A 144,179-nucleotide genomic window follows, 5' to 3' on the forward strand; every position below is an offset into this window, starting at 1 on the left:
CCAAAAATAGAAAGTGACATATAATTTGAATTTGTCAAAAATGGAAAGGTTTTCAACTCAAGATTACATCTTCAATAAAGCTTCAAATGAAATTTTGTTGAACATGAAAGTTGTAGATATTTCTCTCCCATTTCCAAAAAGTCCAAGATCATCAATTTCTCATGTGTGGTTAAGGAGATATGATCAAAACATGGCAAAGTATACTTGAAGCTTCAAATGGCCATAACTTCTCAACCAAAGCTCCAATTCAAGTGGTTCTTTTTGCTAAATTCTCCTTTTAACCTCTAGTTTCCAAAACATACATTGCATTACACCAATTGTCATCACATAATCATTTTCATTTCACTTGATTTTTGGAAGGAAAAATTAAAGTTTAAATTTGGTGCAGTATTTGAATATTCTATCATTGCCAATAGCTCCAAAATAGATTTTTGAGTGAAATTAAGTGGAAATTCGTGCACTATTCACATGCATTTTTCATGCATAAGGTGAAAATCACATTTTGGTACATACACCTCTTTTTGCTAATTCCAATTACCATTTGGCTAAACATGATTAGAAGGGTGATTAGCACAGCATATATAACAGAAACCCTAACTGTTTTTCACTAACAACAATCACAATTTTCAGATCTAGAAATTTTCTCAAACTTTTTTCTCTCAATTTTTCTGGAAATTTCTTCAAACACAAACCATTTCCATTGCTTGATCCTGGTTCCTGAAGTGTCATTGAGTGGATTTGCACGTGGAATCAAGAGATTTGGTGCAGTTTTGAAGCAGGCTCGAAGCTTGGAAGCATTAATGGCAATGTCAAATTCTGTTGGATTCAAGAGCAATTAAGCTTCGATCTATCTTCCAATCACTCATACAAGCATACTGGAGGAACATTGAAGCATCACAAGGCCTTGGATCCATCGAATTCTAGTTCTGCACTTCAAAGAGGTTCCAAATCGATTTCTTTAATTCTTAAAATGCTTATGCTATTGTTGTTGATCTTTTGATGCTGAGTAATCTGAGCTTTGAATCACAATTTTTCATGCAAAATTGAGTTAGATATGCTAGATTAAAGTTTCATGGTTGATTATTCATTTGCTCGATTCTATGAATATGTGATGATCCATGCCATTTCCATGCTTGATTCATGATCCTTGATGAAAGATCTACATGATGATATGTTTAATTGTGATTTCTGAGAAAATTGTTCTTGATGCCTTGCACTGTTCATGATGAACACGTTGAAGATCATGAAGTTCATCTCCAGGCCATGTTTTTGATCTTGCGAAATACTTTTCCTGCGTTTTGCATGTGTTTGTCTCGTTCTCAACATGTACTGGTCCACGTATCTGCTTGCATGGCGTTTTGATTCGTTCACATTCATTTGACCTTCCACCATCAGCCTTGACTTGCCATGTAGATTAATGAAACACTGAGTTTCATTTAGTTGAGCGCGCCACTATTTGAAATGTTACTTGGTTCGATCCTCAGCCGTGCCAAAATTCAAATGCTTCATGATTTTTGTTATTTCCCTCCTATTTTCATACATGCTTCACATTACATTTTTTTTATTTTTTCTCCATCTTTAAAAATTCATATATAATTGAAAATTGCTCCAAAAAATATGTGGTTTTTTGCATTGTGTTGCATTTTCTGTCTAGTTTTTTTGAACATTTTTCCATAAATTGTGCTTGGCTGGATATTTTTTGCCCTAGGGTTTGTAAACATGTATGCATTTTGTACCTTGCCTTCCCATATCATTTGTGAAATGCTGAGCTTTTATCTAATGAATCTGAAAATTTGCATGATGAAACTAGACTCATTGCTTGAAATATTGGTGTTGATTTGGTATTTTTATCATTTATCATTTCTGTTTTATGATCATGTGAAGTTGGTGTGACAATTTGTGTCACACCTTTTGATGTTCAACTTATGTGATGAATTTGCCATGCCTAATGATCTCCAATTGTCTTGATTTTTTGTGTGATGCTTGATATGGATGTTGTGATTGTACATGAGTTTTCTTGGAATTTTTTGAATCATTTCTGATTTAAGTGAGATTTTTCATTCTGGTTGGTCACATTTGAGCTTTAAAATTGCCTTGAACTTCAATTGATCATGAAATGCTTTTGGTTAATGATATTGATGTGAGACCTTTTGGATTGTTTCAAGATGTGTTTTAAGTTGATTCATGTTAATTTTCAGCTCCTGTTTCAAATTTTTTCTCCATCTTTGACCCTAGGCTTTGACCTAGTGGTTTGGACTCACTGTTTGGATTGTGGATTTCAGGTTAAGAAGCACATTACCATGATGGAGTTGTTCACTCATTTGGATTGATTAGTTGATGGATATTGGCTAACTTTATGTTGTTTTGTAGGTTGATGCCAAGTTATTTGTGTTGTGCCTATTGGCTTATGGCTTGCACATTGTTGCCTCATGCCTTATCTGTCTGATTGTGTGATTGACTGTTGTTTGGTTGTCTGAACTTTGAACTGATTTATTTGATGTTTCCACAGGTACATTAGTTGCTTTAAGTTCATTTGAACTTTGCTTTTGCTTGGTTGCTTAACCACTTAGGTATAACCTCTCTTCTTCATGTAGTCTGGAAGACCTGTCCTGTTATGTGGGCAGGCACCTGTCTGAAGCCCTCCTTAAGAGGCAATGCTTGTGTTTGTTTATTTTTGTGCCAAGCAGGAAAAGTCCTCTTATGAGGCAATTGGCAGATAAAAGAGATGTGTAATCCATCTCCTGCTATTCAGTGTGTCATCCACTTTGCTCACACCTTGTGTTGATGCATTGTGGATATTAACCCAAGATCTTTGTTGTGTCAGTCATATGTGGAGAAGAGTTCCAACTTTCTGAACTCCCACACTTTTATTGTCTGAAGCTCTCCCAGGCCAGGGATAAGAGCTGTGAGGTCTTACCCTCACTTCCTGTTTCATCTGCTTCACCCTAACTCTCAATGTTAGGGTTAAGAGCTAACTACACCCGATTCTAGTTGGCTTGCGTTTCACAGCCTAACCTTGTATGAGCCCAATTGTGTGCATATAGTGTGTGTGCTTGCTTTGTGTGCTTGTATGTGTTTGCTGGTGCTGTTTAGGACAGCTTGCTGCCTGTGCAAGTTAGATAGAAACATCAACCTAGGACCATTGTGGATTGCATGATAACTATTAGGCTCGAGTCAGTCTCCCTTTTAGTTTGTCATTTCCCAGTCTCTGGTTAGGGGAAAGTTTCTCCCCTGTTAAGGGGAACTATGTTGCCCTGATCCTCATACCAGATGAGGTACGTAGGCAGGAGATCGTGCGAGATCTCTCCGGGCACCCTTTTTCTTTTTGTGTGTGTTTGCTTGACAGCTAGCAGGCTCGAGTACCAGACTCCCTGTTAGCTTGTATGTTCAACCTTTGTGTTTCTTTTGACGATTCAGCGTCTAGTTAACCTCTTGTTTGTTGTTTGTGTGGAGTCTGACGTAAGTCCAGCGATTGGCAGTCGGTTTCCTGTTTGCGTTTGTGTGCTTGGAGTCTGACGTAAGTCCAGCGATTGGCATTCGGTTTCCTTGTTTGTGTTTGTTGTTTGGAGTCGGACATAAGACCAGCCATTGGCAGTCTGTTTCCATTTGCGTGTTTGCTTTGACGTCTCAGCGTCTGTGCGTGTGTTTTGTTTCGGCGTGCGTTAGCCGAACTACGGTAGCTCTGATTCTCATTCTAGATGAGATACGTAGGCATAGGATGCGATATCTTATCGAGCCCGTTCCCATTCCCCCGAACTACGTTGACTCTGATGTTTGTTTCTGACAGACTACGTAGGACCAGGATGCGACATCCTGCCGAGTCCACTTCCGTCTCCTTCCACCTGTGTGCTTATTTCAGTGTGTGTGCATTCTTTGAGCAGTTTTAGCAACCTTATTCTATTCTTTTGAGCGTGGATCCCGTCGAGTACGACAGACGTGAGGGGTGCTAATACCTTCCCCTTGCGTAACCGACTCCCGTACCTTGTAATCTCCGGTCGTAAGACCATTTCCTTTCCAGGTTTACTTCGAGCGTTTCCTTTCCCTCTTTTGGGATAAATAACGCACGGTGGCGGCTCTGTCTATTTGCTTTTTTTCCCGCCGGTTGTTTTTCGCGGATGCGACACTCCATTGAAGGTATTTTTCAGAAATTTTAAACTCTTCGATTCTCTCAAATTCTTGCTCAATTCTATTGATTCTTTGGTAGTCCTACCAATGTAGGCAAGAAGATTGAGTTGCTTTGAGGTCAAATCGAAGCAACTCAGTTCATGTACCTCAAATTTCAATTTCATATATCTCTCAATATATTTGGAATTGGAGTGAATGGATGTCAGATTCAAGCTCAATGCCATTTTTTCTTCAAGATCATGCCCTTGTTTTTCTTTATGGTGATGGTTCATGGTGGACCAGTCCGGTGAGGTCCACCAGAGAAGATGACCGGAGCTCTGGCTCCGGCGATGACTTGGCTAGCATCTGAACCACATGATCCATCCCTCACGTTTTAATCTTGAGCGTTGGTGTTGATTACCACATTTGCCACGCGCTGACTAAGGTCCATGGTGGAATGCGCGCTTTGGACCGTCTGATCTGCCACCTCAATTAATGAGGGAGATCTGATGGTCCAAGTAATTTACATTTTTTGAATTTTTGTTTTAATTGCATTTTCTTCAATAATTTATATTAAATTCAATATTGATCCAAAAAATATGGGACTTTCACAAAAAAAATCAAATATTTTTCTATTTCATATTCTGAATTAAAATTATTTTTTGGATCATTATTAATATTTTTCATGAATTAATTGATTTTGCATTTGTTTTTAATTGTTTAAAAATATTTTTTAATGTCCAAAAATTATGAAAAAATTTCTCCAAGGTCCTTTGACCTTGCTTGACATATGATAAATCTCATGGCCATTTCTTTGATGTTTTGATGAGATTTTAGGAATTAGACAAAACATATTTGATTTAAATGCACTATTTTATTATTTTTAATTGAATAAATACAAATTAAATTTTGTTGACCATTTGTATTGACTTGTTTGAGTTTGCTTATTGTTGTTAGGCCTTAGTCAAGGTTGATTTGACTTTGTCAAATTAATATCATTGGATTTAGGGGATTGATGGAATATACATTCCATCTCCCAAAATGAATGAATGATATTAATTTGGTAAATGTCCTCCTTTGACCAATTTGTGATCTCATTCATCCCATTCCCACTTCATCTGATTCCTCTTCTTAATCCATTCATTTCATTTGGCCTATGACATCTCAAAATCCTAATGCTAGTTGATTTAAAGATTGACATGAGTATGGATGAGATTAGGCCACACCTTTTTGTATTTTTTTTTTGTGCGTGGTATGTTTCATGAGCATAGTCCATTATACTATGTCTCTAACATGCATTAACACCAAAATTCTATTGCCTGACCTCAAATAGTTGTGACTTCTACATAAGTCCAATTACGATTGCTTAACATAGCGCTAAATTTGTGACATAAAAGACATAAGAATTCTAGTTAGTGAGATTGTAAGTCTCCCCTCTTTCATGGTATTGTGTGGAAACTTGGTCTTCTTTCCTTCCTTTGGAAGATGTTTTGGCTCAAGGATCCATGCTTGTGATAAGTGGGTTGAGTGTTCTCCAAAGAATGTCTTGAAAAGCAAAAGCAAAGCAAAACTAACCTCTAACCTACTAACTATTAACTTTTAATTTCAAGTTTTTACTTTAATGCAATTTACTTTTAGCACTTTACTTCATTTTGCCATTGTTCATATCATTCTAATTGTTTATGTTAATGTAATTTTCACTTTGTCCATTTGGACCTTATTATGTGATATATTTTGTTTGTGTATACTTTGCTTGTTTGTGTGGTCTTTGACCATTAATGTACATAATAATAACAAAAACCCTAAAAAACTTTTTGTGTAGACTGTTGGCTTGATCTTAGACAAATAGACTTAGAATCTAGGCAACCTTCCTATGCTAATGGACTTGGCCAATGCCAACTTGTTGAAGAACCAAGTATTTGCAATTTGAACCTCATCTGATACATCTTTCAAGATCTCTCTGAGTTCATCTGCAACATGATCATTGTGAAGTTGTTATTTTGAACCTGTGACTTGTGAAATTCATCTGTTACATGGGCTATTTTGAAGAAGATCATGGAAGGGATAAGCTTGGATGAGGCCATCTTTATTTGATGCCTTGCTCTTCAAGATAATATAATTGTGCATTGTGTGTTGCTTGATTCAAAAAGTCCAAGGGAATTCTGGGTTTCTATTGACATTTTTGTCTGTTGGATTGCTACCCATTTTGTCAGATCTTTTCAACTTTAAACTTTTAAATTTTGCACATAGGGTAGTCTCTTCATCTTCTCCCCATTTATTTAATTTCAAAATCTCTCCCTCCATTTTCAAAAATCTTCTTTGTGTGAACTGTTTTTGTTCTAAACTTTGACCACATTTGCAAAAAAGGTAGAAATTTTGGCCTTATGCCATTGCATTTTCAAACTTATTTTCTTAAATCAAATTTGTAAGTAAACTTAACAATACTTGACTTAAACTTTCAAAAAGCCAAAAAAGAACTAACTCATTCAAATCATTTTAGGCCTTTATGCCTTTCAAACTTAAATTTTGTTAAAATCAATGCATCCATTTTGAAATTTGTAGCACAAACTACGAGGTTTTTATCCCTCATTTTCATGTTAGTATGTAGGCACAAGACCGAAGGTCTTGTCAAACACAAAAATATAATTAATGAATTCTTTTCTCATCCCCTCATTCTATTTGTTTGTAAACATCACTTTGTACAAAATACATATCTGCATAAAAATGGCTCCTTAGGAGTACCTAGGACACTTTGGGTGCTAACACATTCCCTCTGTGTAACCAACCCCCTTACCTGTGATCTCTGACTTTTATTAGTTTTTATTTGAAAACTTCTTACTTATTGGGTTTTGTTCGTACTTTTCCCTTTTCCCGGAAATAATAAAAGCGCGGTGGCGACTCTTGTTAATTGATCTCTAGCTTGTCAATAGCTTGATGATCATGAATTTCCCGCTACAGGTATTTTATGAGGTAACTTTCCTCATATGTCTAAGATTTAAATGACCAAGTTTCCTATGTAATAATTTAGTTTCATCAACCTTTTAAATCATGCAAGATTGATGTTGATTCTTTTCTTATGAACACCACATGTAAATGTTGTCAGATGATCTAAAACCCTTCATTAGTTGTTCCTAATGTTTGTTAAAGTCTATCATTAAGAACGATTGAAATTGACACACAAATATTAATCACGCAATTGACTAATGCTAATGAGATTAGCAATGATACCTTTAACAAGGAGTATATCGTGTATACTTGGGAGGCTAGGGTAGTCAAACTCTTATTTTCCAATTATTTTACTTTTATCTCCATCACCAAAAGTAGCATAATTGTTGGAGTAACACTTGAAATCCTTCAAGTAGTTATTTTCTCCTGTCATGTGTTTGGAGCAGCCACTATAAAATTTACTAGTCTTTCCATGAGGAAGCTTTTTAGTAAGTTTAGGCTATATAACTTATAGTTTCCTCCTTAGCTTTCCACAATTGTTGAGGGCACACTTATTTTGTAGTATTCCAAGTAGGGAAAGACTGATAGTGGTAGTACAATGTACCATACAATTTGTAGCAGAAAGGTCTTATATGACCTTGTCGACCATAATAGTGCCATACCCATAAAGCTCTTGCCTTGACATTTGAGTATTGGTTATAATGTAGAATATGATTTTAAGACTTATAGTTTGACATTATGAACTCAATCTTTTTTATAGGAGAAACAAACTTAGTTTTAGTGTTCAGTCAATCATAGTTGAATCCAACTCCTTTCATATCTCTTTCCATCTTGTCTACTCTTAAAATTTCATCAAGGGTTTCAGAGCCAGAGATTAACATGTAAAAATTTTGGTCATACCTTTAAGTTTAGAGTTAAATGATCGAATTCTTCCTTTAAGTAAGAAATTATAGTTACAAGATGCGCTTTGTCTTGAATCAGAACATCAATCTTCTCTCTCTTTTTTCCCACTGGCTTTGCATTCTTCATTCACTTGAAATACAACATCTTATAGGCTTTAGCAAGTGCATCACCATATATTCATCACTAGAGTCACCATCATTAGGCACATTAGATTTGGATCTTATGGGTGTTATGAAGGCAACCACGTTGTTCGCTTGTTCACTTTCACTTTATTCATCTGAAAAGTAATAGTGTATCCCTTGTTTTGTTTCTTAAGTAAATTGGTGCATTTGGCCTGAGTGTGCCCAAGCCTTCACATTCATGACATTGGATTCCATTGCCTTTGTTTTGTTTATCTATGTATTTTCCTTTGCACTGAGGAGTGAACCCCTTGGAATTCTGAGGAAGATTGTCTTTCACATTATTTATGAATTTATTCCTTGGTCTTCTGTCAAGTCTCCTCATGACCTTGCCAAATAATTTTGCTAGAAGGGCGGTAAATTCAATTATGTTATCATCAGTTTCACCTTCTACCTAATCCTCATCTTCTTCGACATTAGCTTTGAACGCCACACTCTTGTTCTTTTTCTCAGACTTGTCATTAAATTCCATTTCAAATGTGAAGAGATTCGATCATCTCATCAACTTTTATAGTACTCACATTTTGTGTTTCTTCAATGGCTGTGACTTTCATATCAAACCTCTTAGGAAGAGATTTTTAGAATTTTACTGGCCACCTTTTATTTTGATATTTTTTCGCCAAGGGAAAAATAGTTGTTCGCAATCTCATAAAGATGGACTTTAAATTCATCAATGGTTTCATCCTCCTTTATCTTTAGATTTTCATTTTTTTGTGAGGAGTTAAAGTATTGACATACGGTCATTAAATGTGCCTTCATGAGCAATTTGAGATACTCATAAGCTTCTTTTGGATTGGTACAAGTATTGATGATTCTAAAAATATTCTTGTCAATTGCATTGAGGGAACAAGAGTTACCAAGTGCTTCTTCATCTTTATGTTTTGACTAGTCCTTCTAAGGATTTAAGGTTTCAATGTTGACTTTAGCTATAACCTTTGGAAAAGTCCAGCCATTTATGATTTCTTTCGAAGTCTCACTATTCACAAACTTGAGAAAGGAAACCATGTGAGCTTTCCAATAATCATATTTCGTGCCATTAAGAATAGGTGGTCGATTAACATATCCTTATTATTTAGCCTTTTCCGATTTGAACAGAATGTAGAGAAACCATTGAGCTCACCCAACCAAAACAGGGTGAATGCTCTGATGCCAGTTGAAACTCAATTCTGCTGATGATAATATGTCAGACACAATGGTGGAATAATGTGTATGATAATTAGTATCTGTAACAAAAAGAATAAAAACATAATTTAAATAACACATGAATTGTTAACTCAAACTGGTGTAAAGTCACCTACGCTTGGAGGGCATTAGTCCAATGAAATGAAATTCACCCTTAATAGTCAGAAGTACAAATTAGTCTTATTTGAATTCTTCCAATTCAATGCCTCTTTTATAATATCACTCGTGAACTTCAATCCAGGTTCCCCTGAATCTAAGATACCTCCTACTTTCAGTCAAACATTGTCCCAAGTGTTTGGACAATTACAAAAGTATATGAATAATGATACAATAATATAACTCAAATACTCTATTCTCCTAAATTAGAAATATGACCTAGGATTAGAGTATTACATAACAAACTAAAACTCAATAACAATAGAACATGCCAACCTTAGTAATGCAAGGTCCGAGTCTTCACAAAGGATAACGACTTTTTAAACTGCAACAATAGTTCAACTAGGGTATTTGGTTTGAAATCAGACGAAACTCCAAAAGCACATAAAATCAATCTATATAATGTTAATTGCAAATATTGATTGAAACAAATCTTGCTAAAAAATATTCATATTAAATATTTCTTAAACCAAAATGTGCATAAACAATCAAATCTCTGATTGGACATAAAGGAAATAGATATTCAAAAGCACAATAAGTATTTCGATAATCCGTGTGCACCAAGAAAACATAGCGAGACATGATGACTCAAATAATTCAGGACATTTTGATTAACATGTTGCTTTCCACTAAAGTGTCTTAAGCACTTTGAGACATGATGTTCACAACTTGACAAAATATCTTGTTGCACATGTTGCCTTTAAAATATTGCCAATCACATGTAATAACTATCTGATTTTACTTTGGGGACTCTCCTTGGCAATTTACCTCCAAGTTAGTGTCTTCCTTCACCTTGTCACCCTCCCTCTCAGCTTGGACGTCCTTAATAGGAGAGGCAATAGATTCAACATAAAAGGATCATTCGTATTATCCACTGGCTCATTGCCATATAAAAATTTAAACATGTACATGAGACTCATGTTCAACTAATGATACAAGAAGATCATCTGCTCCTTTTCCCGCTCAAAGTAGACGTCATATGCCTTTACTAGATCCTCTTTTAGTAAGACACTTCCTCTTCAAGCTTTCTCAGAGAGCTAAGGGCTTGATCCATATACAATTATTGTCTTTATTTCGTGGCAACAAACTCCATGGCCTTGATCTCTGCCTCCTAGAGTTTCTTATTCAACGTCTTTTTATCCTTTTGCAAATCCTATATTATCTCTATTTCTTTGGCCATATCACCTTGATAACTTGCAACCTTCGTTCTCAATTTGTTTTCAGTATGTGCATGTTTTCCCATATCAACATGCTCCATCAAAAGAATCCTTAGCGAATGGTTCTACTTGATATTAGATAGCTAGAGGGATAACTTATTATAGATAACCTTATAATCGGCGAGGAGGTACTCAAGAAATGGAAGGTGAGTGCCATTGAAATTGATGCCTTCGAATTTGAGTTTGTTCCACATAGAAGACTCAGTTGGCGAGTCTCTCCTCGAGGATGATGTATGAGCGCCCGCCCCCTTTGCAACACTTGTTTGAACTACTTCAACCTTGGGGCCACAGGAGGAGTCAACCCTCAGTCTACAGGATTTATGGCTTGAGACTCAGAAGGCACCTCACCCTCAATTTTTTGCTTGACCCCCTTGATTTGTAAGCATTCGATACTACTTCGGGGATGTCTAAGCCGGAGCATTCGACTTTCCTCTTGGTCGAGCACTCCTTCATTTTGTCTAGGTCGATTTTTGAATCTTTTCTATAAAATAAAAATGGTAAAAATGAGTACATAACCACTTAGCAAAACCCAAGCAGGGAATGTTATCAATAAAGCTTACTTAGGTATTTGTCCATAGTCAGGTCATACCCCGATCCAAGATGATCATCTTACGGGAGTTCAGGACCTCAAATCAGTCCAAGAGTTGGAGCACCACAATCTCTTCGGTTGTAAGATGGTCAAAGTTGTACCACTTATTTGCCACAAAATTGGACGTACATGCCAAAGGGAAACGTGGGGCGCCACCCCCCTAATAGTGACTATGGATGAGCCATCTCGTCCCCTCACTCTTACAAACTTGTCTTTCCAACATTTGAAATGGTTGGAATGAGGTTCAAATAAATCTCTCCTAGGCAAAAGGGACAGGGTGACCCAACCTCAAGAACCTCAAGTTTGGTGCCAAAAAAGGAAAAGAACATCCATACGATAGTATGAAATCCTTGTCACCGATATATAATCTCAAACGACCTGATCAAACTCTAACGATTAGGTGTGATTTGAGAGGGGTCAACGTTGAGCACCTTTAGAACACCCGCCTCGAAAGAGGAGAAAGGGGAGGTGAACCCCAATTTCGCGAATGATGGAGAGATAGAAGTAGAAAGAATGAGTGAAAGAGTCTTTCGAAGCAACCATATTGGCCTTCTCTGCCGAGGAAGACACCTACAAGATGACTTCTTCTTCATCACCTGAGGAGGTGAAGTTAAGTTGCTGCCGAATGGAAGCTATTTGGTCCGAAGTGGTGTAGTAAGGTCCAATTTCCCTAACATCCTTGGGATTAGTGTCAGAGGTAAACATTATCTTCTTGTTTATTGAGAAAACATAAGGCAAAGGGAATCACTATCACTACCACTGCTTTGAAGAAGTCTATGTCAAACAACCCCCAGGCTTTGAAGACTTCAAGAATCCTTCACATGTCTTCAAGTTGAAGAAATCTCTTTATGGCTTAAAACAAGCACCAAGGGTGTGGTATGATCGACTTAACAACTTTCTTTGTGAAAGAGGATTTGAAAAAGGTAAAATTGACAAGACCTTGTTTATTAAGAAAATAAAAGGTAACACTTTATTGGTTCAAGTCTATGTTGACGATATCATATTCGGCTCAACAAACAAAGAAATGTATGAAGATTTTTCATTGATGATGCAAGGGGAATTCGAGATGTCCATGATGGGTAAGATGAACTATTTTCTTGGACTCCAAATTAAGCAACTAAAATATGACATCTTCATAAACCAATCAAAGTACTGCAAAAAGTTGTTGAAAAGATTCGACATGGATAGTTGCAAGGCAATGTCTACTCCAATGGGATTCGAAACTTATGTTGATCAAGATGAATCAGGTGTTTTGATTGATATCACAAAGTATCGACGTATGATTGGTTCCTTACTATATTTGACGGCAAGCCGTCCTGATATAATGTTTAATGTATGTCTTTGTGCACGGTTTCAAGCCAATCCAAAGGAATCGCATCTCACTGCTGTTAAAAGGATCATGAAGTATCTCAAAGGAACAACGAATGTCAACCTATGGTATCGAAAAGGTAGTATATGTGATTTAGTTGGATATTCTGACTCGGACTATGCAGGTTGCAAAACTGATAGAAAAAGTACAAGTGGAACATGTCACATTCTAGGAAATGCATTAGTTTCTTGGGCTGCAAGAAATAAGCTTACGTTACTCTTAGTACGGCCGAAGCGGAATACATAGCAACAGGTAGTTGTTGTGCACAAAAACTTTGGCTTAAACAACAACTTCGATCTTGGATGCATCCCTGTACGTTGTGACAACACAAGTGCGATTAACATTACTAAAAATCTGGTCACGCACTCAAGAACCAAACACATTGATATTAAGCATCATTTTCTACGTGATCATGTGCTTAAAGGTGATGTCGAAGTTTCTTTCGTTGATACTCATAACAAATTAGCGGACATCTTTACCAAACCTCTCGCAAAGGAACCTTTTTACAAAATTCGGCGGGAGCTTGACATTTTAGATGAAGGTGACATTTAATTCTTCAATATTTATTCATTATAGTCTATAACGAATCAAATGTACTCTCTAAAATTTATTTTCAAAACATTATTAAATTTCTAAGTATATGAGTTTTTCATGTTTTTCTAACCTTTTTCATATTACATGTTGCTCAATGTATTTTTATTACATGTTTTGTACATACAAAGTTGCATTATGGTATATTATAACATGTCAAAGTGACCCTTTTAAAAATTTCATTGTATGTTGGAAAATGCAAAGCTATTATTTTTTGGTATGTGTTAATCGGTTGACACATACAGGTTAATCGATTAACCTATTTTTGTGTGTGAGTATTTTCAGCTTTTTCAAACGCGTTAATCGATTAACACATTGGTGTTAATCGATTAACCCTGTAACGTTCATCCACTTTATTTTTCTTTTGTTTTGTTAGAATACTTTGGTTGTTGTATTGCTATATTTATATGTGTTTGCGTTTTATGTAACTTGTTTGTGCACTATATGTTTTTTGTGCATACTATTTATGTTGTATGGATATAATTTTTACTTTATCATCTTTTCCCATCCTTTTTTGTTAATGACAAAGGGGAGAAGAATTATTTGTGTATTATATGTATGCTTTTCTCTAACACAAAAATCCAGCTGGCAAAAAGTACTTTAAAAACTCTGAATTATGGATCAAGGGGGAGATTTGATCAAGGGGGGAGTCTATGTGTTAAAGAAAACAAGATTGGAGCTAATTTTCAAGAAAAGTTTGTCATCATCAAAAATGGGAAGAATGTGAAGGCATGCTTCTCAATATGTTTTGATGAAGACATTCTACAAGCAAGTCAAGACTAGCAAAAAGGAATGGATAAAGACTCTTTGCAAAAAGACAATATTTTCAAGTTTTATCAAAGTCTTGAAGAATTGGTTATGAAATGATCTTCAAATTTTAAGGTATATAACACTCAATCTCTCCTTGTGTATACAAGTGTTTAAAATATTATTCATTCATGCCATGATACATTAAAATGATTTGATGCATTAAAACATAGTTTTTCATTTCATTACAAATCAATTTTTGCATTCTTGGTTGATGTTAATCGGTTAACACTAGGATGTTAATCAATTAACACTTGTTAAAATTAAATATTTTTGGAATGTTGCAAGGTGTTAATCGGTTAACACCAGGATGTTAATCGATTAACATATGGATATTTTGAATTTTGGAATTGGATATTTTGGAATGTTGTAAAGTGTGCTAACCCATTAACCTATATGTGTTAATCCATTAACACTGTACTAGTGCCAACAAAATTTGCATTTTTTCATTCAAATGTTTTCCAAAAAGAGTTCTTGAACCATGACATCCTTTCATGAATTACACTATTTTGTATAGGTGTTTAGAGACTATATAAACATCATTTCTTCAGATTTCAATCTCACTTCCTTTTGCAAAATTTTCAAACATTCAAATATTCTCTTCATCTTTCAAAATATTTTCTAAGTGTTCAAAACCAGAATTTTTTAGAGTGAAACTTTCTGCACTTAACCTTCATAGAAAATAATCATAAGTTTCATTCCATTCATAGTGAACACTTGTGTAACATTGTGAGATTTGTTTGTTATAAGGAGAAGATCAATCCATAGATTGATACATATACAGTTCCATTTTACATACTTATCAAAAAATCAGATTACTTTGTGTATCCTTGTTGTCCAAGATTGTTGGAAACAAGAGGTTCATTAAAAAGGAGGATTGTTCTCTTTTTGAACTTACTGAAAATCCAAGAAGATTATTCTTGGTGTGATTGTTAGTGTTTATATAGAAAAGCTAGGAAGAGTCTTGTAAAATTCCTAACAATAGTAAAATCTCTTTCATGTTGAAAGGGGACCGGAGTACTCTCGATCTGTTAGGGGAACCAGAATATCTCTCAGTGTTTTTTATCTTTCAGCATTTACCGTATTCATCACATAGTAATCTCTAAGGAAAGATTCTTAAAACAAGTCAAAACCGAAAAAAGTTTTATAGTACTTAATTCACCCCCTCTTAGGCGCACACTCAACTTACAATTTCAACCTTTACAAGTCCTCGTACTTGAAGGTATATGTATTAGTATATATGAAAATGGGCCACTAGGGATAATGTTGAGGCAAGTGATGTAGAATAACGCTACGGTGTCTTATGGGTCTCCTTTTTTCTAATTCGAGCGCCCATTGACTAGATATGCCACCCCTTTACTGAATTCATTATCTTCCTTTGGGAGGAGCCGTATGAGATGGGAAAACAAGGAAATGTCGCATCCCTTATTTGTAATAGTACAAAAGTAGTAATTTGACCATTTTTCCCGATATAACAATGGATTAACTGTCCACTCCTACATTCTCTCAGTGATGGTTGTTATTTACAAGTGCCTAAGGTCCATAGCAAACACCACTAGAAATACCTCAACATTAAAGTTGAAAAGGACACTTTGATTCTCACAGACAAAACCACACACACACATATATATATATATATATATATATATATATATATATATATATAGCTTCATGCCTCTTACGTCAGCTAACTCTCAACCCTACAACAAACCTTAAAGCCTTTATCAACCTTTAATCCTTAGGGGTTACCACATATTGTACTTTTAGCAAATACAACATTTTATATTAATTTAAAGCATATCTAAATTAATACAAAATATTCTAACGTTAATGAATAGATCCACAAACCGAATCGACCAAACTTGATACCCAAGAACCGTTCGGACCAGACCTGCCGCCGCCCGCTAGAGCTTCCTCTATGGCTCTCTTATTTTCGGCAATCTTGAAACATGTCTTCTTTCTCTTCGTCACTTAAAGGTTTTAAGACACACTTCTACAATCTTCACCTTGACTTGAAACCGTAGCGATTTCAATTTATCCATCAATTACCTTGCTGCTCTACCATGTTGAATCACTATTTATCAACCTTTATCAAGTTCAAGTCATACTCTAACCTTGACCGTGCAATTTGCATCCACTCGCTTACAATCACCTTTTTCTAATTAGGTAATCTAATAAGCCAACAGGCATGGTTCTTCGACCATCTTTGACTCTTCTTGATTTTGAATGCCTTCTTGAAGGTTTTTTTTTTAATTTTGCAACCCTTCAACTACTTCAAAGCTAACACTAACATAACCATCCCTTTGAGATGATACAATCTCTCTTTTTAATTTATCATGAATCAAATGATAATCAGAGGCCTTTATAATTGTTCCATCACTATACCTAATATCCAAAGAAACTGCTTTGACACCAGCCTTATTCCAAAAAACTTAATGATAACTCAGAATTTGAAAAGTCAATAATGTATAGTTGCTAATATCTTGTTGATATAGATAATAAGATTGAACATGTGTATTCTAATAGTTCTAAAGAATTTTTCATATTGTTGCTTTAAAATAAACAAAACAAAAAAGAAACGAATTTATTAAAAGAATCACAAAGTCCTACCAACGAATACCGGTTAAATTTTATTTTTAAATAATTTCTTTTTATTTTCTTTTCTTTTTTCACTTGTACCAAAAATTAAAAAAACTAATAATGTTATCCAAAATGAAGTAGAAGGTCATCGGTTTGTTTGTGAGTTTGAAGCTTAAGGCGAAGGATTCTAGAAACCAAAAATGTAATAAGAAACTCGTGAGGTACGACACATTTGGGGGTTCAAAAAGAAATTCACGAGTTTAATTGGATGTTAAAGTGGGCCTTGTTGGCCTTCATCATGCCGAAGGTGGGTTAAACAAAACGGGTCGGGTCACAAACCGTTTCTCATTTATGATCGATCTAAATCCCCATTTCATCTAAAACCCTACTTCTCTTCGAGACTCAACAGAGTCTTCATCTCTTCAACTTACAACTAGGGTTTTCAGAAAACCCAAATCACGTTAACAATGTCGATGTCAAAGAGTTCCAAGATGCTTCAATACATCAACTACCGAATGAGGGTAACAATTCAAGACGGTCGTCAACTCGTCGGAAAGTTCATGGCCTTCGATCGACACATGAATCTCGTTCTCGGTGACTGTGAAGAGTTTCGCAAACTTCCGCCGGTGAAGGGGAAGAAAACGGCAGATGGAGACCGTGAAGACCGCCGTACACTTGGTCTTGTTCTACTTCGTGGTGAAGAGGTTGTGTCGATGACGGTTGAAGGTCCTCCTCCTCCTGAAGAGTCTAGGTCGAAGGGTGTTAATGCTGCGGCAATGGCTGGTCCTGGGATTGGTAGGGCTGCTGGGAGAGGTGTCCCTCCTGCTCCTGTTATTCAAGCTCAGCCTGGTTTGTCTGGTCCTGTTCGTGGTGTTGGTGGACCTGCTCCCGGAATGATGCAGCCGCAGATCTCGCGGCCTCCTCAGATGTCGGCGCCTCCTGTTTCGTATCCCGGTGGTGCTCCGGTTATGCGTCCTCCTGGTCAGATGCCTTATCCTGGACAAGGTCCACCTCCGATGGGGAGGGGTCCTCCTCCACCTATGCCGCCTGGACAATTTCCTCAGAGACCAGGTGGTCCTCCACCACAATTTTCCATGCCGCCTCCTCAGTATGGGCAGAGACCTATGGGCCCACCTCCTCCTGGACAGATGGTTAGAGGACCTCCTCCTCCACCTCGTCCTGGAATGCAAGCACCACCACGTCCTGGCATGCCTCCTCCTCCTGGAAGCGGTGTTCCGGTGTATGGTCCACCTCGGCCTGGCATGCCCCCTCCACCTAATGCTCCAAACCAACAACAGCAAAATTGATAGGTATGTTTGCCAGTTATTTTGCTCTTACTTTTGTTGATGATGATAATTTCTGTTTTTCATTTGGGTATCTGAATATCGCTGTCTTCTTAAAGGTCAACAAAGTTTTTGATAATCATAGATAAATATTTTAGGGATTATATCAATCAATGCTCCAAATCCTTGGGATAATATCAACCTGGTGATTTGATTTTTGGGATACTATAGTTCTAGTTTTCGTAGGATAAAGTATTCAAGCCGTTTTATGAAATTAGAATAAATTGGGAACTTCCTAAAGACATAAGTTAAGTTATTTTTCTTAATTATTTCTGATCATGTTTGGTCACATGCTAGTAAGGATCTATTTAAGTAAATGTGCTATGCTGTGGTTTGCTATGCGGTGTGGTGAAATTATGTGGGATTATGGATGTACCTTGGCATGTCTTGGTGTATACTTGTGAGTGTGATTAAATCTGCTTGTATTTAGAGTCCTTCATGTCTTACAAGTGCCGCTATATTCTCCCATTTCAAGCCTTTATCGACACACATACCTTGTCTACCAATATGCCTGAATTAGTTTCGTATTTATATTGGCTTTGTTCTTAATCCATTGTCAAGTTACTTTGGTTTTCAGACTCCTTTTCTCTAGAAAACCTGTTTTAATGTTTATCTTCAATTTTATGTTAATAGCCTATTACATTCTGTTTGCATTTCTAACTGGGTATGCTATAACTGCATCTAAAGGGGGTTCTCTAGGTTCGTAGGAGTCCTTCAAATTTTGGTATATATTTGGATGTTCTGTTTTGGTGATAGAGAGTCATTGACGTGTTATGCAAGCTGGTGTTCTATTATAGGTTGATATTAAATGGTTGTGTTTGGGGGTGTGATCTTTGAGTAGGTCCTACAATTTTGATTGTAGTCTAATTTAAAATTGGATTTGCTTGTACATGCTTAGTTTACTTATAAACATTTTGGTTAATTAGCACATTGTATTTTTCCATACCAAAGCAGTTTCCAACTAATAACAATCACTAATCAGGGATTGATAAGACCAGTTCAAACAATTTCTTAGAACATTAACAACAGAAGGTAAATAGCCCTTGAATTGGATGATATATGACGAGGCTGAGGTAGAAGCATTACTTAGCCTTTTATACCATTAAAACCGAGGAAGCAAGGTACCCCTCAAAGCCATGCCTTGTCAAATTTGTGAATTACAAAGATTACTGATTAATGTGGAACTTCAGGGACTTTTGAGTACTTCCCAGTTGTATTTCTTACCTTTTCATTTTCATATCAACATACAGATAGGAATTCCACAATTATTAGGAGAATTTTAACATTTTACTACTTGGGGATTGCAATTTCCGCCACTTTTCATGAATATGACTTTCTACTGAAGTCATTATTCACAGCATGAAACAACTTACATATCCTCTTCCAATTTTCCTTCCCAATTATACATGAGAATCCTAGTATGAGTCATGACAAAGCCAGCTGTAACGAGGCTAAAATGTGAGAAAACAGCCAGATGATTTCAGATGACAAAAAAGGAGTAATTTAATCAACAAAACATGCCAGCTTGTCATAGAGAGTCTCGACTGATATTTATGCCGGGTAGAAGCCCAGTAATAAGCTTGCATACACAGTTGGATCACTATATGTCATGCTGTCAAGTGTACTCAGTCTGTTTTCTTGAAGTTCTTACATTTCTTTTAGTCACCTGACGCATGCATAAATAAGGCTATTTGAATCTCAATGTATATAATAGGCTCTTCTATGTACTGCTCTCCAGGGTTGCAGTTACTCTAAGACCCCTTCAATATAGCTAATGGCTGCCTCTTTCTCAGGATTCAGTTGAGAAACCATCATAGCAAAATTTGCTAGCTTGAGATGTCTGATGAAATTGTTATGAAATTCTATAAACCATGATAAAATGAACAAATGATCACATGATTGGTTACTAGTAAAAACCTTCATGGCTGTAGTATAGCTGTATCTAAGTTGAATGTGTAGTTTACATCCTACATCTTGAATTTGTTTGTTTTCCTTCATGTTGTAGCATGTTTTATTTTACTTGTGTGACCCGTGTGTAACTGACATCTCTCATATGCTAAATACAAAACGTCATACCATTGCAGGATTCTGCTTGCTGGAGCTCTTAAGTTATGGACATTGGACTTCTTATTACAGATCAATATCCAACTCCGTGAGAGTAATTGTGACCTGTACAACCTTGAATCAGTCTCTTATTAGGGTTTTTATTGATGTTGTGATGAGAACGTTTATATTAGAACATTTATGTTTTGGAGGAAGATATTGTACCGAAACTCGAGCATTAAACATCCAAAACTGGCTGTGTAGATTGTTGGGTAATTTTGCTAAATCAGTGTGCTAATTTCTAAATTGTAGGGGATGGTTTGTCTCATTTATAAGTGTTTTATGCTATATAACATAATTACCATTTTCCAAATGTTTCTTCAGTAGTCTTTCTCTATAACTTGCTTGCTCTTGGTTATTCAATTGATTGAAAATGATTAACTGAAAATTTGGTAATTTAAAAAATTTGTTTGTCTACTGTGTGTTAAGTATGACTGCATCACTGGTGGGATGAATATTGTCAAGACAATTTATATTTAGATGAAGGGCTATGTCAAGACAATTTTATGTTTAGGTGAAGGGAAAGTTCAGATTTGTTGGGAACCAATTATAGAACAAATGCTCGAATTTGTAATTTTGTTTTTGTATGTTTTATCAGATTCCATACTCGGCAAATGGCTTATTATATAACATTAACCAATTCTGGAACAATTGCTCGAATTTGTAATCTTTTTGTGTGTGTATGTTTTATCATATATTTTAATATTTATTTATTTTGAGATGTATCTTGAACATTTTCAGGCGGAGTTTCTAGACATGTATTTCAGGTGTTTTGAAGTGGGAAATTGAAAACTTGTCACCTTTGCATGTTAGTCATTTCTAGAAATGCATTTTCGGAAATGTCAAATGTGATTTTAATAAAAGTCAAAGCCCTTACCCATTTCTTTTTCTAAAGACCCTTTTCCAAAACCCTTTCATTTTCAATAAAAATTTTCTCTCAAAAACTTCATTCTTGTGTTTCATCATATAAAACGAAGTAAAAAGAAGATAAAATTTAAGGTAAAAATCATTTATTTCAAGTCTTTTTGTTCACATTAATCTTGATTAGAAGCAAAGGTCCCGATCGATGTGGATGTGACGATTTTTTTCTTCAAATTTTACAAAATTCAATTGAATAGTGAGGATTACATCAATGTTATTGCAAATAGTTGGAATCTACAAGATATGCGTAAACCAATGCCGCGTGTTCAGATTAAATTATAATGGTCGGAAGTGATCCTTGAAACTTGGAGTAAGAACACAGTTAACAATATAGATAATCAGATGGCAATAGCCACTGAGCAAACCCATCCTATTCAACATATTTTAGGTAACTTAGAGATCATTGAGGACCTACACAATCAACATTTACAAGCCCAACTTAAGCTTAATATTTTCCTTAACATTCATAATCAATTTTAATCAAAGAAGGCTAGATTAAAGAATTTTGAAGAGGAGGATAAGAATGCAACATGCTTTCATAAGGTGGCTGTAGTGGTAAATACATGACCATCAAGCTATGGATAAACTTAATGTCAATAAAACTAGAGTTGCCACCGCGTTTTTATTGTTTCCAAAGGAAAAGGAAAAAGTACGAACAAAACCCAAAGATAAGAAGTTTTCAAATCAAAACTAATAAAATGCCAGAGACTACATGTAAGGGGGTTGGTTACATAGAGGGAAGGTGTTAGCACCCAAAGTGTCCTAGGTACTCATAGGGACCCCTTTTTTATGTGTGTATGTGTTTTTGGTATAAATGATGTTTGAGAAAAATAGAGTATGGGGATGAGAAAAGAATTCATTGATTATATTTTAGTGTTTGATAAGACCTTCGAACTTGTGCCTACATACCAATATAAAAATGAGGGATCACAACCTCGTAGTTCGTGGCAAAAATTTCAAAGTTGGTGAATTGCTTTTAACAAAAGTTTAAATAAAAAGGGCACAAAGGGCCAAAAAATTGAATGTGGTTGTTAGTTCTTTTTGTCTTTTGAAATTTTAAGTCAATACGATTAAGTTTATTTACAAATTTGATTTAAGAAAGAGGTTTAAAAATTCATTGGCATAAGGCGAAAGTTTCTAATCATTTAAACAAAGTCTAAGTTTGAAATCACAAGCAAAAGAAGTTTTTGAAAAGAGAGAGAGAGAGAGAGATTTTAAAATTTAAGAAGTAGGAGGAGATGAAGAGGCTATCCTAAGCATTAAAATTAAAAGTTGAGAGTTGAAAAGATCTGACCAATGGGATGCAATCCAACAGACAAGAATGTTATATAGAAAATCCACTTTCCCATTGGACTTTGAATCAAGCAATAAACCATAAGCAATTAGCAATATCCAAACATCATGAAGATCAAGGCATCAAATAAAGATAGTCACATCCAAAAAAGCAATCCCCATAGCTATCAGTCTTCTTTGTCTTCTCATGTATCAGATGAAATATGCCTTGATCAACTCAAAGCAAAGCATCAGACACAAGGTCAAAATAACAATTAGCACAAAGACAGGGTAGCAGATGAATTGAAACAAGATCCAAGGCTTGCATCAGATGAATTCTTAGTTCACAATAGCTTGGTCTCAAAATGTTGGTATTGACCAAGTCCTTTTTGCACATGGAATGTTGCCTAGTTCTAAGTCCAAGAGTTCAAATCAAGATCCACAGTCCACCAGATGTTTTTTAGGGTTTTTGTTGTTATTAAGTATTTTGAGGTCCTAAGACCACAAAAAAAACCAAAATGCACAAACAATATATACAATCACAAGAGATGACTCAAATGAGCAAAGTGAAAATGACATAAACATAAGCAAGTTAAATGGGATGTAAATGACAATGAATGATAAATGACTGAAATTTAAATTGCATAAAGTAAATGACTTAAAAGTAAAGCAATATTAACAAGAATTAGTCAAATGTTAGTCAAGTGTTAGTGGTGTTTTTTAATTGATTAAGTCATTCTTTGGAGAACGCTCAACCATTCTTTCACAAGTATGAATTCTTAAACCAATACAGCTTCCATGAGAAAGGCTCCAACTTGGATAATTAACAAGTATGCCACTAGTTATCATGAAAGGAAAAAAGGTCAAGTTTCCACACAATACCATGAAGAATGGGAGACTTACAATCTCACTTACTAGAATGCTATGCCTCTAGGGTCAAATTTAGCTCTATGTTAAGCAATCGTAATTTGACTTATATAGAAGTCACAACTATCTGAGGCCGGGCAATATAAATTTAGGTGTTAATGCATGTTAGAGATTTGGTATGAAGAATCAAACTCCCAAAACATACCACACACTAAAATAAAAGATCAAGAGGGAGGGACCTATCTCAGTCATACTTGTATTGGTTCATCTGACATAAGGTCATTGATGAACCAATTAGCCTTAAGACATTAGAGATTTCATTGGTCAAATGAGGGAATGGGAAAGAATCGGGATGGAGATGAAGAGGGAGGGGAAGATAGAAACACAAATTGGTCATGTGAGGAGTTTCATCAAATCAAAACCATCCATTCATTTTGGGAGATGAAATGTACATTTCATCAATCCCCTAAATCCAATGGTTTTGATCCAACAAAAGTCAAATCAACCTTGACCAAGGCCCGAACAAAAAGTCAAACATCACAAGATCATACAAATGACTCAACATAATTTTTACACATTTAATCAATTAAAAATCCAATTAAAAATGAATTAAAATACATTTTAATTTGGTCAAAACCTAAAATCTCTTCAAAACACCAATTAAATGGCTAAGAGATTTATCCTAGGTCAAAAAGGGTCAAAGGACCTTAGATAAAAAATTTCATGGTTTTTGAAAAGTCAGAAGTATTTTTTAACAATTAAAAATATGCACAAAAACATTTAATTCATAAAAAATATCAAAATTAATCCAAAAAATATTTTTAATTCACAATATGAAAGAGAAAAATATTTAAAGATTTTTTTTGGTGAAAGTCTCATATTTTTTAAATTAAAAATGAAATTAATATGAATTAAACAAAATAAAAGGATTAAACATAAAATCAGAAATTAAAGTAAAATAAGAAAAAACAAGGGCCATTAGATCTCCCTCATTAATTGAGGTGGCAGATCTGATAGCCACACACGCGGGTTCCATGGTAGTCATCAGTCAACGTGCTGTACGCGTGGTAATTCAAACCAAAGGTCCAAATTAGAACATTAAAACATGATCAGATGGCCAGGAAGTGTGACAACACACCACCAGAGCTAGGGCTCCAGTCATCTTCTCCAGTCATCTTCTCCGGTGACCTTCACCAGGCTGGTCCAACTTTATCTCAATGGAAAATGAAAAACAAGGACACTATTTCAAAGAGAAAATGCTCAGGATCACGAATCTGGCCTCAATTTTCTCTAATTCCAAGTATATAAAAAGATACAGGGATTTTAATTTTGAGGATCATGAACTAAGTTGCTTCTATTTGACCTTAAAGCAACTCAATCTTGTTGTTTACATTGGTAGGACTTCCGCCAACCGAAAATCACAAAGAATGGTGAAGAATTGAGAGAGAATCGAAGAGATGAAAATTCTGGAAAATCACCTTCTAGGGAGCTTGAAACTTGCTTGATCTTGCTTCCAATTGGCCTTGGCTTGACTTCAGAAGCTTGCAGAAGTTGAATTGGATCAAGGAAAGGCGTGGATTCTTGGAGTTTCAATCTTAAAATAGAAGGAGATTTAAAACTCGATTTTCAAATGAAAACCTTCAAGATTGTCCTATAATGGTGAGGGTTTGGATTGCAGGTTCAAAGCTTGGGTAAGGTGTCCTTAATTATGAGCATGAAGGGTCCTATTTATAGGCAAGGCAATTGCTTTCTAGACATTTCAAAAATTGGCCAAAAATAACAATCTCTCTTGCATGGATGCATGGGCGTGTCATAGGCCCATGAAATGATGTGATTAGGTCCAAAGTTCCTCATGTGAAATGCTGAAAGTGTGTCATGTGATCATGCAATGGTAATTGGAATGTGATCACGGAATTCATCCAAATGAAGCCTTGTGAAGAACCCATGCGCAAGTCCTCAAATTATTGGCCAAATGAGATGATCTTGAAATTTTTGGAAATGTGAGATCAAGGGTAACAACTTTCATGTTGGACACTTTTCCATTTGAATCTTGGATCATGATGAATTTTGAGGTGGAAGTTTGGAAAATCAAACATATTTGAAAAATTTCTAAGTACCAAGTCAAATGTTCACTTCTTCCACCTTGAATAACTTTTGCTATGGGTTTCAAATGGAAACGGTTCCTTCATCAAAGTTGTATCTATTTCAAACCTATTCAATTTTGTTACAAATTTGACCTTATTTGGATTTGGCATGAAAGAGTTATGTGTTTTAGAAGTTGAGGAAAGTCACTTGTTCAGGCCCAAAGTGACCTCTAATGTTTCCTCTTGGCACATGCACTTGCAAGTTGAATTTGGATTTATTCCAAGAATAAAAGTTGAAGAGGACATATTTAATTGGATCATGAAACTTTAATGGCTTTAATATCATAAAAAATGATAAAGTTATGGTCCTTGGAAGTTGACCTCCTAACTAGGGTTCAGACAAAATGACCTATAATCTTTCACCATAAAATATGACTTTCCAAGCAAAAATAGCTCTTGAACTCAACATGAAAGTTGTTTGGAATGTCATAAAGAGTAATGTTTCTCTTGGAATCATTTTCATATGACAAACATTATAGGAGATAGGGTCTAAAGAACCCCAATTTTGACCAGTTGACTTTCTATGTTCAACCACCATGAACCATCTTGCAAACTTGAAATTATCTTGATATCTTGGACTCATGGAGGATAATATATGTATAAGATGATTTAATATGAAGTATCACTTGAAATATTTGATCAAATGATGAAGAAACATGATGAGGAAGTCACACAAGATACCTAGATGAATTAGGGTTTCCAAGACAAACAAGCTTTAAACTCTTGATGAATTCTTGATAAAAATGATATGTGAAGACCATGGGGATCCATACATGATGTCTAGAGTCAATGTGAACCATCTATTGATTAGTTTCCTTGCATTGAGGGTCTCAAACCCTAAATGTGAGCTTGATGGAGCATGAGTGGACACACACACTACCTACAAAAGAAGTAAACTATACAGAGACATATTTTTGGTATTTTGGTTAGTAAATAATGAAAAACAAAGTATGATACAATAAAATGTGCTTGGTGACCTCTCCCAATGCAAACCCAATGAATAAGGGGTAAGGAGGATGCCAATGTGTGATCCCAAAGCTAATGCATATGATGAGATATCATGAGGGATCTTAGGGTCAAAATTGGGGTCTTATAGTGGCTTAAATGAAATGCGCTTTGGAACCAGAAATAGAGAGAGATGCGGAAGTTGCAGCAGAGTAAAACTTCCGATGCGATAGAGAGAGGGTGTACCTGCAAGGTTAACACTCTGCTCAAGTCAGTTTATGAAAGAGTATAGAGTATTCAAATTATGTTCGAAACTTGTTACCTTATTCAACGCCATTTCCTATATATATGGAGAGAGAAATAACGATCTCTCTATCTTTCAGGTGTAGAATGCAGATGACCGTTGGATGTGCATGATGCGTAGATCTTTTGTAGCAAGGCGTATGCTACTCTTAAGGTAAGGAAAAGATCGATAAACATAATCGTGTAGTCGATCAAGAGGATTTGGATTAGAACATGCTATATCAAGGTGGTCGATTTAAGAGGAATACGGTCAGCCCAAAACAATCCCCCCAAGCCCTTATGCTTGAGTAGCAAGGTGAGGGTTTAGAGAATTTCATCCTCGGTAACAAATCACCCTTACTTTGTGCTTTCACTATTTGGAACATCAAACATCTGTTCGGGGGCATCATTATTACCATTATTGGGAGAACATGAACTTTATTACCCCCTCTCTCTCTCTCTCCCCCCTTCATATTACCAGAACATAAGTCTGGGAAGAACTGGAGTCGTTCTCACATGGATCTTTATTTTCTACTTCTTATTGAGCAATTCTCTTTTCGTCTTTTGACATTTTGTCTCCATGTACTTGAGGAAATTAATGCAATTTGGCTAAAAATCAAGGAAGAACGTAAAAGGAAATCATACGAATCCAACATCCCCATGGGAAGGTTCTATATATTCTTCCACTGTCTCTGTTTTTGCCAAGGAGGGAAAATTGGATAAATCTTTACTTCAAGTGGGGGAACCATCACATTGGGGTTCCACATCCCCTACTGAGGGCGATCAAATATGCAACGAGAATGGAAACTGAACCATCACTCTTTTAGAATATCTCTTATCAACCCTGGGTGTCAACTTACCCTTTAATGCTTTTGAGGCCGACGTTTTTAATCACTTGATGGTTGCTCCTTCAAAACTCCACTCCTCGAGTTGGGCATATGTACGGGCTTACCGATACTGGTGTGAATATCTGGAGGGGAAACCTTCAATCACCTTATTTTTTCATATTTTCCACTGCCACTCTGGTACCTTGGCTCAACTAAGAGGTCAGAAGTTAGTTTACTTGGTGTCGACGATACGAGTCTTTGAAGACATTCCTGGGTTGTTTCCCTTTGTTGACAGGTTCTTCTTGGTTACTCCCCATCATCCCCTAGCTCATAAGACCATTTGTAGGGCTGAGCCAGAAGTGGGGGGGGAAGGGGGGGGGGGGTAAGTGTAAGCCGTTATTTCCCTATTACTAGTCGGAAGCATGCCCTTATGGAGAATGACACATATGTTTATGAAAAGGGATATTTTTTTTGATGAGGATTCTTATATAAAGAAAAGACTAGTAGATTTTGTTATCAACCTGAGTTATCCTGGAGGTGGAGTCCCCTCGGCTGAGGCCGATAAGAAACATTTGAAGCGTGTGATTGACGTTTCATTGTTGATGGGGGCTCACTCTCGGAAGGATCAACGAACTGCTTTCGGTAATTTTGAAACCTTCTTCATTATTTTGATATTGGTTTGTGTAACACCCCAAATTCAATTAAATTATTTAATTGAATTATTTAATTGAATTATTTAGTGTTTGGTGTGCATTTACATTATGTGACTATATGTGTTATTGGGGTGTAGTGATAATAGTTTAGTGTGGTGAGAAGGTAGGAGACTGGTAGAATAATCTAGAAAATAATTAGAATAATTAACATTTTAATTATTATTAGAAATAAATAGAGAAATTGGTAAAAATAAGGATTTTTACAATTGTGTGATTTGAGAGAAGTTTGTGGTAAGAGGAGAGAAGTTAGAATTAATTTGGATAATAATAATAATTAGGAAAGAATAATGAGAATACTATATATTCTAATAGTTAGGAGAAACTAGGTTTTAGGGAACTTTTACGGTATGTGAAAATAAGAGGCTAGTGAATCAAGAGAATTTGGAAGGAAAGCTAAAGTTTTGAAGAGGGAATCTATATGAGCTGTTCGATTTACTAGTATTGTTGGAAATCTAAGGTAAGGGGAGAGAAAATGGCTATCAATATATGTGAATTACATGATGGGGTAGAGAAGAGAGGTCCTTATTCTTATCTACCTTAGAATTATTTACACTATTTATATTAAATGTGGTTTCTCACCCTCTTTGCTTCATGTTGTCCACCATGGACATCTTGTAGATACTCATGAGTGATCCTTTTTACGGTGTGTTGGAAGGTGGCGTTTTATTGCTACTGTTTGCTTTATAATACCTTAGTAGTTTACTGCTCTTATCATGTAACATTGGGGACAAGAGTTGTTATGTTTTCGAAGTTATTGTTGCTTTTGTTATTTTGGACCTTATAACTTATTCATGAGGTTGTTTTGAAAAATATTTCCTGTTGCGTAGTTTCGAATGATTTAATGGGTTTTCAAAGGATTGCCGTTGGTGACATCTTAAATTATCGTGTAATGATTTATTTACAAGTTTCGGGGGTTTAGGGTGTTACATAGTGGTATCAGAGCAGGTTGGTCTGTCCAGTCAGGTTTTTTTCATGTTGTTATTCGCTAGTACACGACATGTGTGAAACACTTTCGGTGCTCATTTCTTTTTCTAACCGCTTCCCTGTAGGAGCAAGATTGAAACAAGTGGGGGAGACACTTCTGTTTCTCTGAGATGTTTCAGGTGTGGAATGTTGGTTCATCGTGCCGCCGTTTGCAAGAGTGCTGGTTTTTCAACAAGTCAATGTCATTTCCAAAGTTTGATGCAAGTGATGAGTTGTTTGTGTCTTCTAAGAAAGTGGATGAGTTCGTAAAGGATGAGGATAAGGTGTTTATGACATTAACTTCTATGACGGCCAAAAGCAAAGCTGTGATTGTTGAGTTACCAGTGGTGTGTGATTTTCCAGAAGTGTTCTTAGATGATATCAGCGATTTGCGGCTGAAACGCGAAGTTGAGCTTGCTATAGACTTAGTTCCTGATACTAGTATTATGCCAATGGCTCCTTACATGATGTCTGCTTCAGATTTGAGTGAACTGAAGAAGCAATTGGAAGATCTGCTTGAGAAGAAGTTTGTTCGGCCGAGTATTTAGCCGTGGGGTACTGTAGTGGTAAATTTTTTGAAATTAAGCTATTGATTAACTTAACTCGCAAAGCAAAAGTCACTACCACACTTTTATTATTTCCAAAGGAAAAGGGAAAAAGTACGAACAAAACCCAAAGAAGTTTTAAAACAAAACTAATAAAAAGAGAACAAGGGTCCAGGGGTTAGTTATGCAAAGTGAAGGTATTAACACCCTAAACATCCATGGTACTGCATGGGAACCTCTTTGAAAATATGCACATTTTAGATTGAAAAAGGTGTTGTTTGTTAAAATATTGGAGGGATGAGAAAAGAAGCATTTTTTTTATGATTTGGTGTTTGCCAAGACTTTTAAAGTTTCATGCCTACGTACCAACAAAGTGTAATGGAGGATCAAAACCTCGTAGTTCATGGTAAAAATAACAAAAGGAGTTTGTTTTGGTTCATTTTCTATGGAAAAAACATTTTTTCACTTTAAGGAGAATACTCAACTAGTCACCCACAAGTATGAGAACTTTGCATCATCATGAGAAGGGCTCCAACTTGGTTAAGATCAACAAGTATGCCACTAGCTCCCACAGATGTAAAAGAATTATCATCAATACTATGGAGATATGAGAGTTATAACTCAGCTATGGAAATGCCTCATGTCTAATGCCTTGAGAAAAAGTTAAAAAAAAAGGAAAAGTGTACAAAGGGCACAAAATGGTTTGAATGAGTTAGGCATTTTTTAGTCCTTTGAAATTGGTCTAAGTATGCTTAAGATGGATTAACATTTATTAAGAAAAAGTTTTTGAAAATCACTTGACAAAAGTCAAGGTTTATTTAGAAAATGGTCCAAGTTTGAAAACAAGAAAGTTTGGAAAAAGAGAGGAAAATTTGAAAATTAAAGAAGGGGAGGAGAAAGAGAGACTATCCTAAAGCATAAAGTAAAAGCTAGGGAGGAAAGATCTAACAAAGAGATATCAAGCTTTATGACATAAGTCAAATCAAACGAGAATTTCCCTCATTTGGATTAAGCCTCAAGCAAGCAAAATAAGCAAATAATAATCCATGTGTCAGATGAAACCAAAGTAACCAATCCAAGTCTCACAGAGAAGTCCAAATTCAAAGGTATCAGATGAATTCCAAAGTCTCAAGTCCCAAGTCCTAAAGCAAAGGTCAAAATCCTAATTCTAAGTCCATAACTCCACAAAGATGCCAAGGATAGTAACCACAAGTCCATGAATCAAGATAACCAAGTTTTTTAGGGTTTTTTCCTTTATTAATGTATTTTAAAAGAAAAATGAAAGTCCAAATGGACAAAGGAGAAAGAGCATAAACATAAATAAAGGTCCAAATGGACAAAAAACAAATATGATATAAGATGTTAAAATAAAGGTCCAAGTTGTATGTTGTTGATGATGTTGTTTTGTTTCAAAATCTGATTATGTTGATGTATTATTTTTTATGTTTCAATAGCTTGTTTCATAATGTTTGAACTTTCGGCTTGTTTTGACTTGTAGGTAGGGATGCTTGTTTCAATAACGAGGATGAAGCTAAAGTGAGCGCTACAAACTTGTGTTAAAGACCCAAAATGACATCCATTCAAATTTAAGACAAGTTTGTAGCTCTCGCTTAAGCTTTATCCTCCTTTAATTATGGATGACATTATGGGAAATGTACATTTCTGAAACATTCTATGAGTTGATATGTTTGTTGTATCTTGTTGATGAATGTTGTTGTTAATGTTTGCTTAAAAGATGAGTTTATTATATCTTATGTGGTTTGAGTATTTTTCCAATCCTTTACCGAATATATAATTGTTAGGTTGGTTGTGTTGTGATTGGCCTCACTTTGTTAAAACAAGTGTTCTAGCAAGATGTTGGAAAAGATGTCGTGATATGTTGGTACGACATCATAATATGTTTTGTTTCGCATTCTTGGAAGATTTGTTTCAAGTGTGAGATCACTGAAGATTCTTTGATGATATGATTCACGTATATTATGGTCCAAGAAACGAGTGTTTCTAGAAGTAGCAAAGGTCGGTTCAAGCTTTACCGTGTTTCATAAGAATGGATGTCAAAAACATTTAAGGAAACATTTAAGGAAACATTATATTCTCTTCCGAAAATTATGCTGAAGATTGTATTGGATCAACTGTTTGTTTAGCCTAAATTGTTCACCAAACCCATCCTGCTCTCAGGCTATTTAAAAGAAGACTCTAAACCTAAAAAGGTCGGTCGCATGTGTGAAAGTGTCAATTAGGTTTTAATCTGTTCATTGTTGTTTATAAGCCACTCTCGTATCACCTTGAAGCTAGAGCTAGATTGATAATTGAGTTGTAATTGTGAGTAACTCGTAAAATTTTAAGCAAGGGTGATATCTGTTTATTGGGGTGTGTATCCTCTCTGATTGTTATCTTTGTTATCATGAGTTGTGTGATTGAGAGGAACTGAGAGGGATCTTATATATATGAGAGTCTTAGATATAAATATCACAGGTAGTGATTAGGTGCCAGGACTGTAAACCAGAGGTTGTTTACATAAAACTTCAAACTAATTCTATTATAGTGGATTTCCTTCCTGACTTGGATGCCCTCAGATGTAGGTGACGTTGCACTGAACTGGGTTAACAAATACCTTGTATTATTTACTTCCCGCGATTTACTTTAAGTTGTTTATTGTTATTTGTGTTGTTATGATGTCTTGACATTGCCTTCGACATTCTGGTGTCCTGACATCGTATACGACATCTGTTCTCTACGTGCCAGAATTTCACTTGGCACTAGAGAAGACACCCTATTCTGTTTTGGGTCAGCTCCAAGGAAGATATTTTCTGGTACTATGGACAAGGAAGGAAGATTTCTTAACATACCACCTATTTTGGATGACACTAACTATGATTATTAGAAGACGCGTATGGTGGCTTTTTTAATATCCATGGATAGCAAAACTTGGAAAGCAGATATCAAAGGATGGGAACACCTTGTGATGAAGGACAAAGATGGGAAGCCCACAACTGATTTGAACCCATTAGGGAATTTATAATAATAATGATAATAATAATAATAATAATAATAATAATAATAATAATAATATATAATAATAATAATAATAATAATAATAATAATAATAAACAATTTTGACAATAGTGAATGTTCAAAATTAAATCAAAACAAAATGAAATATTTAGGGGATAAAATCAAAGTAGTAGTAAATATTTTTTTTTATACATTATTATATGCTTCATTGAGATAATTATAGTATACAAAAAATGATTTTCAATTAACTTTTTTTGAAAGTTGTTAGGTTAAAATACTATTCTTTTTATAAATTATTAATTTATTTTAAATGTTGGCATAATTAGTCCTTAGGTCTCTTAACTTTTAGCTAAGTTTCATATTGGTCCCCTAACTAAAAAACGTTACGTATTGGTACCTTAACTTCTCTTCCGTTAAAGTATTTGGTCCCTTTTGTTAGTTAGGGTGAGAAGACGTTAAGTATGACTGAGGTGGCATGCCAGATATGCAACCATTAAAGTTAAGACGCAGTTGTTGTGTTAGAAACCATTTAAGCTTCGTGTTTTCCAAATCTACATCTTCCTCCTTTGTTTTTCATTGTTCATCCATCCATCTTCCATCTTCCATCGTGCATTCATATGTCCATACATCCATCTTCCATCTTCCATCGTGCATTCGTATTCATCCATATTCCATAAGTGCTTCAATGTTTAAGAATGCAAGCAGTGCCTCTATCACAAGCATTGGTACATCTGGATCCATGCTTCGTAGAAACAAGATAATTGAGTGTTTTTTCCAAGATGATAGTGTTCTTCGTATTGTTACTAATGTGAACAGTGTCAACTATGAGAGAAAATTTTGGGGTTGTAGAAATTACAGAAATCACATGGACAAGGGGTGTAATTTCTTCAAGTGGTTAGGGGATGAATTTGTTGATGAAAGAGATTTGAAGCTTGAAAGACAAAAGAAGAAAATTAAAAAATTGAAGAATGAGGTTATGCACACTAAAGGATGGTTAAAAATGTCCATTGTGGTTGGGATGTTGAGCTTAGGGTTGAGCCTTGTGCACAAAGCATTTCAATTAGGATTATGGTAATTTAGTGTTTTGTTTTCATAATATGAATGTAATCTTATGTTTGTTTAATGAATAATGTTAATGTCTGTTTTAACAAAGTGTTGTTTTTGTACATTATTCATCTATTTTAACACTGATACATAACTAGTATAAAAGTTGGAACAAAATATAACCTGTTATAATGCATATCTATAACATACCAAAAAGTGATACAAAAAGGCATTATAAGCCATTGTCATTAAGCCATTGTCATTAAGCCATTATAAGATATATTAATAAGATTACAAAAAGGCATTACATGCCATTGTCAATAAGCCATTATAAGGCACTAAAATAACTTCATAAAAAGCCATTATAAGCCATTGTCAATAAGCCATTATAAGACACTAAAATAACATTACAAAAAGATATTATAAGCCATTGTCAATAAGCCATTATAAGGCACTAAAATAACATTACAAAAAGGCATTATAAGCCATTGTCAATATGCCATTATAAGGCACTAAAATAACATTACAGCATAACAAACATCACAAAAAACATCAGGGTTGACTTGAAACAAGCTTCCCACCCTTTTGAAGTTTTTTCTCTTTTTGGGTGGTGGCTGACTTGAAACTGTTGGTTGTGGTGGCTGACTTAAAATTATTGCTTGTGGTTCTTGAGTTGAGTATCCTTATGCTACATGAGTTGGACGTACCATTGGTTGTGGCAGTTTACAGGTGGCCTTGTTGTGACCTTCCTTGTGGCAACAACTACAGTTGATTCTATGGTTTGCCATTTTCAAGTGTGTCTCATCCCTCTCCATTTCTCCTGCTTCTCTATTCCTCTTTTTCTTGGTCTTTCTAGGTTGTCAGGTTGTGAAACAGGATGAGTAACATATAAATGACATTCCCTAGTCATTACTGCAATTATTTGCATCCTCTTAGTTCCTTTCTCATCCTCTAACAACACAATATCACAAGCATTCATTTCATCGTAATACCAAAGTTTATTTACAGTTGGATAACCTAAATCTTTTAACATAGCTAAAATTTCAAAGTAACTCCAATAATCCGAATCAACATCCCAAATAGCCTCTAACCCTTGATACACTGACTTTGTGAAGTTAGCAAACTCCCTAGCAAACTCACCAGAATGATGAACAACACATTTAAACATCTTCTCCTTTACCTGTTCAACCTACATAAGATAGCAGAAGTACTAAGGAAGATGGCCAAAAAAATGTTCACGTTTTAGTAGGTTACAAGTGAGAAACCATACCTTAGTCGTAATCAGAGAAACGTTGCTACCATCGTCAATGACGTTGGTCTGTGGAACATGATGATGCTATCTTCTTCAATGCAGTTTGCCCTATTAAGAGAGATGTATTTGTTTGCCTTAACCTTTGAGCTTCATGCCTTTCTTATTTAATTCAACGATTTACAACATGTCCTTTTTTAACCATTTTCTAGAAATATTAAATTCCATGTCATATGTAAATAATCAATCCAAGAATTTTTAAACGTTTTTTCAATACAAACTAACAGAAAGGACCAAATACTTTAACAAAAGTGAAGTTAAATGACCACTATGTAACACTTTTTTCTTAAGGGACCAAAGCGAAATATCACATAAAGGTAAGGGACTAAATGATGCATTAAGTCTTGAATATATAAATGTTTTAATTAACAAAAAAAATATTATATAGAAAAATTTCTAAATGTTGTTTATTAAGATATTTATGCTACACATAAACAATAAAATTATTGAAAATGATATTTTATTCAATCCAAAATAAAGTATTATAAAATTATTTTTATCATTATTAATATTAATTTATTACTATTATTATAATTTTTAATATTATTATATTATTATAATTGTATTACTAGTATTATTATTATTATTGTATTATTATTACTATTATTATTATTATTATTATTATTATTATTATTATTATTATTATTATTATTATTATGATAGTAAACAATTTGTTGACGAATATAGGTTTAAAATGTTTTAGAAATAGTGGTAGAATATTATAATTGTTAAAACAATAGTGTTGTTTTATTATTATACATATCACAATGGTAGCCACATTGGGAGGTGTTATTTAAGTAAAGTGGGTGTAAAATGCTTGTATATATTTTAATATTCTGTTGTAAAGTCTCTTTTTTATATTTATATTTATATTTATGTATTAATATAAATATTGATGCAACACTCTATCTATTAGGATACTGTTAGGTTATACATGTTAGGATAGAAGATAAGACTCATGTATACATCAATGTCATATATATATATATATATATATATATATATATATATATATATATATATATATATATATATATATATATATATATATATATATATATATATATATATATATATATATATATATATATATATATATATATATGGTTACTAAATTTGATTATTTCGATTAGGCATGAGATTGTGCTGCTTTGATAATATTATATAGTGCAATTGGAGAGGAGATTGTCTTTAAGATGAGAGAACTTTCCGGTCATATGGGTCCATTTTAGGTATGAATATTTATTATGTTTTTATTTATTTCGTTCTTATTTATCAAACATATTTCATTTATATAATTTGCATTTGATGTGTAGTGTTGGATATATGAGCATTCACCATCCATTTATGATTGGCACAATCGTGGTCCTATCACTGATGGCTTCCTGCCTGCCACCGAATTAAGGGTCGGAAGTTCTCATTCAGGCGGTCTTATGGAGTATAGGAGGAGGATCGATGCTCTGTCCGCCTATAATTCCATATGGATATCTTATGTAGACCATAAAGTGCATTGAGAGTTTGATGACAATGCCATTTTTGGGTGATTTTCAATGGGAAAGTTTGGAGCATATATATTTACGTGAGATGTGTCTATGCCAATTTGGGTATCTTCAGGAATCCATAGACCAATCATTATTGTGCTATTTGGAGGCATTTATGGATGGTTTATGTCTAACATTATCAATAGTGTTATCGCTATTAGAGAAAATGAAATGGGGATATCTTTTCATGGGAGATTTATCGACAGTTATTTAGTATGGTACTTTAGAGTATCCCACCCTCATATAATCCCACATATTCAACTTACATATGATGATGGAGGACTTTTAGATGACGTGTCACCGCCCTCACCCGATATAAATGACAAGAAGTGCCTTCAGGTGGTAACACTTCTTTCAGATAACCTCACGGGTATGATAAAGCTAGATGGTGAGATCTATGCAGGGTTATTTCGGATAACACACATTGCCTGTGGTTGACCAACATAGATTTTATTTGTTGTTTATTATTTCTTTTTACTGATATTATTTTGGGTTTCTACTCAAATATTTGTATATTATTGATATTTATCTTAACATTCATTAGATGAAAATTAGCATTACATTATTGCAGGAAACACATAATTTAACATGAACATTGCTTACCATAACTTAACAAACAAATAATATGAACAAAACTTAAACATTACTAGATGATTTAGGACATTTCAACATCTTAATAATTTCGAACCCACCTTGATCGGACTCTTTGTTTAGCATCGGTGATTTATACTCCATATAACTTTAAATCTTCATCGATCTTCAACTCAAAGTTGTTGAACTTCACCTTTCATTCGTTATCAATTGATGGTGAATGGTACTCGATCTTAATCCCCTTTCTATTGTCTGGGTAGTGCAAGAGATTATCTAGTTTCTCTTTCTAAACATCAAGAACGGTGTTCTATGTGAGCCTAAATTCAACAAGATGTTTCACATGGTTGAAGTACACAAATGCGAGATAACAAAATTGAGACATAGTGGGGTATTTTTGTTAACAACATAGGATATATTTATACAAGTTTTAAATCATTACGGATCCCACAAAGTTGTCGGTGCAATCACAAGCCTATAAAAGAGTCGATAAAATTTCAATCTTTTAAAAATAATACTATCAGATTTTCCAGGGGGGTCGATAAATATTTTGTCTACCTGTTTTTTTGAACAAAATCGGTATCTTATAATTCACATTGGATTTTTTAAAAAATGCCGATAAAAATACATATCGGATTTTTTGAATGAAAAATCGCTTTTTTTGTGATTAAGAGAAAATTTTGAATAATATGAATGGTGAAAAAAATGAGAGAAATATTTTTGATATTATAAAATTGTTTAGGGGTGGCATGTATAATTTATGGGATGTCATGTAAAATTTCCTAATTTTTGGTGCTAGATAGAACAAACTTCTGATGGTATATGAACTAGGTCTACTTTGAGATGGGTTTAAATGAATAACATTTTTGTTTTCAAAAAAAGTTTTAAGAAAAAGTGAGACATTGTTTTGTGTACCCGACACAATCCCTTACCATTTACATATCCCTATCAAACCATGAAGATGAAATCACCTAAAATAATCAAGTGGAGAGTTGATTACACATGTGTGCGTCATAAAGCACAAAATAGGTGGATGAATATTCACCAATGACTTTCTTATTAAAAGATATTAATTTTGTAGTGAAATTAATTATCAATAATTTTTCAAGAGATGATATATAAATTATATCAAAGAGTCAAAGATTACAATTCATTTTAACAGCTTAACATCAACTTGAACATTCAAGGGGTCAAAAGAACCACACACATATAAATTTATTAGAACAACCAAGAAATATGTTTAAATTCAAAGTGATTATTACATTTTAATGCATAACCAATTATTGACTTGATTCATGTTTTCAAGTAGAAAGATAATTTGGTCATAAAGTTTTGGTGTTGCGAACCCAATAAACATAACAAGACGTATCATTTTCAAAATAATGATGTTTATACAACATTGTTAACTTATTCTCCACCTGGTACTAATGGAACCTGATTCATCCCAACATTTTCATACAAATGCTCCACCAACCTCCAAGTTGTTGGATCTTCCTGAAAGCATTAAGCATTAAAACAATCGTGAAGTTCTATACTAGAAAGCTAGGAAATATGGACTCTGACACAGATACTAGGACACAACACAATATAAATACTTTGACATCGATAATGTTAAAAATATAGGATACAACATCACTACATATATTATAGTATTTGACCTTCATTGAAAGTTGTTAGTTTAAAATACTATTCTTACTATTTATTATTAATTTATTTTAAATGGAGGGATAATTAGTCGTTAGGTTCCTTAACTTTAAGATAAGTTTCATGTTGGTGCCCTAACATTATCAATAGTGTTATCCCTATTAGAGAAAATGCAATGGGGGTGTCTTTTCATGGGAGATTTATGGACAGTTATTTAGAATGGTACTTTAGAGTATCTCACACTCATATCATCCCACATATTCAACGTATAAATGATGATGAAGGACTTTCAGATGACGTGTCACCGCCTTCACCCAATATAACTGACAAGAAGTACTTGCATGTGGTAACACTTCTTTCAGATAGCCTAACGGGTATGACAAACCTAGATGGTGAGATCTATGCAGGGTTATCTCGGAAAACACACATTTCCTGTGGTGGACCAACATAGATTTTATTTGTTTATTATTATTTATATTTTCTGATATTATTTTGGGTTTCTACTCAAATATTTGTATATTATTGATATTCATCTTAACATTCATTAGATGAAAATTAGCATTAGATTATTGCAGGAAACACATAATTCAACATGAAAATTACTTAACATAACTTAACAAATAAATAATATGAACAAAACTTAAACATTAGTAGATGATTTAGGACATTTCAACATCTTAATAATTTCGAACCCACCTTGATTGGACCCTTTGTTTAATATCGGTGATTTATGCTCCATATAACTTTACATCTTCATCGATCTTCAACTCAAAGTTGTTGAGCTTCATCTTTCATTCGTTATCAATCGATGGTGAACGATACTCGACCTTAATTCCCTCTCTGTTGTCTAGGTAGTGCAAGAGATTATCTAGTTTCTCTTTCAGAACATCAAGAAGGGTGTTCTATGTGAGCTTAAATTCAACAAGATGTTTCACACTGTTGAAGTACACAAATGCGAGATAACAAATTTGAGACACAATGGAATATTTTTGTTAACAACATAGGACATATTTATACAAGTTTTAAATCATTACGGACCACACAAAGTTGTCGGTGCAATCACAATCCTATAAAATTGTCGGTAAAATTTCATTCGTTTAAAAATAACACTATTAGATTTTCCAGGGGGGTCGGGAAATATTTCGTCTACCCATTTTTTTGTAAAAATCGGTATCTTATAATTCACATTGGATTTTTTCAAAAATGCAGAAAAAAGTGCATAACGTATTTTTTGTATGAACTATCGCCTTTTTTTGTTATTAAGAGAAAATTTTGAATAATATGAATGGTGAAAAAATGAGAGAAATACTTTTAATATTATAAATTTTTTTAGGGGTGGCAATTATAATTTATGGGATGTCATGTAAAATTTCCTAGGTTTTGATGCTAGATAGAACAAACTCCTGATTGTATATGAACTAGGTCTACTTTGAGAAAAAGTGAGACATTGTTTGGTGTACCCGACACAATCCCTTACCATTTACATATCCCTATCAAACCATGAAGGCGAAATCACCTAAAATAAACAAGTGGAGAGTTGATTACACATGTGTGCCTCATAAAGCACAAAATAGGTGGATGAATATTCACCAATGACTTTCTTGATAAAAATATTAATTTTGTAGTGAAATTTATCAACAATTTTTTAAGAGATGATATATAAATTATACCAAGGAGTAAAAGATTACAATTTATTTTAACATCTTAGCATCAACTTGAACATTAAAAGGGTCAAAAGAACCAGACACATATAAATTTATCAGAACAACCAAGAAATATGTGAAAATTCAAAGTGATTATTAACTTTTAATGCATAAACAATTATTGACTTGATTCATGTTTTCAAGTAGAAAGATAATTTGGTCATAAAGTTCTGGTGTTGCAAACCCAATAAACATAACAAGACATATCATTTTCAAAACAATGATATTTAAACAACATTATTAACTCATTCTTCACCTGGTACTAATGGAACCTGATTCATCCCTATATTTTCTTACAAATGCTCCACCAACCTCCAAGTTGTTGGATCTTCCTGAAAGCATTAAGCATTAAAACAATCGTAAAGTTCAATACTAGAAAGCTAGGAAATATGGACTCTGACACGGATACTAGGACACGAAACGATACAAATACTCTGACATCGATAATGTTAAAAATATAGGATACACCATCACTACATATATTATAGTATTTGACCTTCATTGACCCATGTATTATTAAAAGAGTTAAAAAAATTCTAATCAAGATTAACATCTATAATTTTTCATTGATAACTTTACCTCAATAAATAATTAACCATTTTATACGTGTGTCATATTTTTCCATAAAAAACATATAAGATGCATTAAATCAAAGAAAAAAATAATATTATTTGAAACCATAGTCTGAATTATTTGACTTTTCTTCTACTTATTTGAATTGTCAGACATATGTTGTATGTGTATCATACAAGTGTTGGACATCAAGGCATGTCGGACATCGATTCAAAGAATTCCTAATAAAAAATAAACCTATCTTTTAAGACATTTGTTTGAGTTTTCCGACACTTGACTGACTCTTCCTGTATATATGGTATGAGTGTCAAGTAAGTGTCAGACCCATGACACTCATGCTACTAGAGGTGTTTGTGCTTGATAGCTAGCATGTATTGTTCTTATAATTTAGGTTGATCTAACTCAAAGTTTACATAACTAGTCTGTAAGACACATATTTATTTTCATTTATAAACAATTTAAGTCACATTTCCTTTAATTTCAATCTCTTAACACACTCTTAGGTGGCCCAACAGAATTGTCTTGACAATACGCGATCCAACAGATATTTTAGAGTTTGACTCAAATTAACTCAATCCTTACAAGACTAGTTTGTGAGGTTTGAATATCGCCCTTATGACACATGTTTACTATATCTCACTCAATTTGGGAATCTTAACAACTATAGTTTTTTTATAAAGAGTGACACGTGTTCCGTTACATCAACTCAACTGCTAGTTTCAGTAACATCTGAGCACAAAGCACATGTTTTAGATTACGACACTCCACTTATTTACTTTTAAAAAGTGAGATTATAATATTTAATCTAATAGACAAAAAATAGTAGGTCTTATAATATCAATTTATTACATATTATGTCATATCATATCATGTATTTCAAACAAGTTCAAAATTAAATTTGTACTTATTTAGGTAATAAGAAGTACTTACACGAATGTAATTATTGAAAGTGTCATTTCTGAAAACATTTGGAAGACAACTTGTTAGTGCAATTCCAGCTCTGCATTAATATGAAAGAATTTTTATTAAAAAAATTAAAATAATGAAAAGGGCATACTCAATCAGCATACTTAACATGATGTTTCTTCTCAATTTACCTGTGATTATCTGATAACCGAGAATAACATGAGATTATGAGCTTTAAAAGTCGAGGTGCATGTTGTTTCCCAATACTTTTCAACACCATGTCCAAAACTCGTGCTACAGCAAAAAATCGTTCTACTGTAGCGCAGATATAAGCCAAACCATCATCATCTTCCAAAACTTTTTGAATTATGAATGTTGCTACCTACAAAAATATCCAAATTTGATATATTGGTAAAACAAGTGTATGAAAGAAAAATATGTGAAACAAATTGGCTAAAAATAGAGATTCTAACCATTTTTGATACTTCTTTTCCAATTTTCATATTGCACAAACACAAAGGAATTATCTCACTTGAAAGAAGGAAAGTTATCGCTTCTTTAGTGCTAACCTAAAAATAACAAGTATACCAAAAGAAAATTATTACAATGGACACTTTACAAATAGAAATAATGGTATACATGTTATTAAAGAATCAAGTTATATAATCATTAAAATGCATAGTTTAGTAGTGTTTGTGTTTGTGTTTAAGTTTTTTTCAAAAATTATCTTATTAAGAAATATTTTTTTTTGGGAAAATAAAATTGTTTATTATATTTTAAAGAAAAGTATTTTTAATATAAGAGATATAAAAGTATAATTTATATTGTGTAAGTTTTTTCAACTATATTATGTATAGTTTTTAACTTGTATGTTTTTTCAATCATAATTTATACTTTTATTAAAAGTCTTTACAGGTTATTGTCCAAATTATTTATATTAAAGTAAATTTACTAAATAATAGTCATGCATATTAAAAAAGTAGAACTAATTCAAATATAATACCTTTACCAATGCACCAATGACTCCAAAACTAGCAAACCTCAAATGTTCAAATTGTGGCAATTTGTTTATTGTTTGAAGAAAGGGATACAAATACAAAGGTATGTTAGCTACATATCAATAAGAAGAGGTAAGTATGAGTAATGAAAAGACTAATGCTATTTTTTCATTAACATGTCCTTTATGAAATTCAGAATAGTTAAATGAATAAGAAAGTTGACATTACCCTCGATAAATAACATCTTTGTATCAGAGTGAGATGCCACACACTATAATAAAAATATTAGAGAAAAGTCTTAGAGAAATTTATTTTATATACTTTGTGTGAGAAAATGGAAATTTAAAATATAATATTTCTACATGCTAAACAACATATTCAAAAATTGTTAAGACAAACTTATCTCACCTGAAATAGTGCAAGAACATTGAACACTCGAGTTGATTGTGCGGGAGTAAGATTTTGCAATGAAATATTAGGAAATATTGAAAGTATTTCCTGTAAAATAAGATATCACTATCAATAAATACAAGATATCCAATAAACATGTCATATCATCACGACTTACTTCCAACTCTTTTTTATAATTATATATAGCGCTGGACAGAATAAAGAAACCCAGCCCAAACCGACCAAACCATGTGGCCCCTTAGACACCGGTTCGAGTGAGTCGGTTTTTCGGTTTGAATAATCTTGGGTTCACATGGGTTAAACCGGTCGGTTTAGGTTTGAATTTATGGACCCGATGATATCCTAAACCGACCGGTTCAGTAGAAATTATGTTATAGACCATAAATTCCTAAATCAACCGGCCGGCCCAACCAAAACCAAGACTCTCTCTCAGTCTCAAATCTCAATTCATTAGTTCCACTTCTTCGTGAGATTCATACGCACAAACAGCAACGTTACTCCGCTAGGGTTCATCATTCTCTTAGGTAATCGGTTGATTCTAGGGTTCATCCTTTCAATTTCCAGTTCGTGGTTTCATCGTTTAAGAACTAACTCTTTCTACCTTCCAATTTTTCGGTTGATGCTAGTTCGTGGTTTCATCGTTTAACGAAGAACCGTCGCCGTCCATTATTCAACCACAAATCACCACCGATGTAAGTTACTCCTTATCTTTCTTTCTCTCTTTCACTCTCTTTCTCTCTGACTATGGTTGAAATGTTAAGTTTGGTTGAACTATTTCTGATGGGTTTGACTTTGTTTTGTTTTAACTCCGATTCTAAAACTGCTTCTTCAGATTGATTTTGTGAAGGTGTTGTCGGTAAATATTGTTCCTACTCAGCTCGCCGACAACTTCCGGAATAAGAAGCCTGAGGTTTTACTCTTGGCCGTTATAAACTTCATGTTATCTATAGCTACTAATAACTAGCTGTTCAAATAAAAAGTGATTTTTAAAAAGTGATTTTTAAAGCTATAACTACTGCTATGAAGAATCATTAGTTACTGCTATGAAGAAATAATCATTTTCTTACACAAGTTTGAAATCACTTTTTTCAAGCATTAACAAATAGGCTCTTTATCATGCTAGTCTTGCATCTGACAAAAATAAGTTTAAGTTGTTATAGAGGAATATTTGTTTTTAGAATTAGTTATTTGTGATTGGGGCAAGTATTTTTGAACTACTGTTTTTGCAGCCTCATTGTTTCTGTTTTATTTTCTATTTATTTTGTACTTTCTTGATATTTCAATATGATTATAAAACTATTTCATTGTTCAGTTGTTTGGGTTGTGTGGCATTATTAGTTTTGAGTAAGCTAAGCTATACTTGATGGTTTGAGTTTTGTGGTATGGTTCACATTAGTTCTGGTTTTGTTTTGAATAGCTTTTATACTGATTATTATGGCTTGTTTGAATATTATGAGAATGGTTGGACATATCAAGATATTACGATGCTTAGGTGTTGGATCATAAGTCACACTTCATTTTAATAGTTGTTGCTTTTAATCCTAGGATTTAAACCTTTTAATTATAAAGTGGCATTTAGGCTAAAGATGAGTTGTTAGTTATTTGGCTTGTACTGTATGCTTTTAGTGTGATAATAATTTGTTATGAAGGTGCCAGCTAATTGATCATAGCACGCAATGGGAAGAAGATAAATTTGAGTTTGGGTTGCCTACTCAACAACACTGTATGTCAAGAAGCAGTGGATGCATATCATTAAAATTTATTTCTAGTTCTGCTATAGTAGATGCAGTTCTTAAACATTTATCCTTTCATATAATGGCAGGAAAATTATTGGTGCGCGTTGGTATATTAAAGGATATGAAGTAGAATTCGGTAATCACACTTCTGGTACTAGTTTTCTGTAATCACACTTCTTTTTTCAAATGATTTTTCATCACTTTTTATTGCCAGATTGATCTTTGAGACAGTAACCTTGAGGTGGAAGTTGAATCATTCTCTTTCGGAGTAACAGCTTCAGGTTGGTTTCTAACTGAGTTTTGATATTTATGCCTATAAATGAATTTCATTTACTGAGAAAGCTTGTTGGTTAAATATTCCATGTGTATTTCTCATCTCATCTTTTTCCTTCTGTTTTATGTTTCTAATTGACAATTCTTGTTTTGTTGGTTGTGTTTTGGTACTGGAAGATGGAGCGCGACAAAAGTAGCTTGCAAGGAGTTGGAGTTCCTAGCTTGCAAGGAGTTGGAGTTCCTAGCGGAGTTGTAGATCAAGGAGTGAGTCAAGGTAATGCCATCACCTGTCATTTTTATACTGAGTGTTTGTTTAATAAGTGATACATGTTATGCTGTCATTTTTAAATGTATGAATTATAGGAGCAGCTGCTGGTACTGCACTCCCTCCACTTCGAAAAAGGAAACTTAATGCTAGTGGTAGTAGAAAAACTTCTACGGTTTGGGAAGAGTTTAACATTTTACCGGATGAGCCTGAACCTATAGCCGCGTGTAAACACTGTCATAAAAGGTACCGATGTGACCCTAAAACACATGGTACTTCTAACATGCTAGCTCACTCGAAAGTGTGTTACAAAAACCCCGCCCTTTTGTTGAAAGACCCCAATCAGACAAACCTTGTAAGCGGCGAGGGTGGGTTTTTAGTTCCAACTAGTCAAAGGTTTAATGCTGCAGCCTGTAGGAAGGCCATTAATACCTTTGTTATCCTTGATGAACATTCCTTTAGAGTGGTTGAGGGTGTTGGTTTTAAGCAAATGTGTAAACAATTGCAACCCCAAATGGCTATCCCTACTAGGAGGACCGTTGCTAGGGATTGTTTTCAGCTTTACCTAGCTGAAAAGTCACGTCTTAAAGCCTTTTTTAAATCTGATTGTACTAGGGTTGCACTAACCACAGACTGTTGGACTTCGATACAAAACCTTAGTTATATGGCCACCACTGCACACTTCATTGACACTGCTTGGAAGTACCAAAAAAAATTATTAGTTTCTCTTTAGTTCCAAATCACAAAGGTGATACCATTGGCATGAAAGTCGAGGACATTTTGAGGGAATGGGGGCTTAGGAAAGTGTCTACAATTACCCTGGATAACGCAACAGCAAATGATGTGGCTGTGAGTTATTTGGATAGAAGACTTAAGAGCAAGAATGCTTTACTGGGTGTAGGTGATTATTTGCATATGAGGTGTGTTGCCCATGTCTTGAACTTGGTAGTGAGAGATGGTGAAAAAGAACATGAAGGGTCTATTGAATCAGTTCGCACTGCTGTTAGGTTTGTAAGGTCTTCTCCACAAAGAGCTATGAAGTTTAAGGAGTGTGTTGAACTTGCGGGCATAACTTGTAAAAAAAAACTTTGTCTTGATGTTTCTACAAGGTGGAATTCCACTTACCTAATGTTGGATGCTGCTGAAAAGTTTGAAGCTGCATTTGACAATATGATTGATGAGGATCCTGGATACATCGAATATTTTGACCTCCTTACCGGTCCACCCGGTTCTCAGGATTGGAAAAAAGTTAGGGCTTTTGTGGTTTTCTTACAAACCTTCTATGAGGCAACCAAAGTGTTTTCAACTTCGCAAGAAGTGTCCTTGCATTTAGCTTTTCATAACTTGTCTTCAATTTTGTGTGAGCTTCAAGAAGCTTCATTTAACTTGAATTCTTATGTGGCTCCAATGATTTCACATATGAAGGTTAAATATGATAAGTATTGGGGGGATGTGGGAAAAGTGAATCATTTTCTTTACTATGGAGTGATCTTTGATCCTAGGTTTAAGTTTAACTATATTGAGTGGTCTTTTAATGATATGTATGGGCATTCTAGTGACCTTGCCAAGAAAAATATTGAATGTGTCAAAACTAGTTTGTTTAAACTATATAATTGGCATAAATCTGATCATGATAAGAATGTTGGGGCTAGTCCTTTAAGTGCACCAGGGAGCACTTCCCTTGGAGAAGCATCTTCCCAACCAAAAGAACCATCACCTTTTACAAGGGCTAATGCTTTTAAGAAACATCTGAAGGAAAAAGACACAATTGAAAATGAAAATGAACTAGAGAAGTACTTAGGTGACCCTTGTTGCGGGGAGGGGGAAAATTTTAGTATTCTTAATTGGTGGAAGGAAAATTGCACCCGTTATCCTATATTAGCAACCTTGGTTCGGGATGTGTTGGCAACACCTGTTTCTAGTGTAGCCTCAGAAAGTGCTTTTAGCACGGGGGGGAGGATTTTAGATATCTATAGGAGCTCTTTGAGTCCAGATATGGTCGAAGCGCTTATATGTACTCAAAACTGGTTGAAGCCTTCTGACAATGATCTAAATGTCCTTAATATGACTGAAGAATATGAGATTAGTGAATCAATTGTTTCAGGTACGTTATTAATGAAAACTTTGTCTCTTTTAACATTATTTTAAATATTTGTTAAAATTAAGCCTCTTGCTATATGTTTAACGTATGTTTAAACAACTTGTAGAGTTTCAAGTAGCTACTGGTGGAGCAGCTGCTCCTACACAGGCTGGGCCTGTTTAATTCTCGCCTAGGTATGAAAAATATAGTTTTGTTTTATGTCTTACATTGGTTTAACTATACTGATTTGATTTGATTTGCAGCTGTGAATTTTTGAATATTTTGGAGTCACTTTGTGATTCAATAAGACAAGCCTTTCTTTTTTGGAGTCATTTTTTGAAACTAAGGATGGAACCGTTTCAGTAGCTACTGCGTTTGCTGGTCATCAGGCACGTTGTCTTGGGCTTATGCAATTGTTCTTACCGAAGTACACAAACATAATGTCACTTGTATTTCTTTTGCATTTGTGCTCAAGCTTACAAATATAACTTGTTTTTATAGGTGGATCATCTCTTCCGGCATCGGATTAATAACAGCGTACTACATGCTTCTGATTATCTCAAGCAATTTCCTTCACCCATCATATCTATCATTGCAAAATTCATCTCATTTGTATCTGGTGGCTTTGCTGCAATTCTGATCATCATTGCTTTTCTAGAGGAATCTCTGCTAGAGGGTCATGTAATGATTTTACTATGCCTTCGTCAAAGAAATATTATACATACACCTCATGATAATCATTAACAAATGGTTTTCTTTTTGTTTCTTTCATTGATCATTTTTTATACAAAATCAATGCAGATATTTGGTCGAAACTTGTTGTGGTATGCGGCTGTTTTTGGAACCATAACTGCTATTAGCCGGGCTGCAATTGTAAATGAACTTCTGGTCATAGATCCTGAAGGAGCAATGTCTATGGTAGTTCAGCATACACATTATATGCCGAAGAGATGGCGTGGTAAACAAAGTACTGAAACGGTCCGAACTGAGTTTGAATACTGCATGTTATGCTAATCTGTTTTTGGTGGTGCAGTATACTGGGATGATGTTACTTGAGGAGATGGCCTCAATTTTCCTTACTCCATACTTACTCCTATTTGTTGTCCCAAAGGTCATTTGCTGTGTATTGAATTTGACATTACTATATCTATACACCATAGTCGGGTATCTTTATTTGTAAGCTATATAGTGTAATTTATTATGTTTCTTTTCATTTTGCAGCGTGTTGATGATATCTTGCAGTTCATTGCAGATTTTACCGTACATGTTGAAGGTGTTGGCCATGTATGCAGGTTAGAATGAATTGTTATAAGTTTATAATATTTGTATTTTTTAGGCTGAATCCCTTTGTCTCTGCCCATTCTTTACGCTGACTACACTTTGTCGTATGATGCTATTGCAGTTTTAGTGTCTTCGATTTTCAAAAGCATGGAAACAGTAGTTATGGTTCCCCATCTGATTCACCTCGCGACCAAAGGAGTTCCCAGGGGAAGTTGGAGAAATCATTTTTGAGGTATGTTCATGGCAGAGCTCATTGCACTCATGAGACTAGTTGATTCAACCACTTTCCAAAAACAAAGATGTGAAGTGCTTTTTTTAATGATTATTTGTTTGGTTTAACATCTATTGTCATTGCAGCTTCCAAAGCAGTTATCCTTCATGGGAACCAAATGCTGAAGGGAAGGACTGTTCAAGAAAACTATAAAAAGGTTAAACATTACATGGTGGATCTACTCATTCCCTTTAACATTCCTTGGTCTAGCTTGTGCTGAATATGCTCATGAAGTGAAAACAAGCATGGCCTCTGGTTTAATGCTGCTGATATGTATTGTGTCTGTTTTGGTTTTTGTTTTTCTCATGCTAACTAATGTTGAATATGATAATGCTGAAGTTCTATCTAATTACACAGAAAGCTGCTGATAGTATAAAATTGTGCTATTTAAATCCTAGATAAAATCCACTTGTGTTGGGTTTATTTTGGAATGAGCTCAATTATTTTTAAAACCGAATAAACCGCATTATGAAACCGAACCGAACAAAACCGAAACCGAAAATAACCGAATTGCAAACTGGTCGGTTTTGGTTATGTTTTTTCCAACCGATGGTTAGGTCGGATTGGGAATTTGGGCCCGAAAACCGATCCAACCCAACCGATGTCCACCCCTAATTATATATATTTCGAGTGAATTGTAAAAATAAAAATATTATCTTTACATTAAAATGTAGAATTGAAAATACTTAAACACGAATTGGTGAAAGATTCATGTAATAGAGAAAAAAAATAGGGAGATACATAAATTTAAAATTAAAAAAAAATTAGAATATGATAATTGTTATAAAGGAGTGTAACGGGGCAAAAGACACTAATTAATAGTTTCATCCACTGCCACTTTGTGTTCCGCCAAATCTAAAATAACTATTGTTCAATCCACCAAGAAATGTAGCATGATAAAGTACAATGGTTGATATTTTCATCCACTACTACTTTGTGTTCCTCCAAACATAGAATAACTATTGTCAATCCACCAAAGTAAAACACATATATAGTTTTATTTTGCCAAATCTTTTTTTTTTAAAAAAAATAGTAAGGTTCTAAAAAAATTAGAAACAAAGAAAGAAGGTTTTTAAAAGTAAAAACGCAAAGAATTCCAAAAATAAAATAATATATTGAGTTAGTTACATATAACATCCCTGTAAAATTATCACAATAGTGCCAAAGGAATTCCATAATAGGGGTGCAAGATCTTTGAATAACCTCGTCCACTGAAATATTTGAAATTGAAAAATATAAAACATGTGTCTTAATTGGACGAGTTCAAGAAACATTACATACAAACTAAATTGTAAAATAATAAATATCAAAATAGAATAACATTATTTGATACACGCTTCCTAATTTTCTCTTAAATATATTTTATGTCGCCATTATTATTATTATAGTAAATGATTTAATTTATTACATAAGATCAGATAGTTAATATATTGAGTTTTTTATTGATCGAAGTCCCAACATGAGTCACTTGATTTCTATCTAACTACTAATATTGGTTGATTATATTAAAATGAGTTCTTTTTTTCTTCATATACTTTTTTATCTCTCATATCATATAGTATCACTTTTAATGACAATACGTATATCTCTATTTTATTTAAATCATACTAAGCATTACACTTTTATTTTCATTTGTTTTCTCTTTCTTCAAATGTCTCTCTTAATTGCAATGTTTTTATTCCTATTAAAGTCATGAGACATGACATAAATATTAATCATATCATGACATAGAGAATGATACAATAGTTATCAAATAATCACATTTAATATGCTAATTACTAGTGTAAAATAAAAACATAATGTATGTTTTTATGCGTCTCAAAATACACTAAATAATGGATATTTTGGCTTAACTATAACTGTAATCACACCTCAATTGTCCAAAAGCAACCGAAAAAATATTAGAATTACAATAAAATGTTATTGTTTATTTAACATCAATTTACTTACATTAAAACTTTAACAAAAACTTGAAATTATATTTTAAACATATTTATTCATTTTAAAATTAAAGAAAATCGTAACACATAATACACTAAATAATGAAGCTTTTTAATTAAACTATGACTAGAATGACCTAAATGATAAAGCTTCTTGAATGTCCCAAACACCGAAAAATTACCTTAAAATTACCTAAATATGTTACTAGATCTACAAAAGGGGCTACATAACAATCTAAATCTATGTTGATAGAAAAAGCACATTCAGTTTCATACTAAACAACTCCTTCAATAATTGGATTACTCGTGATTTTATTAAAATATTATAAAAATAAAATAAAAAGAAAAAGAGAAAGATAGAATAGTAAGAATCTTAGAGAGCACATGAAGAGCGTTTTCTCGGAGATCAGACCTTTGAAGTTCAATAACAAGACATTCCACATACGCCATCCTTTGGACAGTTACACTAGTTTGTGTAATACCCTGTATTTCCTTAAATACCTAAATTCCTATTAATTGAGGTTAACTGAGTTCCTATATGCTCCAAAAGTTGTCAATTGAGATAAATAGAGTAAATAGTGAGTTCAGGTTGACTTAATTAATATTAATTGGGACTGACCTTTTATTAATTGGGACATTTTGATAACACCAATAATGAGTAAATAGCTCTGGTAGAACAAATATTACAAGTGTAGTGCCACTTGAGAGATTTGTAGAATCATAGATAAATCATGAAAATCCATGCTATATGATGAGTATTTCTCTTGCTCTTGTTGATTTCCATGAACATGTGCTTTAATGTGTTCTTATGATTGTTGTGATTACATGATTTGTTGTGGCTGTGGTTAAATGATTGGATGTGTTTATGACCTTGAAATCCTTGTGGTTATGAACTTGGAATTCTTGTTATACATGTGTATATGAGCATGTAGTGAGATGGTTGTGTTGGAAGAAGGAATTGGTGTTTGTTGGAAATGGATTGGCAGAGGAAAAATGGTGTTCTGTGAAGTGAAAATGTGTGTGGACCAATCGATTGGTCCCTACAACCAATCGATTGCACAACCCTTTTATTTTGCAGAAGATGTGATTTTTACAGGACTAATCAATTGACAGTGTATTACAATCGATTGCACAAACTTTCTGTTTATGAACAGGGGAAAATTTTAGTGAGCCAATCGATTGACACTCAGGATCAATTGATTGATCCTTAGCAAACTTTGAAAAACAGAAATGTGAGAGGAACCAATCGATTGGGCCTCCCCAACCAATCAATTGACTTACGTTAAAAACTTCAAAATCCACTTCTTAAGTGTTTCCAAATGCATTCCTCCAACCATTAATGATTTGTGATGCTATGCTTATGTTGAATACATGCTAATGTTGAAAATTACATGATGAATCTAGTAAGTTAACCTAGATTTGGTATTAAGTCATGAGTGAGGTTTGTAACTTAGATAACATGAGAAGACAATATTCATTCGTACGACACTTATGTGGAGGCCGTGATTGAATTGTTGCCATGATTGAGAATGAGACGCATTGTATGGAACATGTCATGTTATTATTTGTGTATTATGGTGAATGAAGTCACCTGTGATTGATGGATTTTGTTATGGTTCGTGGAACCGATGATTGTGGAACCGATCATGTATTCAGAATGTGTGTTTCCTATGATAGTGCACATCTCTATTTAGTATGCTTAGATGAGTAAGCATTGGGATGTGAGACCGATGATTCGAGCATCAATTAGATTGAGTCCCAACCACGACGGGCTTGGGGGAAAGGTGGACACCTAAGTGGGTTAGAGGCTCATACGGTGAGAGATACCCTAAGTGGGTTAGAGGCCCATATGAGTGACGGTCGCTTGAATTGGGGATTAAGCCTCATAGAGGACCCGATATCCACCGCGAAAGTCGAATCATACGAGCATTCATGAACCGAACCTGGCTTAGACGTAATTCCATTCGAGAGTTGATGTTTTATGATCTGAATAATGATCGTGCTTGAGTTGTGAGAACTCAGGTGCATGTTGTCATACATTACGAGTTAGTTTCCTTATCGCTTAAGTCTTTGTTTCCTTGTTGCCTTGAGTTGAATATTGATTAGAAAACCCTGTAGAGCCTAGTGTACCCATAAGATAGGGAACCCACTGAGATTATTATCTCACCCCATGTTGTTGATTATTTTTCAGGTGGTTCTAAGCAGACGAAGGGTAAGGGCAAGATAGAGTGATGCCTTGCTTACCTGATGACTGGATGTATTTTCTGCTATGTAGATATTTTTGGGATCATTGTTTAATGATCTAGCTCCTAGTAGTTTTATTTTGGGCACTTTTATGTACATATTGTGCCATGTTATGTTTCTTTTGGGCATGTATATATATGTACACTGTGCTGCTAGGTGCTTATGTATTTTAGTACCAGTTTTACACTACGTATAATATGTATTCTAGACATATATTATATGTGCCTGTTATAGTTGGTATCAGAGCAGGTCGTATCCTCGACCTAGCCATGAAATATTATAAGTATTTCTTTCTGCCTCATATGTGGGTTGTCATTATTGTCCTTGGTGTTATATTCATAGTATTGAGCCTGATCAACTTAATCCTATTTGTATAACATTCAGGATCATAGCTGACAGACGTAGAGGTCATGGTAGACCCAAAACCCATAATTCATACTCTGAACCGCCAAGTGGTAGTGAAGGTTTTCAATGACCTCAATTCATGCAACAGTTGCAACAACAACATAATCAATTCATGCAACAAATGATGCAAGAGTGGAATGATGGTTTTCATCCTCAAGGGGTTCCACAAGAAGATGCAGGTGGTAGTTTCCGAGATTTCTTCCGCATGAATCCTCCTGAATTCCATGGTGGGTTGAATCCTGTGAAGGCTCAGGAGTGGATAACCAGCATGGAAAGAATTTTTCAGATAGTACATTGTAGTGAAGAGAATAAGGTTGTGTTTGTTTCTCACATGATGAAAGGTCCGGCTGTGAGATGGTGGGAGAGTGCTTCGACTCTTATGACCCATCAAGGAGTACCTAGGGATTGGGAGCATTTTAAGACCATTTTCCTAGATAAGTATTTTCCTAGTTCTTTGAGGACTCAGAAAGAGTTTGAGTTTCAATAGCTTAGGCAGGGTACTATGACAATAGCTGTGTATGCTGAGAAGTTCGAAGACATGGCTGCTTATTTTAGACAGGCCACATACGCACCTGATGAGAGGTGGAAGATTGATCAATTTCTTTTTGGTCTAAGGGGTGAAATTTCTCATAGTGTTTCTCAAAGGGAATTCACTACTTATGCTGAATTGTTAAGGAAATGTTATGTGGCTGAGAATAGTTTGAAGAATGTTCAAGAAGAAATGGATCAGTATAGGAGTGGACAGAGAGACCAAGGGAGGCCATGTAGCTAGTTTAGGCCTAGATCTCGGGCTTTTAAAGGAAAATAGGTGCAACATACAAGACCTAACCAACCTCCTCAATGTCAAGTGTGTAAGAAGTCTCATTTTGGAAGATGTGCTGGAAGTGGAGTTAGGTGTTTTACTTGTCAAAGGGAGGGACACATGTCTAGGGAATGTCCCCAGAACAAGAATCATATGCAGGGGAGGAGCACTGGTCAAGTTTATACTTTGGATGCAAGGAAGGCTAAGAGCAATAATGCCTTAATTATCGGTATGTGTCTCGTCAATAATCATCCTTGTTTTGTATTGTTTGATTGTGGGGCGACACACTTTTTTGTATCAATTCAGTGCATGAAGCATCTTGGCTTGCAAGAAATTCCATTGCCTCCTCCTATGGTGGTTACTACCGCCATGGATGATGTGGTTGAGAAACCGTTGATTTGTGAAAATTGTTCGCTCTCGGTGAATGGTAGAATTTTCCAGATTAATCTTATTTGTTTACCACTTAAGAAGGTTGATGTGGTTTTAGGGATAGATTGGCTCTCTGCCAATTCGGTGTTTATTGGATGTGAAGAGAAGTTGATTATCATTCCATCTAGTGAAGATACTCCAAAGGATGTATTAACTACTATCTTGGAAGGTATGGTTGGTATGGTTAATTTCTTATTTGAGAATGAAAAGTCAGTTCTCTTGGTACTTACCAAGGAATCTAGCGATAATCTAAGTGTTACACAAATTCTTGTCGTTTGTGAATTTTCGGAAGTTTTCCTTGAGGATGTCACCTCTCTTCCTCATGAAAGGGAAGTGGAATTCTCTATTGATCTGATACCTAGGACGACTTCAATCTCCGTTTCTCCATATCGCATGATGCCACTCGAGTTGAGAGAGTTGAAAAATCAATTGGAAGAGTTGTTAACCAAGCATTTCATCTGACCTAGTGTCTCACCATGGGGAGCTCCGGTGTTATTAGTAAAGAAGAAAGATGGTAGTATGAGGTTGTGTATTGATTATCGCTAGTTGAACAAAGTTACCATTAAGAACAAGTACCCTCTGCCAAGGATAAATGATTTGTTAGATTAGTTGAAAGGAGCCTGTGTGTTCTCGAAGATTGATTTGCGATTGGGCTATCATCAAATAAGAGTTAAGAGTTTGGATGTACCAAAGACCGCATTTAGGACCCGATATGGTCATTATGAGTTCCTTGTAATGCCATTTGTTGTGACGAATGCCCCTGCTGTTTTGAGGGACTATATGAATCAGATATTTCAACCTTACTTGGACCAGTTCGTGGTGATCTTTATTGATGACATTCTTATTTATTCTCATACTCCCCAAGAGCACGAAGAACACCTAAGGATTGTCCTATCAGTATTGCAAGAGAAGCAACTTTTTGCTAAGTTAAGTAAGTGTGAATTTTGGATGAACGAAGTGAAGTTCCTTGGTCATGTGATATCGCAAGGAGGAGTATCAGTGGATCCATCTAAAGTTGAAGCAGTTATTAATTGGGAAAGACCGAAGAATGCTTCCGAAGTCAGAAGTTTCTTAGGTTTGGCAGGTTACTATCGAAGGTTTATAAAGGGGTTTTCGCAGATAGCATTACCAATGACTAGACTTACCTGGAAGGAAATTTCTTTTAAATGGGATTAGAAATATGAGAAGAGTTTCATGAGTTTGAAGGAAAAGATAAAAACTACTTCTGTTTTAATTATTCCTGATCCTAGTAAGTCTTATGAAGTATTTTGTGATGCCTCTAAGAAAGGATTAAGAGGGGTGTTAATGCAGAGTGGTCAGGTTGTAGCCTATGCCTCTCGTTAGTTGAAGCCTCATGAAGAGAAATATCTGACTCATGATCTTGAACTAGCTACTGTTGTTTATACATTGAAGGTGTGGCGACATTACTTGTATGGAGTACATTTTGAGATGTTTAATGATCACAAGAGTTTGAAATACTTATTTGACCAGAAAGAGTTAAACATGAGGCAAAGGAGATGGATGGAGTATTTGAAGGAGTTTGATTTTGAGCTTAAGTATCACCTGGGTAAAGCGAATAAGGTTGCAGATGCCTTAAGTCGGAAAGAGATACATAAAGCTGAGTTCATGATGTTAGAATACGCATTGTTGGAAAAGTTTTAAGATCTTAATCTTCAGTTTAGTTGGACACAGGATGGTGTGATAATGGGAAATTTGAATGTTATTTCTAACCTAAGGGAAGACATACGACAAGGACAAATGATAGATAAGGAGTTGCAAGAGATGTCGATTCAACCAGGTTTCGCTCAGCCACCGGATGGGGTTATTCTGTTTAATCAAAGGATTTGTGTTCCGAATGACGCCGAGTTGAAAAGAAAAGTTTTGGAGGAAGCTCACAAAGGGGCGTTTACTATACATCCAGGTTCATCGAAGATGTATCAAGACTTGAAGAAGGACTATTGGTGTCCTGGAATGAAAAGGGATATTGCAGAGTATGTGTCGGAATGCATTATATGCCAATAGGTAAAGATCGAGCATCAGAAGCCAGGTGGTTTATTGCGACCCTTAGAGATCCCAGTTTGGAAATGGGATAGTATTTCAATGGATTTTGCAGTGGGGTTACCTTATACCCAAAGTGGTTATGATTCAATTTGGGTGATTGTGGATCAATTAAGTAAGTCCGCGCACTTCTTGACCGTGAAGACTATTTATAAGGCCAGTCATCTTGCACGGTTGTTCATTTCAAAAATTGTTAGGCTGCATGGTGTTCTAACTAGTATTGTGTCCGATAGAGACCCAAAGTTTACTTCAAGATTTGGAAAGCATTCCAGCAAGCTATGGGATCAAGATTGTGTTTGAGTACTTATAATCATCCTCAAACGGATGGTCAGACTGAACGGATGATACAAACACTGGAAGATATGTTAAGAGCTTGTGTACTTGAAAGTGGAGGGAATTGGAAGGAGCTTTTACCATTGATTGAATTCGCATATAAGAATAGTTATCATGCAAGTATTGGAATGGCTCCTTATGAAGCCTTGCGTAATAACCCGTATAATATATATCTAGAATAATATCATACAAGTGTTAATAATTGGTACTGATCCAACATAAGTGCCTAATGGCATCAATATATACATATGTCCAAACTAAAAACATCAATGGAACATGTTATACAACAATTCCTAAACAATAAAAATCTAAGAACTATGTGAAATATCTTCATTGCACACAACTCCATAGCGGAAGATCATGATAAACAACATCCCTTGAAACATCCATAACAGCTTCTCTTAGATTCAACCTGCAAGGATTACCTGAAAAATAACAACAATAATGGGATGAGATAATAATCTCATTGAGTTATCCTATCCTATGGGTTCACTCAGCTCTACAGGGTTTCTAATCAATATTCAACTCATATCCAACTCTAGTCAACATGGGAACAAAGACTTGAGCGGTGGGGAAACTATCTCGCAATTGTATAGAAACATGCACCTGAGTTCTCATAACTCAACCACGATCATTATTCAGATCACGAAACATCAATTCCCGAACGGACTTACGTCTAAGCCAGACCCGGTTCATGCATGCTCGTATGATTCGACTTTCACGGTGGATATCTGGTTCCCCTATAGGACTTAAACCCACTATTGAGAACCATCACTCGTATGAGACTCTACCCACTTTGCGTCTCTTTCACCGTATGGGCCTTATCCCACTTTGGTGTCCACCTTTCCCCTATGTCCGCCATGGTTGGGGCTTAAACCCAATTGAGGCTCGAATCATTGGTCCCACATCCCAATGCTTACACGTATAAGCATACCAAAAGAGATGTATACCATCACAGAAAACACACATTCTGAATACATGATCGGTTCCACAATCATCGGTTCCACGAACCATAACAAAATCCATCAATCACAGGTGACTTCATTCACCATAATACACAAATAATAACATGGCATATTCCATACAATGCATCTCATTCTCAATCATGGCAACAATTCGTCCACGACCTCCACATAAGCATCGTACGAATGAATAATGTATTCTCATACATATCACACATGTTCCATAACCTAGATTATCTTTCTAAGTTATTAATCAAGTTATTCTCCTAGGTTTCCTCACTCATCTTTGTAAGGTTTTTAATCATGTTATTTCACCTTCAACATAACAACAATATTTAACTTTCATCATAATATAAATCATAGTATTTATAAATCACATAATATTTTATAACATGGAACAATAATAATAGCCTTTTACGTTATCTTTCTAACGCATCCGTCCGTGTCCAAAACGGAGTTACAACCCTCAATTAATTCATTAATCTATCTTAATCAAGATTTAGATTAACATTTATTCATTGCATAAGTATTTAACAACAACATCATTGGCCTAGTGGTAAGGCTTGTACGATTTCAAGGAGGTCTCGGGTTCGAACCCCATTGGTGGCATATTTTAATTCATTAAATAATTAATTCTTGTCAATAGATTAATTCATGTCTCCAACATGTTCCTTCACCTATTCCCCAAATCCATGATTCTCACATCATTAAATCACTAGCATACAATCAATATTTAACCATTCTAATTATTTTATGGTTTGTCCAAACCCTAATGTCTACAATCAATAACTCTCTCTTTCATTCTTATCTCTTCCTACTACTTCTTATCCTTTTCTTCTTTTATTTTCCACTACACATACTCATACTATATAATATATATCAATAACACATGATATTAAGTAGTGATATAAAATATCTCAATTGCTATTTTATCTTCCAGTACCAATTGACCAATTATTAATGTTGTAAAAAATGTCCTCTCTTGTACTTATTAATATTGGTCTGTCTCTTTTATTAATAATTAATCTCTTTAGAGTTCACTGGTTACTCTATTGGTCCCAATTGATAACACTTAGAGCACATAGGAGCTCTAATTGTTACAATTGATAATAGATAGAGTACACAGGAACTCAATTGGTCTCAACTAACAACTAATTTAACATTTAAGAGAATATGGGATTGTAGCGGGGTATTCGTTACCTTATGGTTTGTTGACTAAACCAAAAGTAAACATACAATTCGAGTTGCCACCACACTTTTATTTGTCCAAAGGAAAGGCTAAAAAGCGAACAAAAGCCAAGTAAGAAGTTTTATCAAATCAAAAACTAATAAAAATGTCAGAGATCTAGGTAAGGGGGTTGGTTATGAAATGGGAAGGTTTTACGCACCCAAAACATCCTTAGTACTCTAAGGGAACCTCTTTTTGCAAATGTGTGTTGTAGGTTGGTATTTGTGAAAAATATGTGCAAAAGATTGGGGGGATGAGGAAAGAATAGATTATATTTACAATTTTGTTGTTTGAATGGATGAACCCATTGCCTACGTACCATCACAAAGGTAGGATCAAAACCTCGTAGTTCGGGGTAAAAATCTCAAAGATTGGTGAATTGATTTGATCAAAAGCCTTAAGGTCTTTTGTTATCAAAGGGAGAAAACTCAACCTAAACCAACAATCCACCATGTGAGGAAGGCTTCAACATGCTAGTGAGGGGTTAACCCTATAATAAGCATGGAAGACTTATAATCCAACCACTAAAGATGAGGTGAGATTTACATCAACCACTATCATAACTTAAACTTATGACTAATGTTTATGAAAAAAGGTTTTAACAAAGGTGGCCATTGGAACCACAAAAACAACTTGAAATGAGTTGTATTTACAAGTTAGATTTATTTACAAAATGAGGTCAAAGTTGAATTAAGATTTATTCATAATGAGTATTTAATGAAAATGATTTTGAAAAGTCAAAGGCATAAAGCCTAGGATTCTAATTTGAAACAAAGTCAAAGTTTGCACAAAAAGAGTTTGACTTGGGTTAGAGTTAGGAGAAGAGGGCTAGTCCTAAAGCATACAAAGATAAGATAAAAGATAAAACCCTTGGAGTTCCTTTTCTTGAGATCATAGAGATGATTCAAGATGCCCCTTTCCTTTAGACTTAGCAAACAACAAGCAATCACACAAATTAGATTCAAGTTCCTAGGATCTCTAATTGGCTTGTCTCTCTTAACTTGGCTACTCGTGACAATGGTCCTTCCTACTATCTCAAGATGGAATACCTATCACACAAGAGAAAACATCAAAAAGTTCACAACACAATAAGAGGAATGGACAAAGAAGAAGTTTTGGAAAGGAAGTCCTTTCAAGTCAACTTGGACATTTTAGCATTCTAAAGGCCTGAGGCCTAGTTACTATTCAACAAATTTAGCATTCTAAAGGCATGAGGCCTAGTTGCTCTTGAACTCCTTTAAGCATAGCTAAGTCCTAATTCTAAGTCCTTTCTCCTTTTGCATTAGGTTCACACAAAACAAAGACAAAACAATCACAAGACAACAATATATTTATATACAATAATAAGCTCAAATGAGCAAAAGGAAAATGACATAAACATAAAATATGTGCTCAAGTGAGCAAAGGGAAAAAATAATATGAATAAATGAGCAAGAAGTAAATTGCAAGAAATTAAATGCTCAAATTAAAGTTAGTAATTAGTATGGTTATGTTAGTTTGTCATAAGATAATTTAGCGTTATGTTAAGCAATCGTAAGTGGACTAATGTAGTAGTCACACCTATCTGAGGCCGGTCAATAAAACTATAGGCAAATAAACACAAGTTAGAGATCATGACTAGTAAGCCAAGCTCCTAAAACTTGCCATGTCAAAAGAAAAGAGGAAAGGCCTTGTATGGACTTTAGGTTTTTTGCTTGACTAAGAAGCAACCTATCTTGGACACAAAGCAACTCACTTGATCTTGGATCAAGTTGAGTTTGATTTGGATCAAAGAAGGTTAAACCTCTCATATGTAAAGGCCAACCATAAGATATTAACTCATTGGCCAAAAATAAAAGAAATGAGATGAAGATGAAATGAATGGGAAGAGAATTCAAATGTCAAACACAATTGGTCAAAAGTGAATCAAATCATCATCAATCAATGCTAAATAAAAGAGAAATGAAGGTTACAAGTCAACAAGTCAAAACATATTTTTTGGTATTTTTTGAATTAAAAAAATGCAAAATAAAATGGACAAAATATGGTCAAACCTCAAATTCAATTCAAATCAACTTTAACAAGTCCAATTAAATTCTCATAGGTCTAACATGGTCAAACAAGCTGTGACAAAAAATTTCAACAATTTTTGAAATCATAAACTATTTTAAAACAATTAAAAATAATAAAAATAACACAATATGAATTAAAATCTCAAATAAATCTCAAACCAATTAAGAAATTGATGAGACTATTTTTCATTGACTTATCATGATCCATATGTGTTAAGAAAATATATTTGGATTTTTCAGATGTAAAAAAGTATTTTAAAATGAACTAAAACTATTAAAAACCAAATAATTCACAAAAAATATTAAATGAAGTCACATAAATAATTAAAAATCAAAACATGAAACTAGATTTTTCAAGAAAATATTTGGCATTGGTTTCATATTTTTGTGACTTCAAATAAAATATTTATGAATTTTTGAAAATAAAAGGAATTAAATGGAATTAATCAGAAAATAAGAAAATAGCAAAAATGCGCTGCCATTGGATCACTTCATTAATTGACATGGAAATGATCTGAGGGCTCAGAGGCGCGGTCATATGGTATACGTGAGTCAAGCGCATCACACATTGCATTAAAATAGGTCAAAACATTGAAAGGTCGGGATTATAATGTTTCAGCCAGATCTGATGGTGATAAAGCTCCCACATGGGGATGGTGGTGGAAACCACCATCTTCTCCGGCCAGACAATTGATTCCGGCCACCACGCGCAGGGATTTAAATTTCAATGAAAATGAAAAAGCAAGGTATCAAAATAAAGCTGAGGTGATGTACATCACCCCTGTAACCATGGATCTTTCTCAATGTTCCTATTTAGATAGAAACAAGAGCTTGAAGATCATGGTGCTTGATCTGAAACAACACGATTTGTAAAATTGAGACCACCATTGGCCTTAGGGGTGGCAAACGGACATGCCCGCCCCGTTTAGGCCCGTCCCGCAAAAGCCCGCAAAAAAACGGGGCGGGGCAGGGCGGTCATAGTTTAGGATGTGGGCCTAAAACTTAGACCCGCCCCGCAAAAAAGTGAGGGCGGGGCGGGGAAAGCCTGTTAGCACTGCACTCTTTAAGCCTAAAAATGCAAAAAATTATGTAAATACACGTGGCCGCCAAAGCCCGCGAAAAAACCGGGGCGGGGCGGACACATTTGAGGGTGAGGGCCTAAATCCTTGGTCCTCCCCGCACAAAAGTGCGGACAAAACGGGCATGCCCAACGGGCCGAGCCCGTTTTGCCACCCCTAACTGGCCTGCCTCATGCTTGAGGACTTCAGAAAACAATAAAAACCAAAGCAATTCACATTGTATAGCAAGATCCAGATCCAGAAAGTTTGGTGATATACCTTTGAAATGGAGCTTCAAACAGCACGAATTGTCCAAGCTCTTGATCCAATTTTGATTTGAAAATGTAATGATGATGCAAGGCTAAGGAATTAAGACTTGAAGATCAACTAATGATGTTGAAATTCAAACTTTAAATTGAAAATGAAAACTGAAATTCCTTTAGGTGAGGGTTTGGTTTTCAATCCAGTAGCGTTTCAGATCTCCTTCAGGTTTGATTTTTGAATGAGCATGAGCTTCTATTTATAGATGGAATGGATGCAAGGTGGTGTTTAGCTCGTGTGCATGAAACTTGGATCCTTCATGCATAGGCCTGTACAGGCGCGTGCAAAGCCCAAGAATGAATGGAAATGCATGCTGAGATCAAATGTAGTTGAATTGGACGTGCACAAGAGGCTGCACAAGCTTGCATTCCAAGTTATGATGTGAATTGCAAAAATGAGCATAAACATTGAGCTCTTCGAAACTCCCACATGGAAAATCCAAAAATGGTCATGTGAGTAATGGTTGGAAAGCTCTTGGAATAAGGAACAAAAGTCATGTTGGGCAAAAATTCATTTGGATTTTGGAAATTTATGAAAACTGGCTGTGAAGTTTTGGGTACAAAACATGTCTAATTTTTTTGCCAAAAGCAAGCAACTTCAAGCCCTTCTGTTTCAATGATGCAAGCCTCAAATGGAAAAACCTCCAAAATCAAAGTTGTAGATATTTTCAATATGATCAATTTTGACTTAAATTTTTCATCATTTGGATTTTTAATGAGAAGTTTATGGGCACTTGAAGTTGGACTTTTATCAAATTCAATGGCTTTGGTCCAAAGTGACCTATAATGTTTTGTATTATAACATGTATCTCTTTTAGGATTATGAAATTTTATCCAAAATAACATTTGAAGTAGACATCTTAATATTTCCAATTCATTTGGTGTCACCTAAAAATAATAAAAAATAAGGAAGTTAGGTCCTTGGGAAGTTGACCCAAAATTAGGGTTTTAGTCAAAATGACCTATAATGTTTTGAAATGAATGATGACCTTACAAGTTTCAAATGGATTTTTGATGAACATGAAAGTTGTTCATATGGTTCTTAAGAACATTTTTTCTCTTGGGGTCATCTTAATTTTACAAATATATCACAAGTTGTGTCTCAGTGATCCTCAGTTTAGTCAGATGACTTGACTGGTCAACTTCTCAAGGCCAAACTTCAAATCTTGATGAATGAATGATTGAGGATACTCACATAGGCTCATATATGCATAAAATAGTGAATGAAAGAACTTAACTTGATTAAATTTGATCATAGGTTGAGGTTGCTTCATGAGCAAGGCACAGTTGAAGCACAACGAGATTAAGGTTTCTTTGGGAAACAATCCTCAAGCCCTTTGGGTTATCTTGATCAAATTGGAAAATTGAGATACTTGGGAGAAATATATGATGATTAGGAACTTGTTAGACCATTGTCATGCTTGCCTTCATCTTCATCTAGCCACTTCATTGAGCTTATGAGCCTCCTAGGAGCAAGGGCACACATGATCACTTGAGCTTCAAAACAAAAGAGTTGGTGACATATTTTTGTGCTTTTGGTTAGTAAATAAATAAGAAAAGCAATAATATACAATACAAGCATGATTGGTGGTCTCAAACCACTCACACAAGTCCCATCCCCTGGGGTAAAGGAGCCACACATGCTATGATCCTTGAGGCAATGCATTGAGCAATAATATGATGCCATGAGGGATCTTAGGGTCAAAATTAGGGTCTTACAGGGATATTACACCTTGTATGGACGGAAATGTAGAACACATTTATGTTGGACGGAAGTTGGTGAAGAAAGGATCTTAGGGCCGAAGATTATTGAAGAGACTACCGAAAGGATAAGGATGGTCCGTGATATGATGAAGAAAGCGCAAGATCGCCAAAAGAGCTCCGCGGATCATAGGAGAAGACCATTGGAATTTGATGAAGGTGATCATGTTATTTTGAAGGTGACTCCGAGGTTGAGATTGAAAGGACCGTTTAAGTCACGGAAGCTAAGTCTGAGATACATAGGGCCATACCAGATTATGGAGAGAATTGGAGAAGTAGCCTACAGATTAGATTTACCACCTTCTTTATCAGAAATGCATGATGTTTTTCATGTATCCCAACTCCGAAAGTTCATTCCAGATTCTCTTCATCTTGTTCTTCCAGATTTCATAAAAGTGGAAACAGATCTGACTTTCGAACCTCTACCAAGTCGCATTACAGAACGAGAAGTTAAGATATTAAGGAATAAGGAGATTCCTCTTGTTAAGGTTCAGTGGGATGAATCACATCCGGGCGATGCTACCTGGGAACTGGAGTCAGAAATGCGAGAAGCTTACCCTCATCTCTTCCAGGTAATATTTAAATTTGAGGACAAATTTTTATTTAGGGGGGGGGGGGAGAATGTAATACCCCATATTTCCTTAAATACCTAAATTCCTATTAATTGAGGTAAATTGAGTTCCTATGTGCTCTAAAAGTTGTCAATTGGGATAAATAGAGTAAATAGTGAGTTCAGGTTGACTTAATTAATCTTAATTGAGACTGACCTTTTATTAACTGGGACATTTTGGTAACATTAATAATGGGTCAATAGCTCTGGTAGAACAAATATTACAAGTGTAGTGCCACTTAAGATATTTGTTACTACCTATGACCTTTTCTAACCACATGTTACTTGTGGTAAATGGTGGCCACATGTTATTATCTCTTACCAACTACCCACATGTGCCATTTTCATTTGTTTCTCTATGTATCAGTAAGAATAGAGAGAAAGATAAAAGCTCAAAAGAAGAAGGGAAAACAAGTCTAGTGGAGAAGAAGAAGAAGAAGAAAAGCTTGGAACCAACACCATCATCTCCATCCTCATCTCATCTTCAACAACTTCTCCTCTTCAATTTCTTGAGGTGGGTTCTAGTTAGAAACCCTAGATTTCTAGAAGATTAGGGTTGTAGAATCGTAGATAAATCATGAAAATCAATGCTATATGATGAGTATTTCTCTTGCTCTTGTTGATTTCCATGAACATGTGCTTTGATGTGTTCTTATGATTGTTGTGATTACATGATTTGTTGTGGTTGTGGTTAAATGATTGGATGCGTTTATGACCTTGAAATCCTTGTGGTTATTAACTTGGAATTCTTGTTATACATGTGTATATGAGCGTGTAGTCAGATGGGTGTGTTGGAAGAAGGAGTAGGTCTTTCTTGGAAATGGATTGACAAAGGAAAAATGGTGTTCTGTGAAGTGAAAATGAGTGTGGACCAATCGATTGGGCCCTGCAACAAATCGATTGCGCAAACCTTTTGTTTTGCAGAAGATGTGATTTTTACAGGACCAATTGATTAACAGTGTATTACAATCGATTGCACAAACTTTCTATTTATGAACAATGGAAAATTTTAGTGAGCCAATCGATTGATCCTCAGCAAACTTTGAAAAACAGAAATGTGAGAGGAACCAATCGATTGGGCCTCTACAACCAATCGATTGACTTATGTTAAAAACTTCAAAATCCATTTCTTAAGTGTTTCTAAATGCATTCCTCCAACCATTAATCATTTTTGATGCTATGCTTATGATGAATTAATGATAATGGTGAAAAATACATGATGAATCTAGTAAGTTAACCTAGGATTGGTATTAAGTGATGAGTGAGGTTTGTAACTTAGATAACATGAGAAGACGATATTCATTCATACGACGCTTATGTAGAGGTCGTGAACGAATTGTGGCCATCACATTGTATGGAACATGCCATTTTATTATTTGTGTATTGTGGTGAATGAAGTAACCTGTTATTAAATACATTAAAAAATATTGATTATCACTTCAAAATAAAATAATTAAGACATTTTTAAAATATGCTATCAAATAAATTAAAGTAATTTTCTTACTAAAACAATTATGTTAAATTTCCTTATTATAATATATATATATATATATATATATATATATATATATATATATATATATATATATATATATATATATATATATATATATATATATATATATATATATATATATATATAGAGAGAGAGAGAGAGAGAGAGAGAGAGAGAGAGAGAGAGAGAGAGAGAGAGAGAGAGAGAGAGAGAGAGAGAGAGAGAGGAGAGAGAGAGAGAGAGAGAGAGAGAGAGAGAGAGAGAGAGAGTTATGCATTCAACTTTGATTTTTTTTATGCTTCTGTATTTTTTTATTTCATAAATATAAGTTATTTCCTTTTTCAATATTGAATACAATTTGTTTGATTTTTTTTGAATTTTCTGTATCTCCCCCCCCCTTTCCCTCTCTCTCTTTTTTCTTTTCATTTTCGATATCAAAATATTCAATTTATATTATAATTTATTAAGTTTATATTTTTAAACAAAATCATAAATTAAAAAACATTATTGATTTATAAATTTAAAGATCTTATTTATATAAAGACAAAAATATAAATAAAAATATAAAGAGAGGGAATTCTGCAACATAATATTAAAACCTATACAACCATTTTACACCTAGTTTACTCAAATAACACCTCCCAATAGAGCTACCATTGTGATATGTATAATAATAAAAAAACACTATTGCTTTAACAAATTATAATATTCTACCACTGTTTTTAAAACATTTCAAAAATATATTCATCAATAAATTTTGACTATTATAATAATAATAGTAATGATGATAATAATAATAATATTAATATTAAGAATATATATATATATATATATATATATATATATATATATATATATATATATATATAAACACATATAATTAAAATGTTGAACTTTTACGAATGATTTATTCAAAAATTATGTGGAAATAGCCATTAGGGAATTTATAATAATATTAATAACAATAATAGTAGTAATAATAATAATAATAATAATAATAATAATTATAATAATAATAATAATAATTATTATAATGATGATAATAATAATAATAATAATAAATAATAATAATAATAATAATAATAATAATAATAAAAATAAATTTTGACAATAGTGAATATTCAAAACTAAATCAAAATAAAATGAAATATTTAGGGGATAGAATCAAAGTAGTAGTAAATATATTTTTTATGCATTATTATATGCTTTATTGAGATAATTATAATATACCAAAAGAATTATTTTTAATTAACTTTTTTTGAAAGTTGTTAGTTTAAAATACTATTCTTTTTATAAATTACTAATTCATTTTAAATGTTGGCATACTTAGTCCTTAGGTCCCTTAACTTTAAGCGAAGTTTCATGTTGGTCACCTAACTAAAAAATGTTACGTATTGGTACCTTAACCTCTCTTCCGTTAACGTATTTTATCCGTTCTGTTAGTTAGGGTGAGAAAACGTTAAGTATGGCTGAGGTGGCATGCCGGGTATGCAACCATTCAAGTTAAGACTCAACTGTTGTGTTATAAACCATTTAGGGTTCGTGTTTTTTAAATCTTCATCTTCCTCCTTCATTTTTCAGTGTTCCTACATCCATCTTCGATCTTCCATCGTGGATTAATTTGTTCATACATCCATCTTCCATCTTCCATCTTCCATCTTTCGTCGTGCATTTGTATTCCTCCATCTTCCATCAATGCTTCAATGTCTAAGAATGCAAGCAGTGTCTCAATCACAAGCTTTGGTACATCTAAATCCATGCTTCGTAGAAATAAGATAATTGAGTGTTTTTGCCAAGATGATAGAGTTCTTCATATTGTTACTAATGTGAGCAATGTCAACTATGAGAAAAAAGTTTGGGATTGTAGAAATTACAGAAATCACATGGACAAGGGGTGTAATTTCTTCAAGTGGTTAGGCGATGAATTTGTGGATGAAAGGGATTTGTAGCTTGAAATACAAAATAAGAAAATTAACAAATTGAAGAATGAGGTTATCTAGACTAAAGGATGCTTGAAAATGTCCATTATGGTTGGGATATTTAGCTTAGGGTTGAACCTTGTGTTTGTAACAAAGTATTTCAATTAGGATTAGGGTAACTTAGTGTTTTGTTTTTGCAATATGATTTAATCTTATGTTTATTTAATGAAGAATATTAATGTCTATTTTAACAAAGTGTCGTGTTTGTACATTATTCATATGTTTTAACACTGATACGTAACTCGTATAAAAGCTGGAACAAAATATAACTTGTTATAATGCATATCTATAACATTCCAAAACGTGATACAAAAAGGCATTATAAGCCATTGTCATTAAGTCATTATAAGGAATATCAATAACATTAAATAAAGGGATTATAGACCATTATCAATAAGCCATTATAACACACTAAAATAACATTACAAAAAGCCATTGTCAATAAGCCATTATAAGGCACTAAAATAACATTACAAAAAGGCATTATAAGCCATTGTCAATAAGCATTATAAGGCCCTAAAATAACATTAAAAAAGCCATTATAACGCATAACAGACATCACAACAAACATCATGGTTAACTTGAAATAGGTTTCTCACCCTTTTGAAGTTTTTTTTTCTTTTTGGGTGGGGGCTGACATGAAACTGTTGGTTGTGGTGGCTGACTTTAAATTGTTGGTTGTGGTGGTTGACTTGAAATTATTGCACAATTCCAAGGAGTTATAACCCTCAATTAATTCATTAATCTATCTTAATTACGATTTAGGTTAACATTTATTCATTGCATAAGTATTCAACAACAACATCTTTGGCCTAGTGGTAAGGCTTGTACAATTCCTAGGAGGTTCCGGGTTTGAACCCCATTGGTTACATATTTTAATTCATCAAATAATTAATTCATGTCAATAGATTGATAAAGTTTAAATAATCACACCTCAATTGTGCAAAAGCACCAGATAAAAATATTAGAATTACAATAAAATGTTATTGTTTACTTAACATCAATTTACTTACATTAAAACTGTAACAACAACTTCAAATTATATTTTAAACATATTTATTTATTTTGAAATTAAAGAAAATCGTAAGTCATAATACACTGAATAATGAGGCTTTTTAATTCAACTATGACTAGAATGACCTAAATGATAAAGCTTCTTGAATTACCCAAATGCCCAAAAATTACCTTAAAATTACCTAAATATGTGTCTAGATCTACAAAAGGGGCCACATAACAATCTAAATCTATGTTGATAGAGAAAATACATTCAGTTTCATACTAAACAACTCCTTTAATAATTGGATTACTCGTGATTTTATTAAAATATTATAAAAAGAAAAGAAAAAGAAAAAGAGAAAGATAGAATAGTAAGAACCTTAGAGAGTACATGAAGAGCGTTTTCTCGGAGATCAGACCTTTGAAGTTCAATAACAAGACGTTCCACATACGCCATCCTTTGGACATTTTCACTAGTTTGAGTAGAAGCATTGAGAGGAGCTACGAAAGACTCATCGTTGTTGATTGAGAACAAGCGAGAAGGAAAATTTGCCATCGATTAGATCTGAAAAAAATGGTGCAATAAGATATCAATTTTATCACTTTAGTTTGAATTTATGTATCAGTACATTGATAAAAATGAATGTTATATATATATATATATATATATATATATATATATATATATATATAATATATATATATATATATATATATATATATATATATATATATATATAGAAGATAAAAAGTTATTTTTTTATAAATTTCTTTTTATTGACTATTCATTATTTCTAGTGATTTTATTACTTTATTGAAATATTATTATTTATAATATTTATATTAAATTTAATTATATAAACTAGATACTCTATTTAGAAAAAAATATTGATAAAAAAAGACTTAAAGTTATATATTATTTAGAATTTTATCTTTATTGATAATTTGCGAATTTTCATTAGTTTTAATCTCTATTACTTCAAAATAAAGTACTTTGAATCTGTAGTAAAATATATATTGTTAAATTAATATTTTGAATCTGTAGTAAAATATATATTACTTCAAAATAAATAATTTGTGAATTTTCATTATTTACAAATTTAATTTAATATTTTGTATCTGTAGTAAAATATATATTACTTCAAAATAAAATACTTAAGAAATTGTTAAATTATACTTTCAAATAAATTAACGTAATTTTCTTACTAAAACAATTATGTTAAATTTTCTCTTTATAAGTAGATGAGGTAGGTCAAGTCATAGATATAAATTGATATTTAGGTTTCAATGTTTTTCAATAACATTTATTTGTATTTATATATTAGTATCAATAAATTGTTGATATTTATAAATTTATAAATTTATAAATTATTATTTATATATATATATATATATATATATATATATATATATATATATATATATATATATATATATATATATATATAGAGAGAGAGAGAGAGAGAGAGAGAGAGAGAGAGAGAGAGAGAGAGAGAGAGAGAGAGAGAGAGAGAGAGAGAGAGAGAGAGAGAGAGAGAGAGAGAGAGAGAGAGAGAGAGAGAGAGAGAGAGAGAGAGAGAGAGAGAGAGAGAGAGAGAGAGAGAGAGAGAGAGAGAGAGAGAGAGAGAGAGAGAGAGAGAGAGAGAGAGAGAGAGAGAGAGAGAGAGAGAGAGAGTATCCATTGATACAAATGTTTGTTCATTAGTTTTTTTAAAATCGAAAGGTCCATATTTATGCATTCAACTTTGATTTTTTTTATGCTTCTGAATTTTTTCATTTCATAAATATAAGTTATTTACTTTTTTAATATTGAATACAATTTGTTTGAATTTTTATTTTTTAAGATTTGTCTGGATCTCTCCCCCTCTCCCTCTATGTTTTTTCTTTTCATTTTCGTTATCAAAATATTCAATTTATAATATAATCTTAACAAGGTTATATTTATAAGTTTATGTTTTTAAACAAAATCATAATTTTAAAAATATTTTTGATTTATAAATTTAAAGAGCTTATTTATAGTAAGAAATAAATATAAATAAAAATATAAAAACTGAGAATTCTGCAACATAATATTAAAACCTATACAACCATTTTACACCCAGTTTACTCAAATAACACCTGTCAATGGAGCTTCCAATGTGATATGTATAATAATAAAAAAAATACTATTGTTTTCAAAAATTATAATATTTTACCACTGTTTTTAAAACATTTCAGAACTATATGCATCAATAAATTGTAGATATTATAATAATATTAATAATATATATATATATATATATATATATATATATATATATATAATATGTATATATATATATATATATATAAATATATATATATATATATATATATATGTATATATAAATATGTATATATATACATATATATATATATATATATATATATATATATATATATATATATATATATATATATATATATATATATATATAATATTAAAACGTTGTACTTTTATGAAGGATTTATTCGAAAATTCTATGGAAATAGCCATTAGGGAATTTATAATAAAAAAATAAATAATAATAATAAACAATTTTGACAATAGTGAATATTCAAAATTAAATCAAAATACAATGAAATATTTAGGGGTAGAATCAAAGTAGTAGTAAATATTATTTTTATACATTACTATACGCTTCTTTGAGATAATTATAATATACGAAAAAATAATTTTTAATTAACTTTTTTTGAAAGTTGTTAGTTTAAAATACTATTCTTTTTATTAATTATTAATTTATTTTAAATGTAGGCATAATTAGTCCTTAAGTCCCTTAACTTTAAGCGAAGTTTCATGTTGGTCCCCTAACATTATCAATAGTGTTATCGTTATTAAAAAAAATGCAATGGGGATGTGTTTTCATGGGAGATTTATGGATGGTTATTTAGAATGGTACTTTAGAGTATCTCCCACTCATATCATCCTCCGAGGTTGAGACTGAAAGGACTGTTTAAGTCACGGAAGCTAAGTCCGAGATACATAGGGCCATACCAGATTATGGAGAGGATTGGAGAAGTATCCTACATATTAGTTTTACCACCTTCACAATTGGAAATGCATGATGTTTTTCATGTATCCCAACTCCGAAATTTCATTTCAGATTCTCATTAGTCTGTTCTTCCAAATTCGATAGTGGAAGCAGATCTGACTTTCGAACCTCTACCAAGTCGCTTTACAGGACGAGAAGTTAAGGTATTAAGGAATAAGGAGATTCCTCTTGTTAAGGTTCAGTGGGATGAATAACATCCGGGCGATGCTACCTAGGAACTGGAGTCAGAAATGCGAGAAGCTTACCCTCATCTGTTCCAGGTAATATTTAAATTCGAGGACGAATTTTTATTTAAGGGGGGGGGGGGGGAGGATGTAATACCTCGTATTTCCTTAAATACCTAAATTCCTATTAATTGAGGTCAATTGAGTTCCTATGTGCTCTAAAAGTTGTCAATTGGGATAAATAGAGTAAATAGTGAGTTCAGGTTGACTTAATTAATATTAATTAGGACTGACCTTTTATTAATTGGGACATTTTGGTAACACTAATAATGGGTCAATAGCTCTGGTAGAACAAATATTATAAGTGTAGTGCCACTTGAGATATTTGTTACTACCTGTAACCTTTTCTAACCACATGTTATATGTGGTAAATGGTGGCCACATGTTATTATCTCTTACCAACTACCCACATGTGCCATTTTCATTTTTTCTCTATGTATCAATAAGAATAGAGATAAAGAGAAAAGCTCAAGAGAAGAATGGAAAACAAGGCTAGTGGAAAAGAAGAAGAAGAAGAAGAAGAAGAAGAAGAAGAAAAGATTGGAACCAACACAATCATCTTCATCCTCATCTCATCTTCAACAACTTCTCCTCTTCAATTTCTTGAGGTAGGTTCTAGTTAGAAACCCTAGATTTCTAGAAGATTAGGGTTGTAGAATCATAGATAAATCATGAAAATCAATGCTACATGATGAGAATTTCTCTTGCTCTTGTTGATTTCCATGAACATGTGCTTTGATGTGTTCCTATGATTGTTGTGATTACATGATTTGTTGCGGTTGTGGTTAAATGATTGGATGTGTTTATGACCTTGAAATCCTTGTGGTTATGGACTTGGAATTCTTTTTATACATGTGTATATGAGCATGTAGTAAGACGGGTGTGTTGGAAGAAGGAGTGGGTCTTTGTTGGAAATGGATTGACAGAGGAAAAATGGTGTTCAATGAAGTGAAAATGTGAAAATGTGGATGGACCAATCGATTGGTCCTTGCAACCAATCAATTGCACAACCCTTTTGTTTCGCAGAAGATGTGATTTTTACAGGACCAATCGATTGACAGTGTATTACAATCAATTGCACAAACTTTCTATTTATGAACAGTGGAAAATTTTAGTGAGCCAATCGATTGATCCTCAACAAACTTTGAAAAACAGAAATGTGAGAGGAACCAATCGTTTGGGCCTCCCCAACCAATCGATTGACTTATGCTAAAAACTTCAAAATCTATTTCTTAAGTTTTTCTAAATGCATTCCTCCAACCATTAATCATTTCTGATGCTATGCTTATGTTGAATACATGCTAATGGTGAAAATTACATGATGAATCTAGTAAGTTAACCTAGGATTGGTATTAAATCATGAGTGAGGTTTGTAACTTAGATAACATGAGAAGACGGTATTCATTCGTACGACGCTTATGTGGAGGTCGTGAACGAATTGTTGCCATGATTGAGAATGAGACGCATTGTATGGAACATGTCATGTTATTATTTGTGTATTGTGGTGAATGAAGTCACCTGTTATTAAATACATTAAAATAATATTGATTATCACTTCAAAATAAAATACTTAAGAAATTATTAAAATATACTATCAAATAAATTAAGGAAATTTTCTTACTAAAACAATTATGTTAAATCTTTATTATAATGTATATATATATATATATATATATATATATATATATATATATATATATATATATAATATATATATATATATATATATATATATATATATATATAGATATATATATATATATATATATATATATATATATATATATATATATATATATATATATATATATATATATATATATATATATATATATATATATATCTATATATATATATATATATATATATATATATATATATATATAGAGAGAGAGAGAGAGAGAGAGAGAGAGAGAGAGAGAGAGAGAGAGAGAGAGAGAGAGAGAGAGTTAGTATCCATTGATACAAAGTTTGTTCATTAGTTCTTCTTTTTTAAATCGAAAGGTCTATATTTATGTATTCAACTTTGATTTTTTTATGCTTATGAATTTTTTTATTTCATAAATATAAGTTATTTCCTTTTTTAATATTGAATACAATTTGTTTGATTTTTTTTTGAATTTATGTGTATCTCCCCCCCCCTCTCCCTCTCTCTTTTTTTTCTTTTCATTTTTGATATCAAAATATTCAATTTATATTATAATTTATTAAGTTTATGTTTTTAAACAAAATCATAAATTAAAAAATATTATTGATATATAAATTTAAAAATCTTATTTATATAAAGACATAAATATAAATAAAAATATAAAAAGAGGGAATTCTACAACATAATATTAAAACCTAGTTTACTGAAATAATACCTCCTAATGGAGCTACCATTGTGATATGTATAATAATAAAAAAAAAACTATTGCTTTAACAAATTATAATATTCTACCACTGTTTTTAAAACATTTCAAAAATATATTCATCTATAAATTATTGACTATTAAAATGTTGTACTTTTATGAATGATTTATTCAAAATCTCTATGGAAATAGCCATTAGGGAATTTATCATAATAATAATAATAATATAAATAATAATAATAATAATAATAATAATAATAATAATAATAATAATAATAATAATAATAATAATAATAATAATAAACAGTTTTGACAATAGATAATATCCAAAACTAAATCAAAATAAAATGAAATATTTAGGGGATAGAATCAAAGTAGTAGTAAATATTTTTTTATGCATTATCATATGCTTTATTGAGATAATTATAATATACCAAAAGAATGATTTTTAATTAACTCTTTTTGAAAGTTGTTAGTTTAAAATACTATTCTTTGTATAGATTACTAATTCATTTTAAATGTTGGCATACTTAGTCCTTAGGTCCCTTAAGTTTAAGCGAAGTTTCATGTTGGTCACCTAACTAAAAAATGTTACGTATTGGTACCTTAACATCTCTTCCGTTAAAGTATTTTATTTGTTCCGTTAGTTAGGGGTGAGAAAACATTAAGTATGGCTGAGGTGGCATGTCGAATATGCAACCATTCAAGTTAAGACTCAACTGTTGTGTTATAAACTATTTAGGGTTTGTGTTTTTCAAATCTTCATCTTCCTCCTTCATTTTTTAGTGTTCATACATCCATCTTCTATCTTCCATCGTGCATTAATTTGTTCATACATCCATCTTCCATCTTCCATCTTCCGTCGTGCATTTGTATTCCTCCATTTTCCATCAGTGCTTCAATGTCTAAGAAGCAAGCAGTTTCTCAATCACAAGCTTTGGTACATCTAAATCCATGCTTCGTAGAAACAAGATAATTGAGTGTTTTTTCCAAGATGATAGTGTTCTTCATACTGTTATTGATGTGAGCAATGTTAACTATGAGAAAAAAGTTTGGGATTGTAGAAATTACAGAAATCACATGGACAATGGGTGTAATTTCTTCAAGTGGTTAGGCGATGAATTTGTTGATGAAAGGGATTTGTAGCTTGAAATACAAAATAAGAAAATTAACAAATTGAAGAATGAGGTTATCTAGACTAAAAGATGCTTGAAAATGTCCATTATGGTTGGGATATTTAGCTTAGGGTTGAACCTTGTGTTTGTAACAAAGTATTTCAATTAGGATTAGGGTAATTTAATGTTTTGTTTTTACAATATGATTGTAATCTTCTGTTTATTTAATGAAGAACATTAATGTCTATTTTAACAAAGTGTTGTGTTTGTACATTATTCATCTGTTTTAACACTGATACGTAACTCATATAAAAGTTGGAACAAAATATAACTTGTTATAATGCATATCTATAACATTCCAAAAAGTGATACAAAAAGGTATTATAATCCATTGTCATTAAGTCATTATAAGGAATATCAATAACATTACATAAAGGGATTACAGGCCATTGTCAATAAGCCATTATAAGGCACTAAAATAACATTACAAAAAACCATTGTCAATAAGCCATTATAAGGCACTAAAATAACATTACAAAAAGGCATTATAACGCATAACAGACATCACAATAAACATCATGGTTAACTTGAAATAGGCTTCCCACCCTTTTGAAGTTTTCTTTTTCTTTTTGGGTGGTGGCTGACATGAAACTGTTGGTTGTGGTGGCTGACTTTAAATTGTTGGTTGTGGTGGTTGACTTGAAATTATTGCTTGTGGTTCTTGAGTTAAGGCTCCTTCTTCTACCTGAGGTTGAGGTACCACTGGTTGTGGCAGTTTACATGTGACTTTATTGTGACCTTCCTTGTGGAAACGACTGCAATTGATTCCATGGTTTGCCCTTTTCAAATGTGTCTCATCCCTCACCATTTCTCCAACTTCTTTATTCCTCTTTTTCTTGGGCCTTCCAGGTTGTCATGCTATGAAACATGACGAGTAATATATAAATGACATTCCCCAGTCATTACTGCAATTGTTTGCATCCTCTTAGTTCCTTTGTCATCCTCTAACAACACAATATCACAAGCATTCATTTCATCGTAATACTAAAGTTTATCTACAGTTGGAAATGTGTGTTACTTCGCATCCATCTCAAGACAGGAAATCCATTACACTTACTTGTGACCATAATGCTACTATCATATACTTCTCTTAATACCAAGGTATAACTTCCTCCACTCCACTACATACTCTAGAAATCCTCGTTGCGAACAATCATCAACTACAAGCCTATAACTTTGTCTTAATGAATCTTAATGGTCCCATTGTACCTTTATCTAAAATGAACCCCATTACAACGGTTGTATTACAACATCCACACTACTTCCACACTCGGTGTTCACTTGTCTTCCTATGGTAATTCTCTCAGTTCCAATTACAAAACCATTCTACTAGAATTCCTTAAATCCAACTTATTTGCTCTTCTCCTCAACCAGATCTCATACAACCAAAACTCACTGGAGCTTCCATTACTATATAATGTGCGTTATCTCTCTCCAACACCAACTCTTGTAATTGATCCTTAGGTAACTCAACATTCCATAATGGTCTCTTACTAACACTGAACCACTGCTGAGCTATTCCAAATCCGATCTCCCATCTAAGACTGAACATACTTGGTTTATCTTCTAACCTCCATTTGGTCCATACATGTTTCACTTGGAATAGGCAGCCATGTCCTCGAGTCTCTCCTTACACTTCACCACTACCTTAGGCTCCCAACAAAACTGAACGTCCTTATCCCTCAAGTCCTTAACCACTTGCAAGATACAGTTCCAAATATATATATATATACTCCATGAAGTACTCTCGTTCTTCCAAAATATTTTAGTGGCCTTAGAAACTGAAACACTGATACACTACCTCACTTCCAGACCTTATGACATATGCGTAACATAACCATCCTTTCTCCTTTACCATACGGAATTACTCAGAATACTTATTCCATATCAGTGAGTATATCTTACTCCACTAGCAATTCACACCTTTCTCAAAGCTCTGACAATTCATCCAATAGAGATCCTCAACTTCTCAACTATGTTAACACCGCAGAATCACTTGAATGATACACTACTCTTCAATTCCATAATACCCAAATCACAACTCCTCTGAAACTTCATCTGGGCTACCTAGTTATCCTTACTTTCTAACTCTTGGCTTGAGCCTACTCTCAAAGCACAAGTTCAACCCACACTTCGGAGTCCTCGTGGTCGCTCAACCATGATCCTACCTACCATGCACATAGCATTAGGTTGATCAGGCCTAATACTACATACAGTGATATTAAGAATCATGTTGGCTAAACACACATATGAGGCATGAATAGATTTACTTATGATGTTTCAAGGCTAGGTCAAGAATCGACCTGCTCTGATACCAACTGTAACAACCCGTATAATATATATCTAGAATAATATCATACAAGTGTTAATAATTGGTACTGATCCAACATAAGTGCCTAATGGCATCAATATATATACATGTCTAAACTAAAAACATCAATGGAACATGTCATACAATAATGCCTAAACAATAAAAATCTAAGAACTATGTGCAATATCTTCATTGCACACAACTCCACAGCGGAAGATCATGATAAACAGCATCCCTTGAAACATCCATAACAGCTTCTCATAGATTCAACCTGTAAGGATTACCTGAAAAATAACAATAATGATGGGATGAGATAATAATCTCAGTGAGTTCTCCTATCCTATGGGTCCACTTGGCTCTACAGGGTTTCTAATCAATATTCAACTCATATCCAACTCAAGTCAACAAGGGAACGAAGACTTGAGCGATGAGGCAGCTATCTCACAATTGTATGTCAACATGCATTTGAGTTCTCATAACTCAACCTCGATCATTATTCATATCACGACGCATCAATTCCCGAACGGACTTACGTCTAAGCCAGACCCGGTTCATGCATGCTCGTATGATTCGACTTTCGCGGTGGATATCGGGTCCTTTATGAGGCTTAATCCCCAGTTCAAGCGACCGTCACCCGTATGGGACTCTAACCCACCTAGGGTATCTTTCACCGTATGTGACTCTAACCCACCTAGGTGTCCATCTTTCCCCCATGTCCGCCATGGTTGGGGCTCAAATCCAATTGAGGCTCGAATCATTGGTCCCACATCCCAATGCTTACTCATCTAAGCATACCAATAGAGATGTGTACCACCATAGAAAACACACATTCTGAATACATGATCGGTTCCACAAATCATCGGTTCCACGAACCATAAAAAAATTCATCAATCATAGGTGACTTCATTCACCACAATACACAACAATAACATGGCATGTTCCATACAATGCGTCTCATTCTCAATCATGGCAACGATTCATCCACGACCTCCACATAAGCGTCGTACGAATGAATACCATATTCTCATACATGTATCACACTGTTCCATAACCTAGATTATATTTCTAAGTTATTAATCAAGTTATTCTCCTAGGTTTCCTCACTCATCTTTGTAAGATTTTTAATCATGTAATTTCACAATCAAACATATCAACAATGTTTAACAGTCATCATAATATAATTCATAGCATTTATAAATCACATAGCATTTTATAACATGGAACAATAATAATAGCCCTTTACGTTATCTTTCTAACGCATCCGTCCGTGTCCAAAATGGAGTTATAACCCTCAATTAATTCATTAATCTATCTTAATCAAGATTTAGGTTAACATATATTCATTGCATAAGTATTCAATAACAACATCTTTGGCCTAGTGGTAAGGCTTGTACAATTACAACGAGGTTCCGGGTTCAAACCCCATTGGTAACATATTTTAATTCATCAAATAATTAATTCATGTTAATAGATTGATCAAATGAATCAATCGATTCAATGTGAACTTCTCTAAAAAAATTTACAGGACTAATCGATTTTCAAACTTCTTCAAAAATTCATCTTTTAACCACTCCTTTTTCCCATTTCAACCACCCCAATCCATACCAAAACATACACCATCATGAATCTATGCCAAAACACAAAACAATCATACAACATAACATAACATCAAGAACATAATGAAGCAACATCAACATGTCATTATCAACAACCATAACCATAAGGCATCAACACCATGATACACTAAGACAACATGCGAAGGTTAGGGATCAAGACATACAAGCATGTATGAGTAAGAACAGCAACAAGCTCATCATGGATTCATCAAGTTCATGATTATGCATTACACATAAAACCTAACCCCCAAATTTATAAAGTTTCTTCCCCCAAATGCTATACTAGCTAAGAACTCACCTTGGAGATGAAGATGGTGAAATAAATGTGAAGTTGGTGATGAAGATGAGATGATGGTGGTGAATGTTTCCATGGCTTTCTCTTCTTCTTCCTTCGTTCATTTTCTTCTCTCCTTCCTCTTTCTCTTTCTTCTTACCTTCTCTTTCTTTTCTTTTTCCTTTCTGATATCTCTCACTCTCTCTTACCTACTTCTTCTTATCCTTTTCTTCTTCTCTTTCTTTCTAACCACACAAAATACATATATAATATTTATAATATCAAGTAGTAATAAAAATATCCCAATTGATATTTTATCTTCCAGTACCAATTGACCAATTATTAATGTTACCAAAAATGTCCTCTCTGGTACTTATTAATATTGATCTGTCTCTTTTATTAATAATTAATCTCTTCAGAGTTCACTGGTTACTCTATTGGTCCCAATTGACAACATTTAGAGCACATAGGAGCTCAAATTGTTACAACTAACAAAAGATATAGTACACAGGAACTCAATTGATCTCAACTGACAACTAATTGAGCATTTAAGGGAATATGAGATATTACATTAGGGGTGGCATGTATAATTTATGGGATGTCATGTTTTCCTAAGTTTTGATGCTAGATAGAACAAACTCTTGATTGTATATGAACTAGGTCTACTTTGAGATGAGTTTAAATGAATAACATTTTTGTTTTCAAAAAAAAGTTTTGAGAAACAGTGAGACATTGTTTGGTGTACCCGACACAATCCCTTACCATTTACATAACCCTATTAAACCATGAAGATGAAATCACCTAAAATAAACAAGTCGATAGTTGATTACACATGTGTGCCTCATAAAGCACAAAATAGGTGGATGAATATTCACCAATGACTTTCTTATTAAAACATATCAATTTTATAGTGAAATTTATCAATAATTTTTCAAGAGATGATATATAAATTATATCAAAGAGTCAAAGATTACAATTTATTTTAACATCTTAACATCAACTTGAACATTCAAGGGGTCAAAAGAACCACACACATATAAATTTATTAGAACAACCAAGGAATATGTTTAAATTCAAAGTGATTATTACATTTTAATGCATAACCAATTATTGATTTGGTTCATGTTTTCAAGTAGAAATATAATTTGGTCATAAAATTCTGGTGTTGCGAACCCAATAACCATAACAAGACATATCATTTTCAAAACAATGATGTTTATACAACATTATTAACTTAGTCTCCACCTGGTACTAATGGGACCTGATTCACCCCTACATTTTCATACAAATGCTACACCAACCTCCATGTTGTTGGATCTTCCTGAAAGCATTAAGCATTAAAACAATCATGAAGTTCTATATTAGAAAGCTATGAAATATGGACTCTGACATGGATACTAGGACACGACACGATACATATACTCTGACATCGATAATGTTAAAAATATAGGATACAACATCACTACATATATTATAGTATTTGAGCTTCATTGAAATTTGTTAGTTTAAAATACTATTCTTATTATTAATTATTAATTTATTTTAAATGTAGGTATAATTAGTCCTTAGGTCCCTTAACTTTAAGCGAAATTTCATGTTGGTGCCCTAACTTTATCAATAGTGTTATCGCTATTAGAGAAAATGCAATGGGGATGTCTTTTCATGGGAGATTTATGTACAGTTATTTAGAATGGTACTTTAGAGTATCTCACACTCATATCATCCCACATATTCAACCTACAGATGATGATGGAGGACTTTCAGATGACGTGTCACCGCCTTAACCCGTTATAACTAACAAGAAGTACCTTCATGTGGTAACACTTCTTTTAGATAACCTAACGAATATGATAAACCTAGATGATGAGATCTATGCAGGGTTATCTCGGATAACACACATTGCCTGTGGTGGACCAACATAGATTTTATTTGTTGTTTATTAGTTATATTTGCTGATATTATTTTGGGTTTCTACTCAAATATTTGTATATTATGGATATTTATAAAATTGTTTAGGGGTGGCATGTATAATTTATGGGATGTCATGTAAAGTTTCCTAAGTTTTGATGCTAGATAGAACAAACTCCTGATGGTATATGAACTAGGTCTACTTTGACATGGGTTTAAATGAATAACATTTTTGTTTTAAAAAAAAGTTTTGAGAAAAAGTGAGACATTGCTTAATGTACCCGACACAATCCCTTACCATTTATATATCCCTATCAAACCATGAAGATGAAATCACCTAAAATAAACAAGTGGAGAGTTGATTATACATGTGTGCCTCATAAAGCACAATATAGGTGGATGAATATTCACCAATCACTTTCTTGATAAAAATATTAATTTTGTACTGAAATTTATCAATAATTATTCAATAGATGATATATAAATTATATCAAAGAGTCAAAGATTACAATTTATTTTAACATCTTACCATCAACTTGAACATTCAAGGGGTCAAAAGAACCAGACACATATAAATTTATTAGAACAACCAAGAAATATGTTTAAATTCAAAGTGATTATTACATTTTAATGCATAAACAATTATTGACTTGATTCATGTTTTCAAGTAGAAAGATAATTTGGTTATAAAGTTCTGGTGTTCCAAACCCAAAAAAACATAACAAGACATATCATTTTCAAAACAATGATGTTTCAACAACATTATTAACTCATTCTCCACCTGGTACTAATGGAACCTGATTCATCCCTATATTTTCATACAAATGCTCCATCAACCTCCAAGTTGTTGGATCTTTCTGAAAGCATTAAGCATTAAAACAATCGTGAAATTCTATACTAGATAGCTATGAAATATGAACTCTGACACGTATACTAGGACACGACACAATACAGGTACTCTGACATCGATAATGTTAAAAATATAGGATACACCATCACTACATATATTATAGTATTTGACCTTCATTGACCCATGTATTATTAAAAGAGTTAAAAAAATTCTAATCAAGATTAACATCTATAATTTTTCATTGATAACTTTACTTCAATAAATAATTAACCATTTTATACGTGTGTCAGATTTTTCCATAAAAAAGATGTAAGATGCATGGAATCAAAGAAAAAAATAATATTGTTTGAAATAATAGTCTGAATTATTTGACTTTTCTGCTTCTTATTTGAATTGTCAGACATATGTTGTATGTGTATCATACAAGTGTTGGACATCAAGGCATGTCGGACATCGATTAAAAGAATGCCTAAAAAAAATAAACCTATCTTTTAAGACATTTGTTTGAGTTTTCCGACACTTGATTGACTCTTCCTGTATATATGGTATGAGTGTCAAATAAGTGTAAGACCCATGACACTCATGCTACTAAAGGTGTTTGTGTTTGATAGCTAGCATGTGGTGGCTGACTTGAAATAGTTGGTTGTGGTGGCTGACTTGAAATTATTGCTTGTGGTTCTTGAGTTAAGGCTCCTTCTGCTACCTGAGTTGGTGGTACCACTGGTTGTGGCAGTTTACAGGTGGCCTTATTGTGATCTTTCTTGTTGAAACGACTACAATTGATTCCATGGTTTGCCCTTTTCAAATGTGTCTCATCCCTCACCATTTCTCTAGCTTCTTTATTCCTCTTTTTCTTGGGCCTTCCAGGTTGTCATGCTATGAAACATGATAAGTAACATATAAATGACATTCCCCAATCATTACTGCAATTGTTTGCATCCTCTTAGTTCCTTTGTCATCCTCTAACAACACAATATCACAAGCATTGATTTCATCGTAATACCAAAGTTTATCTACAGTTGGATAACCTAAATCTTTTAACATATCTAAAGATTAAAAGTACATCCAATAATCTGGATCAACACCCAAATAGTCTCTAACCCTTGATACCCAGACTTTGTGAAGTTAGCAAACTCCCTAACAAACTCACCAGAATGATGAACAACACATTTAAACATCTTCTCCATTACCTGTTCAACCTACATAAGATAGAAGAAGTACTAAAGAAGATGGCTAAAAAAAGTTCACATTTTAGTAGGTTACAAGTGAGAAACTATATCTTAGTCGTAATTAAAGAAACGTTGCTACCGTCATCCATGGCGTTTGTCTATGGAGCAAGATGATGTTATCTTCTTCAATGCAGTTTGTCCTATTCAGAGAGACGTATTCATTTTCGCTAACCTTTGAACTTCATGCGTTTCTTATTTAACTTCAATGATTTACATCATGACCTTTTTAAACCATTTTCTAGGAATATTAAAATTCCACATCATATGTAAAGAGTCCATCCTGGCATTTTTTTAATGTTTTTTCAATCAAACTAATGGAAATGACCAAATATTTTAACGGAAGTGAAGTTAAATGACCATTATGTAACACTTTTTTCTTAGGGGACCATAGCGAAACATTGCATAAAGTTAAGAGACTAAATGATGCATTAAGCCTTAAGCGTATAACTGTTTTAATTTAAAAAAATTAAAAAAATTAAAAAAATGTTTATATAGAAAGATTCCTAAATGTTGTTTATTAAGATATTTATGCTACACATAAATAATAAAATTATTAAAAATTATCTTTTATTTAATCCAAAATAAAGTTATAAAATTAATTTTGTCATTATTAATATTAATTTACTACTATTATTTTAAGTTTTATAATTATTATTATTGTATTATTATATTATTATTAGTACTTTTATTATTATTATTATTATTATTATTATTATATTATTATTATTATTATTATATTATTATTATTATAATTATTATTAGTAGTAGTAGTATTACTGTTATTATTATTATTATTATTATTATTATTATAGTCAATAATTTGTTGATGAATATATTTTTGAAAAGTTTTAAAAATAGTGGTAGAATATTATAATTTGTTAAAACAATAGTGTTTTTTTTATTATTATACATATCACAATGGTAGCCCTATTGGGAGGTGTTATTTAAGTAAAGTGGGTGTAAAAAGCTTGTATGGATTTTAATATTCTGTTGCGAATCCTCTTATTTTTATTTTTATTTATATTTATGTATTAATATAAATATTGATGCAACACTCTATCTACGAGGATACTGTTAGGTTATACATGTTGCATCTTGTAGAATGTACTATTTTAGAAGGTAAGTCTCATGCATACATCGATGCCATATACATATCTCTGGTTAGTGACTTTGATCATTTCGATTAGGCATGGGATTGTGTTGCTTCAATAGTATTATATAGTGCAATTGGAAAGGATATTATCTATGAGACGAGACAACTTTCTGGTCATATGAGTCTATTTTAGGTATAATATTTATTATGTTTTTTTTTGTTTTGTTCTTATTTATAAAAGACATTTAATTTATATAATTTGCATTTGGTGTGTAATGTTGGATATATGAGCATTCACTATCCATTTGTGGCGCGATCATGGTCCCATCACTGTTGGCTTCCTGCCTGCAACCGAATTAGGGTCCGAAAATTCTCATTCAAGGGGTCTTCTGGAGTACAGGAGGAGGATTGATGCTCTGGCCGCCTATAATTCCATATGGATAACTTATGTAGACCATAAAGTGCATTGGGAGTTTGATGACAATGCCATTTTTTGGGTTATTTTCAATGGGAGAGTTTGGAGTATATATATTTACATGAGATGTGTCTATGCCAGTTTGGGTATCCTCAGGGAATCCCTAGCCCAATCCTTATTATGCTATTTGGAGGCATTGATGGATGGTTTAGGTCTAACATTATCAATAGTGTTATCACTATTAGTGAAAATGCAAAGGGGATGTCTTTTCATCGGAGATTTATGGACGGTTATTTAGAGCGGTACTTTAGAGTACCCCACCCTCATATCATCCCAAATAGTCAACCTACAAATGATGATGGAGGACTTTCAGATGATGTGACATCGCCTTAACCCGATATAACTGACAAGAAGTACCTGCAGGTGGTAAGACTTCTTTTAGATAACCTCACGGGTATGATAAACCTAGATGGTGATATCTATGCAGGGTTATCTCAGATAACACACATTGCATATGGTGGACCAACATAGATTTTATTTGTTGTTTATTATTTATATTTGCTGATATAATTTTGGGTTTCTACTCAAACATTTGTATATTATTGATATTTATCTTAACATTCATTAGATGAAAATTAGCATTACATTATTGTTGGGAAAAAAAATTTAACATGAACATTGCTTAACATAACTTAACAAATAAATAATATGAAAAAAACATAAAACATTACTAGATGATTTAGGATATTTCAACATCTTAATAATTCCGAACCACCTTGATTGGACCCTTTGTTTCGTATCGGTGATTTATGCTCCATATAACTTTAAATCTTCATCGATCTTCAACTCAAAGTTGTTGAACTTCATCTTTCATTCGTTATCAATAGATGGTGCAAGAGATTATCTAGTTTCTCTTTCAGAACATCAAAAAGTGTGTTCTATGTGAGCCTAAATTCTAAAAGATGTTTCACATTATTGAAGTACACAAACGTGAGATAACAAAATTGAGACATAATGGGATATTTTTGTTAACAACATAGGACATATTTATACAAGTTTTAAATCATTACAGACCACACAAAGTTGTCGGTGCAATCATAATCCTATAAAAGAGTGGGAAAAATTTCAATCGTTTAAAAATAACACTATCAGATTTTCCAGCGGGGTCGGAAAATATTTCGTCTACCTATTTTTTTGAAAAAATCGATAACTTATAATTTACATTGGATTTTTTCAAAAATGCCGATAAAAATACATATCGTACTTTTTATATGAGCTATCGCGTTTTTTTGTGATTAAGAGAAAATTTTGAATAATATGAATGGTGAAAAAAATGAGAGAAATATTTTTGATATTATAAAATTGTTTAAGGGTGGCATGTATAATTTATGGGATGTCATGTAAAACTTCATAAGTTTTGATGCTAGATAGAACAAACTCCTGATTGTATATGAACTAGGTCTACTTTGAGATGGGTTTAAATGAATAACATTTTTGTTTTCAAAAAAAGTTTTGAGAAAAAGTGATACATTATTTGGTGTACCCGACACAATCCCTTACCATTTACATATCCCTATATGAAGATGAAATCACCTAAAATAAACAAGTGGAGAGTTGATTACACATGTGTGCCTCATAAAGCACAAAATAGGTGGATGAATATTCACCAATGACTTTCTTATTAAAAAATATTAATTTTGTAGTGAAATTTATAATAATTTTTCAAGAGATGATATATAAATTAAATCAAAGAGTCAAAGATTAAAATTTATATTAACATCTTAGCATCAACTTGAACATTCAAGGGGTCAAAAGAACCACACACATATAAACTTATTAGAACAACCAAGAAATATATTTAAATTCAAAGTGATTATTACATTTTAATGCATAAACAATTATTGACTTGATTCATGTTTTCAAGTAGAAAGATAATTTGGTCATAAAGTTCTGGTGTTGCAAACCCAAAAAAACATAACAAGACATATCATTTTCAAAACAATGATGTTTCAATAACATTATTAACTCATTTTCCACCTGGTACTAATGGAACATGATTCATCCCTATGTTCTCATACAAATGCTCCACCAACCTCCAAGTTGTTGGATCTTCCTGAAATCATTAAACATTAAAACAATCGTCAAGTTCTATACTAGAAAGCTATGAAATATGGACTCTGACACGGATACTAGGACACGACACGATATAGATACCCTGACAAGGATAATGTTGAAAATATAGGATACAACATCACTACATATATTATAGTATTTGACCTTCATTGACCCATGTATTATTAAAAGATTTAAAAAGATTCTGATCAAGATTAACATCTATAATTTTTCATTGATAACTTTACTTCAATAAATAATTAACCATTTTATACGTGTGTTAGATTTTTCCAAATTAAATATATAAGATGCATTAAATCAAAGAAAAAAATAATATTGTTTGAAACAGTAGTCTGAATTATTTGACTTTTCTGCTGATTATTTGAATTGTCAGACATATGTTGTATGTGTATCATACAAGTGTTGGACATCAAGGAATGTCGTACATCGATTCAAAGAATGCCTAATAAAATATAAACCTATTTTTTAAGACATTTGTTTGAGTTTTCCGACACTTGACTGACTCTTTTTGTATATATGGTATGAGTGTCAAATAAGTGTCAGACCCATGACACTCATGCTACTAGAGGTGTTTGTGCTTGTAGCTAGCATGTATTGTTCTTATAATTTAGGTTGATCTAACTCAAAGTTTACATAACTAGTCTGTAATATATAGATTTCCCTTCATTTATAAACAATTTAAGTCACATTTCATTGAATTTCAATCTCTTAACAAACTCTTAGGTGGCCCAATAGAAGTGTCTTAACAATAGGCGATCCAATAGATATTTTAGAATTAGACTCAACTTAACTCAATCCTTACAAGACTAGTTTGTGAGGTTTGAATATCACCCTTATAACACATGTTAACTATATCTCACTCAATTTGAGAATCTTAACAACTATAGTTTTTTATAAAGAGTGACACGTGTTCCGTTACATCAACTCAACTGCTAGTTTCAGTAACATTTGAGCACAAAGCACATGATTTAACTTACGACGCTCCACTTATTTACTTTTAAAGAGTGAGATTATAATATTTAATCTAATAGGCAAAAAATAGTAGATCTCATAATATCAATTTATTACATATTATACCATATCATATCATGTGTTTCAAACAAGTTCAAAATCAAATTTGTACTTATTTAGGTAATAAGAAGTACTTACACGAAGGTAATTATTGAAAGTGTCATTTGTTAAAACATTTGGAAGACAACTTGTTAGTGCAATTCCAGCTCTGCATTAATATGAAAGAATTTTTATTAAAAAACTTAAAATAATGAAAAGGGCATACTCAATCAACATACTTAAGATGATGTTTCTTCCCAATTAACCTGTGATTATCTGATAGCCGAGAATAACATGAGATTATGAGCTTCAAAAGTCGAGGTGCATGTTGTTTCTCAATACTTTTCAACACCATGTCCAAAACACGTGCTACTGCAAAAAATCGTTCTACTGTAGCGCAGATATAAGCCAAGCCATCATCATCTTCCAAAACTTTTTGAATTATGAATGTTGCTACCTGCAAAAATATCCAAATTTGATATATTGGTAACACAAGTGCATGAAAGAAAAACATGTGAAACAAATTGGCTAAAAGTATAGATTCTAACCATTTTTGATACTTCTTTTCCAATTTTCATATTGCACAAACACAAAGGAATTATCTCGCTTGAAAGAAGGAAAGTTATCACTTCTTTAGTGCTAACCTAAAAATAACAAGTATACCAAAAGAAAAGTAATACAATCGACACTTCACAAATAAAAATAATGGTATACATGTGATTAAAGAATCAAGTTATATAATCATTAAAATTCATAACTTAGTTATGTTTGTGTTTGTGTTTAAGTTTTTTTCAAAAATATTTTATTAAAAAATAATTTTTATTGAGAAAGTAAATATGTTTATTAGATTTTAAAGAAAAGTATTTTTAATATAAGAGATATAGAAGTATAATTTATATTGTGTAAGTTTTTTCAAATATATTATATATAGTTTTTAAGTTGTATGTTTTTTCAATCATAATTTATACTTTTATTAAAAGTCTTTAAAGGTTAATGCCCAAATTATTTATATTAAAGTAAATTTACTTAATAATAGTCTTGCGTATTAAAAAAATAGAACTAATTCAAATATAATACCTTTACAAGTGCACCAATGACTCCAAGACTAGCAAGCCTCAAATGTTCAAATTGTGGCAACTTGTTTGTTGTTTGAAGAAAGGGATACAAATACAAAGGTATCTTAGCTGCATATCAATAAGAAATAGTAAGTATGAGTAATTAAAAGACTAATTCTATTTTTTAGTTAACATGTCCTTTATGAAATTCAGAATAGTTAAATGAATAAGAAAGTTGACATTACCCTCGATAAATAACATCTTTGTATCAGAGTGAGATGCCACACACTATAACAAAAATATTAGAGAAAAGTATTAGAGAAATTTATTTCATATATTTTGTGTGAGAAAATGGAATTTAAAATATAATATTTCTACATGCTAAACACAATATTCAAAAGTTGTCATGACAAACTTAGCTCACCTGAAATAGTGCAAGAACATTGCACACTCGAGTTGATTGTGCAGCAGTAAGATTTTCCATTGAAATATTAGGAAATATTGAAAGTATTTCCTGTAAAATAAGATATCACTATCAGTAAATACAAGACATCCAATAAACTTGTCATATCATCACGATTTAATTCTAATTCTTTTTTATAATCATATATATTTCGAGTGAATTGTAAAAATAAGAATATTATCTTTACATTAAAATGTAGAATTGAAAATATATAAACACAAATTGGTGAAATATTTATGTAATAGAAAGAAACAAATAGGGAGACACATAAATTTAAAATTATAAAAAATTAGAATATGATAATTGTTATAAAGGAGAGTAACATGGGAAAAGACAATAGTTAATAGTTTCATCCACTACCACTTTGTGTTATGCCAAATCTAAAATAACTATTGTTCCATCCACCGAGAAATGTAGCATGATAAAGTACAATGGTTGATATTTTCATCAACTACTACTTTGTGTTCCTCGAAACATAGAATAACTATTGTCAATCCACAAAAGTAAAACTCATATATAATTTTCTTTTGCCAAATCTTTTTTCGTAAAAAAATAGCAAGGTTCTAAAAAAATTTATAAACAAAGAAAAAAGGTTTCTAAAAGTAATAACACAAAGAAATCCAAAAAGAAAATAATATAGCAAGTTAGTTACATATAACACACCTGTAAAAGTATCACAATAGTGCCAAAGGAATTCCATAATAGGGGTGCAAGTTCTTTGAACAACCCAGTCCACTGAAATATTTGAAATTGAAAATATAAAACATGTGTCTTAATTGGACGAGTTCAAGAAACATTACATACAAACTAAATTGTAAAATAACAAATATCAAAATATAATAACACATGCTAATTTTCTCTTAAATAAATTTGATGCCGCCATCATTTTGTAAATGATTTAATTTATTACATAAGATCAATTAATATATTGAGTTTTTTATTGGTCGAAGTCACAACATGAGTCACTTGATTTCTATCTAACTACTGATATTGGTTGATTATATTGAAATGAGTTATTTTTTTCTTCATAGACTTTTTTTATCTCTCATATCACATAGTATCACTTTTAATGACAATATGTATATCTCTATTTTATTTCAATCATACTAAGCATTACACATTTATTTTCATTTTTTTATTTTTTTTCTTTCTTCAAATGTCTCTCTTAATTGCAAGGTTTTTCTTCCTATTGAAGTCATGCGATATGAAATAAACATTAATCAACTCATGACATAGAGAATGATACAATAGTTATCGAATAATCTACATTTAATATGCCAATTACTAGTGTAAATCTATAACATGCAAAAAGATCTCATTTCCATCTAAATAACAACAATTAAAATAAAAAATATAATGTATGTTTGTATGCATCTCAAAATACACTAAATAATGGATATTTTGGCTCAACTATAACTATAATCACACCTCAATTGTGCAAAAGCACCAGATAAATATATTAGAATTACAATTTACATTAAAACTTTAACAACAACTTCAAATTATATTTTAAACATATTTATTTATTTTGAAATTAAAGAAAATCGTAAGTCATAATACACTGAATAATGAGGCTTTTTAATTCAACTATGACTAGAATGACCTAAATGATAAAGCTTCTTGAATTACCCAAATACCCAAAAATTACCTTAAAATTACCTAAATATGTGTCTAGATCTACAAAACGGGCCACATAACAATCTAAATCTATCTTGATAGAGAAAATACATTCAGTTTCATACTAAACAACTCCTTTAATAATTGGATTACTCGTGATTTTATTAAAATATTATAAAAAGAAAAGAAAAAGAAAAAGAGAAAGATAGAATAGTATGAACCTTAGAGAGTACATGAAGAGCGTTTTCTCGGAGATCAGACATTTGAAGTTCAACAATAAGACGTTCCACATGCGCCATCCTTTGGACATTTTCACTAGTTTGAGTAGAAGCATTGAGAGGAGCTACGAAAGACTCATCGTTGTTGATTGAGAGCAAGCGAGAAGGAAAATTCGCCATCGATTAGATCTGAAAAAAATGGTGCAATAAGATATCAATTTTATCACTTTAGTTTGAATTTATGTATCAGTACATTGATAAAAATGAATGTTATATATATATATATATATATATATATATATATATATATATATATATATATATATATATATATATATATATATATATATATATATATATATATATATATATATATATATATATATATATATATATATATATATATATATATATATATATATATATATATATATATATATTATTTTTATAAATATTAACTATTCATTATTTCTAGTGATTTTATTACTTTATTGAAATATTATTATTTATAATATTTATATTAAATTTAATTATATAAACTAGATACTCTATTTAGAAAAAATATTGATAAAAAAAGACTTAAAGTTATATATTATTTAGAATTTTATCTTTATTGATAATTTGTGAATTTTCATTAGTTTTAATCTCTATTAGTTCAAAATAAAATACTTTGAATCTGTCGTAAAATATATATTGTTAAATTAATATTTTGAATCTGTAGTAAAATATATATTACTTCAAAATAAATAATTTGTGAATTTTCATTATTTACAAATTTAATTTAATATTTTGAATCTGTAGTAAAATATATATTACTTCAAAATAAAATACTTAAGAAATTGTTAAATTATACTTTCAAATAAATTAACGTAATTTTCTTACTAAAACAATTATGTTAAATTTTCTCTTTATAAGTAGATGAGGTAGGTCTAGTCATAGATATAAATTGATATTTAGGTTTCAATGTTTTTCAATAACATTTATTTGTATTTATATATTAGTATCAATAAATTGTTGATATTTATAAATTTATAAATTATAATATATATATATATATATATATATATATATATATATATATATATATATATATATATATATATATATATATATATATATATATATATATATATATATATATATATATAGATATATATAGAGAGAGAGAGAGAGAGAGAGAGAGAGAGAGAGAGAGAGAGAGAATCCATTGATACATATGTTTGTTCATTAGTTTTTTTTTAAATTGAAAGTTCCATATTTATGCATTCAACTTTGATTTTTTTTTATGCTTCTGAATTTTTTCATTTCATAAATATAAGTTATTTACTTTTTTAATATTGAATACAATTTGTTTGAATTTTTATTTTTTAAGATTTGTCTAGATCTCTCCCCCTCTCCCTCTATGTTTTTTCTTTTGATTTTCGTTATCAAAATATTCAATTTATAATATAATCTTAACATGGTTATATTTATAAGTTTATGTTTTTAAACAAAATCATAATTTTAAAAATATTTTTGATTTATAAATTTAAAGAGCTTATTTATAGTAAGAAATAAATATAAATAAAAATATAAAAACTAAGAATTCTGCAACATAATATTAAAACCTATACAATCATTTTACACCCAGTTTACTCAAATAACACCTGTCAATGGAGCTTCCAATGTGATATGTATAATAATTAAAAAAATACTATTGTTTTCAAAACTTATAATATTTTACCACTGTTTTTAAAACATTTCAGAACTATATGTTTCAATAAATTGTAGACTATTATAATAATATATATATATATATATATATATATATATATATATATATATATATATATATATACATATATATATATATATATATATATATATATATATATATATATATTATTAAATGTTGTACTTTTATGAAGGATTTATTCGAAAATTCTATGGAAATAGCCATTAGGGAATTTATAATAAAAATAATAATAATAATAAACAATTTTGACAATAGTGAATATTCAAAATTAAATCTAAATAAAATGAAATATTTAGGGCATAGAATCAAAGTAGTAGTAAATATTAGTTTTATACATTACTATATGCTTCATTGAGATAATTATAATATACGAAAAAATGATTTTTAATTAACTTTTTTTGAAAGTTCTTAGTTTAAAATACTATTCTTTTTATTAATTATTAATTTATTTTAAATGTAGGCATAATTAGTCCTTAAGTCCCTTAACTTTAAGCGAAGTTTCATGTTGGTCCCCTAACATTATCAATAGTGTTATCGTTATTAGAAAAAATGCAATGGGGATGTCTTTTCATGGGAGATTTATGGACGGTTATTTAGAATGGTACTTTAGAGTATCTCCCACTCATATCATCCTCCGAGGTTGAGACTGAAAGGACCGTTTAAGTCATGGAAGCTAAGTCCGAGATACATAGGGCCATACCAGATTATGGAGAGGATTGGAGAAGTATCCTACAGATTAGTTTTACCACCTTCACAATTAGAAATGCATGATGTTTTTCATGTATCCCAACTCCGAAAGTTCATTCCAGATTCTCTTCAGCCTGTTCTTCCAGATTTGATAGAAGTGGAAGCAAATCTAACTTTCGAACCTCTAAAAAGTCGCATTACAGGGGGAGAAGTTAAGGTATTAAGGAATAAGGAGATTCCTCTTGTTAAGGTTCAGTGGGATGAATAACATCCGGGCGATGCTACCTAGGAACTGGAGTCAGAAATGCGAGAAGCTTACCCTCATCTGTTCTAGATAATATTTAAATTCGAGGACGAATTTTTATTTAAGGGTGGGGGGGGGGGGGGGGGGGGGGGAGGATGTAATACCCCGTATTTCCTTAAATACCTAAATTCCTATTAATTGAGGTCAATTGAGTTCCTATGTGCTCTAAAAGTTATCAATTGGGATAAATAGAGTAAATAATGAGATCAGGTTGACTTAATTAATATTAATTGGGAATGACCTTTTATTAATTGGGACATTTTGATAACACTAATAATGGGTCAATAGCTCTGGTAGAACAAATATTACAAGTGTAGTGCCACTTGAGATATTTGTTACTACCTGTAACCTTTTCTAACCACATGTTATTTGTGGTAAATGGTGGCCACATGTTATTATCTCTTACCAACTACCCACATGTGCCATTTTCATTTTTTTTCCTCTATGTATCAGTAAGAATAGAGAGAAAGAGAAAAGCTCAAGCGAAGAATGGAAAACAAGGCTAGTGGAAAAGAAGAAAAAGAAGAAGAAGAAGAAGAAGAAAAGATTGGAACTAACACCGTCATCCTCATCCTCATCTCATCTTCAACAACTTCTCCTCTTCAATTTCTTGAGGTAGGTTCTAGTTAGAAACCCTAGATTTCTAAAAGATTAGGGTTGTAGAATCATAGATAAATCATGAAAATCAATGCTACATGATGAGCATTTCTCTTGCTCTTGTTGATTTCCATGAACATGTGCTTTGATGTGTTCCTATGATTGTTGTGATTACATGATTTATTGTGGTTGTGGTTAAATGATTGGATGTGTTTATGACCTTGAAATCCTTGTGGTTATGAACTTGGAATTATTTTTATACATGTGTATATGAGCATGTAGTGAGATGGGTGTGTTGGAAGAAGGAGTGGTTCTTTGTTGGTAATGGATTGACAAAGGAAAAATGGTGTTCTATGAAGTGAAAATGTGAAAATGTGGGTGGACCAATCGATTGATCCCTGCAACCAATCAATTGCACAACCCTTTTGTTTTGCAGAAGATGTGATTTTTACAGGACCAATCGATTGATAGTGTATTACAATTAATTGCACAAACTTTCTATTTATGAACAATGGAAAATTTTAGTGAGCCAATCGATTGATCCTCAACAAACTTTGAAAAACAGAAATGTGAGAGGAACCAATCGTTTGGGCCTCCTTAACCAATCGATTGACTTATGCTAAAAACTTCAAAATCTATTTCTTAAGTGTTTCTAAATGCATTCCTCCAACCATTAATCATTTCTGATGCTATGCTTATGTTGAATACATGCTAATGGTGAAAATTACATGATGAATCTAGTAAGTTAACCTAGGATTGGTATTAAGTCATGAGTGAGGTTTGTAACTTAGATAACATGAGAACACGGTATTCATTCGTATGACGCTTATGTGGAGGTCGTGAACGAATTGTTGTCATGATTGAGAATGAGACGCATTGTATGGAACATGCCATGTTATTATTTTTGTATTGTGGTAAATGAAGTCACCTGTTATTAAATACATTAAAAAATATTGATTATCACTTCAAAATAAATTAATTAAGAAATTATTCAAATATACTATCAAATAAATTAAAGAAATTTTCAAACTAAAACAATTATGTTAAATTTCCTTATTATAATGTATATATATATATATATATATATATATATATATATATATATATATAGAGAGAGAGAGAGAGAGAGAGAGAGAGAGAGAGAGAGAGAGAGAGAGTTAGATTCCATTGATACAAAGTTTGTTCATTAGTTCTTTTTTTTTTAAATCGAAAGGTCTATATTTATGCATTCAACTTTGATATTTTTTATGCTTCTGAATTTTTTTATTTCATAAATATAAGTTATTTCCTTTTTTAATATTGAATATAATTTGTTTGAATTTTTTTTTAAATTTATCTGTATCTCCCCCCCTCTCCCTCTCTCTCTTTTTTCTTTTCATTTTCGGTATCTAAATATTCAATTAATATTATAATTTATTAAGTTTATGTTTTTAAACAAAATCATAAATTAAAAAATATTATTGATATATAAATTTAAAAATCTTATTTATATAAAGACACAAATATAAATAAAAATATAAAAAGAGGGAATTCTGCAACATAATATTAAAACCTAGTTTACTGAAATAACACCTCCTAATGGAGCTACCATTGTGATATGTATAATAATAAAAAAAAACTATTGCTTTAAAAAATTATAATATTGTACCACTGTTTTTAAAACATTTCAAAAATATATTCATCTATAAATTATTGACTATTATAATAATAATAGTAATAATAATAAATATTAATATTAATATTAATATTAATATTAATAATAATATTAATAATAATATTAATATTAATATTAAGAATATATATATATATATATATATATATATATATAATTAAAATGTTGTACTTTTACGAATGATTTAGTCAAAATCTCTATGGAAATAGCCATTAGGGAATTTATCATAATAATAATAATAATAATACAAATAATAATAATAATAATAATAATAATAATAATAATAATAATAATAATAAAAATAATAATAATAATAATAAACAATTTTGATAATAGTGAATATCCAAAACTAAATCAAAATAGAATGAAATATTTAGGGGATAGAATCAAAGTAGTAGTAAATATTTTTTTATGCATTATCATATGCTTTATTGAGATAATTATAATATACCAAAAGAATGATTTTTAATTAACTTTTTTTTGAAAGTTGTTAGTTTAAAATACTATTCTTTGTATAAATTACTAATTCATTTTAAATGTTGGCATACTTAGTCCTTAGGTCCCTTAACTTTAAGCGAAGTTTCATGTTGGTCACCTAACTAAAAAATGTTACTTATTGGTACCTTAACCTCTCTTCCGTTAAAGTATTTTATTTGTTCCGTTAGTTAGGGTGAGGAAACATTAAGTATGGCTGAGGTGGCATGCCGGGTATGCAACCATTCAAGTTAAGACTCAACTGTTGTGTTATAAACCATTTAGGGTTCGTATTTTTCAAATCTTCATCTTCCTCCTTCATTTTTCAGTGTTCATACATCCATATTCTATCTTCCATCGTGCATTAATTTGTTCATACATCCATCTTCCATCTTCCATCTTCCATGTTCCGTCGTGCATTTGTATTCCTCCATCTTCCATCAGTGCTTCAATGTCTAAGAAGTAAGCAGTTTCTCAATCACAAGCTTTGGTACATCTAAATCCATGCTTCGTAGAAACAAGATAATTGAGTGTTCTTTCCAAGATGATAGTGTTCTTCATACTGTTACTGATGTGAGCAATGTCAACTATGAGAAAAAGTTTGGGATTGTAGAAATTACAGAAATCACATGGACAATGGGTGTAATTTCTTCAAGTGGTTAGGCGATGAATTTGTTGATGAAAGGGATTTGTAGTTTGAAATACAAAATAAGAAAATTAACAAATTGAAGAATGAGGTTATCTAGACTAAAAGATGCTTGAAAATGTCCATTATGGTTGGGATATTTAGCTTAGGGTTGAACCTTGTGTTTGTAATAAAGTATTTCAATTAGGATTAGGGTAATTTAGTGCTTTGTTTTTACAATATGATTGTAATCTTCTGTTTATTTAATGAAGAATATTAATGTCTATTTTAACAAAGTGTTGTGTTTGTACATTATTCATCTGTTTTAACACTGATACGTAACTCGTATAAAAGTTGGAACAAAATATAACTTGTTATAATGCATATCTATAACATTCCAAAAAGTGATACAAAAAGGCATTATAATCCATTGTCATTAAGTCATTATAAGGAATATCAATAACATTACATAAAGGGATTACAGGCCATTGTCAATAAGCCATTATAAGGCACTAAAATAACATTACAAAAAGCCATTGTCAATAAGCCATTATAAGGCACTAAAATAACATTACAAAAAGACATTATAACGCATAACAGACATCACAATAAACATCATGGTTAACTTGAAATAGGCTTCCCACCCTTTTGAAGTTTTCTTTTTCTTTTTGGGTGGTGGCTGACATGAAATTGTTGGTTGTGGTGGCTGACTTTAAATTGTTGGTTGTGGTGGTTGACTTGAAATTATTGCTTGTGGTTCTTGAGTTAAGGCTCCTTCTTCTACCTGAGTTGGAGGTACCACTGGTTGTGGCAGTTTACATTTGACTTTATTGTGACCTTCCTTGTGGAAACGACTGCAATTGATTCTATGGTTTGCCCTTTTCAAATGTGTCTCATCCCTTACCATTTCTCCAGCTTCTTTGTTCCTCTTTTTCTTGGGCCTTCCAGGTTGTCATGCTGTGAAACATGATGAGTAACATATAAATGACATTCCTCAGTCATTACTGCAATTGTTTGCATCCTCTTAGTTCCTTTGTCATCCTCTAACAACACAATATCACAAGCATTCATTTCATCGTAATACCAAAGTTTATCTCCAGTTGGATAACCTAAATCTTTTAACATACCTTAAATTTAAAAGTAACTCCAATAATCTGGATCAACATCCAAATAGTCTCTAACCCTTGATACCCAAATTTTGTAAAGTTAGCAAACTCCCTAACAAACTTACCAGAATGATGAACAACACATTTAAACATCTTCTCCATTACCTGTTCAACCTACAAAAGATAGCATAAGTGCTAAAGAAGATGGCTAAAAAAAGTTCACATTTTTAGTAGGTTACAAGTGAGAAACCTTATCTTAGTCGTAATCAGAGAAACGTTGCTACCGTCATCAATGGCGTTGGTCTGTGGAGCAGGATGATGCTATCTTCTTCAATGCAGTTTGTCCTATTCAGAGAGATGTATTCATTTTCCCTAACCTTTGAGCTTCATGCCTTTCTTATTTAACTTCAATGATTTACAGTATAACCTTTTTTAACCATTTTCTAGGAATATTAAAATTCCATGTAATATGTAAATAGTCCATCCTGGCATTTTTAAATGTTTTTTCAATGCAAACTAATGGAAATGTCCAAATACTTTAACGAAAGTGAAGTTAAATGACCATTATGTAACACTTTTTTTTAAGTGACCAAAGAGAATCATCGCATAAAGTTAAGAGACTAAATGATGCATTAAGCCTTAAACCTATAAATGTTTTAATTAACAAAATTAAAAAAAAATGTTTATATTGAAAAATTCCTAAATGTTGTTTATTAAGATATTTATGTTACACATAAATAATAAAATTATTAAAAATTATCTTTTATTCAATCCAAAATAAAGTATTATAAAATTAATTTTATCATTATTAATATTAATTTACTACTATTATTTTAAGTTTTATTATTATTATTATTATTATTATTATAGTATTATTAGTATTATTAGTAGTACTATCATTATTATTATTGTACTATTATTATTAGTAGTACTATTATTATTATTATTATTGTATTATTAGTATTATTACTATTAATATTACTATTATTATTATTATTATTATTATTATTATTATTATTATTATTATTATTATTATTATTATTATAGTCAACAATTTGTTGATGAATATATTTTTGAAATGTGTTAAAAATAGTGGTAGAATATTATAATTTGTTAAAACAATAGTGTATTTTTTATTATTATACATATCACAATGGTAGCCCTATTTGGAGGTGTTATTTAAGTAAAGTGGGTGTAAAATGCTTGTATGGATTTTAATATTCTGTTGCGAATTCTCTTTTTTATATTTTTATTTTTATTTATGTATTAATATAAATATTGATGCAACACTCTATCTATGAGGATAGTGTTAGGTTATACATGTTGCATCTTGTAGAATGTACTATTTTAGAAGATAAGTCTCATGTATACATCGATGCCATATACATATCTCTGGTTAGTGACTTTGATCATTTCGATTAGGCATGGGATTGTGCTACTTTGATAGTATTATATAGTGCAATTGGAGAGGGGATTGTCTTTGAGACGAGACAACTTTCCGGTCATATGAGTCTATTTTACGTATATTATTTATTATGTTTTTATTTCTTTCTTTCTTATTTATCAAAGACATTTCATTTATATAATTTGCATTTGGTGTGTGATAGATATATGAGCATTCACTATCCATTTTTGGCGCGATCATTGTCCTATGACCGATGGCTTCTTTCCTGCCACAGAATTAGGGGCCGGAATTTCTCATTCAAGCGGTCTTCTGGAGTACAGGAGGAGGATCGATGCCCTGACCGCCGATAATTCCATATGGATACCTTATGTAGACCATAAAGTGCATTGAGAGTTTGATGACAATGCCGTTTTTTGGGTTATTTTCAATGGGAGAGTTTGGAGTATATATATTTACCTAAGATGTGTCTATGCCAGTTTGGGTATCTTCAGGGAATTCCTAGCCCAATCTTTATTGTTCTATTAGGAGGCATTGATGTATGGTTTAGGTTTAACATTATCAATAGTGTTATCACTATTAGTGAAAATGCAAAGGGGATGTCTTTTCATCGGAGATTTATGGATGGTTATTTAGAGTGGTACTTTAGAGTATCCCACCCTCATATCATCTCAAATTCTCAACCTACAGATGATGATTGAGGACTTTCAGATGATGTGACATCGCCTTCACCCGATATAACTGACAAGAAGTACCTGCAGGTGGTAACACTTCTTTCAAATAATCTCACGGGTATGATAAACCTAGATGGTGATATCTATGCAGGGTTATTTCGGATAACACACTTTGCATGTGGTGGACCAACATAGATTTTATTTGTTGTTTATTATTTATGTTTGCTGATATTATTGATATTTATCTTAACATTCATTAGATGAAAATTAGCATTACATTATTGCAGGAAAAAAATAATTTAACATGAACATTGATTAACATAACTTAACAAACAAATAATATGAACAAAACTTAAATATTACTAGATGATTTAGGACATTTCAACATCTTAATAATTCCGAACCCACCTTGATTAGACCCTTTGTTTCGTATCTTTGATTTATGCTCCATATAACTTTAAATCTTCATCGATCTTCAACTCTAAGTTGTTTAACTTCATCTTTCATTCGTTATCAATCGATGGTGCAAGAGATTATCTAGTTTCTCTTTCAGAACATCAAGAATTGTGTTCTATGTGAGCCTAAATTCAAAAAGATGTTTCACATTATTGAAGTACACAAACGTGAGATAACAAATTTGAGACATAATGGGATATTTTTGTTAACAACATAGGACATATTTATACAAGTTTTAAATCATTACGGACCACACAAAGTTTTCGGTGCAATCATAATACTATAAAAGAGTGGGTAAAATTTCAATCGTTTAAAAATAACACTATCAGATTTTATAGCGGGGTCGGGAAATATTTCGTCTACCTATTTTTTTGAAAAAATCAATAACTAATAATTCACATTGGATTTTTTCAAAAATGCCGATAAAAATACATAACGTATTTTTTGTATGAGCTATCGCGTTTTTTGTGATTAAGAGAAAAATTTGAATAATATGAATGGTGAAAAAAATGAGAGAAATATTTTTGATATTATAAAATTGTTTAGGGGTGGCATGTATAATTTATGGGATGTCATGTAATATTTTCTAAGTTTTGATGCTAGATAGAACAAACTCCTGATTGTATATGAACTAGGTCTACTTTGAGATGGGTTTAAATGAATAACATTTTTGTTTTCAAAAAAAGTTTTGAGAAAAAGTGAGACATTATTTGGTGTACCCGACACAATCCCTTACCATTTACATATCCCTATCAAACCATGAAGATGAAATCACCTAAAATAAACAAGTGGAGAGTTGATTACACATGTGTGCCTCATAAAGCCCAAAATAGGTGGATGAATATTCACCAACGACTTTCTTATTAAAAAATATTAATTTTGTAGTGAAATTTATAATAATTTTTCAAGAGATGATATATAAATTAAATCAAAGAGTCAAAGATTACAATTTATATTAACATCTTAGCATCAACTTGAACATTCAAGGGGTCAAAAGAACCACACACATATAAACTTATTAGAACAAACAAGAAATATGTTTAAATTCAAAATGATTATTACATTTTAATGCATAAACAATTATTGATTTGATTCATGTTTTCAAGTAGAAAGATAATTTGGTCATAAAGTTCTGGTGTTGCAAACCCAAAAAAACATAACAAGACATATCATTTTCAAAACAATGATGTTTCAACAACATTATTAACTCATTCTCCACCTGGTACTAGTGGAACATGATTCATCCTTATGTTCTCATAAAAATGCTCCACCAACCTCCAAGTTGTTGGATCTTCTGAAATCATTAAGCATTAAAACAATCGTTAAGTTCTATACTAGAAAGCTATGAAATATGGACTATGACACAGATACTAGGACACGACACGATATAGATACTTTGACAAGGTTAATGTTGAAAATATAGGATACAACATCACTACATATATTATAGTATTTGACCTTCATTGACCCATGTATTATTAAAAGATTTAAAAAAATTCTGATCAAGATTAACATCTATAATTTCTCATTGATAACTTTACTTCAATAAATAATTAACCATTTTATATGTGTGTTAGATTTTTCCAAAATAAATATATAAGATGCATTGAATCAAATAAAAAAATAATAGTGTTTGAAACAATAGTCTGAATTATTTGTCTTTTTTGCTGATTATTTGAATTGTCAGGCATATATTGTATGTGTATCATACAAGTGTTGGACATCAAGGCATGTCGTACATCGATTCAAAGAATGCCTAATAAAATATAAAGCTATTTTTTAAGACATTTGTTTGAGTTTTCCGACACTTGACTGACTCTTCTTGTATATATGGTATGAGTGTCAAATAAGTGTCAGACCCATGACACTCATGCTACCAGAGGTGTTTGTGCTTGATAGCTACCATGTATTGTTCTTATAATTTAGGTTGATCTAACTCAAAGTTTACATAACTAGTCTGTAATATATATATTTCCCTTTATTTATAAACAATTTAAGTCACATTTCATTGAATTTCAATCTCTTAACAAACTCTTAGGTGGCTCAATAGAAGAGTCTTAACAATAGGCGATCCAACAGATATTTTAGAATTTGACTCAACTTAACTCAATCCTTACAAGACTAGTTTGTGAGGTTTGAATATCACCCTTATAACACATGTTAACTATATCTCACTCAATTTGAGAATCTTAACAACTATAGCTTTTTTATAAAGAGTGACACGTGTTCCGTTACATCAACTCAATTGCTAGTTTCAGTAACATCTGAGCACAAAGCACATGATTTAGCTTACGACGCTCCACTTATTTACTTTTAAAGAGTGAGATTATAATATTTAATCTAATAGGAAAAAAATAGTAGATCTCATAATATCAATTTATTACATACTATACCATATCATATCATGTGTTTCAAACAAGTTCAAAATCAAATTTGTACTTATTTAGGTAATAAGAAGTACTTACACGAAGGTAATTATTGAAAGTGTCATTTGTTAAAACATTTGGAAGACAACTTGTTAGTGCAATTCCAGCTCTGCATTAATATGAAAGAATTTTTATTAAAAAACTTAAAATAATGAAAAGGGCATACTCAATCAACATACTTAAGATGATGTTTCTTCCTAATTAACCTGTGATTATCTGATAGCCGAGAAAAGTATTAGAGAAATTTATTTCATATATTTTGTGTGAGAAAATGGAATTTAAAATATAATATTTCTACATGCTAAACACAATATTCAAAAATTGTCATGACAAACTTATCTCACCTGAAATAGTGCAAGAACATTGCACACTCGAGTTGATTGTGCAACAGTAAGATTTTCCATTGAAATATTAGGAAATATTGAAAGTATTTCCTGTAAAATAAGATATCACTATCAGTAAATACAAGACATCCAATAAACTTGTCATATCATCACGGTTTAATTCTAATTCTTTTTTATAATCATATATATTTCGAGTGAATTGTAAAAATAAGAATATTATCTTTACATTAAAATGTAGAATTGAAAATATATAAACACGAATTGGTGAAAGATTAATGTAATAGAAAGAAATAAATAGGGAGACACATAAATTTAAAATTATAAAAAATTAGAATATGATAATTATTATAAAGGAGTGTAACATGGGAAAAGACAATAGTTAATAGTTTCATCCACTACCACTTTGTGTTATGCCAAATCTAAAATAACTATTGTTCAATCCACCGAGAAATGTAGCATAATAAAGTGCAATGGTTGATTTTTTCATCAACTACTACTTTGTGTTCCTCGAAACATAGAATAACTATTGTCAATCCACCAAAGTAAAACTCATATATAACTTTCTTTTGCCAAATCTTTTTTCGTAAAAAAATAGCAAGGTTCTAAAAAAAATTATAAACAAAGAAAGAAGGTTTCTAAAAGTAATAACACAAAGAAATCCAAAAAGAAAATAATATAGCAAATTAGTTACATATAACACACCTATAAAAGTATCACAATAGTGCCAAAGGAATTCCACAATAGGGGTGCAAGTTCTTTGAATAACCCAGTCCACTGAAATATTTGAAATTGAAAAATATAAAACATGTGTCTTAATTGGACGAGTTCAAGAAACATTACATACAAACTAAATTGTAAAATAACAAATATCAAAATATAATAACACATGCTAATTTTCTCTTAAATAAATTTGATGTCTCCATCATTTTTATAGTAAATGATTTAATTTATTACATAAGATCAGTTAATATATTGAGTTTTTTATTGGTCGAAGTCACAACATGAGTCACTTGATTTCTATCTAACTACTGATATTGGTTGATTATATTGAAATGAGTTATTTTTTTCTTCATAGACTTTTTTTTCTCTTATATCACATAGTATCACTTTTAATGACAATATGTATATCTCTATTTTATTTCAATCATACTAAGCATTACACTTTTATTTTCATTTTTTTTTATTTTTTCTCTTTCTTCAAATGTCTCTCTTAATTGCAAGGTTTTTCTTCCTATTGAAGTCATGAGACATGAAATAAACATTAATCAACTCATGACATAGAGAATGATACAATAGTTATCGAATAATCTACATTTAATATGCCAATTACTAGTGTAAATCTATAACATGCAAAACGATCTCATTTCCATCTAAATAACAACAATTAAAATAAAAAATATAATGTATGTTTGTATGCGTCTCAAAATACACTAAATAATGGATATTTTGGCTCAACTATAACTATAATCACACCTCAATTGTCCAAAAGCACCAGAAAAAAATATGTGAATTACAATAAAATGTTATTGTTTACTTTACATCAATTTACTTACATAAAAACTTTACCAACAGCTTCAAATTATATTTTAAACATATTTATTTATTTTGAAATTAAAGAAAATCGTAAGTCATAATACACTGAATAATGAGGATTTTTAATTCAACTATGACTAGAATGACCTAAATGAGAAAGCTTCTTGAATTACCCAAATACCCAAAATTACCTTAAAATTACCTAAATATGTTATTAGATTTACAAAAGGGGCCACATAACAATCTAAATCTATGTTGATAGAGAAAATACATTCAGTTTCATACTAAACAACTCCTTTAATAATTGGATTACTCGTAATTTTATTAAAATATTATAAAAAGAAAAGAAAAAGAGAAAGATAGAATAGTAAGAACCTTAGAGAGTACATGAAGAGCGTTTTCTCGGAGATCAGACCTTTGAAGTACAATAACAAGACGTTCCACATACGCCATCCTTTAGACATTTGCACTAGTTTAAGTAGAAGCATTGAGAGGAGCTACGAAAGACTCATCGTTGTTGATTGAGAACAAGCGAGAAGGAAAATTTGCCATCGATTAGATCTGAAAAAAATGGTGCAATAAGATATCAATTTTATCACTTTAGTTTAAATTTATGTATCTGTACATTGATAAAAATGAATGTTATATATATATATATATATATATATATATATAATAAGATAAAAATTTACTTTTTTATAAATTTCTATTTTTTAACTATTCATTATTTCTAGTGATTTTATTACTTTATTGAAATATTATTATTTATAATATTAATTATATAAACTAGATACTCTGTTAAGAAAAAAATATTGATAAAAAAGACTTAAAGTTATATATTATTAAGAATTTTATCTTTATTGATAATTTGTGAATTTTCATTAGTTTTAATCTCTATTACTTCAAAATAAAATACTTTGAAACTGTAGTAAAATATATATTGTTAAATTAATATTTTGAATATGTAGTAAAATATATATTACTTCAAAATAAATAATTTGTGAATTTTCATTATTAGCAAATTTAATTTAATATTTTGAATCTGTAGTAAAATATATATTACTTCAAAATAAAATACTTAAGAAATTGTTAAATTATACTTTCAAATAAATTAACGTCATTTTCTTACTAAAACAATTATGTTAAATTTCCTCTTTATAAGTAGATGAGGTAGGTCAAGTCATAGATATAAATTGATATTTAGGTTTCAATGTTTTTCAATAAGATTTATTTATATTTATATATTAGTATCTATAAATTGTTGATATTTATAAATTTATAAATTATTATTTTTAAATATATATATATATATATATATATATATATATATATATATATATATATATATATATATATATATAGATAGATAGATAGATAGATAGATAGATAGATAGATATATATAGATATATATAGATAGATAGATAGATAGATAGATAGATAGATAGATAGATAGATAGATAGATAGATAGATAGATAGACAGATAGATAGATAGATAGAGAGAGAGAGAGAGAGAGAGAGAGAGAGAGAGAGAGAGAGAGAGAGAGAGAGAGAGAGAGAGAGAGTTAGTATCCATTGATACAAATGTTGGTTCATTAGTTTTTTTAAAATTGAAAGGTCCATATTTATGCATTCAACTTTGATTTTTTTTATGCTTCTGAATTTTTTCATTTCATAAATAAAAGTTATTTACTTTTTTAATATTGAATACAATTTGTTTGAATTTTTATTTTTTAAAATTTGTCTATATCTCTCCCCCTATCCCTCTATGTTTTTCTTTTCATTTTCGTTATCAAAATATTCAATTTATAATATAATCTTAACAAGGTTATATTTATAAGTTTATGTTTTTAAACAAAATCGTAATTTAAAAAATATTATTGATTTATAAATTTAAAGAGCTTATTTATAGTAAGAAATAAATATAAATAAAAATATAAAAACTGAGAATTCTACAACATAATATTAAAACCTATACAACCATTTTACACCTAATTTACTCAAATAACACCTGTCAATGGAGCTTCCAATGTGATATGTATAATAATAACAAAAATACTATTGTTTTCAAAAATTATAATATTTTACCACTGTTTTTAAAACATTTCAGAACTATATGCATCAATAAATTGTAGACTATTATAATAATATATATATATATATATATATATATATATATATATATATATATATATATATATATATATATATATATATATATATATATATAAAATATTAAAATGGTTTACTTTTATGTAGGATTTATTCGAAAATTCTATGGAAATAGCCATTAGGGAATTTATAATAAAATAATAATAATAATAATAATAAACAATTTTGACAATAGTGAATATTCAAAATTAAATCAAAATAAAATGAAATATTTAGGGGGTAGAATCAAAGTAGTAGTAAATATTATTTTTATACATTACTATATGCTTCATTGAGATAATTATAATATACGAAAAAATGATATTTAATTAAGTTTTTTTGAAAGTTGTTAGTTTAAAATACTATTCTTTTTATTAATTGTTAATTTATTTTAAATGTAGGCATATTAGTCCTTTAGTCCCTTAACTTTAAGCGAAGTTTCATGTTGGTCCCCTAACATTATCAATAGTGTTATCGTTATTAGAAAAAATGCAATGGGGATGTCTTTGCATGGGAGATTTATGAACAATTATTTAGAATGGTACTTTAGAGTATCTCACACTCATATCATCCTCCGAGGTTGAGACTGAAAGGACCGTTTAAGTCACGGAAGCTAAGTCCGAGATACATAGGGCCATACTAGATTATGGAGAGTATTGGAGAAGTAGCCTATAGATTAGTTTTACCACCTTCTCAATTAGAAATGCATGATGTTTTTCATGTATCCCAACTCCGAAAGTTCATTCCAGATTCTCTTCAGCATGTTCTTCCAGATTCGATAGAAGTGGAAGCAGATCTGACTTTCAAACCTCTACCAAGTCGCATTACAGGACGAGAGGTTAAGGTATTAAGGAATAAGGAGATTCCTCTTGTTAAGGTTCAGTGGGATGAATAACATCTCGGCGATGCTACCAAGGAACTGGAGTCAGAAATGCGAGAAGCTTACCCTCATATCTTCCAGGTAATATTTAAATTCGAGGACGATTTTTTATTTAGGGGGGGGGGGAGGATGTAATACCCCGTATTTCCTTAAATACCTAAATTCCTATTAATTGAAGTCAATTGAGTTCCCATGTGCTCTAAAAGTTGTCAATTGGGATAAATAGAGTAAATAGTAAGTTCAGGTTGACTTAATTAATATTAATTGGGACTGACCTTTTATTAATTGGGACATTTTGGTAACACCAATAATGGGTCAATAGCTCTGGTAGAACAAATATTACAAGTGTAGTGCCACTTGAGATATTTGTTACTACCTGTAACCTTTTCTAACCACATGTTACTTGTGGTAAATGGTGGCCACATGTTATTATCTCTTACCAACTACCCACATGTGCCATTTTCATTTTTGTCTCTATGTATCTGTAAGAATAGAGAGAAATAGAAAAACTGAAGAGAATAAGGGAAAACAAGGCTAGTGGAGAAGAAGAAGAAGAAAAGATTGGAACCAACACCATAATCTTCATCCTCATCTCATCTTCAACAACTTCTCCTCTTCAATTTCTTGAGGTAGGTTCTAGTTAGAAACCCTAGATTTCTAGAAGATTAGGGTTGTAGAATCATAGATAAATCATGAAAATCAATGCTACATGATGAGTATTTCTCTTACTCTTGTTGATTTCCAAGAACATGTGCTTTGATATGTTCTTATGATTGTTGTGATTACATGATTTGTTGTGGTTGTGGTTAAATGATTGGATGTGTTTATGACCTTGAAATCCTTGTGGTTATGAACTTGGAATTCTTTTTATACATGTGTATATGAGCATGTAGTGAGATGAGTGTGTTGGAAGAAGGAGTGGGTCTTTGTTGGAAATGGATTGACAGAGGAAAAATGGTGTTCTATGAAGTGAAAACGTGAAAATGTGTGTGGACCAATCGATTGGTCCCTGCAACCAATTGATTGCACAACCCTTTTATTTTGCAGAAGATGTGATTTTTACAGGACCGATCGATTGACAGTGTGTAACACCCCGATAAAGGTGTTACACAGTGTATTACAATCAATTGCACAAACTTTCTATTTATGAACAGTGGAAAATTTTAGTGAGCCAATCGATTGATCCTCAGCAAACTTTGAAAAACAGAAATGTGAGAGGAACCAATCGTTTCAAAATCTATTCCTTAAGTGTTTCTAAATGAATTCCTCCAACCATTAATCATTCATGATGCTATGCTTATGTTGAATACATGCTAATGGTGAAAATTACATGATGAATCTAGTAAGTTAACCTAGGATTGGTATTAAGTCATGAGTGAGGTTTGTAACTTAGATAACATGAGAAGACGGTATTCATTCGTACGACGCTTAGGTGGAGGTCGTGAACAAATTTTTGCCATGATTGAGAATGAGACGCATTGTATGGAACATGCCATGTTATTATTTATGTATTGTGGTGAATAAAGTCACCTGTTTTAAAATACATTAGAGAGAGAGAGAGAGAGAGAGAGAGAGAGTTAGTATCCATTGATACAAAGTTTGTTCATTAGTTCTTTTTTTTTTAAATCGAAAGGTCTATATTTATGCATTCAACTTTGATTTTTTTTATGCTTCTGAATTTTTTTATTTCATAAATATAAGTTATTTCCTTTTTTAATATTGAATACAATTTGTTTGAATTTTTTTTTAATTTATCTGTATCTCCCCCCTCTCCCTCTCTCTCTCTCTTTTCTTTTCATTTTCGATATCAAAATATTCAATTTATATTATATTTTATTAAGTTTATGTTTTTAAAAAAATCATAAATTAAAAAATAGTATTGATATATAAATTTAAAGATCTTATTTATATAAAAACAGAAATATAAATAAAAATATAAAAAGAGGGAATTCTGCAACATAATATTAAAACCTATACAACCATTTTACACCTAGTTTACTGAAATAACACCTCCCAATAGAGCTACCATTGTGATATGTATAATAATAAAAAAAACACTATTGCTTTAACAAATTATAATATTCTACCATTTTTTTAAAACATTTCAAAAATATATTCATCAATAAATTTTTGACTATTATAGTAATAATAGTAATAATAATAATAATAATAATAATATTATTATGTTAATATTGAGAATATATATATATATATATATATATATATATATATATATATATATATATATATAATTAAAATGTTGTACTTTAACGAATGATTTATTCAAAAATTCTATGGAAATAGCCATTAGGGAATTTATCATAATAATAATAATAATACAAATAATAATAATAATAATAATAATAATAATAATAATAATAATAAACAATTTTGACAATAGTGAATATTCAAAACTAAATCAAAATAAAATGAAATGTTTAGGGGATAGAATCAAAGTAGTAGTAAATATTTTTTTTATGCATTATCATATGCTTTATTGAGATAATTATAATATACCAAAAGAATGATTTTTAATTAACTTTTTTTGAATGTTGTTAGTTTAAAATACTATTCTTTTTATAAATTACTAATTCATTTTAAATGTTGGCATACTTAGTCCTTAGGTCCCTTAACTTTAAGCGAAGTTTCATGTTGGTCACCTAACTAAAAAATGTTACGTATTGGTACCTTAACCTCTCTTCCGTTAAAGTATTTTATCTGTTCAGTTAGTTAGGGTGAGAAAACGTTAAGTATGGTTGTGGTGGCATGCCAGGTATGTCTTTTCATGGGAGATTTATGGATGGTTATTTAGAATGGTACTTTAGAGTATCTCTCACTCATATCATCCTCCGAGGTTGAGACTGAAAGGACTGTTTAAGTCACGGAAGCTAAGTCCGAGATACATAGGGCCATACCAGATTATGGAGAGGATTGGAGAAGTATCCTACAGATTAGTTTTACCACCTTCACAATTAGAAATGCATGATGTTTTTCATGTATCCCAACTCCGAAAGTTCATTCCAGATTCTCTTCAGCCTGTTCTTCTAGATTCGATAGAAGTGGAAGCAGATCTGACTTTCGAACCTCTACCAAGTCGCATTACAGGACGAGAAGTTAAGGTATTAAGGAATAAGGAGATCCCTCTTGTTAAGGTTCAGTGGGATGAATAACATCCGGGCGATGCTACCTAGGAACTGGAGTCTGAAATGCGAGAAGCTTACCCTCATCTGTTCCAGGTAATATTTAAATTCGAGGAAGAATTTTTATTTAAGGGGGGGGGGGGTGAGGATGTAATACCCCGTATTTCCTTAAATATCTAAATTCCTATTAATTGAGGTCAATTGAGTTCCTATGTGATCTAAAAGTTGTCAATTGGGATAAATAGAGTAAATAGTGAGTTCAGGTTGACTTAATTAATATTAATTGGGACTGACCTTTTATTAATTGGGACATTTTGGTAACACTAATAATGGGTCAATAGCTCTGGTAGAACAAATATTACAAGTGTAGTGCCACTTGAGATATTTGTTACTACTTGTAACCTTTTCTAACCACATGTTATTTGTGGTAAATGGTGGCCACATGTTATTATCTCTTACCAACTACCCACACGTGCCATTTTCATTTTTTTCTCTATGTATCAGTAAGAATAGAGAGAAAGAGAAAAGCTCAAGAGAAGAATGGAAAACTAGGCTAGTGGAAAAGAAGAAGAAAAGAAGAAGAAGAAGAAGAAGAAGAAGAAGAAGAAGAAAAAGAAGAAAAGATTGGAACCAACACCATCATCTTCATCCTCATCTCATCTTCAACAACTTCTCCTCTTCAATTTCTTGAGGTAGGTTCTAGTTAGAACCCCTAGATTTCTAGAAGATTAGGGTTGTAGAATCATAGATAACTCATGAAAATCAATGCTACATGATGAGCATTTCTCTTGCTCTTGTTGATTTCCATGAACATGTGCTTTGATGTGTTCCTATGATTGTTGTGATTACATGATTTGTTGCGGTTGTAGTGAAATGATTGGATGTGTTTATGACCTTGAAATCCTTGTGGTTATGAACTTGGAATTCTTTTTATACAAGTATATATGAGCATGTAGTGATATGGGTGTGTTGGAAGAAGGAGTGGGTCTTTGTTGGAAATGGATTGACAGAGGAAAAATGGTGTTCTATGAAGTGAAAATATGAAAATGTGGATGGACCAATCGATTGGTCCTTGCAACCAATCAATTGCACAACCCTTTTGTTTTGTAGAAGATGTGATTTTTACAGGACCAATTGATTGACAGTGTATTACAATCAATTGCACAAACTTTCTATTTATGAACAGTGGAAAATTTTAGTGAGCCAATCGATTGATCCTCAGCAAACTTAGAAAAACAGAAATGTGAGAGGAACCAATCGTTTGGGCCTCCCCAACCAATCGATTGACTTATGCTAAAAACTTCAAAATCTATTTCTTAAGTTTTTCTAAATGCATTCCTCCAACCATTAATCATTTCTGATGCTATGCTTATGTTGAATACATGCTAATGGTGAAATTTACATGATGAATCTAGTAAGTTAACCTAGGATTGGTATTAAGTCATGAGTGAGGTTTGTAACTTAGATAACTGTTAGGGACCAATTTGTACTACTTTTTATACCTTTTTATTGGTCCCTTTTACCAAGTTTTGATGTAATTACACACTTTTATCTTCATTAATTTGTATAAATGCAATTAGGTTTAATTTATTTTGTTTTGAATAGTTATTTCACATTTTTTGTTAGTTGTGTAGAATTTTGGATAAGCAAGACCTTGGTTTCAACATGGCATTTTGGAGGAAGCTTGCCAAACAAGGAAGCTGGGAAAGCTACAGTTCGCGCCGCGAACTCCCTTCGCGCCGCGAAGGCTGCGAATCCAGCAAGCTGACCAAGGGTCAAATGTGCTGCTGTGCAGAAAAAGTAATTGCCATTTTGATGTCTGCCTGGAAAGTGCTTTTCTGCTGCTGATGACAATGTCCAAATGGGGAAATGTCAACCTTTTTGGTAGAGACAAAAAAGTTTAACCTAGGGTATTGAGACATTATTCCATGGATTCACACATTGTGCTGTAGAGCTTTTGTAATAGAGAAAAACCAGAGTTTTCTTCTAAATCTTTCTGCTTTGTAACAATGGTGATGAGGAGCTAAACTCCCTTTTGTCAAGATTGGAGGTAGTAGCTATTCTCATCTATCTATGTATTCACTTTGATTTATATATGAGATAAAGATTGTTGATGTATTGGAACTGTTTTTGCTTTACTTTGAAAACCAGATTTGAGTAGTTGTCGAGAGAGATTACTCGAGTTTAGACATAAAACAGATTTTCAAGTAATGAATAAGTTGTAGAGATAGATTTATTCATTACTATTCTTGGATATTGAACATTCAAGGTTACTATATTGATAGTTAGGTGGAGAGATCGTCTAAGGATCAATATAGTAACTATCACGATATCATTTAGACATAAATGACTTTGAGAGGATATTTGAACATCATTAATAATCTTGAATCTAATTATGTATCATAGGGAATCATAGATATTTGAAATAGTAAACTCCAATCTTGCCAAGCTTTTATATTTATCTAAAACCACTTAAAAGTTTATGTTAAAATTGATTAACAAGATATTTTTCCAAACAAAACAAACCTGTTACTTTCTAAACTTAAAACATTTGAATTATCGAACGGCGGTAATATCACCTAATCTCTGTGGATACGATACAAAAATATTTGCCAAAGATATACTCTTTCAACAAATTGGCGCCGTTGCCGGGGATTGGTGTCGATATTACAAGCATTGCAATAATTCTTTGTTTTTAAGTTTTGTTACATTTACTGTTATTCCTCTTTTGTTTCACTTGGTTTGTTAGTTTTGTAGATTCTAGTGCATGCGAGGAAAAGTAACCGAGGAGCAACTTCAATTCGATCCTGAAATTGAAAGAACACTTCGGAAGCTCAATAGCAAAACACGAAGAAGAAGGAAACTAGCCGAAGAGAGGAACCGGAGAGAAGAAGCATCTACTTCCGCACTTGTTCCAATCGAAGAAGTGGTTGTAGAAGCTTGTGAAGGAAACATGGCGGAGGATAATCGTACTGAAATGTCCGCTAATAGTCCAAGAAGGAATGCTCAATTTGCCCGTGGAGGAAGAAATACGGAGATGAAGACCGGAATCCTCCAACTTCTCTATGCAACTCCATTCACCGGAATGGATCACGAAGATCCGTATACCCATCTCATCAAATTCTATGAGATTGCGGGTTCTACGGGAATAGACGAGGCGGGTGAAGAGACGTTATTCAAGAGGATGTTCCCACACTCATTAGTGGGAAAAGCAAAGGAGTGGTACCTTGATCAAGAATCAAGAGTGATGACGGATTGGAATCTATTAGAAGAAAAGTTCTTAGAAAGATACTTCCCTCAGTCCCGATTCATGGAAGCCAAGACGGCTATAGCTGTATTTACTCAAGGAGGAAACGAATCTCTAAATGAAGCTTGGGAGAGATTCAAATCAATGTTGAGGAAGTGTAAGGGACATGGTTTTGATGAGCTTACTCAAATCCACATCTTTTTGAATGGTCTCCAATCAACCCATAAGACACTTCTGGACGCCACCGCGGGTGGTTCGCTTATATCAAAAACTGCGGAGGAAGCTAAAGTCATTATTGAACGGATGGCCCGTAATGATCATCAAGGTCAACATGATCGTAGCCCTTCACAACGTAAGCCCGGAGTTTTGGAGTTGAATACCAATGATGCCATCCTTGCACAGAATAAGCTACTCTCTCAGCAAGTGGAGCTTCTTACTCAACAAATGGCCAAGCTTCCACAGCAAATAAAAGAGATTCAAGGTTTTCAAGTTCAGCATCAAGTCGCATGTTGTGAGTTGTGTCAAGGGGATCATCCTACTGGTTTTTGTCCTCCACCTCAAGAAGAAGTCAGTTATGTGAACAACCAAAACCAGGGATATCAAAGACAACAGCCTAACAATCAAGGCTATCAACCAAGAAACAATCAAGGGTATCAACCGTCAAGGTTCAACAATCAGAATTATCAACAGCAAAGCCCTTACCAACAACCAAACTCTCAAGGTCAGCAGTCGCAAGGAGGAAATTCCAAGCTAGAAGACACTCTTCAACAATTCATGCAAGCTTCTATGGCAAATCAGAAAAGTAACGAGGCGGCAATAAAAAAACTGGAAAATCAAGTAGGCCAACTCGCGAAGCAGCTGTCGGAACAAAATGCAGGGCCTTCTTTTTCTGCTAACACTCAACCAAATCCAAAGGAGCATTGCAAAGCAGTTGTCACAAGGAGCGGTAAAGCGTTGGTAAGTGAAAAAGGTAAAGAAATTGTAGAAGAGAACACCACTGAGGGGATTCTGGAAGAAACAGATATAGTTGGTGAGAGAAAAAATGATTCTGGAAATGCTCAGTTCGCGCCGCGAACCACCTTCGCGCCGCGAAAAGAGCAGGTTCTGCCCACTGCTGTACAGACTGATTGTGAGGAGAAAAAAGATGCTGAATCGAAGAAAAAGAAGAAATCTGAGAAGGGAGTGAATGTCATCCCAACTCAACATCTACCCTACCCACATGCTCCATCAAGGAAAGACAATGCTAGGCACTATGCACGATTCATGGACATTTTCAAGCAACTCCAAATCAACATTCCATTTTCTGATGCACTAGAACAAATGCCACGATATGCTAAATTTATGAAAGACATTCTTACCAAGAAAAGGCGACATGTGGAAGATGAGACCATCATTCTTGATGCACGGTGTAGCGCAGTCATTCAGAAGACTTTACCTCGGAAGGAGTCCGACCCGGGACGGGTTGTTCTACCGGTAACCATTGGAAGCACATACGTTGGGAATGGTTTGATAGATTTGGGCTCTAGTATAAATTTAATTCCCCTTTCCATTGTCAAACGATTGGGAAATGTGGAGATTAAATCAACAAGAATGACCTTACAACTAGCAGACAAGTCTACAACCTCACCATACGGAATTGCCCAAGACATGCTCGTAAAAGTGGACAAATTTCTATTTCCTGTGGATTTTGTAATAGTAGAGATGGATGAGGACCGCGATGTACCCCTAATCCTTGGAAGACCTTTTATGAAGACCGCTCGAATGATGATCGACATAGATGATGGGCTTATGAAGGTTAGAGTGCAAGATGAAGAGGTGACTTTTAACCTTTTCGAAGCAATGAAACATCCAACTGACAAGCATGATTCTTTTCGAATTGATGCAAGTGAAGAGGAAGTAGTGGAGGTCGTGAATCAAATCCATATTTCTAACCCTTTGGAAAGATCCCTTATTGGAGCATACAATGTGTTAACTGACAATGAGGAACGAGAGATCGAAGCGATGTTGCGTGAGTTAGAATCTTGTGGTGAACTGGCCTATCAAGAAGAATTAGTGGAAGATTTGAATGCAAAGAAGGAAACTGAAGAGCAAAAGTTAGAATTGAAGATGCTTCCGTCGCATTTGAAGTATGTGTTTCTTGGAGATGAGTGTACCAAACCGGTGATTATAAGCAACACATTGTCCACGCAGGAGGAAGATAAGTTGATTCGAGTTTTGAAAAAGAACCAAGGTGCGATAGGGTGGGTTTTATCCGATTTGAAGGGTATTAGTCCAGCATATTGCATGCACAAGATAATGATGGAGGAAAACTTCAAACCGGTTGCACAACCTCAGAGGCGTTTGAATCCATCAATGAAAGAGGTGGTTCGGAAAGAAGTTGTTAAACTTTTAGAAGCAGGAATGATTTATCCCATATCTGATAGTGCATGGGTGAGTCCGGTACAAGTGGTCCCCAAGAAAGGTGGAATGACGGTGATTAAAAACGATAAAAACGAGTTGATTCCGACGAGAACAGTGACAGGGTGGAGGATGTGCATCGATTATAGAAGGTTGAACCAAGCCACAAGAAAAGATCATTTCCCACTACCTTTCATGGATCAAATGTTGGAGCGGCTCGCCGGCAAAAACTTCTACTGTTTCTTGGACGGATATTCGGGGTATAATCAAATTTCAGTAAATCCGGCAGACCATGAGAAAACAACTTTTACATGTCCCTTCGGCATTTTTGCTTACCGAAGAATGCCTTTTGGATTATGTAACGCACCGGCCACGTTTCAACGGTGTATGCAAGCTATCTTTTCAGACCTGATAGAAGAATGCATCGAGGTGTTCATGGACGATTTTTCTGTTTATGGATCATCTTTTGAAGTGTGCTTGAAGCATCTTGATGTAGTTCTAGAGAGATGCGTGGAGACCAACCTAGTGCTCAACTGGGAAAAATGCAATTTTATGGTAACTGAGGGTATAGTGCTTGGTCACAAGATTTCTTCTGAAGGGCTAGAGGTGGACAAGGCCAAGGTGGAAATTATTGAAAAGCTGCCACCTCCAACCAACATCAAAGGAATAAGAAGCTTTCTAGGACATGCCGGTTTCTACCGGAGATTCATACAAGACTTCTCAAAGATCGCAAAGCCACTGAGTAATTTACTCAACAAAGGTACGCCTTTTCTTTTTGATGAGTCATGTCTTAAAGCCTTCTTAGATTTGAAACAAAAGTTGATCACCGCACCAATAATCGTAGCACCAAACTGGAATCTTGATTTTGAACTCATGTGTGATGCTAGCGATTATGCAGTGGGTGCGGTGTTAGGACAAAGAAGCGATAAAGTTTTCCATGCCATACACTATGCTAGTAAGGTGTTGAATGACGCCCAAGTTAATTACGCAACAACTGAAAAAGAATTGCTAGCCATAGTATATGCATTGGAAAAATTTAGAGCTTATTTGATTGGTTCAAGAGTTGTAATTTACACTGACCATTCTGCAATCAAATATCTGCTTACCAAGCCGGATTCAAAACAAAGGCTTATTCGTTGGATCCTTTTATTACAAGAGTTTGATCTAGAGATTAGGGATAAAAAAGGTTCCGAGAACTTGGTAGCAGATCATCTGTCTCGATTGGTCAATGTAGAAATTACAAACAAAGAAGAAGAGGTGAGAGAAGAATTTCCAGATGAAAAACTCTATGCGATTCAAGTGAGGCCTTGGTTTGCTGATTTTGCTAACTACAAAGCAACTGGTTTAACACCGGAAGACCTCACTTGCAATCAAAGAAGGAAATTCTTAGCTGATGCAAAATATTATGTCTGGGATGACCCTTATCTTTTTAAAGTGGGGGCAGACAATATTTTGAGAAGGTGTGTAACAATGGAGGAATCAAGAGACATTCTGTGGCACTGTCACAACTCTCCGTATGGAGGTCACTATAGTGGTTTGAGAACAGCCACTAAAGTACTCCAATCGGGTTTTTATTGGCCATCTTTATTCAAAGATGCGCACGAACATGCGAAGAGTTGTGATGCATGTCAACGGAGTGGCGGAATAGGAAAACGGGATGAAATGCCTCTAACCAACATGCTAGAAGTAGAAGTTTTTGACTGTTGGGGTATTGATTTCGTTGGCCCATTCCCCTCTTCTTTCTCTAATGAGTACATTTTAGTAGCTGTCGATTATGTTTCGAAGTGGGTGGAAGCAATTGCCTCACCCAAGGCCGATGCCAAAACCGTGATCAAATTTTTAAAGAAGAACATATTTTCACGTTTTGGTGTGCCTCGAGTGTTGGTGAGTGATGGAGGCTCACACTTCTGCAATACACCATTAGAAAAAGTTTTGCAACATTATGGTGTAAAGCATAAAGTGACCACTCCCTACCACCCACAAGCGAACGGTCAAACTGAGGTCTCAAACCGGGAAATCAAACGGATACTTGAGAAGACTGTTTCAAACTCAAGAAAGGATTGGTCCTTAAAACTTGATGAGGCTTTGTGGGCATATCGCACTGCTTACAAAGCACCTATTGGGCTGACTCCGTTTCAACTGGTGTATGGGAAGACTTGTCATCTTCCAGTTGAAATGGAGCATAGAGCATTATGGGCTCTTAAGTTCTTGAACTTCGACTCCACTCTAGCTGGAGAGAGAAGGAAAGGTCAACTCCATGAGTTGGAGGAACTAAGGAACAATGCATATCATTCCAATAAGTTGTACAAGGAGAAGACAAAAGCCTACCATGATGGGAAGGTCCGCCCAAAAGAGTTTCATGTTGGCCAGATGGTATTGCTTTTTAATTCAAGGTTAAAGTTGTTTCCGGGTAAATTGAAGTCCAAATGGTCTGGACCATTTGTTGTCAAAGAAGTACGGAATTATGGTGCCATTGTGATAGAGGACCCAAAGTCGCAAGAAAGCTGGACTGTCAATGGGCAAAGACTGAAGGTCTATCATAGCGGTGACATAACCCGTGATGTGTGTGTCCTTTCATTATCTGGATCAAGTTAATTGAGGTACCGTCGAGCTCTTAACGACGTTAAACAAAGCGCTGGTTGGGAGGCAACCCAACGTTGTTTGTGTGCAATTTAAATTTCTCTGTTGTGTGATTCTTAGCTCTGATTGAAGTTTTAAAAATTTTTTTGAAGTTCTGTTTTTTGCAGTTCGCGCCGCGACCTCCTGTTCGCGCCGCGAACTGATTGAATAAATTTGAGTGCTTTCTGTTTTTTGCAGTTCGCGCCGCGACCCCCTGTTCGCGCCGCGAACTGAATGAAAAAATTTTAATTGGTTCTGTTTTCTGCAGTTCGCGCCGCGACCCCCTGTTCGCGCCGCGAACTTTGCGTGACAGAATTCATTTAAATACTGTTTAGGTCAATTCAGTTTCATTTCAAACTTCCTCTTTTCAAACCCTTTTGCCGCGCCTTCATCCCAACCCCCAAATTCCACCATTTCTCAACGTTTTTCAGTATTTCACTCTTCCAATCTTCTTCTTTCTGCAAGTGTAGAGATTCTAAAGGTATGTAATCTTCATTTCCTCTTTTCCAATCCCTTTTTGGGGTTTTTCAATTTAGGGTTGGTTAGAGATGTATTTTTCTGTGAATGCTGTTTGGAATTGCTATGCTTGTGTGAAATAGAATAGGATTAGGTTAGGGTTATGCATTTTGATTGTTTGGGTATGTTAAATCCCTCTTTGGTGAAACCCTAGAAAGCAATGGGGGATTTCCTGAAATCGCAGGGTTCGCGCCGCGAACCTCCCTTCGCGCCGCGAACTGTGAATTCCAGCAGCCATTTTCTTTTTGATTATTGACTAATGCTGTAATGTTTGTTTTGTGGTTGTGCTGGTTTTGATTGCAGATGTCTAAGAGAACTAAGACCACAGCACCTCCTCAGGCCCGTGCGCCCCGAAGGTTCATCAGTGAGGAGCACGAAGCACGCTTTGAGAGTCTTGTCAAGAGGACTATTCTACCGGAAAGGTTTATCCGCCTGGCTCCAACTGGAGTGTATCACAAAGTGGTTGAGGTTTTCGAGCAAAGAAAATGGATGAAGTTGTGTGAGCCGGAAGCCGCAATCAACTACGACCTTGTCCGAGAATTCTACGCGAATGCGATGCATCGTGAGGAAGGTACGACCTTCATTCACCAGTCCAGGGTAAGGGGAAAGATTGTGTCATTTGGAAGGGATGACATCAATTCTTATCTAGGTCATCCCTTAACTCTTGGAGAGGGGGAGAGTTGTGAGTACAATACCATGGTAGCAGCTGACAGATGGAACCTGGAAGCAGTCAATGCCACCCTTTGTCTCAGAGGAAAATCTTTTGAAGTGAATGACCAAGGGCACCCGAAATTGTGGAAGAGGGAAAATTTCAATTTGGAAGCTAGAGCTTTGTTGGTGCTACTGTTAACCAATATCAGACCAAGAAGCCACACCACCACAATCCCTATGGATGTCGGGTGTCTCTTGTACTGCATCATGATCGGGAAGACGGTGGATGTTGCAGCCCTCATTTCATGCGAGATGAGAAAGATTGTGTTAAGTGGAACAAATTTCGGGGGCAAAGCTGGGGTGCTAGCTTATCCAGGACTCATCATGGGATTGTGCCGTAGGGCCAATGTTCACATTCCTGAGGAAGTGCACTACTCGATCACCAGTGTGATCAGTGACGCTTATTTGAACAGGTTTCTGCAGAACCCGAATGAGAAGACTGATGCATCTGGTACTTCTTCCTCTCGGTCCCGAGCCAGGTCCCGTTCTCAACCTCAACCTCAGAGTACCCCAGGTTTTGATCAGATGGCTTTTGCCAACTACTGCTGTGAGAACTTTGAGGCCTCCAGGAGGTCTCAATCATTTCTTTTTGATGCCATGCAGCAGCAGTTCCAGAACACGTTTCTGGCACCAGAGGCCCGTACTTTTCCATCGCAAGCTGACTATGCAGCTTATGCTAATTGGCCTGTGGGCAGGCCAAATTTTATGGGGGGTGCAGGAGGTAGTGCTGACCCAAATGAGGAGATGGAAGATGTTCTCGGAGGTGTAGGTGGTGATGAAGAGGAAGAGAATTGAATTTGTGGAGTTTTGAAGAGAATTGTTTGTTTGAATTTCGTTTGACTAATTCTGTTTTTGTTTTGGGAATTTTGTAATGTACTTTTTGGTGGCTCTAGTTCACCGTGACTTTATCTTAGCACTTTAATTTTTCTTTAGTTTTTTTTTTAATTGCATGAGTACTTTGTGAAATTTAAGTGTGTTTTTAATCAAATTGGTTTACCAACAGCTCTAGTTAATTGTTCTTACGCTTAAGTCAAGCCTAAAGCAACCAAGAGTTGTTCGCAAAGAAAGAAGCATAGGATACTTCGAGTGGTGATGATAAGAATTAGTGTCGGCAATTTCAAGGTACACTTTATCGCTTTCTAGACTTAACATGAGTAGGTTGATGTTGTGTGCAAATTCCATTTCATAAATTCATTGAAGTATATGTCAGTTTTGAATCAAAATAGGACTTAACCATTTGTGAGGAAACTTTCCATTGTGCACTAAAAAAAAGCGGGAAACCGAGCATTATTTTGACTCATTCTTATCATGCTAAATCATGCATCAATCTAATGTTGTGTGAAATTTTTGAAAATGATAGAGGCAATTTTTGTGAGAAAAACCACTTGACCAAAAAGCTTAAATCAACGAACCTTGTGAGGAGTAATCCTTAGTTAACCCCCTTTGAGCTTGTTAGGATTCATTTGATTGATCATTGTAAAATCAATTGAAAATTGTGGAATAAATGAATCCTAATTTCTTTCGTATCAGTTGAAACCTCAAACCGAGTTGTTTGCAAAAATTTTGCCTTTTGCTTATTCTTAAGTAGGGAGCATTATTGAATAAATCGGTTGTGGAATCTAAAGTTGGGGAGAGTAAAGTGAAGAGTTGATAGGGAACTTGGAATAGTGAGTTTCTTTGGAAGGGTAAGAATATGAAAAGAAACAAGAAAAAGAAATCACCCTTGAAACCATAGAGCATATAAAAAAAAAAAAAAAAAAAAAAAAAAAAATTATATGCTCATGGTTGTGTGGATTTGAAAAGAAAAGATAGGAACCAAGGAAAAGGAAATTGGTAGAGTTGAATCTTTGGGAATGCTCCCTTAGGATAGGCAACCTTTTTGAATTCTCTTAATCATATCCTTTCTTGCAACCTAAGCCAAATTACAACCTTTGAAAGACCTCTTGATTCTCATTTTTCACATGATTTGGTACTTGTTGTGATAGCCGCATGATTCGATTTGTTGTTGATTTAACTGCTTGGATGAGTGAAAGTAACCCTTCATGTTATTCATCAACATTGATGTGTGCGTAAGTTTGATTCAATTTTGACATGTATAGCTTTGAGATACTTGGAATGATTTTTGCACTTTACCATTTCCCTTATTCATGTTTGTCTAGAATTGAGAGAGGTGAATTGAGAAGAGGCCAAACACTTTTGAACCATTTGAATGTCCTTGATAAATGCTTGTTTAAATCTTTTGTGTCATGATCTTGGTTGTGAGGGTGGAAACTTTTGTTTAGGGACAAACAAAATGCTAAGTTGGGGAGAGTTGTTAGGGACCAATTTGTACTACTTTTTATACCTTTTTATTGGTCCCTTTTACCAAGTTTTGATGTAATTACACACTTTTATCTTCATTAATTTGTATAAATGCAATTAGGTTTAATTTATTTTGTTTTGAATAGTTATTTCACATTTTTTGTTAGTTGTGTAGAATTTTGGATAAGCAAGACCTTGGTTTCAACATGGCATTTTGGAGGAAGCTTGCCAAACAAGGAAGCTGGGAAAGCTACAGTTCGCGCCGCGAACTCCCTTCGCGCCGCGAAGGCTGCGAATCCAGCAAGCTGACCAAGGGTCAAATGTGCTGCTGTGCAGAAAAAGTAATTGCCATTTTGATGTCTGCCTGGAAAGTGCTTTTCTGCTGCTGATGACAATGTCCAAATGGGGAAATGTCAACCTTTTTGGTAGAGACAAAAAAGTTTAACCTAGGGTATTGAGACATTATTCCATGGATTCACACATTGTGCTGTAGAGCTTTTGTAATAGAGAAAAACCAGAGTTTTCTTCTAAATCTTTCTGCTTTGTAACAATGGTGATGAGGAGCTAAACTCCCTTTTGTCAAGATTGGAGGTAGTAGCTATTCTCATCTATCTATGTATTCACTTTGATTTATATATGAGATAAAGATTGTTGATGTATTGGAACTGTTTTTGCTTTACTTTGAAAACCAGATTTGAGTAGTTGTCGAGAGAGATTACTCGAGTTTAGACATAAAACAGATTTTCAAGTAATGAATAAGTTGTAGAGATAGATTTATTCATTACTATTCTTGGATATTGAACATTCAAGGTTACTATATTGATAGTTAGGTGGAGAGATCGTCTAAGGATCAATATAGTAACTATCACGATATCATTTAGACATAAATGACTTTGAGAGGATATTTGAACATCATCAATAATCTTGAATCTAATTATGTATCATAGGGAATCATAGATATTTGAAATAGTGAACTCCAATCTTGCCAAGCTTTTATATTTATCTAAAACCACTTAAAAGTTTATGTTAAAATTGATTAACAAGATATTTTTCCAAACAAAACAAACCTGTTACTTTCTAAACTTAAAACATTTGAATTATCGAACGGCGGTAATATCACCTAATCTCTGTGGATACGATACAAAAATATTTGCCAAAGATATACTCTTTCAACAATAACATGAGAAGACGGTATTCATTCGTACGACGCTTATGTGGAGGTCGTGAACGAATTGTTGCCATGATTGAGAATGAGACGCATTGTATGGAACATGTCATGTTATTATTTGTGTATTGTGAGGAATGAAGTCACCTGTTATTAAACACATTAAAAAATATTGATTATCACTTCAAAATAAAATACTTAAGAAATTATTAAAATATACTATCAAATAAATTAAAGAAATTTTCTTACTAAAACAATTATGTTAAATCCTTATTATAATGTGTATTATATATATATATATATATATATATATATATATATATATATATATATATATATTATATATATATATATATATATATATATATATATATATATATATATATATAGAGAGAGAGAGAGAGAGAGAGAGAGAGAGAGTATCCATTGATAGAAAGTTTGTTCATTAGTTCTTTTTTTTAAAATCGAAAGGTCTATATTTATGTATTCAACTTTGATATTTTTTAGGCTTCTGAATTTTTTTATTTCATAAATATAAGTTATTTCCTTTTTTAATATTGAATACAATTTGTTTGCATTTTTTTTGAATTTATCTGTATCTCCCCCCCCTCTCCCTCTCTCTCTTTTTTCTTTTCATTTTCGATATCAAAATATTCAATTTATATTATAATTTATTAAGTTTATGTTTTTAAACAAAATCATAAATTAAAAAATATTATTTATATATAAATTTAAAAATCTTATTTATATAAAGACATAAATATAAATAAAAATATAAAAAGAGGGAATTCTGCAACATAATATTAAAACCTACTTTACTGAAATAACACCTCCTAATGGAGCTACCATTGTGATATGTATAATAATAAAACAAACTATTGCTTTAACAAATTATAATATTCTAACAATATTTTTAAAACATTTCAAAAATATATTCATCTATAAATTATTGACTATTATTATAATAATAATAGTAATAATAATAATAATATTAATAATAATAATAATATTAATATTAATATTAAGAATATATATATATATATATATATATATATATATATATATATATATATATATATATATATAGATATATATAGATATATATGTATATATGTATATATATATATATATACATATAATTAAAATGTTGTACTTTTACGAATGATTTATTCAAAATCTCTATGGAAATAGCCATTAGGGAATTTATCATAATAATAATAATAAAAATAATAATAATAATAATAATAATAATAATAATAATTATTATTATTATAATAATAATAATAATAATAATAATAATAATAATAATAATAATATTTAGGGGATAGAATCAAAGTAGTAGTAAATATTTTTTTATGCATTATCATATGCTTTATTGAGATAATTATAATATACCAAAAGAATGATTTTTAATTAACTTTTTTTGAAAGTTGTTAGTTTAAAATACTATTCTTTGTATAAATTACTAATTCATTTTAAATGTTGGCATACTTAGTCCTTAGGTCCCTTAACTTTAAGCGAAGTTTCATGTTGGTCACCTAACTAAAAAATGTTACGTATTGGTACCTTAACATCTCTTCCGTTAAAGTATTTTATTTGTTCCATTAGTTAGGGTGAGAAAACATTAAGTATGGCTGAGGTGGCATGTCGGGTATGCAACCATTCAAGTTAAGACTCAACTGTTGTGTTATAAACCATTTAGGGTTTGTGTTTTTCAAATCTTCATCTTCCTCCTTCATTTTTCAGTATTCATACATCCATCTTCTATCTTCCATCGTGCATTAATTTGTTCATACATCCATCTTCCATCTTCCATCTTCCATCTTCCGTCGTGCATTTGTATTCCTCCATCTTCCATCAGTGCTTCAATATCTAAGAAGCAAGCAGTTTCTCAATCACAAGCTTTGGTACATCTAAATCCATGCTTCGTAGAAACAAGATAATTGAGTGTTTTTTCCAAGATGATAGTGTTCTTCATACTGTTACTAATGTGAGCAATGTCAACTATGAGAAAAAAGTTTGGGATTGTAGAAATTACAGAAATCACATGGACAAGGGGTGTAATTTCTTCAAGTGGTTACGCGATGAATTTGTTGATGAAAGGGATTTGTAGCTTGAAATACAAAATAAGAAAATTAACAAATTGAAGAATGAGGTTATCTAGACTAAAAGATGCTTGAAAATGTCCATTATGGTTGGGATATTTAGCTTAGGGTTGAACCTTGTGTTTGTAACAAAGTATTTCAATTAGGATTAGGGTAATTTAGTGTTTTGTTTTTACAATATGATTGTAATCTTCTGTTTATTTAATGAAGAACATTAATGTCTATTTTACCAAAGTGTTGTGTTTGTACATTATTCATCTGTTTTAACACTGATACGTAACTCGTATAAAAGTTGGAACAAAATATAACTTGTTATAATGCATATCTATAACATTCCAAAAAGTGATACAAAAAGGTATTATAATCCATTGTCATTAAGTCATTATAAGGAATATCAATAACATTACATAAAGGGATTACAAGCCATTGTCAATAAGCCATTATAAGGCACTAAAATAACATTACAAAAAACCATTGTCAATAAGCCATTATAAGGCACTAAAATAACATTACAAAAAGGCATTATAACGCATAACAGACATCACAATAAACATCATGGTTAACTTGAAATAGGCTTCCCACCCTTTTGAAGTTTTCTTTTTCTTTTTGGGTGGTGGCTAACATGAAACTGTTGGTTGTGGTGGCTGACTTTAAATTGTTGGTTGTGGTGGTTGACTTGAAATTATTGCTTGTGGTTCTTGAGTTAAGGCTCCTTCTTTTACCTGAGGTTGAGGTACCACTGGTTGTGGCAGTTTACATGTGACTTTATTGTGACCTTCCTTGTGGAAACGACTGCAATTGATTCCATGGTTTGCCCTTTTCAAATGTGTCTCATCCCTCACCATTTCTCCAGCTTCTTTATTCCTCTTTTTCTTGGGCCTTCCAGGTTGTCATGCTATGAAACATGATGAGTAATATATAAATGACATTCCCCAGTCATTACTGCAATTGTTTGCATCCTCTTAGTTCCTTTGTCATCCTCTAACAACACAATATCACAAGCATTCATTTCATCGTAATACCAAAGTTTATCTACAGTTGGAAATGTGTGTTACTTCGCATCCATCTCAAGACAGGAAATCCATTACACTTACTTGTGACCATAATGCTACTATCATATACTTCTCTTAATACCAAGGTATAACTTCCTCCACTCCACTACATACTCTAGAAATCCTCGTTGCGAACAATCATCAACTACAAGCCTATAACTTTGTCTTAATGAATCTTAATGGCCCCATTGTACCTTTATCTAAAATGAACCCCATTACAACGGTTGTATTACAACATCCACACTACTTCCACACTCGGTGTTCACTTGTCTTCCTATGGTAATTCTCTCAGTTCCAATTACAAAACCATTCTACTAGAATTCCTTAAATCAAACTTATTTGCTCTTCTCCTCAACCAGATCTCATACAACCAAAACTCACTGGAGCTTCCATTACTATATAATGTGCGTTATCTCTCTCCAACACCAACTCTTGTAATTGATCCTTAGGTAACTCAACATTCCATAATGGTCTCTTACTAACACTGAACCACTGCTGAGCTATTCCAAATCCGATCTCCCATCTAAGACTGAACATACTTGGTTTATCTTCTAACCTCCATTTGGTCCATACATGTTTCACTTGGAATAGGCAGCCATGTCCTCGAGTCTCTCCTTACACTTCACCACTACCTTAGGCTCCCAACAAAACTGAACGTCCTTATCCCTCAAGTCCTTAACCACTTGCAAGATACAGTTCCAAATATATATATATATACTCCATGAAGTACTCTCGTTCTTCCAAAATATTTTAGTGGCCTTAGAAACTGAAACACTGATACACTACCTCACTTCCAGACCTTATGACATATGCGTAACATAACCATCCTTTCTCCTTTACCATACGGAATTACTCAGAATACTTATTCCATATCAGTGAGTATATCTTACTCCACTAGCAATTCACACCTTTCTCAAAGCTCTGACAATTCATCCAATAGAGATCCTCAACTTCTCAACTATGTTAACACCGCAGAATCACTTGAATGATACACTACTCTTCAATTCCATAATACCCAAATCACAACTCCTCTGAAACTTCATCTGGGCTACCTAGTTATCCTTACTTTCTAACTCTTGGCTTGAGCCTCCTCTCAAAGCACAAGTTCAACCCACACTTCGGAGTCCTCGTGGTCGCTCAACCATGATCCTACCTACCATGCACATAGCATTAGGTTGATCAGGCCTAATACTACATACAGTGATATTAAGAATCATGTTGGCTAAACACACATATGAGGCATGAATAGATTTACTTATGATGTTTCAAGGCTAGGTCAAGAATCGACCTGCTCTGATACCAACTGTAACAACCCGTATAATATATATCTAGAATAATATCATACAAGTGTTAATAATTGGTACTGATCCAACATAAGTGCCTAATGGCATCAATATATATACATGTCTAAACTAAAAACATCAATGGAACATGTCATACAATAATGCCTAAACAATAAAAATCTAAGAACTATGTGCAATATCTTCATTGCACACAACTCCACAGCGGAAGATCATGATAAACAGCATCCCTTGAAACATCCATAACAGCTTCTCATAGATTCAACCTGTAAGGATTACCTGAAAAATAACAATAATGATGGGATGAGATAATAATCTCAGTGAGTTCTCCTATCCTATGGGTGCACTCGGCTCTACAGGGTATTCTAATCAATATTCAACTCATATCCAACTCAAGTCAACAAGGGAACGAAGACTTGAGCGATGAGGCAGCTATCTCACAATTGTATGTCAACATGCATTTGAGTTCTCATAACTCAACCTCGATCATTATTCATATCACGACGCATCAATTCCCGAACGGACTTACGTCTAAGCCAGACCCGGTTCATGCATGCTCGTATGATTCGACTTTCGCGGTGGATATCGGGTCCTTTATGAGGCTTAATCCCCAGTTCAAGCGACCGTCACCCGTATGGGACTCTAACCCACCTAGGGTATCTTTCACCGTATGTGACTCTAACCCACCTAGGTGTCCATCTTTCCCCCATGTCCGCCATGGTTGGGGCTCAAATCCAATTGAGGCTCGAATCATTGGTCCCACATCCCAATGCTTACTCATCTAAGCATACCAATAGAGATGTGTACCACCATAGAAAACACACATTCTGAATACATGATCGGTTCCACAAATCATCGGTTCCACGAACCATAAAAAAATTCATCAATCATAGGTGACTTCATTCACCACAATACACAACAATAACATGGCATGTTCCATACAATGCGTCTCATTCTCAATCATGGCAACGATTCATCCACGACCTCCACATAAGCGTCGTACGAATGAATACCATATTCTCATACATGTATCACACTGTTCCATAACCTAGATTATATTTCTAAGTTATTAATCAAGTTATTCTCCTAGGTTTCCTCACTCATCTTTGTAAGATTTTTAATCATGTAATTTCACAATCAAACATATCAACAATGTTTAACAGTCATCATAATATAATTCATAGCATTTATAAATCACATAGCATTTTATAACATGGAACAATAATAATAGCCCTTTACGTTATCTTTCTAACGCATCCGTCCGTGTCCAAAATGGAGTTATAACCCTCAATTAATTCATTAATCTATCTTAATCAAGATTTAGGTTAACATATATTCATTGCATAAGTATTCAATAACAACATCTTTGCCCTAGTGGTAAGGCTTGTACAATTACAACGAGGTTCCGGGTTCAAGCCCCATTGGTAACATATTTTAATTCATCAAATAATTAATTCATGTTAATAGATTGATCAAATGAATCAATCGATTCAATGTGAACTTCTCTAAAAAAATTTACAGGACTAATCGATTTTCAAACTTCTTCAAAAATTCATCTTTTAACCACTCCTTTTTCCCATTTCAACCACACCAATCCATACCAAAACATACACCATCATGAATCCATGCCAAAACACATAACAATCATACAACATAACATAACATCAAGAACATCATGAAGCAACATCAACATGTCAATATCAACAACCATAACCATAAGGCATCAACACCATGATACACCAAGACAACATGCGAAGGTTAGGGATCAAGACATACAAGCATGTATGAGTAAGAACAACAACAAGCTCATCATGGATTCATCAAGTTCATGATTATGCATTACACACAAAACCTAACCCCCAAATTTATAAAGTTTCTTCCCCCAAATGCTATACTAGCAAAGAACTCACCTTGGAGATGAAGATGGTGAAATAAATGTGAAGTTGGTGATGAAGATGAGATGATGGTGGTGAATGTTTCCATGGCTTTCTCTTCTTCTTCCTTCGTTCATTTTCTTCTCTCCTTCCTCTTTCTCTTTCCTCTTTCTCTTTCTTCTTACCTTCTCTTTCTTTTCTTTTTCCTTTCTGATATCTCTCACTCTCTCTTACCTACTTCTTCTTATCCTTTTCTTCTTCTCTTTCTTTCTAACCACACAAAATACATATATAATATTTATAATATCAAGTAGTAATAAAAATATCCCAATTGATATTTTATCTTCCAGTACCAATTGACCAATTATTAATGTTACCAAAAATGTCCTCTCTGGTACTTATTAATATTGATCTGTCTCTTTTATTAATAATTAATCTCTTCAGAGTTCACTGGTTACTCTATTGGTCCCAATTGACAACATTTAGAGCACATAGGAGCTCAAATTGTTACAACTAACAAAAGATATAGTACACAGGAACTCAATTGATCTCAACTGACAACTAATTGAGCATTTAAGGGAATATGAGATATTACATTAGGGGTGGCATGTATAATTTATGGGATGTCATGTTTTCCTAAGTTTTGATGCTAGATAGAACAAACTCTTGATTGTATATGAACTAGGTCTACTTTGAGATGAGGTTAAATGAATAACATTTTTGTTTTCAAAAAAAAGTTTTGAGAAACAGTGAGACATTGTTTGGTGTACCCGACACAATCCCTTACCATTTACATAACCCTATTAAACCATGAAGATGAAATCACCTAAAATAAACAAGTCGATAGTTGATTACACATGTGTTCCTCATAAAGCACAAAATAGGTGGATGAATATTCACCAATGACTTTCTTATTAAAACATATCAATTTTATAGTGAAATTTATCAATAATTTTTCAAGAGATGATATATAAATTATATCAAAGAGTCAAAGATTACAATTTATTTTAACATCTTAACATCAACTTGAACATTCAAGGGGTCAAAAGAACCACACACATATAAATTTATTAGAACAACCAAGGAATATGTTTAAATTCAAAGTGATTATTACATTTTAATGCATAACCAATTATTGATTTGGTTCATATTTTCAAGTAGAAATATAATTTGGTCATAAAATTCTGGTGTTGCGAACCCAATAACCATAACAAGACATATCATTTTCAAAACAATGATGTTTATACAACATTATTAACTTAGTCTCCACCTGGTACTAATGGGACCTGATTCACCCCTACATTTTCATAGAAATGCTACACCAACCTCCATGTTGTTGGATCTTCCTGAAAGCATTAAGCATTAAAACAATCATGAAGTTCTATATTAGAAAGCTATGAAATATGGACTCTGACATGGATACTAGGACACGACACGATACATATACTCTGACATCGATAATGTTAAAAATATAGGATACAACATCACTACATATATTATAGTATTTGAGCTTCATTGAAATTTGTTAGTTTAAAATACTATTCTTATTATTAATTATTAATTTATTTTAAATGTAGGTATAATTAGTCCTTAGGTCCCTTAACTTTAAGCGAAATTTTATGTTGGTGCCCTAACTTTATCAATAGTGTTATCGCTATTAGAGAAAATGCAATGGGGATGTCTTTTCATGGGAGATTTATGTACAGTTATTTAGAATGGTTCTTTAGAGTATCTCACACTCATATCATCCCACATACTCAACCTACAGATGATGATGGAGGACTTTCAGATGACGTGTCACCGCCTTAACCCGTTATAACTAACAAGAAGTACCTTCATGTGGTAACACTTCTTTTAGATAACCTAACGAATATGATAAACCTAGATGATGAGATCTATGCAGGGTTATCTCGGATAACACACATTGCCTGTGGTGGACCAACATAGATTTTATTTGTTGTTTATTAGTTATATTTGCTGATATTATTTTGGGTTTCTACTCAAATATTTGTATATTATGGATATTTATAAAATTGTTTAGGGGTGGCATGTATAATTTATGGGATGTCATGTAAAGTTTCCTAAGTTTTGATGCTAGATAGAACAAACTCCTGATGGTATATGAACTAGGTCTACTTTGACATGGGTTTAAATGAATAACATTTTTGTTTTAAAAAAAAGTTTTGAGAAAAAGTGAGACATTGCTTAATGTACCCGACACAATCCCTTACCATTTATATATCCCTATCAAACCATGAAGATGAAATCACCTAAAATAAACAAGTGGAGAGTTGATTATACATGTGTGCCTCATAAAGCACAATATAGGTGGATGAATATTCACCAATCACTTTCTGGATAAAAATATTAATTTTGTACTGAAATTTATCAATAATTATTCAATAGATGATATATAAATTATATCAAAGAGTCAAAGATTACAATTTATTTTAACATCTTACCATCAACTTGAACATTCAAGGGGTCAAAAGAACCAGACACATATAAATTTATTAGAACAACCAAGAAATATGTTTAAATTCAAAGTGATTATTACATTTTAATGCATAAACAATTATTGACTTGATTCATGTTTTCAAGTAGAAAGATAATTTGGTTATAAAGTTCTGGTGTTCCAAACCCAAAAAAACATAACAAGACATATCATTTTCAAAACAATGATGTTTCAACAACACTATTAACTCATTCTCCACCTGGTACTAATGGAACCTGATTCATCCCTATATTTTCATACAAATGCTCCATCAACCTCCAAGTTGTTGGATCTTTCTGAAAGCATTAAGCATTAAAACAATCGTGAAATTCTATACTAGATAGCTATGAAATATGAACTCTGACACGTATACTAGGACACGACACAATACAGGTACTCTGACATCGATAATGTTAAAAATATAGGATACACCATCACTACATATATTATAGTATTTGACCTTCATTGACCCATGTATTATTAAAAGAGTTAAAAAAATTCTAATCAAGATTAACATCTATAATTTTTCATTGATAACTTTACTTCAATAAATAATTAACCATTTTATACGTGTGTCAGATTTTTCCATAAAAAAGATGTAAGATGCATGGAATCAAAGAAAAAAATAATATTGTTTGAAATAATAGTCTGAATTATTTGACTTTTCTGCTTCTTATTTGAATTGTCAGACATATGTTGTATGTGTATCATACAAGTGTTGGACATCAAGGCATGTCGGACATCGATTAAAAGAATGCCTAAAAAAAAATAAACCTATCTTTTAAGACATTTGTTTGAGTTTTCCGACACTTGATTGACTCTTCCTGTATATATGGTATGAGTGTCAAATAAGTGTAAGACCCATGACACTCATGCTACTAAAGGTGTTTGTGTTTGATAGCTAGCATGTGGTGGCTGACTTGAAATAGTTGGTTGTGGTGGCTGACTTGAAATTATTGCTTGTGGTTCTTGAGTTAAGGCTCCTTCTGCTACCTGAGTTGGTGGTACCACTGGTTGTGGCAGTTTACAGGTGGCCTTATTGTGATCTTTCTTGTTGAAACGACTACAATTGATTCCATGGTTTGCCCTTTTCAAATGTGTCTCATCCCTCACCATTTCTCTAGCTTCTTTATTCCTCTTTTTCTTGGGCCTTCCAGGTTGTCATGCTATGAAACATGATAAGTAACATATAAATGACATTCCCCAATCATTACTGCAATTGTTTGCATCCTCTTAGTTCCTTTGTCATCCTCTAACAACACAATATCACAAGCATTGATTTCATCGTAATACCAAAGTTTATCTACAGTTGGATAACCTAAATCTTTTAACATATCTAAAGATTAAAAGTACATCCAATAATCTGGATCAACACCCAAATAGTCTCTAACCCTTGATACCCAGACTTTGTGAAGTTAGCAAACTCCCTAACAAACTCACCAGAATGATGAACAACACATTTAAACATCTTCTCCATTACCTGTTCAACCTACATAAGATAGAAGAAGTACTAAAGAAGATGGCTAAAAAAAGTTCACATTTTAGTAGGTTACAAGTGAGAAACTATATCTTAGTCGTAATTAAAGAAACGTTGCTACCGTCATCCATGGCGTTTGTCTATGGAGCAAGATGATGTTATCTTCTTCAATGCAGTTTGTCCTATTCAGAGAGACGTATTCATTTTCGCTAACCTTTGAACTTCATACGTTTCTTATTTAACTTCAATGATTTACATCATGACCTTTTTAAACCATTTTCTAGGAATATTAAAATTCCACATCATATGTAAAGAGTCCATCCTGGCATTTTTTAAATTTTTTTTCAATCAAACTAATGGAAATGACCAAATATTTTAACGGAAGTGAAGTTAAATGACCATTATGTAACACTTTTTTCTTAAGGGACCATAGCGAAACATTGCATAAAGTTAAGAGACTAAATGATGCATTAAGCCTTAAGCGTATAACTGTTTTAATTTAAAAAAATTAAAAAAATGTTTATATAGAAAGATTCCTAAATGTTGTTTATTAAGATATTTATGCTACACATAAATAATAAAATTATTAAAAATTATCTTTTATTTAATCCAAAATAAAGTTATAAAATTAATTTTGTCATTATTAATATTAATTTACTACTATTATTTTAAGTTTTATAATTATTATTATTGTATTATTAGTACTTATTATTATTATTATTATTATTATTATTATTATTATTATTATTATATTATTATTAGTAGTAGTATTACTGTTATTATATTATTATTATTATTATTATTATTATTATTAATATTATTAATATTATTATTATTATTACTATTAATATTATTAATATTATTATTATTATTATAGTCAATAATTTGTTGATGAATATATTTTTGAAAAGTTTTAAAAATAGTGGTAGAATATTATAATTTGTTAAAACAATAGTGTTTTTTTATTATTATACATATCACAATGGTAGCCCTATTGGGAGGTGTTATTTAAGTAAAGTGGGTGTAAAAAGCTTGTATGGATTTTAATATTCTGTTGCGAATCCTCTTATTTTTATTTTTATTTATATTTATGTATTAATATAAATATTGATGCAACACTCTATCTACGAGGATACTGTTAGGTTATACATGTTGCATCTTGTAGAATGTACTATTTTAGAAGGTAAGTCTCATGCATACATCGATGCCATATACATATCTCTGGTTAGTGACTTTGATCATTTCGATTAGGCATGGGATTGTGTTGCTTCAATAGTATTATATAGTGCAATTGGGAAGGATATTATCTATGAGACGAGACAACTTTCTGGTCATATGAGTCTATTTTAGGTATAATATTTATTATGTTTTTTTTGTTTTGTTCTTATTTATAAAAGACATTTAATTTATATAATTTGCATTTGGTGTGTAATGTTGGATATATGAGCATTCACTATCCATTTGTGGCGCGATCATGGTCCCATCACTGTTGGCTTCCTGCCTGCAACCGAATTAGGGTCCGAAAATTCTCATTCAAGGGGTCTTCTGGAGTACAGGAGGAGGATTGATGCTCTGGCCGCCTATAATTCCATATGGATAACTTATGTAGACCAAAAAGTGCATTGGGAGTTTGATGACAATGCCATTTTTTGGGTTATTTTCAATGGGAGAGTTTGGAGTATATATATTTACATGAGATGTGTCTATGCCAGTTTGGGTATCCTCAGGGAATCCCTAGCCCAATCCTTATTATGCTATTTGGAGGCATTGATGGATGGTTTAGGTCTAACATTATCAATAGTGTTATCACTATTAGTGAAAATGCAAAGGGGATGTCTTTTCATCGGAGATTTATGGACGGTTATTTAGAGCGGTACTTTAGAGTACCCCACCCTCATATCGTCCCAAATAGTCAACCTACAAATGATGATGGAGGACTTTCAGATGATGTGACATCGCCTTAACCCGATATAACTGACAAGAAGTACCTGCAGGTGGTAAGACTTCTTTTAGATAACCTCACGGGTATGATAAACCTAGATGGTGATATCTATGCAGGGTTATCTCAGATAACACACATTGCATATGGTGGACCAACATAGATTTTATTTGTTGTTTATTATTTATATTTGCTGATATAATTTTGGGTTTCTACTCAAACATTTGTATATTATTGATATTTATCTTAACATTCATTAGATGAAAATTAGCATTACATTATTGTTGGGAAAAAAAATTTAACATGAACATTGCTTAACATAACTTAACAAATAAATAATATGAAAAAAACATAAAACATTACTAGATGATTTAGGATATTTCAACATCTTAATAATTCCGAACCCACCTTGATTGGACCCTTTGTTTCGTATCGGTGATTTATGCTCCATATAACTTTAAATCTTCATCGATCTTCAACTCAAAGTTGTTGAACTTCATCTTTCATTCGTTATCAATAGATGGTGCAAGAGATTATCTAGTTTCTCTTTCAGAACATCAAAAAGTGTGTTCTATGTGAGCCTAAATTCTAAAAGATGTTTCACATTATTGAAGTACACAAACGTGAGATAACAAAATTGAGACATAATGGGATATTTTTGTTAACAACATAGGACATATTTATACAAGTTTTAAATCATTACAGACCACACAAAGTTGTCGGTGCAATCATAATCCTATAAAAGAGTGGGAAAAATTTCAATCGTTTAAAAATAACACTATCAGATTTTCCAGCGGGGTCGGAAAATATTTCGTCTACCTATTTTTTTGAAAAAATCGATAACTTATAATTTACATTGGATTTTTTCAAAAATGCCGATAAAAATACATATCGTACTTTTTATATGAGCTATCGCGTTTTTTTGTGATTAAGAGAAATTTTGAATAATATGACTGGTGAAAAAAATGAGAGAAATATTTTTGATATTATAAAATTGTTTAAGGGTGGCATGTATAATTTATGGGATGTCATGTAAAACTTCATAAGTTTTGATGCTAGATAGAACAAACTCCTGATTGTATATGAACTAGGTCTACTTTGAGATGGGTTTAAATGAATAACATTTTTGTTTTCAAAAAAAGTTTTGAGAAAAAGTGATACATTATTTGGTGTACCCGACACAATCCCTTACCATTTACATATCCCTATATGAAGATGAAATCACCTAAAATAAACAAGTGGAGAGTTGATTACACATGTGTGCCTCATAAAGCACAAAATAGGTGGATGAATATTCACCAATGACTTTCTTATTAAAAAATATTAATTTTGTAGTGAAATTTATAATAATTTTTCAAGAGATGATATATAAATTAAATCAAAGAGTCAAAGATTAAAATTTATATTAACATCTTAGCATCAACTTGAACATTCAAGGGGTCAAAAGAACCACACACATATAAACTTATTAGAACAACCAAGAAATATATTTAAATTCAAAGTGATTATTACATTTTAATGCATAAACAATTATTGACTTGATTCATGTTTTCAAGTAGAAAGATAATTTGGTCATAAAGTTCTGGTGTTGCAAACCCAAAAAAACATAACAAGACATATCATTTTCAAAACAATGATGTTTCAATAACATTATTAACTCATTTTCCACCTGGTACTAATGGAACATGATTCATCCCTATGTTCTCATACAAATGCTCCACCAACCTCCAAGTTGTTGGATCTTCCTGAAATCATTAAACATTAAAACAATCGTCAAGTTCTATACTAGAAAGCTATGAAATATGGACTCTGACACGGATACTAGGACACGACACGATATAGATACACTGACAAGGATAATGTTGAAAATATAGGATACAACATCACTACATATATTATAGTATTTGACCTTCATTGACCCATGTATTATTAAAAGATTTAAAAAGATTCTGATCAAGATTAACATCTATAATTTTTCATTGATAACTTTACTTCAATAAATAATTAACCATTTTATACGTGTGTTAGATTTTTCCGAATTAAATATATAAGATGCATTAAATCAAAGAAAAAAATAATATTGTTTGAAACAGTAGTCTGAATTATTTGACTTTTCTGCTGATTATTTGAATTGTCAGACATATGTTGTATGTGTATCATACAAGTGTTGGACATCAAGGAATGTCGTACATCGATTCAAAAATGCCTAATAAAATAAAAACCTATTTTTTAAGACATTTGTTTGAGTTTTCCGACACTTGACTGACTCTTCTTGTATATATGGTATGAGTGTAAAATAAGTGTCAGACCCATGACACTCATGCTACTAGAGGTGTTTGTGCTTGTAGCTCGCATGTATTGTTCTTATAATTTAGGTTGATCTAACTCAAAGTTTACATAACTAGTCTGTAATATATAGATTTCCCTTCATTTATAAACAATTTAAGTCACATTTCATTGAATTTCAATCTCTTAACAAACTCTTAGGTGGCCCAATAGAAGTGTCTTAACAATAGGCGATCCAATAGATATTTTAGAATTAGACTCAACTTAACTCAATCCTTACAAGACTAGTTTGTGAGGTTTGAATATCACCCTTATAACACATGTTAACTATATCTCACTCAATTTGAGAATCTTAACAACTATAGTTTTTTATAAAGAGTGACACGTGTTCCGTTACATCAACTCAACTGCTAGTTTCAGTAACATTTGAGCACAAAGCACATGATTTAACTTACGAAGCTCCACTTATTTACTTTTAAAGAGTGAGATTATAATATTTAATCTAATAGGCAAAAAATAGTAGATCTCATAATATCAATTTATTACATATTATACCATATCATATCATGTGTTTCAAACAAGTTCAAAATCAAATTTGTACTTATTTAGGTAATAAGAAGTACTTACACGAAGGTAATTATTGAAAGTGTCATTTGTTAAAACATTTGGAAGACAACTTGTTAGTGCAATTCCAGCTCTGCATTAATATGAAAGAATTTTTATTAAAAAACTTAAAATAATGAAAAGGGCATACTCAATCAACATACTTAAGATGATGTTTCTTCCCAATTAACCTGTGATTATCTGATAGCCGAGAATAACATGAGATTATGAGCTTCAAAAGTCGAGGTGCATGTTGTTTCTCAATACTTTTCAACACCATGTCCAAAACACGTGCTACTGCAAAAAATCGTTCTACTGTAGCGCAGATATAAGCCAAGCCATCATCATCTTCCAAAACTTTTTGAATTATGAATGTTGCTACCTGCAAAAATATCCAAATTTGATATATTGGTAACACAAGTGCACGAAAGAAAAACATGTGAAACAAATTGGCTAAAAGTATAGATTCTAACCATTTTTGATACTTCTTTTCCAATTTTCATATTGCACAAACACAAAGGAATTATCTCGCTTGAAAGAAGGAAAGTTATCACTTCTTTAGTGCTAACCTAAAAATAACAAGTATACCAAAAGAAAAGTAATACAATTGACACTTCACAAATAAAAATAATGGTATACATGTGATTAAAGAATCAAGTTATATAATCATTAAAATTCATAACTTAGTTATGTTTGTGTTTGTGTTTAAGTTTTTTTCAAAAATATTTTATTAAAAAATAATTTTTATTGAGAAAGTAAATATGTTTATTAGATTTTAAAGAAAAGTATTTTAATATAAGAGATATAGAAGTATAATTTATATTGTGTAAGTTTTTTCAAATATATTATATATAGTTTTTAAGTTGTATGTTTTTTCAATCATAATTTATACTTTTATTAAAAGTCTTTAAAGGTTAATGCCCAAATTATTTATATTAAAGTAAATTTAAATAATTCAAATATAATATAACTTTACAAAAATAGAACTAATTCAAATATAATACCTTTACAAGTGCACCAATGACTCCAAGACTAGCAAGCCTCAAATGTTCAAATTGTGGCAACTTGTTTGTTGTTTGAAGAAAGGGATACAAATACAAAGGTATCTTAGCTGCATATCAATAAGAAATAGTAAGTATGAGTAATTAAAAGACTAATTCTATTTTTTAGTTAACATGTCCTTTATGAAATTCAGAATAGTTAAATGAATAAGAAAGTTGACATTACCCTCGATAAATAACATCTTTGTATCAGAGTGAGATGCCACACACTATAACAAAAATATTAGAGAAAAGTATTAGAGAAATTTATTTCATATATTTTGTGTGAGAAAATGGAATTTAAAATATAATATTTCTACATGCTAAACACAATATTCAAAAGTTGTCATGACAAACTTAGCTCACCTGAAATAGTGCAAGAACATTGCACACTCGAGTTGATTGTGCAGCAGTAAGATTTTCCATTGAAATATTAGGAAATATTGAAAGTATTTCCTGTAAAATAAGATATCACTATCAGTAAATACAAGACATCCAATAAACTTGTCATATCATCACGATTTAATTCTAATTCTTTTTTATAATCATATATATTTCGAGTGAATTGTAAAAATAAGAATATTATCTTTACATTAAAATGTAGAATTGAAAATATATAAACACAAATTGGTGAAATATTTATGTAATAGAAAGAAACAAATAGGGAGACACATAAATTTAAAATTATAAAAAATTAGAATATGATAATTGTTATAAAGGAGAGTAACATGGGAAAAGACAATAGTTAATAGTTTCATCCACTACCACTTTGTGTTATGCCAAATCTAAAATAACTATTGTTCCATCCACCGAGAAATGTAGCATGATAAAGTACAATGGTTGATATTTTCATCAACTACTACTTTGTGTTCCTCGAAACATAGAATAACTATTGTCAATCCACAAAAGTAAAACTCATATATAATTTTCTTTTGCCAAATCTTTTTTCGTAAAAAAATAGCAAGGTTCTAAAAAAATTTATAAACAAAGAAAAAAGGTTTCTAAAAGTAATAACACAAAGAAATCCAAAAAGAAAATAATATAGCAAGTTAGTTACATATAACACACCTGTAAAAGTATCACAATAGTGCCAAAGGAATTCCATAATAGGGGTGCAAGTTCTTTGAACAACCCAGTCCACTGAAATATTTGAAATTGAAAATATAAAACATGTGTCTTAATTGGACGAGTTCAAGAAACATTACATACAAACTAAATTGTAAAATAACAAATATCAAAATATAATAACACATGCTAATTTTCTCTTAAATAAATTTGATGCCGCCATCATTTTGTAAATGATTTAATTTATTACATAAGATCAATTAATATATTGAGTTTTTTATTGGTCGAAGTCACAACATGAGTCACTTGATTTCTATCTAACTACTGATATTGGTTGATTATATTGAAATGAGTTATTTTTTTCTTCATAGACTTTTTTTATCTCTCATATCACATAGTATCACTTTTAATGACAATATGTATATCTCTATTTTATTTCAATCATACTAAGCATTACACATTTATTTTCATTTTTTTATTTTTTTTCTTTCTTCAAATTTCTCTCTTAATTGCAAGGTTTTTCTTCCTATTGAAGTCATGCGACATGAAATAAACATTAATCAACTCATGACATAGAGAATGATACAATAGTTATCGAATAATCTACATTTAATATGCCAATTACTAGTGTAAATCTATAACATGCAAAAAGATCTCATTTCCATCTAAATAACAACAATTAAAATAAAAAATATAATGTATGTTTGTATGCGTCTCAAAATACACTAAATAATGGATATTTTGGCTCAACTATAACTATAATCACACCTCAATTGTGCAAAAGCACCAGATAAATATATTAAATTACAATAAAATGTTATTGTTTACTTAACATCAATTTACTTACATTAAAACTTTAACAACAACTTCAA

General features: G+C 32.4%; 6 protein-coding genes and 1 pseudogene across 10 annotated transcripts in view; 4 read left to right on the plus strand and 3 right to left on the minus strand.

The window, feature by feature from the left end:
* The first annotated feature begins 12,456 nt into the window (after positions 1 to 12,456).
* LOC127121664 (uncharacterized mitochondrial protein AtMg00240-like) lies at positions 12,457 to 12,891 on the plus strand. Its single transcript, XM_051052118.1, has one exon. It carries the CDS (start codon positions 12,457 to 12,459, stop codon positions 12,889 to 12,891), a length of 435 nt encoding a protein of 144 aa, XP_050908075.1.
* A 4,100-nt stretch (positions 12,892 to 16,991) lies between these two features.
* LOC127117716 (uncharacterized) lies at positions 16,992 to 20,382 on the plus strand. The gene is made up of 2 exons (XM_051047812.1): positions 16,992 to 17,933; positions 20,051 to 20,382. The coding sequence occupies exon 1, from the start codon at positions 17,091 to 17,093 to the stop codon at positions 17,928 to 17,930; it is 840 nt and encodes a 279-aa protein (XP_050903769.1). The 5' UTR covers positions 16,992 to 17,090; the 3' UTR covers positions 17,931 to 17,933; positions 20,051 to 20,382.
* Positions 20,383 to 34,397: 14,015 nt separating this feature from the next.
* LOC127121665 (uncharacterized) lies at positions 34,398 to 70,459 on the minus strand (annotated as a pseudogene).
* LOC127117723 (zinc finger BED domain-containing protein DAYSLEEPER-like) lies at positions 43,636 to 46,309 on the plus strand. The gene is made up of 4 exons (XM_051047823.1): positions 43,636 to 43,804; positions 45,248 to 45,297; positions 45,467 to 45,563; positions 45,653 to 46,309. Exons 3-4 carry the CDS (start codon positions 45,467 to 45,469, stop codon positions 46,285 to 46,287), a joined length of 732 nt encoding a protein of 243 aa, XP_050903780.1. The 5' UTR covers positions 43,636 to 43,804; positions 45,248 to 45,297; the 3' UTR covers positions 46,288 to 46,309.
* Positions 46,302 to 48,934, plus strand: LOC127117717 (zinc finger BED domain-containing protein RICESLEEPER 2-like). Of its 2 annotated transcripts, XR_007802027.1 has the most exons (5): positions 46,302 to 47,658; positions 47,762 to 47,828; positions 47,898 to 48,023; positions 48,668 to 48,745; positions 48,856 to 48,934. XR_007802027.1 is itself a non-coding variant. In XM_051047813.1 (3 exons), the coding sequence occupies exons 1-2, from the start codon at positions 46,317 to 46,319 to the stop codon at positions 47,815 to 47,817; spliced, it is 1,398 nt and encodes a 465-aa protein (XP_050903770.1). In that variant the 5' UTR covers positions 46,302 to 46,316; the 3' UTR covers positions 47,818 to 47,828; positions 47,898 to 48,061. The 2 variants fall into 2 exon arrangements, 1 of the variants encoding a protein (XP_050903770.1); XM_051047813.1 differs by lacking the exons at positions 48,668 to 48,745; positions 48,856 to 48,934 and having other exon boundaries at positions 47,898 to 48,061.
* A 17,748-nt stretch (positions 70,460 to 88,207) lies between the features above and the next one.
* On the minus strand, positions 88,208 to 93,171 carry LOC127117721 (uncharacterized). Its single transcript, XM_051047821.1, has 9 exons — positions 92,914 to 93,171; positions 91,739 to 91,810; positions 91,037 to 91,126; positions 90,858 to 90,900; positions 90,635 to 90,741; positions 90,106 to 90,201; positions 89,824 to 90,014; positions 89,657 to 89,726; positions 88,208 to 88,487 (listed from the first exon to the last, which is right to left on the minus strand). The coding sequence occupies exons 1-9, from the start codon at positions 93,088 to 93,090 to the stop codon at positions 88,401 to 88,403; spliced, it is 933 nt and encodes a 310-aa protein (XP_050903778.1). The 5' UTR covers positions 93,091 to 93,171; the 3' UTR covers positions 88,208 to 88,400.
* Positions 93,172 to 103,639: 10,468 nt separating this feature from the next.
* The window catches only part of LOC127117720 (uncharacterized), a 55,164-nt gene continuing 14,624 nt past the window's right edge, over positions 103,640 to 144,179 (minus strand). For 2 of the 4 annotated variants that reach the window (XM_051047820.1, XM_051047816.1), the window contains exons 2-9: positions 143,311 to 143,382; positions 142,609 to 142,698; positions 142,430 to 142,472; positions 142,207 to 142,313; positions 141,676 to 141,771; positions 141,394 to 141,584; positions 141,227 to 141,296; positions 139,779 to 140,058 (exon numbers count right to left, since the gene is read on the minus strand). In XM_051047820.1, coding sequence (XP_050903777.1) covers positions 139,972 to 140,058; positions 141,227 to 141,296; positions 141,394 to 141,584; positions 141,676 to 141,771; positions 142,207 to 142,313; positions 142,430 to 142,472; positions 142,609 to 142,668 — 654 coding nt within the window. In that variant the 5' untranslated portion in view covers positions 142,669 to 142,698; positions 143,311 to 143,382 and the 3' untranslated portion in view covers positions 139,779 to 139,971. Of the gene's footprint in view, positions 103,862 to 139,778; positions 140,059 to 141,226; positions 141,297 to 141,393; positions 141,585 to 141,675; positions 141,772 to 142,206; positions 142,314 to 142,429; positions 142,473 to 142,608; positions 142,699 to 143,310; positions 143,383 to 144,179 lie in introns of those variants that run through there. The other 2 variants (XM_051047817.1, XM_051047819.1) reach the window with 2 other exon arrangements.

The sequence above is a fragment of the Lathyrus oleraceus genome, chromosome 2 (genome assembly GCF_024323335.1).
Source record: "Lathyrus oleraceus cultivar Zhongwan6 chromosome 2, CAAS_Psat_ZW6_1.0, whole genome shotgun sequence".
Classification (NCBI taxonomy): Eukaryota; Viridiplantae; Streptophyta; class Magnoliopsida; order Fabales; family Fabaceae; genus Lathyrus; species Lathyrus oleraceus.

Excerpts from the sequence above, each read along its gene's own strand:
- LOC127117723 (XM_051047823.1), top strand. The coding sequence starts at position 45,467 with ATGGAGCGCGACAAAAGTAGCTTGCAAGGAGTTGGAGTTCCTAGCTTG. Across the intron at positions 45,564-45,652 it reads AGATCAAGGAGTGAGTCAAG|GAGCAGCTGCTGGTACTGCA; the intron begins GTAATGCCATCA and ends TATGAATTATAG.
- LOC127117721 (XM_051047821.1), bottom strand. The coding sequence starts at position 93,090 with ATGGCGAATTTTCCTTCTCGCTTGCTCTCAATCAACAACGATGAGTCT. Across the intron at positions 90,015-90,105 it reads GAAAAGAAGTATCAAAAATG|GTAGCAACATTCATAATTCA; the intron begins GTTAGAATCTAT and ends ATATTTTTGCAG. Across the intron at positions 89,727-89,823 it reads CGGCTATCAGATAATCACAG|AGCTGGAATTGCACTAACAA; the intron begins GTTAATTGGGAA and ends ATATTAATGCAG.
- LOC127121664 (XM_051052118.1), top strand. The coding sequence starts at position 12,457 with ATGGATAGTTGCAAGGCAATGTCTACTCCAATGGGATTCGAAACTTAT.
- LOC127117717 (XM_051047813.1), top strand. The coding sequence starts at position 46,317 with ATGAAAGTCGAGGACATTTTGAGGGAATGGGGGCTTAGGAAAGTGTCT. Across the intron at positions 47,659-47,761 it reads TAGTGAATCAATTGTTTCAG|AGTTTCAAGTAGCTACTGGT; the intron begins GTACGTTATTAA and ends AACAACTTGTAG.
- LOC127117716 (XM_051047812.1), top strand. The coding sequence starts at position 17,091 with ATGTCGATGTCAAAGAGTTCCAAGATGCTTCAATACATCAACTACCGA.